General features: G+C 37.2%; 3 long non-coding RNA genes across 4 annotated transcripts; 2 read left to right on the plus strand and 1 right to left on the minus strand.

Moving 5' to 3' along the window:
• Positions 1-20,277: 20,277 nt before the first annotated feature.
• On the minus strand, positions 20,278-24,052 carry LOC116653023 (uncharacterized). Its single transcript, XR_004306392.2, has 3 exons — positions 23,383-24,052; positions 23,127-23,269; positions 20,278-21,458 (listed from the first exon to the last, which is right to left on the minus strand). It is a non-coding gene; the product is annotated as an uncharacterized LOC116653023 (long non-coding RNA).
• A 13-nt stretch (positions 24,053-24,065) lies between these two features.
• LOC107308997 (uncharacterized) lies at positions 24,066-73,189 on the plus strand. Its single transcript, XR_001553038.3, has 3 exons — positions 24,066-24,182; positions 70,916-71,031; positions 72,822-73,189. It is a non-coding gene; the product is annotated as an uncharacterized LOC107308997 (long non-coding RNA).
• A 13,291-nt stretch (positions 73,190-86,480) lies between these two features.
• Positions 86,481-121,205, plus strand: LOC146762138 (uncharacterized). Of its 2 annotated transcripts, none has more exons than XR_014943728.1 (3): positions 86,481-86,595; positions 117,847-118,026; positions 121,137-121,205. It is a non-coding gene; the product is annotated as an uncharacterized LOC146762138 (long non-coding RNA). The 2 variants fall into 2 exon arrangements; XR_014943727.1 differs by lacking the exon at positions 86,481-86,595 and adding an exon at positions 117,524-117,633.
• Positions 121,206-124,808: the final 3,603 nt, after the last annotated feature.

Genomic DNA, 124,808 nt, shown 5'->3' on the forward strand with positions numbered 1-124,808 from the left:
GATTTGCTATTTCTGTTGAAGGTATGTTGTGACACCATTTTTTTCCCCAAGAGCTGTTGATATGGTTTTAGCTTCTGAATGGATTTAAAACACTTTCCCATAAACAGTTCATTACTGTAATCTTATATGCACTTCTTGGGAAAGTTCCAGAAAACTGCACTCAAGCAGTCTTATTTTAGCAAAGTTCACTAGAGCGTTAACAGATCATTAAACAGCAATTGCAGTTAACTGGTCATTGAGGAAACTTCCTGAGAGCAGAGTATAGCAGCACCAACTGTGTACTTAGTGGGGTTCTTCCTGAAGGAAGCAGTATTTAGTGCATTTTGGATAAAAGTCTGTTTTAACTTCCTGTTATTTATCAGTGGATGTTATTTGGAACTAACATGGACTTTATACACCTTTTTTAAGGAAGCTTTTAACCAGAAGTTTATTTTTAATTGGTGGAGGATCAGAGAAGAGATAATTATAGTTTGAGTCTCTTCTCATTAATCGTTAGGAAGATGAAAAGACTTCTTTGGCATCTATTAAATAGTTGAGAAATCTTTAAAATATTCGATTTTACTGCTGAACGTATGTAAATAACCTTGATAGTTCCACTATTTTGCTTTTGAGCATTGTTTTGTTGAAGTTTTACATTGGTGCTTTACATTAATGTTTAGTTTAAAGAGAAAAGTGTTCTAAAGGAGTCTCATGTTGGGATGTAAAACCTTATGTAAGAGATGGTTCGTATGGCCAAAGTAATATGTGTTAATAAAAAATTATTTCTGCAATGTAATGATCTGAAACAATTTATCTTGTAGAATATATGCTGAAGTGACAAAATACCCTCCATCTAAACAAAGAAAAATGCAGATGTTGATGTTGCAACTGCTCACGGGAAGTCACGCTGCCCTAACACTGTGTTGTACTTATTGGGAGGTTTATTACCACCCAGTGCCAACTACCTGCTGAAAGACAGGTCATACCAATGTCAATGCTGTCTAGGCTTTGAGAGTACATGACAACAGAGCTAAAACACAAGGTTTAGTCCTGAAACTGTGAGGCCAATAAACATTCTACTATAGCATGTAATGTGGTGCATATTTACCACTGCTTGAATCTTGTTCATGTGTCATTAGACATCACATTTTCCTTGAGTTCAGAAATGAAAAAGACAAAACTAAATGATTAGCTCCTGGATTGCTATTAAGAAGCTCTGAAACACTCACTTGGAAGTCACCTTAATATCATTACAAACTGCTGCCCTTTGATTTTATGTGACTTAATATAAATTTTCAGTGGGGGTAAGATTACTAAGGATAAAACAATTAGATTTTGTTTTTGAATTAAAGTAATGGATACAAACTTAGATATAATATGGTATATCTGTGTTTTTTGCCTTAGTATGCTGGGCAGAAGGGTCAGATTAGGCAGAGACAGCACATATATAGAAGACACAAGAATTCACTGTATGAAGAAATAACAAGCTGATGTAACAAGATGGTATTTAAAAGCAAACAATATCATTGAAAACATTCCGCTCTGGGGTTTGTAACGTTTGTGTGATGAACGCTTGTTGGTATAGCGATCTTTCTGAACAGCCACATGCAGGTACAGGAAGGTGGTGGTTGGTTGGAGACTGAGTTTTTCTTTCTTAAATTAAGATGAACTGCTTCTGAGGTTTTGACCTATACAAATGAGCAGGGATGTCATAGAACAGCTATCTGTGCTTGCTTGAATGAGTGATGCTACAGGCTTGGCCGGGTTTACATCTTGGGCTGTATGTGATGGTGATCTCGGGGAAAAGAATGATTTTAAAAGGATGGTAGAAGATGAATGTGCTTGTGCTAAGGTGTTCAGTGTTATAATGCCCTAATAACATCTAAAGGCCTCAGGTAGTATCTATGCCTTGGTCTGCTTTTTGTATGGTTTTATCTGCAGTTCCCTATCAGAAGAACATAATTGTGTAGTATAGTTGAGCTAAACTATAGTGGCCTATAGTTTAAACAAGACTTTCCATGCCTTTGCCTGAAAATAGAATTGCGTTACCTACTGTGCTGCTCAGGTCCATGCGAATTATTTTATCTTTGATTTACAACGTTAAGCTTCTGTTGGTTCAGTGTGAAGCTGTAGTGAGGGGAGACTTTGACTCCTCCAAAGTCAAATGTATTTGAAATTCTTAGTAATCTTTGTGAAGCTACACTTCATGCATTTAAACACATCTCTTTACACCTGTAAGAAAAAGCAATATGATTTAGTAGCATGTAAATATTGCAGTTTTTCATGAATAATGCATTTGTTTGTTTCAATGTGTTATCTGATAATATTTGGTAAAACATGTTTACCTCTTTGGCATAAACACTGCAGATTTTATGTAATGTATTATGCATGGAACTAAGTTGGATTTTATTTGATTTGGATTTTGTTTTAGAGTGCACTTATCATGTGAATGCAGTGCTTACCTTACCCTGAATGTAGAGCTCGCTTCTATTCAAGCATAAAGCCCGTGAGATATAAATCCATAGGAAACTAGACTCTTTCAGTGTCAGTGCTTGTGGCAATGTGTGCTTTCCTTTTCTGTCCCTTTTTCTTCTTTCACTGTGTTTAAAAGATAAAATAATACTGACCTGGAAGTGGGAAAGTCATCTATGTGGACATTGCCATCTACAGAACTCTTGCTGCACCACTGATTGAAATTAAAGTAAAATTTAGTTAATGTTATTTTTCATCTGTACTACTGCAATAAATCAAAACATTCTTGCTAAGGAGGAAGAAAGATCACATTTATATTAGTATTTTACTACTTTACTAACTTGATTATATGTGTGTGTGTATATATATGCATGCATATATATACATATATTTACATATGTGTGTATATATGTCTACCTATATATATCAAGTGGGGATGGGAAGAGAAAGCATTACAGAAAGATACTGTTACACTCATTGGGCTTCTATCTGGGCCTGATCCTTAGTCTTGAGCCAGGCTGATTTATAGCAAGTGAGAAGTAGTCTGCTTGAGTAATTTTCTCTTAGGGAGTGATTTGTACAATAGACTTAGAAATCTGAGCTGAAAGATGGAATTCCTGTAAACTTTGAAATTAAAATACTAATGAAAACTAGTGTCCTCTACTTGTCAAGTACTCTATTTTTGGAGTATGCTGACTATTATCTCCTGTTGACAAAATATGTGTGATACAAAGCTACATTTACGATAAGTATGGGAAGAGATAAATCAAAACATGAGCATTATTTGTCACATTAACTATAGCAAATAACCTAATTAACTACTTCTAAAATGTATGAAACATCAAAAAGGAAACGTTTGTCTTAAATATAAAAAACAAATTATTTAAATCCAGGATGGTTTTTTTTTTTTTTTAAAGTTCTCTCAAATAAGTGTTCTTGTTTTGTTTTGGTTTCAAAAATATCTGTATTTAAGCATTCAATTACCTATAAGGATTCTGACTTTTATTTTTCTCTCCAACTGCATCAGGAGGAAGACACGTCTTCCATGTGAACAGCCATAGTCAAATGGGTACTATATCAAAGCAGACAAATAGTATTAAGTTTGGCAGGAGAAATAGTTTGATTTAGTTACATCTAAAGATAAATTTTTATTTCCCTAATTAAAATAGGGGACACACACACACACATACACAAAATTAAATAAAAAAATCAGGAGACTTCATGTTTTTTTGTTTGTTTGTTTTGTTTTTTAAGAAAGTTACATTTTTTTTCATGTTTTAGATCAGCTGAAGTTTCCAGTTTATAGCTACTCTTTTAGGATGGTGTAGTGTATTGGTTCCTTTTTATGAAGCAGTGCAATATATTATTTTCTGGTGACTATTCAATTGAGAGAGAAAGGAACTTATTACTGCTTCAGAAGGCTGAGTTCTCTTGAAGCAAAGTAGTAGAGGTCAGTGTTTCTGCTGCAGAAGCTTCAGCTCCTCAGTGAATACTGAGTAGTTGATTTTTTTTCACTAGCAAGTCTGTTTGCAACTCAGGTGTTATGATAGGACTTAAATTACTCAGATTTTCAAAAAGCCATTTGTGCTCTTAATCTGACTTCTACCAATTCCCATAGCAAACTGTTAAAATGAGACCTATGGCCCAGAATTAGTTTTCTAACACCTGCAGAGTAATGATTTATAGTAGACTGTTAACATACTGAGCTTCCCTGTAGTCTTCCTGTTTTGAAATATTCTCCGAGTTTTTGAAATTCCATGGTTAATTTTTCTTCTTTCTCCATTTAAATTATTCTGCAAAAGTTAATACAACGGAAACTATGTTGTGCATCTTGAGAATGCCAAGGGGAGACAAGGACTGCTTGGGGCCTGTTCTTCTTGCTGTTTTGGCCTACTTGGATCCCACTCCACAGTCACAAACTGTGCACAATATAATGAATACTTTCTAGACTTTGTACTTTTTTAGATGTTTTTTTGAAATACAGGATATCCATAGAGGTGTTTGTAAGCATTCAGTACTTCTGCAAGCCATGTATTTAATGTCTGCAATTGAGCCTTAAGATTGAAGAAAAATGGCGATGAGTCAAACACTTCAATGAGAAATGGTTTACTTGGCATTTGTAGTAGGCATGTGGGTAGAACTGAGTTACCTACTTCATTGTTTCACTCCTTTAACCTTTTACTTCCTTTTCATTCAGTACGTACTCTGTTTCCTGCAGTACATGACAAGTATCCTAGAAACAAATTGCATTGCACGATGTGAATTCATCTTGTTGCCTACAGGGAATCCTTGGGAAAAATAGCTCCGAAGCATATTTTGTAGCTGGTGGGGAAAATGAGAGCCTTGCCTTGACTCTGGAACTTGTAAATGGACAGATTTGATTAGATTTCCTTGACTGTACATCCTGCTGTCTTCATGAAGTTGAACTCCTGTGTTCTGTGGCAAAATGTGCAGCAGAAGAAATGTGTTAATATAGTGGAACCTGTGAGGAATGCGCTGCTGGGTATTGCCTACCTGGCGACATAATGGCAGTGCAAGCACTGTTTTCTTTCCTCTTTTTTTTTTTTTTTAATTTTTATTTTTTATTTTTTTTTCTTTTATTGGGGAGAGGAGAATGGGCTAAAATATGAAAACTTCTGTGAATTTTTACACAAGTGAAATTCATGTCCTTGATGCAAAGAACAATGTTCTCCAGTGTGGAGATTTCTAACAATTCTCAGCACAATGACTAGAAAATCTATGATTTGATATGAGGAAGTGTTTTGTATTAAGCAGATAAAAATAACAGAAGTGCTGAGGGACTCTGGAATAAATGCTTACCACTAGCAAAATTGAAAGTAACCAAAATGTGAATCTCATCTACTGTCAATCTTCTTCAAACAGAGGCAGCAATTCACTGAGATTTCTTAGATGAATGAGAAGCTTTTTTTAAAAGCAATTAATGTAAACCATTTTCAGTTAAGATCTCACCCTTATTAGGAATGGATCTTTTCTAACAGATGTAGCAATCTTAGATGTTTAGAATGGAAGCTATTGCTAAAGGCTTTCAATATTTGCTCCATCTGTGTAAGAAGGGAAAAGTCCACGTCAGATAACAGTGGAAGAAAAACTTGAGCTGACACTGATTTATAACTAAAATGAAATTTCAGTCCTGAAAAATATGTGAGCACATTTACCTCCAAATGTAGTTCCACTTATTCCTTTGATTAAACTTTAGTGGTTGTTTCCAGAACTGAGACCTAAATCTGCAAAATACAACTTGTTTCTAAGATTCAGCTCCATGTGAATTTGTAAGTATTGTGACAGTCAGGAGAGGTCCAAGAGTTCTGGGAGAGCATTGAATAGTGAAGCCTTACAGTATTGTATACTTTTTATTATACACAGAAGTTTTCAAGGTGGCTGAGAACAGTTTAAACTCAAATGTCTATTTATTGATTTCTTCTCAATATATGTTTTGGTGTGTAAAAGAATGGGGAAATTACAGTGTATTCGGTGAGTCACTCAATGGTGAGAAACTCCTGACTGGATACTTCCTGAGCACAGCAGCTTCCTTGTTGCTGTTGTTGTCCTGTGCTGGAAAGATTTGTAATAAATTCTTAGGGCTTGTATTGATGAAGTATGAAAGGGAATGCTTAAGCTGGTGTGTAACATAAAGAAACAATACAGTAAGGGTTAAAGAAATTGATTTGTCATCTATTGATAGCTGAGAGCATGGATCGACAGATTTAAAACTGGTAAATGCAGAGGATCGTACTGCTTATGTCAACACCAGGAGACTGGTGCTCCAACAAAAGCTGCATGAATTTGGAGATCTTATATATATATATATGCTTTTATTTATTTTTTTAACACTAAAATTACAATTATTTTGGTCAGGTTTACTAAGATCATTAGTTTCAGATGTTTGTGTAGAGATAAATAAGCTACAAAGATAAAGAAATGCAGCATCTCAATGCAAAAGAATTTTATTTATGCTCCTTTTATTGCCTATTTTTCCTCACTCAATTTTTCTTGGAAAAATGTCCAAGCTAAGCAGAAAGGATTTTGAAGGCCTGAAGAGACTTGGTGAATAATGCTGTAGTAAAGGCCTTGAATGGCCTGTTCTCCTAAAGACTTCCCACATGTGTGATTGGCCATTAACTTATCACCTTGAAAATTTAGGTAACCTAGAGAAAGTTGAATCTGAAAAAGCTAATGGGACAAAACTGTTTATGTACATATGTATACTTACATATGTTAGCAGGTATATAAAACTAGGAAGTGACTTCATTTTATTAAATTCTAAATTATATTAGTGATATGTCAAACTTCTGAGAGCACAAGGGGGAAAAAAGAAAAGTAACAAAAAACTGAAGAGATTAATTCTCTTCCTGATACCTCTTCCTCAGAGGATACAAAGTATCCTAAGTTACATTTCTACTTTCACTATTTCTGATGGCATTTGTCTGCCAAGATCTACCTATGAAATTGTTTCAAAATGTTTTCTATCCTGTTGCTAAATAGTGAAGTTTTTCTTTTTTTTTTTTTTTTTTTTCTCTTTTTTTTCTTTTTTTTATTTTTTCTTTTTTTTTCTTTTTCTTTTTCTTTCTTTTTTCTTTTTTTTTTTTTCTTTTTTTTTTCCTTTTTTTTTTTTTCTTCTCTATATGCATGATACCAGCGCTAATGTACATGTTAAGAATGTGGTCACGTGGCATGACTTGCTTTCTCTCCCTTTGTACGCTGATTTAGAAGATGGAATTCGAAGTGTCTACATTTGCCACTGTACCTTTCAAACAACCTGGGTTTTGGCAGTAAGTAAGTAGTAACTGTCCATCTGGGCACTCTCAAAGAAAGGGATACAAAAATATAACAGATAATTTTAATAAATATTATTGCTTAGCTCATGACTATAACAGAAGTAATCTTTCAAGTACTGCATGCTTCTCTCCACTGACTTTGAGTATGGTAGATGTTTGTGTCAAACCTCTTACTGAGGTTGTGCTAAACAATACATTGAAGAACAAATGTTCTTGATGTTGAGTAAGTTCTCAACAAAAATAGTCAGGGGAAGGATGAATAATTCTTAAGCAGCTTTTGTTGTGGCCTTAGCAGATTTACTTAAAGGTAAGTAGTAATTTCCAGAAAGGGAATAAGTTGATAAGAGATGCGTTCTACCTGAGGATCTTCTCAAATACATTCTTGCAAAGAGTTTGCTTTGATGAGGTGACCTTTTCTGAGGAAATACATCAAAGACAATTTCCATCAAGGAATTCCCTACTAAACTAGTACTCAGGGCAATGTAATGGGCATGTTTATATAGAACAAGTATAGACAGAACAAAGATCTTCATTAGATTTTTACTAGCTCTGTGTGATATTTCCAGATTTTACTATCTCAACTGACAGCAGTGATTTAGAGTGCGAGTAAACTATTAGCATAATTAGATTAAACATGTCATGCTGCAATTAGAATTGCATCTGTCAGATCATTCTTCATTAATATAACTTGTTCAGAACATATTGTCTGCTTTTTGACTCTCCTAGACTAATTAGATATGTGTGTAGATGCAGATGCTTGGATTTCTTAGTTATTTGCACTATTCACCATTAACATCTTACTGACCTAGGACCTGCTGTCACTTGGAAAGAAGCTTGACCTAAGCCTGGAAGAGGTGTTGGCCAGATATCCCCCACGCCAAAATGACAGACAGAGTAGGGAAGAGTTTGAAGTGGAGGAATCATATGTGGAAGGATTTAACAGCCTTACTGTGATAGGAAGAAGATATGTTCCAAAGTGTTCATAGGAGGCAGATCTTCCTGCTTACTGGTAGAACTGAGAAATGTATCTGAGATGATAGGGAGGCTGGTGAGGTTGAATTGGAAGAAAACATGGGATAGTACACAAGTCCTTTTCTGAACAATTTTTTTAATAACAATGTCATGCTTTTGTGGTAATGTTTTGATGTGATGATTCAAAGATCATCGCAAGCACTGACTTTCCAAATCTGCTCATGTAATAAACTTTTTGCTATGGTTAGAAAAAAAATAAGTAAATTCAATGTCTATTTAGGAGAAGAACCTCAAAAATCACGTTTTTGGAGACATCGATTGAAGTGTTTGTTAACCTTCCCTTTAAAAAAGGCAATTTTGGAATGAAAAAATGCCATTCAAAAATAAAAATAAAAGATGACATTAAATGAAATGTCAAAACAATGAATCAACATTTCTAAAATATCTCCTTTTCTCAACAGTCTTTCACTAAAGCATTTTCCAAATGTAAAATGAAGGCAATTTCCTGTTCCTTCCATCCAAACTGACATCATGTAAGGTCATAAAATAACTGTAACTATTTGCCAACAATTTTTGGCCAGTGCTGTTCCTGCCTTTTCTTGAGGAAAGTTTATGAAGTCACTTCTTTCCACGTTGAGATATAGTTCTGTTTCCAGGAAAAGCTTTCTAGTGTATGCAAGTAAGAACAGAAGCTCAATGTGCAGTCACAAGCAATGCTCTCAGTCTACAACACTGCTGTCTAGTTGAGATGAGCATGCTGGCAAGGATTTGTGTTCTAGCCAGAAGGGTTAATTTTTTTCCTTAAAAGAAGAAAAATAATGGGTTTTTTTTGTTTTTTTTTTTCTTAGCTATGGTGAAAATGCTAGCATCAATTTTCATCCTAATGATCAAGTATTCACCTGTGCACTGTTATCCTTCCTAATCTGCTTTCTGACTCTTAAAGTAAACAAACTTTATGAGAATTCATCATGGAATTAGAAGAAAATGAATGCAGTCTGGCAGCTTGCTTCAGTTAACACCTGAATACTTTTTGGATATTCCCAAATAAAGAGCTAAGTTAACTTGCAACTTGCAGCATAGGACTTTAAGTGCAGTATCCTTCAGTTTGATCAATTATTGTTATATTGAATCAGTCTCTTACTCATAAATAAATTAGTATGATCTCCTAATAAAGATGGTCTTCCATGTAATTTTTTAACTATCTGGTAACTACCAGGAAAATCAGAGAACCTGTGTAGGATTCTGCTAGTCCAAAGTTCAGAGGCTCAAGAATATCTGAAATTCAGTATGCCATGTGGAAAATTTGGTTTCCTTTGACTATTTCTGACAGCAGCTTTGATATAAAGGAAATTATAACAATTTTCATTGAATATGAAAATTGATGTATTTTTCCTGTGGTATCTTAAGTCCTTTTTTCTTGTATTCTACATTTAATATATTTCTCAGTTCTGTGAAATAGAGTGATAAGATTTCTGTAGTTCTGTAATATGGTGGGAGTGATTCATATAACCATTAAAACTAGTGTAAAAAGGCAGATTTAAAATTCATCAACCAGCTTTATTCAATGTATTAAATAAAATATTGCTGAAAGATTTTTTATATGAATATACTCTTAACAGATCGTAATTAAATTTAGTGTTAAGTCAGAAACTGCAGTTTGAGATATTGTTCATATTATTTTTCTGTTTGATCAGTCCTTGAGTTGCAGGGAGTGCTCTGGCTTTCCTAAACCTGGAGCTTCAGCTCTAATGAGAAGTGCTTGTGCTGCTTGTTTAGACCCCTTCTATGGGCAAGTTGTGTGAAGTTTTGCATTCCTGTGCTTCAAATAATTTAATGAGTTTCACTGCAAGATATTGAATTCAGCCTGAGTGGGAGGGGGGTAAAGTGTGAAGCTCATTTCCTGTAGTGTTCTGCCTCTCTCTGTTTTCCACATTGTCTTTGCTTTATTGGACTTGAATACTAGATGTGCCACACCTGAATATGATACTAAATCTATGCTATCCAGACAACAGGTGGTATTTTTCATTTTTCACCTTCTAAAATGTGATCAGTAAATTGAAATTGAGCTTTACAACAATGAGATTTGTTTGCAGCAGTTGCCTCAAACAATAGAGCTTATTTATTTATTTATTTTATTTTATTTTTGTGTAGTATATAGCACATTTAATCCTGTGTATAATTTATGGGTGTACCAGTTAGATCATCACAAGACTGACTAAGAAAGCAAAGGAATGAGTGGCAGAATGCAGAGTAACTCTCCTTAAGGAAATGTCCTGTCTTCCTATTCATGGTTTAAAAAGCTATTGACTAAAATGCCCTTTAAGCTTATTTTACGCTAACATACACTTGGAAAAATACATTTATATCTTTTATTTTTTAATCTTTAAAATGGAATGGTGTTAAGTGCCTCCTCTAATTGCTTAAAATATACAGTGTATTTTTCTTCATTGTGGCAAAGTATCAAAGTTAGAGCTTTAAAAATAAGGAGTTTCTGGATGTTCCTGGAGCTGTATCTGTAGAGTATCCTGTATGTTGTATTGGTCATTACAATAGAAAAAATGAAGTAATTTTGGAAGGTCTTTGCACAAGGTTACCGTGACCTATCATTAAAATTGAAAATGTGTCATTCTCTAAAATATGCTACTTTCCAAAGTGAAACTGAAAAATCTGGCTGTCTTCAGATTTCTAGAGAGTAACAAAATAATATGAGTTGGAAGGGACTGCTGGATATCATCCAATGGTTTTGGTTTCTTTCTAGAAAGAAATGTTTTTTTAGATAGTCTTTGTCTTAAAACTATGAAGATGCTTCGCTCTTTAAAATTTACTTCATCTTCTTTGACCATAGTTGTTAAACTCCTTTAATTTCTAAATTACTCACTTCCTCCCCCACCCCCACTGCCAAAACAAATGGACAACAACAACAACAACAACAAAAACCAACAAAAGAACACCATGAAACAACCAATCCAAATAAGAACCAGTGTAACTGTAATGACCCTGGACTACTCAACATATCATTTTGCTCAAGAATAAATGTCTTCTATTTGTTTTCGTGTGGGTTTTAAAGCTTATTTGTATTTTTGGTTTCAATTAGTCCTGCACAATTAATTCTCTATCCCTAAAATGAATGATTCCAGATATTTTTCTGAAATCAGTCTTACAGCATTATGTTCTACAGACAGAGGCTTTACATAGTCAATTTAATGAGTTCATGCTTGTTAGCAGCATCTTCCAAATTCTTTCCTTTTTCTGGCTTTATGAATACAAACAAACAAGAATTGTATTGAGAAGTAATTGAAATGCAGGATACATATATAAAAGGAGTATAGTTTTTCTGGATGGAGACTCAGCTCTTTGTCTAATAAACTTATTATATAGAATGAATGTGGCAAAACAGGTGCTGCATCTGGAGGAGGCAGAAAGAAGTCTCCCAAAAAGTTTTGTTCTTACTCTGATTCTGGGCTAAGGCTTTACAGAAGAGGCAAGTTGTTATCTCCCTTTTGGAAGTAGCTGACAATTGTTATCTATCCACTAGCAAATTGGCTTTTTGCTGATCTTATATGTCACTATGTTTCACTGAATATAGGTTTCAAATGCAAGAAGAAGAAAACCCTTAGAAATCAAGTACAGCCTTGTGACTCTACAAATCTTCACCTGCTACAGCATACCCTCCTTCTTGTAGAAATAGCCTTCATCATCAGATAGCTGAAAAGAGCAACTTTGGTTCATGGAACAGTATGTGGGAAGTGTCTCTGCTCTTTTCATTTTAAAGACGCTGAGGCTCACATTTCATATACTGCTGCCTTTAGAATCACAGTTGTTAACACTATGGGACTTTTCAGTGATAGGGAATTGTGTCAGGTTTCTGATAGTAAGTCTAGAGAATTCAAGGGTAAAAAATTTAGATGCAAGGAAATACCCATCAGAAAGACTGTGTCACTTCCAAATGTTTATGCTGTGGAAGGAAAAAAATAACAGAGAGAAAACCTTTGATCAGAACAATCATTCTGAGCTTAAAAACTGATGCATATATATTAATATTTAAGAAATGAAGAAAATTAGTATTGGAGAAATCCCCTTACAGTAGGTGCCAGTGAAATTGAAAAATGGCAAATTGGCATCATTAGGCAGAGCAGAGGCGGTGAAGTGGAGACTTGTGAATAGCACAATCTCAGTCTTACCATAAAGTCAAGAATGCTATGCCAGTTTGATTGGTGTTAGAATTCTAGTAAGTTCTTAGTGCTGCCACAGCAAAATCTTTCAATAGCGCTTTATGCAAATCTCCCACTCAGCAAGTCCCCCTGGATTAGAAAACAGATTTCTGATCCACTGTTGAACTATGCAAATGTAGTTAAATAATGGAACTGAATATCATGAAATACCAAGGGAGTCTTCTGTATCTCTTCTGAGCAACTCGTTCACCATTATTAACAATTCTCACAATTTTCAGTGCCTGTTTCTCATCTGTTAGCTAGATCACTGTGAAGCAACAAGATGTTTCATCCCCCTTTCTGAACCCGTCTTAGTAGTACAGTGCCTGGCTATCAGTATGCCAGGCTGAACTGGCTAATAATGCTTGGGAGCAGAGTTGGTAATGCTCTAGAGCTAATATAAACAGTTAAAAGTCAAGACTCTGAGAGAGCAATTTACTAATTAGTAGTAATGCTGAGATTCTGTTTAATTGCCTCAGCATTCAGAGGAGCAAAATGTACCTGATGTACCAAGGTACAGTGCAGTGAGTGCACTCATTACCACTGTGCTTTGATATATGGATCAAAGACTTCTTGCATCTAGAGATGCAAGCTGCCATTGAAGTATATACTAAACATCTGCTTGATCATGTGCAACCGATTGTTTTATGTTTCATGTGTTTGAGGAGTGCATTTAAGGTCCAAGCTTACTCAGTGTTTATTGGTATGATGATATGGATAACTGCTATACTACTGAAGTTAGCAATAAGAGGACTGTTTATCAGCCTCAAAGAAAAAACTTTATTATAGGAATAGAGAACATCCACAACATTATGCTCCATCCATCCACATGTTAAAGTAAAATATGCAGAGTACTACTACATATATTATTCCTTTGAAAAATTGAATTGAAATATATGCAAATATATAATATTCATCATATCTTTCCCTGTGTATTTATCCTATTTCTGTGGAAAGTAGCCTTAGACATCTTCCAAATTAAAGAAAAGTTAATGAACATACAGTGTGTGAAGACTTTGTATGATAGTGTATAATAGTTTCAGTAGTAGTAATTAGGATAAATTCAATTGCAGGTCTTTTAGAGAATAAAGATTATATTTTATTTGAATTTTGCTAGGAACTTACCAGCTCTATGGTTTAGGGAGAAAAAACAACAGTTATTTATTCTAACTCGCCAGGTTTTCTTTCTTACCATACAACGCCTATTTTGGCCTTGCATTTTGGTTCAGCCTGATGTTCTACTAGCATTCATAGAGTTTGGGCATGGAGTAGCTGAGAGCATGGGATGGTGTGTATGTGCTAGTCCTTAAGTTTCCTCTGTAGTGCTTCAGTTGTCAACACTAGGCCATTTCCATGACTCAAATAGATGAAGCCTTCTAGACTGAACATCTTTCCTGTCACTCAAGTAACGGAGTTCTATTTTCGTTCAGCAATGGCCTTGAGACTGCCATTTGTGAATACCTACTCATGGGTCAGAACACTGAGTGAGAGTATGGCTTATGCTCTATGTGCAGCACAGTGCAGACCTGTTCTGTGCCCAAGAGTGTTGTCAGTCCTGCCATTGAACAGTGGTTAATTCTTGATCTAATGTCCTGTACCATATAGCTGGATTGCAGGTGTCTGTCTTACAGATAGGAGATCACTTTGACTCTATGTTACAGGAATCTGGTTCCTCTGGTTGTAGTTGCAGCCAGACCACCTTCAGCATGAGCAGATCTACAATCGTAGGAAGATGATTTTGTATAACAGGGCAGGAGACTGAATGGGGAATGGTATCTCTAATCCTAGTCTGTCTAAATCTGGTGCAAAATGATCATCACATGGCAACTGCATTTTCCATTGATCTGGGAATTTGAAGTTATACTTTTTTCCTAGTGCGCGAAGTTAGAACAGCTAAAATGCCCATTTGAAGGTGGAACTACCCAGGCAATTATGCATCAATGCAATCTACTGTCATTCTAATGACTCCAAGTTCTGTTCTTTTCTACAAAGGCTACCAGTCCCTGGCCAATGTTATCCATAACATTCCCTCTATCATCTCCTATGTTCTTCTGTCTTGATTTTTATTTGATGTGTAGCCTTAAACTTCAATATAGCAATCTTATTAATATCAGCAAGCATTTATGATCCTGATTGTGCTCGCATACTGAAGAAAATTCTGGAGTGGGTTTTCTGGCATAAAACAACTAGAAATCTGGAGATTTTTCTTGTGTTTAAAATGCCCTCCTAGACTGCAATGCAAAAACAACACATTGAAATCCCCTCCAGAGCTCTATTCTGTGGGATTAGAGGCCAGTGACAAATAATCACATATTACTCCTCCAAAATGAAAGCCTTTTACTTTTTCATAAATAAATACTCTATAATGATCTGGAGATCAAAGACATTGATACATCAAAAATAAGGCCAAACCTAAAGTATTGGATGAAAGTAGTTCTGCCTTTAGAAGGCAAGAGTCATGCCTTTAATGCTGCTAGCTGTATCCAGAAGGGACTGCATGGTTTCTATGATGTCAAGATTGAGACTTCTGGAGGAGAAAAAATTTTCACATGTGGACAAAAGCTTTCTATTTAGTATATTTTTCCTATCCATAATACAGCTGTTTTATTGCCAGTAAATATGACTTCCTGAATTCATACAATGCAGATTAATATATCAAGAGACATATTCATGTCAATCATGCCTTTTTCAAAGCAGTATAAAATGGATTATTTACTAAAAGTACATGCACTGAGGCAATTAATTAGTGGTGAATATTCTGTATAAATAATCCTCAGAGTGCTGTGCACTGACCTTTAAAAAGCTGTCTTTAGTCTTGGCTCCAGCATCTCTGAAGACTGAACTAATTGATATAGAACTAAACTTGAATAAACATTGTAATAAGTAGACATCAATGTGATGTAGTGTTTTGGTCAAAATTGGACTCAAATTTGAGTGTGTTAAAAAGAGAGTTAAAATGAAGATGTTTAATACTGATACTCAAAATGAAAGGAATGAAGTAAAACAATGAAGACTGGTCATAGGTATCAGTTTCAGCTTAGCTAGGCTCAATTGCCTTTGCTTATTAGAATGATAATTTTCAATCCTAGGTAATTTGGGAATTTATTTCCAACTCTAGTGGACGGTTAACTGCTGACTGACACTTTTACTGGCTTTTTCAGACAGGATCAAGAACTGAGTGAACTCAAGAGACTGAAGTAAATCACTGCTAATGATCCCTTTGATCAGAATTAAGATAAATTTCAGTTTCCACATTCGAAAGTAAGAATAAATTTTTCCAAGTCATAGTGACTGATCTGACTCTAGCTATGGCTTGGATGTCTGACAAACTCTGCTTTCATTGGGAAACAAGAGCATTAGCTTGAAATATTTATCTGGAAATGTCATGGATTCAGTGACCCCTCAATAAATCTAGGACAGGGTCTGAGGATCCAGCTTGGTTTGTGTGCTGTGACTGTGCAGTAAGTTAAACAGACTCAGGAGTCTTTTCTCGCTCTAAGGCAAACTGCTTATGCAATTTACCTAAAGAGCGTTTAATTTTTCCCTTGATGTTAGCACTCAGGAGCTGCCTGTTGGTGAGCAGTTTTTTCCATGTACAAGATGTCACATCTTCCCTGGAATTATTTGGGGAAGTTCCAGTTAGAGTTAAAAACATGTTATGGATGATCCCTAGCTGTTCATCAGTACGAATACTTGGGTTCTCAGGACACTCAGTGTCACTGCTTCACTTGCTCATATGGGTACAGGTGGATTGTGTCTACAGGAACCATTATTTTACTGTTGCGTCCCACAGGTGGATTTTCAGGCATAGTAGCCTCACAATGGACTCAGACAGACCTGATGCTTGAGGCAGGTCCAGTCAGGTTAGAAGTTGTTTGCAGGGTAGATCTGCATTGCTTGACTTGGTCTTCCAATTTACTATCACTGGCTATAAAGCGAGAATGGATGACATACCAGAGCTTAAAAGGAGATTGCCAGTCCAGGCCCTGGACTGTGGTTACTGAGGATGCTCACAGCGTATTCAGCAGCTGAGAATCAGGAGAGCTTTCAGTTCAAAGGGAGATTGGGAAAGTTTCCATTTCATGGGGGTAACAAAATTAAACTTTTTTTTTTTTTTTTTTTTTTTTTGAGAAAAATGTAGTTTTAAGTGGACAAGAACACTTTTTTTTATTATTATTTTTATTTTATTTTTTTTTTCCTAACTAGAACTGTACTACGTCATCTTTGTATCATGTTTTAGTAAGAGTGGGCTTTAAGACATACCCACACAGAACAAGAGTAACTACTTCTGCTATATATTACAGAAGTTACAAATAACATAAATGACAACCAATGAAATGAGCAAGAATAGTTAATTCTAATGTGAAGGCTTTTTTCCAAATAATTATTGGTGCCAAAATCAGGCTCTTTTCTAGGAAAGATCCAATTCTAATTATTTCCTGCTTTGGAATATTGTACATACTTTTAACTGCTACCTGCATAAACATATTCATACACATTACATGCAACAATACAGAAATAAACAATCCGTCAGTGGTGATGACTGATCTAAAAATTAAAATCAGTATTTAGAAATACTTTGTCACATAACATGGCCAAAACTAACTGGGAACTGCTACATATTCCTCTTGTAGACAACAACTTAAAGACATTCCCAAAGAGATTAAATATTTACTATTAGTAAAAGTAGTTTTTGTAGTTATACAACCAGTGTTAGAAGAAGAAGTGTAAAACTGTGTATAATTCATGCTTGGAAGCTGAGTTTTGTCAGGAATAAAGAGTAATTGGTGAAGGACAGGTAGTTTCACACTTTTCTCCCATGAAATTATTCCATTTTCAGTTTGAGATTGATGTTCTGTTTCCAGCTGTACTAAGATGAATTATTCCACTGGACACTTTCATGTTTGTCTTTATAGTGAATAATGTGTACTAAGAAAGGAGGTATTAGAGCCAGTGCAGGTTCAGATAAGGGTAACAAGCACAGTCAAATCTGTTGACTCTCTCTTGCTGTGCAAGCTGGGCCTTCTTGGTATGGAAAAGAAATGACTTAGGGAAAAAGGCAGAAAAATTATTAATGGCATGGAGCAGGTAGAATTCAATCCGAGAGCTATGCCACCACCTGAAAGCAAGAAGATCCTTTCTGAAATCTGTCATTGTCTACTTCATGTAATCCCCAGAATTGCTGATGACAATAGCCTGGGACCTCTTGCAACAGCAGGTGTTACATTGGCATAAAAATATAGCCACGTGTTTCTGGACAAAATAGCTCAAAAAATACAATCTCTTGGGTTGGCACAGAAGAATCAGGTATCCTATGTATGGCCCATAAACACTGAAAAATAAGGAAACATGCAATGGACCACGCAAAGTAAAGAGAGGATAGCGTTAGAAGCAATTAACTTCCAAGCATCTGTAGATAATAAGCTTTTAGAAGTTTTTTTTGACTATTCTAATGCATATCTCTGAATTCTTGGAAACTATCTGATCAGACAGCTTGCCACTAATATTATAGGTTTTTAACTGTTACTAATTCAGCCATTTTAACTTCCAAATAGAAAGATGCAATTTAACTTACCAATTTTATCCTTAACATGTTTTGAGAGGTTGCTCATAGTAGCTTATTTGAGTTTTATGTGTGCCTCAGCATTACTGCAGGTTAATAATGTCCTGAAGGCTACAGGATTTCCTTTTGGTTCCAAAATTACATATGCATTATTGCAAATGAGTTCTGCCACAAAGGAATTCATAATGAAAACATCAGAGGGAATTAGAGTGCTTCTTATAATACTTGAGCTTGCTCCATTAATCTGAGGGCAGGATGAATTGAGTCATTATGTTCCCAGATGATATTAGGGACCAAATGGGCAGCTCTGTCCCAGCTTGATGTTTTTTCCACTGTAAGTATATTTTGCTGGGGGAGTGGGTCAGGACCAGGGGCAGAAAATCCATCGTGGGTAATTGAAGTCCCTGAATAATGTTTTAACTTAAGTTTTAATCTTTATGCACAGAGACAGCAGGTCACTGTTAACTAGCAAGAGAAGCAGAAAGATTAAGAATGTACACAGTGTGTTACTTTAAGGGGAGAGTGAAGAGACATAAGTACCTCTCACCACAGAATTGTTGTGCTTTAAAGAGCTGTCTTCTCGTACTGATGTGTATGACTTCATTGCAAATTCCTTGTATCTGAGAAGCATAAGGTAGCATAATATTTATAATAACAATGTATTTATAATAACAATGTCATGTTACTTGTAATTAGCAAGGATACAAACACAGCAGCATCTTTAATTAAGCCAGCTGATCCATTTGGGTAAGAACAGAAAAGATTTCAAGCTAAAATAAGAACATTGGACTTGAAACCAGTATTTATTAACAGAAATAAAGTACTTCTTCCACTGCACTGTACATGTGTTACAGGGAGATTTGAGTGAATTTTTATTTAATTAATTAATGAAGAAACACTTGGATATCTTGGTTGTATCCCAAGATGTTTTGCAAAAGAAAGCTCACAACCCATTCAAATAATATTTTTGGTTTTAAGCAAACTGTTCTCATAGTAGCTCTTGCATTTTCATGGTGACTAAGTATGTTTACACTGAGTACTGTGAGCAAATGCAATTCTGAACTTGTTGCCTTCCGGGTGGACATGAACTCACTATCTCTGCTACAAGATGGAAAATCTGTGTAACTTAAGCTGGATGATCCTATTTTTGGATCTACCACATTGGAAAACAGGATTTATTTGTCTGTAGCATGGTCTGAACTAGTATGAATACACGTTATTCAGACAGGAACTCGATGAGCTTGCACATGACTATAAGAATCTATAAACACTTACCAATTTACTTAACTGCATGTGAAAGTGAGGTTGATAATTCTAAGAGGTGCCGGGACCATGCACACTGCATGAAAAAACTAAATCCTCATGCTACATAAGAATATATGTTGTTCAGCAACTGGGCTCTACCTTCTGAGCTGGGGTTGTGTGGTCTTTCAAGATGGAACTTGGAGACCCTTGAAGTCCTTTCTAATCGAAGTCACTCCGTGACATTCAGAATAGACAAGTTAACCCCTCACTTATGGCAAAAATAAAAATATGATATTTAAAAGAAGAAAATAAATCAGCTACTCTTTTTAATAACATTCAGCCTGAAAGACTTTAAATTTCTTAACGTAATAATGAGATCAGACATTGTATCATTTTCATTCAGACTTAATGTTGAGATTCTATTCAAATCACAAATTCCAGGAATTTGGACTGGAAGGAAATCAGTGCATATTGTAAAACACACTGCCAGCAAAAACTATAAGAATTGATTTTAAGTATCAGTCATCCTTATGGAGGTGACACTTTTTTCAAGACAGCTATACAACAGAAAAATCTTTGAGAAAGCGGGATTTAAGTTCATAAGAAATTTTGTTTTCTGTACACTGAAATACACAGAAACCAGCTTATAATCTGTTTCATAAAAAAAACAACCAACCAAACAAAAAAAACCTCCTGTCTTTCTAAATCTTCTCCTTCTGCTTTCCTGCTTTTTTTCTTCTTACTTTTGTTGTCATCTGTGCATTTCTCTTTCTTTGCCTTTACCTTACCATTCTTTCTTTATCTTTTTTTTTGCACACATCTCTCCATTGCTTTACCTACTTTTTTATGTGCTCCCTCTTACTGACTGCTAAAATCTGTGCCTCATTCTCTCCAGCTACTATTTGTTTGCCTCTTGGAGCCAACAGCAGTGGTTCTGCACACACCATTTGCTGTGCTTGACTCCAGTCACGGCAATCAGACAGGAAGGCTTTGAAAGCACCATAGCAGTAACTGGTTTGATCCCAGGGGCTGTGCTTGGATTGTTTGCTATAAAATCAACATTGGAGAGCAATACAAGAAATTCATGTCTCCTAGTACCCAGATCTTGTTTTCCTCTTAGGATAAAGGAAAGGGGTGGCATTTCAAACTCAAAATGTTCTTTTAAGTCAAGTATCTAACCACTTTTATTGACTACATAGAGACACTGAGGCTTGGAGCACATGCTGTCTGAATCGTTAGCTGCCCGTAAGCTTCTGTCTCAGACCAGGAGGGATGAGGATAACACAGCACCAGGAGTGAGGTTCTGATTTATTATGGGGTTTTCATACGAAACAGTGATCTTCTCAAATGCTTCATTATGTAAAGGAGAAGGTTGTGGAAAGTAGCCTTCTATTTCAATAATTAACTGATTCTTATGTGTACCGATTTAAACCAGTGAACAGCATTCTTTTCAGGATTTAGGAGTAATTTTCCTTCCTTCCACAGAAGGGAACGTATTTAATTGCCTTATGAAATATCAGGAGGGTTTTCTGGAAGTATGATGCCATGAATTGCCAGGCGCTTTCAGCTGCCTTTGAACTCAAGCAGAACTGAGCTTTACTGGCAGTGCTCAGGAACACGCGGACAGGCTGGATGAGAACATGCACCATGCTTTTTCACAGCTTGTGCTCAGTTGCTGATAGCTCTTGGTTCCCTCTCCTATTCCTGTGCCTCCAACAACCTTGTGCCATTTCATTTCCTCTTTTCAACTGAAAATGCCTCATTAAGCATGCTTCTATTTTTTTCTAGAATCTCACACAATAATCAGTCCTACACAAAAGCCTCAGTTTGGGACTGCTTTTCACCTGTTATCTATTTGTGCCAGCCATGTGCAAACTTTGAAGATGGAGTTACAAATCTGTGGCCAGGCATCTGGATAGCTGTCAAGAAGGGAGCGGGTTGTGTCTGCCAACTTTGGCACTGCCAGCTGTACTGCTGAATGTCCACAAAACCCAACCAAAGCCAACATCCCCCAAGCATCTACTTTTTTTGGAGTCTTCTTGCACTTAGAAGAGGAAGAAATTAAGTCTTCTGTTTAAACTCTCAGAGGAAAATAAACATATTCCAGGCCACATTTGGAGTGGAAATCTTCTGCACAAAACGGTTTTGGAACTGTTGGTAAATCTCAAAGCATAGCTAAGATCTTGAAGTGGAGCTGAGAAGTAATGAGAAGGCATCCAGCTGCAATAAAACAGAAATTACTGAAATGTAATCTTACTGTAATTCTGTGTTACTGAGACAAAATTCTAGCTGATTTTCAGAGTTCCCCCTCTCCCAAACTGTAAACAGTATAATAGTTATCCTGGAACAACCCTTGGAAAAAAAAAATTAATCTTGGTTATTTTCCCTTTAGGCTAGGGCCATTGTTGCTAAGCTGTCCATTGGCTCCAGAATATGTAGCATTTCAGTCATCAGCAATCTGGCAGGTATTTTGTCCCTTATATTGATCCAAGAACTATATGCCGGGCTGTTTGTACCATCTGTCACACCAGAGTCAGCAGGGGGGACAAAAGGTGGCCAGCTGGTACTATCAGTCTGCAACACTGTTTTAAGGGAGAAATAGCAGAACCTGTGTCAAAAGGCACTGAAAACAAAGTGGCTTGGTGGTGAAAACAAATGCATTTCAGATGCAGTAGCTCATCTTTTCTATCACTGTCTTTATGGTTATTACAAATAGACTTCTAAGAATGAAAAAGGTCATGGGATGCCTAAAATGAATATAATCAGTCTTCATTATGCATACTTTTGCTTTTTCAAGGAAAGCAAAGTTGTCTAAAATGACTAGTGATAAAAAGCCTATCTGTAATGAAGCCCTCAGCTGCAGAGAACTGGAGTCAGAATGCAGTAGAGAGAATTTCGGGATTGATTTTTGCCATAAAACACTGTAACCAGCAAAGCATTCAAAGCTGGCTGGAAACCGACCTCTGTTACTCTGCCCTTCCTAGCAGGTTTGTCTTTGGTTAAAAGCTATTTTACAGTCTTATGAATCTGTTGGCATGAATGTAATGCGTAACCAAGTGGCAAGATGCTTGGAAAGATTTTTTGTGTATCCAATGGCAAGTCAACCAGTATTCAACTGTGGTCATCCAGGCCATCAGGCAGTGTGTTTCATTCAGTCACACCCACAAATCAACCACAAAACATATTAAGAAATACACAGAGCTGAATATTAAAGGTTTTGGTAAGGAGTGTGCTATAGTAAATGTGCTTCAGAAGTTACTGCTCCATTTTGAAATTTACAGCCAGTCTATACCTTCTGGATTAGAAGCTGTGCCAACATAACATATGCAGCTGAGGATTGTGCTTGTATTCCCGTACTTGTTTTGCAAAGTGTTGCAATTTGGTTTTGACAGACTTCAATGATAACTGCAGCACTGAAAATAGAATCATGGCTCATCAGAAGATAGTCACTTTGCATATTTCACTGAGGCCTGTGTAGTGCACAGTGAAGACTAGAAAGAAAAATGACTTGTTGAAAATGAGGGGAAGCAAAGCAGGCTGTCTCTGGAGTTTAAAGATGAGGGCTTGGCTGCTATATGTGAGAACACTTAAAGCCAGGGACTTCATCTCTATGGGCAATGTTGAAATTCTTTCCAAGTAAGTCATTCTATTAAAAATATGACCCTATTTTGAGAAAAATCAATGCCTTTTGAAGAAAGCTGTGATTTTGATTAAAATAGTATTTTATGATATAGTGAAATACACTGAAATAGTTTTGACTATAAAACTACTCTTTCTACTCACCAGAGGAGAAAACATTTCTGGTCAAATGCTGCTATTGTTGAGAGACCAATGGTCCCTCAACACAACTTTAGAGCTCTCTTTGAGTTTTAAGGGATAACAACCCACCTCCTTGTGTGATCCTGAACATAGTAAGTTTTCTATGTGGTGAATTTCATTTCATGTCATTCCAGGAACACAATGCAACTTTCTCCTAGGGCAATCTCAGGAAAGTAATGCTTCCAATTCTGCTTTGACTTGTGGCATTGTTGCTGTAAGAATTAAACACATAAACAGGGAAGCTGTGCAAAAGAATATGTAAAGGCTAGCCCAAGTTTTCTGGGTTAGATTATGGTTAGATTATTGTTACCAAGCAGAGACACACCTTTCACGAATGTACTTTGCCTAATAATTTTATTCCATACTATATCAATATTCAGATGAATCCATCATCCAAACTAATGCCTGCTTTCTTCAGTCTGATTCTTACAATAGATGAACATTTTTTATCCTTGTCAATAAGAAAATTACTTATGTCACCCTTGATATTGAAATGAAAGTCAATTATGTTGCCCTTGATAGCCAAATGAACAGTCTAATATAAAGATTACACCTCCTGCAGTCTTTTAGAATTACCAGAAGTGATCTACTATTCCATATGATGAGTTATTAAAAGAAGTGAAGTGGAGAGCTGAGAAATTTTTTGGTTAAGTTAAATAGAGGGTTTAATTAGTAACTTATTTAATCTAGGAAGAAAAGAAAAACTAAGAATTGCAAGGAAATGGAGAGAGGCTTAGCTCAAACTCTTCACAAATTATTATTCTCATCCAATGGAAATAAGCAAGAGCATAGGCTGAAGTTTTAGGGGAGAGTCTATCTCAGGATGCTAAAAGCAGGAATTAGTATATATATATATGTATATATATGTATACTATAAGTATTGGATTAAAGAGAGGTGGAGCCATTTTTTTATGTCCCAGAGGATCTGGTAAAAAGAATACTGCCTTCTGGTGCATTTTGTCAGTGCCAAAAGGGACGTGCTTAGTACAGCTGCAGTAAGAACAGGTTCTGCTCCAAGAAGTTACCAGTTGTGAAGTCACAACAGAACTTGACACGGTTAAGTTCTGCTCAACACCTCATGGTGCTGCATGGGCTCAGAACTCCATGAGTGGGATATCTTAAAAGGTACGAAAACTTATTTCTTCAAATTTGTGCATGTGGTCTCCTTGCAAAAAAGTTTGTGATTGGTAGTGTTGATGCGTTTTCTTCACTTGAAGAGATGCCCTAGTAAAAAAAAAAAAAAAAAAAGAAGCTTACAAGTTTCATGGCAGACAGAATTGTAATGTAGAAGGGACGTAGACATCTTTCAGAAAATGCTTAATAAGAAGTATGTATGCATCCGTATTTTTGTGTGTTCATTTGGCTTTTTGCGTAAGAGAGGTACTATTTATTTTGTTAGAAGGAAGAAAATGTCAAACCTTTGAGCTCTTGGCCTTTCGACAGGTGAGCTCACCAGTGTATAGAAGAGGTCAGCAAGCTGAACTTGGTAAGGACATTAATAATTTAGAATGCTTTGAGTCAGCATAATTCACTTCATCAGTTAGGTCATGTCACACTCCTGTGGCTTTTAAGTCCTGAAACATCATGGGCACTTGCTAGCACTTCTCTTACTGAAGGCTGGAGGACCATGAGAGTAATTTCAGTTCAAAGCAAGCTCAGGTACTCTAAAATGAAAACAGAACTCATTTTAAAATGCTTTTTGCTGAACAAAGAAGGAATGCAAGTAGATAAGTAGGATATGATATTAAAGTAGGATATGATATTAATAAATAAAAATACTTGAATTACCTCTATGAGCCAGTGGAGTAAATTGGTCACAGCTTTATTTATATGGTTTTGCTATGGAGATTTTCTGTGGTGGGATCTTTGCTATGACAAGGGTTTCCAAGGCTTTCTGATAACATGAAATACCAACTGCTAGCAAAGAATTTAGAAGGAGCAAATGACTCCACAAGAAATGCATTAGTTTATCTCTACAAAAGTGAAATTCTAATGATACCATTTGCAAGAACAGAGCAGCTAGTGCTACTTGACAGTGACTATTTATTATTATAGCTATTATTTTTCAAGGTAATTTTCATGTATTTCATGAACGAGCTAAATGAAGAACAAATGCAGCTTTTAAATACACGTTCATATCTTCAGCATCTGTCCTATGGAATTGTAGCTAGTAGGGCTCCTTATTGTGCATACGTGTTGATTTCCTAGTCTGTTTTCCACAAGCCACTCATTTAAGGTTCCTTGAGGAACTCCACTGGTGCTCTTGGGTAATCGCTTCTTTGAGGTTTGGAAGTTGTGTCTGCCTCTTTGCTATACTGGGCAAAGGTCTGGCTGCAGTGAAATATTGTAGAGGGTGAGAGGCCAGAGAACTCAGCTTTCTGTCTTCCTGCAGAGTCCTGCAGTAACCCCATGGATGGTCTTGGATGTATTGCAAGGTTGGCTGTCAGCTCTCCTTTCCAGAAGCAACCCTGATGACACTCTATCCCAAATTTGTGAAGTGCAATTGCCCAAAAGCCTATGTAGCAATTATTTTAGCAGCACAAGTAGAGTCTCATCTCTCAAGGCACCTCAGTTCAGACCTGCAACAATCTTGTTCCGGACTTCCTTGAGCATTCCTCCTTAGCAGTGCAAATTTTGGTGATAATTTGATGATTTAGAAAAGAAGATCAAATACGTTTTCCCCTGTGCTTTATGCCTAAGGATGTGTTTTCAGTAGTGATATGATAGTACCCACTGAGACACAATTTCTCCTTCAAAACTTACTATTTTACAACTGTAAATGTGCCTGTACACTGTAGGTGCTTACTGGAATGCCATCAATTAAATAGTAACAGAAAAATACTGAGAACGTGGCATGTTACTCAGACATTTTAAGTATTAAGTTTTCACATGTTGCCTCACCTCTCCTATTTAGAAATCATGACTTCTGTTCCAGGAAAGGTGATATTCATGGGCTGTTAGACTTGTTTGTTATTTAAAGTAAAAAGTGAATGTGGTTACACATTATTTCTTCACTCGTTCAGATGGCTTGGACAAAAAGAGGTTTTTCATTTCTCAGTAGTTTGTATTAAAGCATCTGTCAGTGTTGCACTAAGGTAAAAGAATAATATGAATATAAAGGTAAACCCTCAAATTGCATACACACATTGTTAGGACTGGCTTTCAAAATTCCCCAATATGCAATGTGCTGTGCATTGATGAGGCAGGCTCAGTAAGTTACCTTTCCCTTAATAACTGTGCCAGTGTTTTCCCTGATATTTTGGGAATAGAATTTGCCCTGGTCACATTTATATAAGAACGGAGGTCTCCTGTTTTTAGCTTTTATGGGTTCTATACTCAGTGATTATGACTGAATGCATAGCAGTTGCCCTTTGATATTCTCTTAGTAGGACTGAAAGGGGGAAGAAAAGCTTGTTTACGTGCTGTGCAATTTTTTCCTGAGTTCAGAATGTCACATTATTACAATGGAAAGCCGACGCCAAAGAGTACATTCCCTACAAAGCAGGAGTTAACATCAGATCCTAAAGTAAGGCAGATTGTTTCAGGCAAACTCAGTAAACATTTATATTGTGCCAGTTCTGAGGTCAGGAATCATTTTTAATATCTGACAGTGGCTAAATTAGACAGTTTTCCATTATTGTCTAGAAAAGTAAAAAGCATAATTGCTACCTGAGTCTGGCGAAATGGATTGCATTGTGATATTTAACACATACAGAATGAACAAGCTAAAAATGATAAAAAGTAGATTGAAACTTTCTTCTTTCCCTCCCTTGTTGTTGTCAAGGAGAACTCGGTAATTGATAATAAGAATTTATTGTAGAGGTTTGGATACCACGCTCTGTATAATGTTTCTCTGTAAAATCTGTATATTTCAGTCAGAGTTCACTACAGTAGTATTGACTGAAATTAACCTGATTCCCTATAGGTATTAAATTAAAGGGGTTGGACCTTATCAGTGGCTGGATATGAATTTTAGGACTTAGATATGCCAAAAGAAAACATAATTCTGGAATACTGTGACTACAGCAGCCTCCTCCAAGAGGGCACGTCATTGTCTTGTGGGCTCAGAAAACAGGTTTTGAGTGATGGCTAGGTAATTTGGCTTGTGCTTTGTTGGTAGGGAAATTCCTCCTCACCCAACGTGCCAGACTTGTCAGATGTAAACATGACAATAGATAAGAGACAGCTGTCCCATAGGCTAGCTCTAGCCTACAAAGAATTGGCTGGACACACCTCTGAAATCCAGTCACTGGGCATAAAAATAGGAGATTCAAGATTAGTATTGAAACTTTTCCTGCTCCACGGGTGATCAATTAATGGATGTCTTTGAGCCTGAAAGCAATTATTACACGCATATTCATGCTCATTCAGACTCTCTGAATGTGTGTGATCAGTAATTTTGTTTTTAACAACCTCTGAAAAGATGTGGTGAAAGGAAAACCCCAGAAAACCATCCTACTCAAATCATCATCCTTGATATCTTTCCTACTGAGGTCTTTGACAACATTTTCCCAGAGAAAGGGTAGATATAGTGACAGCGGATACCTGCAAGCACTGCTCCAAAAGTAATGTCACTTACTTTGTTATACTGGCCCACAATGTCAGAGGTGGATATTAGTGGTATGGCAGTAGAAATTGAGCCTTCCAACCAATATTCCGCTACATCTTGTTGCCATGCAACAGATGACAACAGAGATGCACTCTGACAAAATGGTGTATAACATGGAAGTGTGTATGAAGCAAAGATGTGTCATTTAATTATTCCATGTGGAAAAGATTGGTGTTTATTGACAGAAACATTTATGGAGACCAAACAGTGGATGCGAGCACAGTGAGATAGTGAGTGGTGCATTTCAGCAATGGCAACAGGAACATGAAGGACCAGCCATGTTCTGGTCACGCTGATTTTTATAAGTGCAGCATGCAGGTTCTTGTTAATTGTTGGCAAAAACGCATAACAACTGACAGTGGCTATGTTGAAAAATAGTGCTTTATAGATGAGAATTTGCACTATCAAATAGAGTTATTATGCTCTTTGTTGAGGCTTCCATGAAAATAAATAAGGAGGCATTACTTTAGGAGTGTCTTATGTATGTATTAAAACTGTAAGAATAATCTGAAGGGAATAAATTATTTTTCATATTGATCTGCCCTCTCACCTTTCTGTGTGTTTTTTCTATTTAGAAAGAAAGGTCTTTGGTCATTTCCTGACCAGCATAATATCGATAATAAGGTGCTGATAGACTCCACTAAGTACCATCTTTTGGTACTAAGTACCATTCTTTTTGGGGAAATTTCAATTGGTCGCTCTATATCTCTATATTATTTTAGAGTGTTTTTAGTCTTATTCTCAACACAGAATTTTAATAGACCCTTCATTTTCTATAGCAGCAGTTTTAGAATATATGTTATCATGAAATCTAATAAACATGTATTTCTTCACTTAACTTCCTTTAAGACAAATTGGTAAAGAGGTTTGCCACAGGCTGTCAGAAACCAGAGGGAAACCAAAGAGAAGGACTGAGGGAGAACAGGTCATCTCCCCAGTTCCTGTTTCTTGTCCTTTAGATGCACCAAATAACAGAACAGAGAGACCATACCTGTATTTTACACAGATATCTGTATAGCTAGAAATGGCTCAAATAGGCTTTCTAACTGTGCAGAAATATATGCCCTTTAGAGATTTAGAGAAGGACATTTTGTGGAACCTGAACTTGAGAAAATGTGGGGTGTATTCTATGCCTTTCCTGAAGTCCTAAAATAAATCAGGAAAATAAATAAGTAAATAAATAAAAATAAAAGAATGAATTAAAGGTTCTTTGAAAAAGAACAGGTATGACACACATGTAATGAAGCTTCATAATGAATTGCTTAAAGATCTCAGGTTTAAAGACCTTTCGTAGAAATGGAGAGAGCAGCTAACAGAAGACTACCAACCTCAGTTATCCAAATTACTCCCGTTTTGTCCAAGAATGTCTAAACTGCTAAGCTTCATGAAATTCTGTGATCTGTCTTCAGAAAGACAGGTTTACAAAATTTGACACTGATTACGTGTGTACATTTTGAGCACTCAGTTCTTGTTAACATTAGTAAGCATATTCAGTGGGATCAGCTTACTGGGAAATCAGATGAAGCTGCTACACTTCTTGGAATGTCTAGGAATTCTTTGTACTTTTGATATTGATAATTTTCTGAAAAGTATGATGCTTCTTGGGTATGAGTTTGTATTACATTCTAACAGAAAAAAGAAATAATTTCTAAGTGTTCTATCCAGTAACATGATACTGAAGAGCCCTGTGGTACTGATCAAAACATGCAGGAGAATAAAGGATAGACTTGGGAACAATTTTAAGTGACAGGCATCAGCTTTATGAATATAACAGATCAGATGGGCAGTAAATGTCTGAAACATGCTCACACTGAAAGCAATTACTAGACTTCAGTGCTTGGTCACAATAATATAGCTATAAAATCAGTAAGGTATGATGAAAATTGCCCATACTAGGATGCAGACTTTCCTCCCAATAATATCAACAAAGAGCATCCCACTGGCATTGGTTTAGAGGATAGCAATAGAAGATTCTCCTAAATACTCAATTTGAATACCTCATTAATATGCTTGAACTTTATTGTTAGCCCTGAAGAGGTAAGGCAGTTGGCCTGATCTTTAAATGTCTTTTCCAAGTGTTCTCTTCCTCTTTCTGTTTCTACCAGCACCCAAAAACCCAAACTCAAGGCCTTCCATTTAAAACCACTACCCCTCTGTGCTGTCCTGCAGTTTGACTGTCCACTCAACTGATAAAACTCATTCTAGGTGAATATGACAGGGCTCTTCTAAATTTTCCTTCCTATAGAACGAAGACTGTGGTCCTGTGAATGTTGAGTGACAAAATGTGGAAAAAACACCTTGCACAATCTGTCATTTTTGCAGACACTCACTTGAAAATGTGTGTTATCACCTAAAGCCAGGAGCTGGGCTCCCAACCAGTACCATAGCTCAGGGTTGCCTTAGAACTGTGTTTTTTCTGGTCAAAGTCATACGTCAGTTCAGGAGTTTTATATAGTGGTGACTTCAGGTAGAGAATACATTAACATTTTGTGAAGTTTGTTGAAAATATAATTTTTCAGTTATATTAAAAAAGCTCCCCAAAAGGAATATATATATATTTAAAACTAGATGTTTTTCTTTCAAGTTGTAGGAAGAAACTGGAACTAATTTTCTTTAAGGTTTCAGAAGTATTATCTTTTTCTTCCCAGTAGATTGGATTTCATCACTTTCAATTTGCTCCCATTTCTTTTTGGCATCAAGAAGATGATAGAAACATAATACTTAGGAAAATTATTATGCAACTGTGGACAACTTGATATACAAAATAACAAATCCTTCAAAATCAGAGAAGATCCAAAACCAATCTAAATTTTGATCTTTTTTGCTAAGTGTAGCTCTCTAGAGGAATGGAATTACATGTAAACTGTAATTCCAGTTCCACTTTTGTTTCACTGCTTGATTTGCAGCTGAAATTGTCTGGAAAAGTTTAGATATGGTTGGGGTAATCGTACAGAACTGCATAGTTTTATTTGGACTGCAGATTGAAGCTTTTAAACATTTTTCCGTGGTAGCTCCAAGTCTTGTGGTCAGTAACCGTGTAAAATATTGGAAGCCAGTGATGTCAAATGTTTCACTTAGAGTTCTGATGGCATTTCAGAACAATAGTACCTTTGTAATTTAGACACAAAGGACAGACAATGTTAATGAACATGGCTGAAACAAAAATTGGTATGCATTTACTGCATAGTAAAATATCCCAAACTGTGTTGCATAAGAAAAATTGATACAATCCCCTTATCCAATGAAAACAGTCTTTTGCTATAGGAGTTACAGAGGAACAATTCAGAGAACAGGTACTCATCCCACACTATTTTGTCTCCTTATACAATCAGCGGACTAATCCCAGCAGTTTTCACTCTCTCTATTCAAACTGCAGGAAGTATGAATATAAATAGTTGACAAAATTTCACAGGAATTAATGGAGAATAAGTAGAAAACTGTTCAAAATATCCTGGAATTACTTATGATTTTAGACGTATCTGTTTTCATGCTTACAAAGCACTGATTGCATAAACTGCTTACAGTCATTCCCCTGGTGGTCTATGCACTCTACTTCATTTTCTCATTTTGATACATGTAGGATATCAAGTGATATAGTGCATTTCTACATTTCAGTACTTAAATTCACAGTCTATTCGCTTTTTTTTTCAGAACAGCCCCTCTGAAAGTTGAAAATTCATTAAGAGTTCTTTTATGCAATTTATGTGGCTAGAATTCATGACAATACATCAGAATGGGAATGGTGTATATCTCAACAATCTCCTTGTTTTTTAAATTCAAGAGTTGCATTGTTATCATTGTATTTTGGAAAGTTCCTGAGAATGTAGTTTTGTTACCTGTGAGATGCATTGAAAGAAATATCTCAAAAAACCTCACGGTATTTTAAAGGAAATTTTAGTCCTAGTGGGGTCAATCAAGGGATGTAGCAGTCTCACTAGATTTGCTTCAGTTTCCATTTGACACAATGAAGAGCATCCCATTGGCTTTAAGAAGGAATTAGATTTGTATAATTTATGAAGCAATTGTATTTGGTGTGCGTTAGGAATAGGAATATCTTGAGACTATTCCTTTTTCAGAGAAATCAAGGCTCTGTACCTTGGCTTCAGATTGCATATTGAGAGAGAGAGAGAGAGAGAGAGAGAGTTTTTTCTTTATTTTATTCAGGTAGTCTATGTATATTGTAGTGAATGGAGAGAGAAAAATATGTTCCTCAACAGAAGGCTGATAAAATCAATACTCTTACTCTTTACTTCAGAATGCAGTAAGCTGAAGTATTTGAGAGCAGGAATTAAACTCGCATGGCGCTTGCAAATTACTGATATTTTAATCTTTTCTCTTTATATATCAGACCTTGAAGACAAATTCTGAAAAAAAATAGCTTGTGGTGCTGAAACAAGTAACTTCAGCTTCTACTTAGTAAAAGAACAAATCAAAAATGTATGTACAAGCTGGCTTTGCAAAATGTTTCTCTCCATGGTAAAAAGACACATACTGAAATATCTGCAGAAATAATAGCACCTTTTCTTTTCACCTCTGTTTCACAAAGCCTATGTGTGAACTTTTTTTCTGCCTTGCCTCTAACACAGTCTTCTAATTTAGCCAGCCTTTCATTTACAGATGTGCTCTGAGTATGAAGTTCAGCCTATTTCCAAGCTCCTTGAGGGCTCCTTGAGGACAATCAAATCCATCTTTAAATGAAAATGATGAGCATAAGTCCAAAGTCCTACATACTTCTTCTAATGTCATCAACTTCTGTTTTGCCTGCCTGCTCCCTGTCTGTGAAAGAGCCATACATCATTCAGCAATCTCAGAGTTTAAGCTCTGAATCTTATTGCTCTCTACTTTACAGTGTAAGTATACATGTATGTGTGTATGTATTTATCCCAGTGGTTCACTGAGGTTAGAGGGGTGTCACTGTATTGAGTTCACATGGCAATGTTTTTGTAGTGAAGGGGCTGCAGGAACCAGAGGATGCCCCATGTCTGATAAAACCCAGAGTTTCCAGCAGCTGGGAGAGAGGAGTGAGAAACAGAGAGAAGCAGCCCTACAGGCACCAATGTCCATGTAGAAGGCAGACACAAGATACTCCAGGTGCAGAGCAGAAGTTCCCTGTAGCCCAGGAGAGGCCCATGGAGGAGCAGACTGTCCCCATGCAGCCCATGGGCACCACAGGGAGCAGATCTCCATGTGCATCCATGGGGGAGCCCACAGAACAGCAGTGGATGAGGCCTCAAGGAGCTGCAGCCCATAAAGAGCCCATGCAGGAACAGACCCAGGCCACAGCTGCAGATTGTGGGGAGCTGCCTGCTGAGAGCAGGAGGGCTGGGGGAGCTGCCACCTGTGGGGCCAGTGCTGGAGCAGTGCCTGAATTGAGCCCGTGGTATGGAGCTGTGTTGGAGCAGTGCTTGGAGAGCTGCAGCCTGTGGGAAGCTCATGGAGATCAGCTCAGGAAGGATGGTGTTGTGTGGAAGGGACCCCTTGCAGAGCATAGGGAAAAAACAGGTGTTGTGGGCAGCCCCAAACCCTCATTCCTTGTTCCCATGTGCTACTGGGTAGAGGAAGTAGGTAGGTGGGGATGGATGGTTTTTGTTTGCTTTTAGTTTCTTGCTATGTAAGTCTGTTACTGGTTTGTAGTAAATCACATTAAGCTCCCTTTTGCTATTTTGTCCATGACAGTAATTGGTGAGGATCTCCCTGGCTTGCCTCAACCCAAGGGCTTTTTACATTGTGCTTTCTCCCCCCTTGACCTTTTGAGGAGGCAGAGTGAGAGCAATGTGGGCGAGCTGAGCTGCCTACTGCTGTGAAACTGCCGCAGTCTTCCTGTGGAACATCACTGCTTTCTGTGTTCACTAGCACAGAAAGGCCTTACTACCTGTATTGAAATGTTCCTGTTATTTAAAGGACATTTGTTGCCTTAATAAATACATCTGTCACAAGCACCTAAGCATTTGACCTGTTGTTATAGATGTGTAATGCAGCATGGAGAGAACATAGGAGACCACAGCTTTTTCCCTGAGTTATCTATGGACATAGGGTTCAGATAGAGCTGTATTGTTGTGTATCTTTTTACATCTCAGCTCGATCCAGCTCTACTAAACAATCCAGAAGTCACAACTCTTGCAGTGGATTGTGACTTATGAACTTATTCTTTTTACAGTAAGACTTTGAAAAGTCTTTAGTGTTATAGTCAACTACAAGCAAATGAGCTCACATGGAGAATACAGTGTCAGTGGGAGAGAAAATGGGGACAGCTCTAAAGGTCTGTGTGTGTTTTGGAAATCGTAATTTGACTATAATATTATACAGCCCTTAAAAAGCATTAAAAGTGAATAGTCTGAGGGCAGTCAGTTCCATACTCAGAACAGTTCAGTGTCTTCAAAATTATAGTGTTAGGCGTGTTTATCCAAACGAGTGATCTGATGGAATAACTGGATGAAAATTCCTTAAGTGCTTTATAATGGCTGTGGCTTGCAGAGTAAATCATACACATTTTAAAGTTATAAATAAATTGAGCTCATGTTGTTGAAGAAAATACTGCCACTGTAGTTTTGGGAGATGTGTGTCCCCATTATCATGCTTAAATCTAAGCATCAATAATAACCTAGAGTATATTTCTGTTTTCCCAATGTGATTCTGAGCATTTTGAAACTGCTGCAGCTGATAAATAATTTAAATCCTTATTTATTTATATTAATTATTTATTTTTATAAAAGATATAAAGAAATAATGAAGTTTTTTAGTATTTCATCCTCAACATATTGAAGATTGGTACTTAACAGCCCTGAAATTTTTTTCTGGATCCACAGCAGGAATAAGTGTCATTTTAGAACACACAGCTCCACAGATGAGGTACATCTGCTCACTGTAAGGTGTCAGGCTAATTAAGACAGTCTCAAAAGTCATGATATGCAACAGAAGGTGGGATGGAGCAGCTGTAGGAATGGGCTTGAAATCCTATTGGGTACCAAATCACACAAGGCTACAAAAAGTGTAGATATAGATTCATGTCTAAAATTTTCCGAGCCTGTCTTCAGAAAACAGAGGCCTTGCCTTTGTTTGTATCCAAATTTTTATCCAAATTTTGTTTGGATAAGTTTTGTTTTAGAAATAAAGATTTCCAGACTCCACTGCTGTGAACTATGACTGCTCAGGCATAACATGTAGGGTAGGCTAGGAATGGGAACCAGAAACAGACGTCACATTGACCGTTGTCTTTCTGGAGATCAGCTCTGTGCCACAGGTAAGGGCAGGAAATATATTCTTTTGTTTTACTGATGTGGCTCTGTTGAAAGAGGATATTATGAACCTTTAGCCAAAGAAGGATCAAATCTGTCTTATCTTATAGAAGTCCTCCATTAAACCATGGAACTACTCATTAAAACTGAGTCAGCATCCTCCTTCTACGCTTCTGTTTTCCCTGTAGTATTGTCAGCAGTGGCTATGAAGCCCAGTCTGGGAAAATCTACTGAATGAAGTTTAGAGATTTACTTTATAGGGATGATAACTTAAGGATCCTTCTTTGGCTTTGATATCACAGAATCATAGAATAGCAGAGACCATATGGGAGCTTTTATCCAAAACCCATTCTCAGGCAGGGTCTCTTAGAACAGAGGCTCTTCAGGCATTGTCTGTGACATGAGCAGAGGTTTATTAAAGGTAATAGCAGTTCTGTGTTCATGTACAAATAATGCTAAATTTTGAATTAAAAAAAACCGTCATTTATCTAAGGACTCATTCAAGGCTTTTGAGGATTACATTTTTAGCCTTAGATATGTACTCAGGCACTGTGCAGGTGTAGCTTCACTTCTGTTGGGTTGCTCCAGTATGTAATATTTCAGATCCGATATATTGTATATAGAAAAAGTTAATGTCTGTGGATCTCAGTGATATTGTGTTGGCTGATATTCTGAAAGCTATTCAACTCTGTAGGGAGTGGGTTCTGCTGGCCTCAGTTCATAAGACACCGTGACCTCCTTATGTTGGGAAGGATTTACTCTGTTGAACTCTGTATACAGGTATTCTGCTATGGAAGCCTACAGTGATGAGAACCAAAACAACTGAGGAAGATGCTCTTTTAGAATATTACTAAATTAAATGCCTGCCAGGATAAAGTGGAAATGTAACTTCTGGTGGATGTTACCCTGAAGCACAGTGCAGGACTTAGTGTATGCTTTTCTTTGACCCTGGGAAAAGTCCATCTACGTTCACTTATTTTTTCTCACTGTACAGATTCCTATAATATTGGCTCTTTGAATGCTAGCTCACTCAGCACTTCTTTAAAGATGTCTTGATTTGGTGTTTGTTCTGTCTTCTATCAGTACAAGTTTGAAACTTAGAAAAGACTAGGTAACACGAGTAGCAAATATAGTGATTACTAAAAGTGGAAAGCTGAAGTTCCCTGCACCTTGTAATCTGGCCATTTCCAAAGCAATTAGATAAGAAGCCCTGTAATGAAATGACAGACTTTTGAATCCAGTGTTATTTTTGTTAGCTGTGGTTTCACCCTGTGGCATTGGTGGCAGTTATTACACATGCTCATTTCCTGCGCACATACTAACTGGAATGCCATCAATAGGAGAAGCAGGTTAGTGAAATAATTGTTAATTTTCCACTATGAATGAGTGCTCTATCCTACTTGGTAGATTTTTTTTTTTTCCCCCTGAGAGTTCAATAAATATTTATGTCAGCTCTGCTGTCAAGTAACACTCTCAGTAACAGACAGTTGCTAAATTAAGATACTTTCCTTGGCAGTAATGGAAAGCTAATAACACAGTTGCCATATGCAAGACTTTTAGAAGATTTGCTGTATAATTATCATGAGATGCTGAACTGCAGCTTCGAGAATAATAAAACATAGGGACAGGCTGTGTTGCCACCAGTGAATTGAGATAGCACTGAGGCAACTTGAAGAAGAGCTTTGCTTTCTCAGTAATGCAGTTTCACGGGGGCAGCTGTAAATAAACTTCAAGTAAGAGGGGGAGAGGCTGGAGATAGTGCTGCAGACTGTGATCTGCTCACGGGAGTGTTTCTCTAGCAGTGCCCAGTAGAGCTGGGCTGTTGGGAGTCCTGCTTACCCATTAGAAGGCTCCAACAGAGACAGATTCGTGCTAGTAGGCAGAAAGTGCTATGCATTCAGACAAACCTGTTTTTTCCCTCCCTCAGTGTCTTTCAGACTTTGTTGCCCTCATTAAAATGGACAGATAGAGAAGTAGTGCTCCTTATTGTGGTTACAGTTCAGGAAAGAGATCTTGGAATTATCACTGATGGTTCTCAGCAATCATCGTCTCTATGTGTTGCAGTAACTAAAATAGCTAACAAAATATTGGATATCAGCGGAAAGGGTATTGAGAACAAGATAGGTATCCACATTTTGCTATGGTGTAAAATGTTAGTGAATCTCCTTCTGTGATGTGTGCAATTCTAGCCTCTGCATCTCCAGAAAGACACGGTAGAATTAAAAAGGCCATATACAAAGGTAAACAAAATGATTGAGGATATAGGGCTCATCCAGAGACTGAAAGGGCTGAGACTTCCTGCTGCTGGGAGCACTGAGAGATCCTGGCATATACCTGTCTATGTTTGCCTTGTGCAGAGAAGTGGCTGAGGTATCCTTCTAGGACAAGTTATCTCAAACTTTTCCTGAATTCTTGGAATGGAACACAGCAGTGGAAAAACACTGTAACAGGGTAACTACACATGACTGTAGAACGTAATAATGGCAGCAAGGTGCAATGATGTGAATGGTATATTGTTTGATGTGGGGTACAGCCCATACAAAAAAAGCTAGCCCTGTAAAACACATACTGAAATGCCCCCCCAAAAATAGACTTTAAGATTTTTACAAATGGGGTAATCAAAAGATAACTCAGAGGGTGTTCTATGCTCTATGCAGAGTAACCAGTCATAGAAGAGGACCTTGAAAATTCTGAACTAAATGCATAGATATTACCCATAAGAGCTTTGTTAATTTAACAGATAGGAATTAAGATGTCCTGAGAAAGTAAAAGTTACACAGCTAAAACGTTAGCGATATATGTATTCACGTATATATCCACATGTGCACTTATTAGCAGTCACACGGACATATGTATGTACATACATTTGCATACACATCACTAAGAAATATCATATGATTTGCTGTGTTTCCAGAGCTGGGGGAGTGATTTGCATACTCTGCTAAAGGTAGTTCCATTGGTTACTATGAAAAATCAATGCTTATGGGATAAATGTGAAAGACCACTTTCCCATTACTGCCACACACACATTTGGAGAAAGAGATAATTTTTAATATCCTGCCAAACATTGATTTTTAAATATTACATGCTGTGGATAAAAAGAAGTGCTTACTCATTGTGTCTGTTTTGCTATGGGTGTTTGGCTCTTGAGTCTTTCAAACTCTTACTGCTCAAAGTAAATAAAAAAAACCCTATCCAATTATTTACTCTGCCAGGGTAATCCTCAGAATGTCATTATATTTATGACAAGGAGTGAAATACTGTCTTAGTTGATTTGAAATGAAAAATGTTTCAGTTTGAGAGAACATACAACATACAAACTTGCTCAAGAGATTTTTTTTTGTACCTAAGTGCCTTGGGCTTAACAAGTAGGATAGATCCTATTAATCCCTTTGACCATTGGGGATATAGTGGCTTCTAAAGTGAACGTAATTGAACAAGTAGTGCATTAGTACTGTTGCACGCTACAGTGAAACTGTATAGTGTTTAATATAGTGCACTGAATCCTGCTGAAATCCACGTATTACAAGTCATATTTTTGTTGTGGTGCTGCAGAAACAGCACAGGTATAAGGTAGAAATAACTACAGGGCCTTAGGATCCAAAATCTGCTTTGGTCTTTGAAAGGGTTGTTCATGATAAGTAATGCTTCCACAACAATCTGTGTGTGGTTACTCTACTAGGTGTAACACATTCCTACCAGCTGTGAAAAACTGGCATCAGCTGGTGTGACTCCCTTGCAGCTGGACAAAGATAATGCAGACATCTGGCATGACTTCATCACAGCATCTTGCTGCCTTGAGCTACTTGAGGGCATCCCTAGGGTTGGCAGAGCCTGCTGGATTGCAGGGCAATGCAAATGAGGCCCCAGGAAAACCTGCCTCACTCCACACGTCTTCCCAGTACTGTCCAGCTGTAGGGTGTGATGTGTCAGCAGTTATCTTTCATAGTCTTCAGGTCTGCAGTTTCTGCTGTATTTCTACAGAAACTGGAGCCTCAGTATCTCCCAGCAGCAGATATGATCAGTGCTGTTTTGCCTACCTGCTGAGTTCAGTGGGAGTCTTGTTGTTCTACATGGGCTCAGTGATTCACCGTGTCCTGATGTGAGACAGCTGCATCTCATACAGGTTGGGCACAGGGCTTCAGCGTTTCCCCAGATGGAAAATAACATGGTGGCATGGTATATTCCAATCTCCTCTTTTCTGTGTCTTAGAAAAAGTGAAAACAGCTTAATCTCTTGCAAGGTTCTCTCAAAACATTACTGCAGGTACAGGTAACGGGAAGGATTATATTCCAGAAAGGATCCTCTTTTACTACAAAGTCTCAGAGGCTGTATATGAAATTACTTGTGCTGTTGTGAAATAGATAAAAACAAATTGTTTCATTTTCAGTATTTATTACAGATGCACTATAGATTTGAAAGTACGTTAAGAGATTCTTGCTGTATAGGCAATAGTTACATAGTTACATAGCAATTCCCCATTCACAGAATTTTCTACTCTCCTTGTTACATTTATTTGCTTTCAATTCTTTGCTAAGGTGTCTGTGAAGATGATGTCTCAGCCCAGACTGAGAATTCTTAATCTGAAGGGTGGGGAAATTTCATAATGTTCCAGGTTGCATTCTGTTTACTAACTCACTGATTTCTCAGGAGGACAGGTGGGAAAAGGAGGAAGAGCAATTAAGTGATGGAGTTCGTTATGCAGATCTGAATTTCTTCTTTCATTAAAAGAAAAGCATTTAGCAAAATGTCTCATTAATGAATACTTAAAAAGCAGCCTGACATTCTAAACATTTCTATTTCACAGCACTAAGGGAGTCCAAGGACTTTGGTTAAGCTTTTCATATCCAGAATGACATTCCTCCCACATGTCCTCCTACCAGTACCCTAAATTTACAGACAACTTCAAATACCTTTAAATATGAATGTCGAAGGACCTTTTTACAGACTACATCCTCTGCAAATTGCAGGCAAATTTGTCAGATTTTTGTCTTCTGCCAGCAATGGATAAAATACATATACCTGTCACTCAGAAAGTTCAAAAACTGCAATTCCAAGGCTTTTATTCACAATATGCACATTCAGGAATAACGAGCTGCATGTATACATCCAGTGACTACCCCAGAGAACTATTAGCCAGAAAACAAAAGCAAATTGATCTGGCTTTTATCTGACTTTCAGAATTTGTTCCATCAAACACATTCTAGCTAAGATTAAAGAAAAAGCACACTTGCAAAACCACATGTTCTTTTAGACATAGAGCAGCTTTCCTCCTGAATTTTTGTATTTTAATCAGCTTTGTACAGTATGTTCAATCTTCCATGAAGGCAATTCCAAGAGACAACAGCTTTATCATACCTTATTTCTGCTGACTTGAAAAAGCTATCACTTCCAAGTAGTGGCAGAGGAGAACTGAAAAACTAGAACTTCATCATCATCATCATCATAGTATCATAGTCTCATGCAGGTTGGGAGGGACCTTAGAGATCATTGAGTCCAACCCCCGGGATTTGAGCCTCCTGTGTAGCAGAGCGGCACTTCTACTACTTGCGCCACAGGGGATTCGAACCCAGGCCTCCGGTGTTGCAACACGGCATTCCTACCACTGCGCCACTGGGGCACACTAACTTATTTACTTAAGATGTCCCACCTTTGATGTGACCTTCTAATATTTTCAAAAGCAGCATTAGGAGCTATAACTGGGATAATATGTCTAGGCAAATTCACACTGGAGAAAATATCATTTATGAAACTACTTGTTTCTTCTAGCTAACGGCTATGCACTACTGCTGTTTAAATCCCTTGCTTGGGTTTCCAAAACACAGAGCTAAGTGGTTCTCAGTTACAAAGGTGTGAATCCATGATTTTAGAAGATTATTCCAAACGCATCATTATGTAATAAGTTTTCTTACCGAGTCTCTATATCCTGTGTGTTTTTATGCCTATGTCTGTAAAAGCTGAAATCCAGGCACACAGAAGAGGGCTGCTGGGTGCTCCTTTTTTCCAGGATGTAAGCAATTCTGCCCAGTCTGGCCCCATGTGTCTTCTTTCTTTCTCCTGACCTGGTGTGCCAGACATCATAGCTCAACAGAGCACTATCTTATGCTGGGGAGAAACTTTTACTATGATGGCCAAATGGCATCTGACAATATAGTAGTTTGCTTAAGAAGAAATAATTATCTGCCTAATTTTATTCTGCCATTGAACACTTGTGATGGTGTATCATCGTAAAAGGTGTGACACTACATGAAAGCGCATGCAACAGCAGAGTTCAGTTTGTTCCACAATTTGTAGCGCAAGTTCCAGTTAGTCTTTAGTATCTTTGCTTATACAGTTGATCACAGGCGGTTCCTGGAAGCCCTTACCATCTCCAAACAAGTATTAGAATGGAAAAGTATTAGCATTAGAATTAGTATTAGAAAATGTGAAAGAAACCTTCTGAATCTCTGATTTGGCCTCTGAAATGGCCAGTGTTCCAGAATCATGTCCAAATGCCTCCAGTGATAGAATCCACCATATCTGTGGGCAACCTGTGCCAGTGTTTGATCACCTGAACACTAAATAAATTTTTCCTGATATTCAGAGGGAATCTCCCGTGTTTCAATTTGTGTCCATTACGTCTTGTCCTGCGTCACTGAAAAGAGCCTGGCTCCATTCTTTTTGCATGCTCCCTTCAGGTATTTGTAGACACTGATGAGATCAGCTTCTTCCCCAAGCTGAACAGTGTTTGATTCTTTTAATTGCTCTTAAAGGTACTGTTAATTTTGAAAGCTCCCCTATTTGTATCATTTTCTGCTGGACTGCCTTGTCAGCTATCTTTGAGTGCAAATCTAAACTTACAAGTAACTTTTGCTAGGTGAAGTCTGTGTGTCAGACTGAACAGACCAGTTCTAGCAAAAACTGTGTTTTCAAGTAGAACATGCTACTCTTATAGGTCCACTGTTTTGTCAGTGCTGTTGGAACTTCTTATTCGAGACCTTCTTTTTCTGTCATAAGCCGCACATAACTCTTCCAGTATAGTGACTCATATTCCTCAAGGTCTATCAAAATCCTGGCAAACACTAGCTTGGAAACAGCTCATGTCTGCCCCTCAGTTCATTTTAAGGTTTTGCCATCTTGCTTTCCCTTGTAAACAGCATATTTCTTCTACTACACTGTCTATAGGATCTTTCATTAATGTCAACTCTGTAGAGACACATTCTTAAGAATGCTTAAGACACAAGGAGGATTTAAATCACCCATTCAGATTAATTCAAGTAAGCTCTAGTATACCCTGTTGAATTGAGTATGTTCTTGGTGTAACAGATTGGCCATTTCTTTCTGGTTAGTGGCTAGTCTGTAGAGCTATATAGATCTCTGGCCTTAGGGGATCCATATTTTTTATAACAGATTTCTAGATATATTCTTGACAGACACAAAGTATTAAAACAATTTTTATGTGATCGGGTTTACTCATATGTACTTTAAAAATATAAGTAATTTAGTAATATTATCTGTTCCAGATCATACTACAGACTGTTTCTCAGACTACTGTTGTAATGATGAAAAGAGAAATCCTGTCTCATTAACTCAGATACCTATGGGCACGGGCAATGATGTCAAATAGTTATTTCTATGTATTACAACAATACTTGTATTTATCAGCACCATTCTATAGGGAACAACAAAATTTTGACTTTATGATACAATTAATAGATGCCTAAAGAAGGTCACCAATTAAAGAAATCAATATTGTTTTGGGAGAACATTTAAGAGAGAATCCTGCATAATGGAGAGTCTGATTTCAGTTCTCAAGTAACTGGATTTTTTGCTGCAGAAACTGAGCATTATAGCTATGGTCAGGATCAAGCTTAGAAACTTTTCATGAGGCCAAGTGTACTGGTGTATTATCCCTATAATTTTGTAATGCTAGTATTATTGCCCATGCATATATGTATGTATATATACGTGTATATATATGTACATATAAAATCAATTCCTTTTAAAGTCAGTGGGAAATTTATGCCAGAAAGTGGGTGGCTGTTCAGGGGAACTATTAGAATTTACCTTGACAATAAATACTATTTGAAGAATCAAGGCTTGTGACTGCAAAGTTAGTATTCAAGTATCTGTTATGAAAAGCTTTAAAAAAAACCTATAAATGACTGTTAGGAGTGTTAGCATATTAGCCTATTATTTCCAATACAGCAGAAATAGCTTGTATTTTTGAGGTATAATAGGAGCAATTATAAAGGCAGTATACTATTTTGAAGGGAAAATTCCTAACTAAAAGTAAAACTTTAAAGTAGTTTAACTCTTATTTTGTCTTGTGTCATTTGTTAAATAATTTATCAATTATTTCTAATTGAATTTTTTAATCAGAATTGTCTTTAAATTCTTGGTGGAGTTTTTTTTTTTAAAAAATTTTTATTTTTATTTATTTATTTATTTATTTATTTGTTTGTTTATCTTCCCTGCATGTCTAAAGGAAATGAGTTTCAATTTCAGAGATCTTAAATAGTCTTTGTCAGGAGGCAGCTATCTACTGAAGGGATATTTAGGCATCAAATTCCAGTAAGATGGCCTTTAGCATTAAGAAAAATGATATGAGCCCTGGGATATTTTTTGGACACTGTTTTTTAAAATAAAGATGATAGCACTGATTGTGAAAGCAACTGTGGTCAGACAGCCATAAAGGAAAACTCCCAGATTTACTTTCAGTGTTCATGAAACTGTGGAATTGGTTCACAGATGTCCAGAAAAAAACCTGTATGAAAAAAAACTAACAACTAAACCAAACAGAACTTGAAATTAAATCTACGTTTAAAAAGAAATAACTGGGCAACTACAAATCACAAGACCTTCAGACCTTTGCCTCTGAGACATCAGTCACCCATTGGACCATCTACTCTCTACACTGCAGAGAAAGTTTAAAGCCTGAATAACATCTGCATTGGCTTACAAAGTACAGCTGGCAATCAGATCATCACAGAATTACCTTGTACCTTACATTGTTTTAAATCCAGCTCCTCTAAAGTCTGCCCTCAATAACACATTAATGTTCAGTTATTTTCTATTCTATTCTCCTTTTTTTTTTTTTTTTTTCCTCATACAAGCTGCAAATAAGCATTAATGAAAGATCATTTGGCTTCTTCTCTGGGTTTTTACCTCAAGTCTTGCTCTGTAGAGAAATCGCATTTACATATTTTCTTTCTCTTTTGTGTTTCCAAATCTGCTACAAACGTCAACTGAAGAACAATTTTTAAGTGAAATTTCCCACTGCTTCATGACTTTGGCATTGTGTTTGTGAAGAAAAAAAAAATCACAGCCATGCCATAATTGCCTAATTACACTACTTTATGACTTGCCATCTAACAGTATAAAAGATGGTAGGTGAGAAGGTAAGATAGAAATAAGAGGCATTACACGGCAGGTTCTACTTTTGTCTGTCTCTTCTCAGGAAGTTCTTCCAAGAACTGTAGTATCTCTGTAACAGTATTGCTTGAGAAGATAGATGTTGGTTTTATTTCGTTATATTCTCAATTAATGGCTAAGAGTTCATTTTTCTACCATGAGAATACAGAAGAATCTTGTGGATTTCTTTTTGTAATGATCCTAAGAAGAAACTGTAAAGTGTCTTGGCCTGGTTTCCTAGTTTAATCAACCATTATCTGCTGAAACACATTTCAGGGGGAGCTCGCAGGCAGACAGAAAACCAGTAGCTTAAGTGTGATGTTGTATCGGGCCTTATTGATTTCACAAGGTTCTGGGCAGTTATCATGTTCTTAAGAGACTGACTTTAGGCTGTCACTGTAAGTGTATGTGTCACTGCCTTTTAAGATCTGAGCTGGCTGAAGCGGTGCATGCCAGGGTCACTCAAGCAGCCTGCAAGAACCAGAGGCATGTGGCAGACAGTTGTATATAGCTTTTTACACTGTATGTCAAGCTTCTTTTTAAAAAGCTTAAGTACTGCATAGTACCTGGGGTGCAACTTGGAAAAGAGAAAATACCTAAAGTGAAGAATATCAGTGAGAGAAAGGAAAATAAAAATGAAATGGAAATATTGAAAACGCTGCTGAAACAATGTTGCAGTCACAGAAAAGGGTAAAATAAGGATTTGGTATCTAGATGTGGGTAAATGGACTCTTTGAGAAGGAGAGTTTAGAAAAGTTAACATTTCTTCAGCTGTTATTAGACCAGGAGCTACAAAAGTCTTAGTTTAAGCTAGGATGACTTTATGAGAATGAGGAATCCTGTGTTCTCAAGAAAAGCAAAACAATTGAAACACAAAGGTTGCAAATTAAACTGTGAATATGTTTCTGACTGAAATTAACTTAGCAAGTCAGATGTGAAATCTTGCTACATAGGCAGATTTTATTATCAGAGATTTGATTTTGATTGGAATTGAAGGTTTAAAATGATTGATCAGACCTTGCAGGAATCATTCAAGAGAAAATGAAAATACTGCAAACCACTTAAAAAATGTTAGAGACATCTACATTAGACCTTGTCTAAAGGAACATGTAGCCAGGAAGAGGAAAGATATGAGGAAGCGAAATATATCAGAGAAAAGTGATAGTGCAAATGCAAAAAAGAAAATCAGTTATAACAGAGGCTTGAAATAGGAAACACACAGGATTCCAGACATGTCCACCACTAGAAAACATTACTACACTGTAGTAGCATTTTGTATGAGCATGCGATCAGAAGTAGCAAAATTAAACTAGAAAAAACAGCAGGCATATTGATACTGATGTGTTTATCAGACTGGCAGTGGGAACATGAATGAAGAATTTTGTGTAGAAGTGTAGAAAGTGAAAAAGAAAAAAGTGATGTGAGAAAATGTACTTCTTTACTGGAGATAAGTGAAACTGTTGTGAATTATTAACTGGGAGTTAATGCTCCAATAAATATCTGAAAATATTGTAGAATATTGGAATAAAAAATATAAGTACATTGAAAAAGATCCACTGCCTCTTAGCATTTATGGAGAATACCTGCATTATGTTAAGGTAAACATAAATTAGCACCAAAACCTGCATTAAAAAGTGGAACTATTTATTTATTCTGAATAATGAGCCAATGATATGTCTTAACCATGGCAATTTCTTGGCTTGCTTGAGAGAGTACCTAAACATCAGACAGGCATGAACAAATGGAAAGGAAATGTTAAATAAACCAGAATGTCAGGGGATGCAGGGATTCAACTATATACGCTAGCAAAGAATATATTTTTCACTTTCCTCTGAGACTGCATATCCTATTTAAAACACAACAGTGTGTGTATTAAATTTGTATCTGATGAATACAGAATCCCAAGTGTTTATCTAATGATGTTCAATGGATTTTCATGTGACTCTAGGTTTGAACATGTATTATAAATTCCTAGACCTCCTGAGCTGAGAGTCTGGTAGAAAATACTAACATCGCTAATAAGGTTGCAGGTTAAGTAATCTGAAATAAGTCCAACACTCATAACATAGAAAGATCAGAGAAACTTTTCACTGTGTTCAAAAATGAAACAGAAAATAGAGTTTAGGAGAATAAAGTAAGAGAGATTAGGGTATCTCACACATGCAAGATGCATCTCAGACATATTAAGGGTACAGTGGCTCGTAGATGCAGTTCATATTCATAAGAGCATTGCATGAGTCTTGAAGGCTGCAGCTGTCAGAAAGATGCTCCTTGTCCTTATTATCTGAGCTCCTGTCTTTTGAGCAATTGGTTTTAGGACAAGAGGGAACAACTACAATTTATTCCTTTGGAAAGAGGAAAGTGCAGGTGGAAAAAGCCAAACCACCTGGAGGTAAATTGGAAATGAAGGGTTTGGTTGAACCACTAATGGTAAGAGTTGAAGCTGCAAGTGAACAGAAATTGAGTTGTTTTTGCGCAGCAATCCAAAGTCCTAAAACTCCTGAAAATCCTTCTTAATACTTGTAATGTGAATGAAGGTTTTATAAGGATTATATAGGAATGTAAACTGAAACACTACACAGTTTTCTGTTTAAGGGAGAAGGAAGTGTGCAAATATCACCTCTTTGAAACCTCAGCAGTGAGATGCTGCCTGAACCCATGGGTCATGAGATTTCCACAGGCAACTGCAGCCTGGGATTGCCAAGTAAACTGGATGGCTGTTATGTCAGAAAGACTCTTTCTAAATAGCATCTGTCTGAATGTGATCACTTTTCTGAGACACACCACACAGAACACCTAGGTTTCAAAATACTGTCTCTATTCTTCAGTGAGGCATAACTTTTGCTGGCTTCAAAGGAAATTTCTGTTAACACTGAAGTGACTCTGGGAATGTATATCTGTATTTATACCTACTACTTTCTATCCACACAAAAGTATGCTAATAAAAGTGTAAACACAATCTGAGGAAAAAATCCTCCCCATAGATCCATTTTGCTTTGTGGCATTACTTTAACAAGATATTTTGTGGAACCCTTTGAAACTCAAAAATCTCCATGGAAGGGTTGCTTGCAGAAGTTGCTGAAGGATTGTTGACCAGCACATGCTTAGCCACTAAGCAAATAATTTGGGGATTTACAGTTATCCTTTTCTGTACAGCAAAAAACATGTTTCAACGTTCTTTTTTGTTTCCACAGTCCAACTAGAAATACGTGTGTAGTGTTTGCATGCACATTTATATGGGCATAGATTTGTTGTGTTTCTCTGTGGACCAGTGCTAGCTCATGGCTGAAGATGAGAAGAGAGGGTCTCAAGTGGAAAACTACAGCACTGATTATAGAGAATTTCAATTAAATAGGAGAAAATATTTTTAGCATATTTTATTTAACTTCTAAGCCACAGCTGTTACAAAATACTTAAAATATGCTGTCAGTCTGATTGTTAATGGATGTGCGTGACTGTGGCACTTTGAGGGTTATTTGAGATTATGGATCTGTCTGCCCTGAAACTGCTGTGCCTGAAGCACTGGACTTACCACTTTTAATGATTAGTTTTCAGTTTATTGCCACTCAACAATTCCCCTGATACACTTAGCATCCTTTTTAGGCATATAGAATTAATCAAATATTAAGGCCTCAAGATACTTTTAAATGGCATCCATTACTGCAATCTTAAATCTTCAATTTTATAAAGACGATATAATCCACAGTAAATAGTGCTCATGATAAATGCTTAAAAATGATATATCTACTTAAAATAGTCTGTTTAATGTTATATTTCTTTAAATGTTTCTAGTTCAAGCTGTATTTTCACCTTTAAATACTGAGAAAAACTATGAATCCCTTAGTATCTCTATGATTGGGCTGATTTTTTACATGTGAAATTGGGAAACAAGAAGTTAGGAGCTTAGATGACAGCCCTGCAGACAATCTAGCACTGATGCTTAAAGAGCCATTCAGAGTGTGAAGCTGAAGAGCAAACTTTGGTGTGTGGAATACCTTGCCTTTAAGAAGTTGCAAAGTATTTCTTGTGACTACACATTATTGGGAAGAGATTTACTCATAAGGGCAGATTTTATTTACAAATTATACCAAGCTTCAAGTTTGCTTGTTCACACAGGACCCTAGAGAGGTCTCTTCTCTTTTGATGTGTCTTCTATTTTGACAGTGTTGGCACATCTGACTTGCTAATGGACCTCTTCATGCAACATTTCCCTGTTTTGGCCATTTATTTGGAGTCTAAAATGAAGCAAATTTGTTGACTTAATCTTATGCTTGAATGTTCTTCCTTCTTAAAGTCTACCTGGAAAGAGCTGAGTTACCATGAATATCATTCTTTCCCCCCACCCCCCACCCCCCACCCCTACACATAGGTAAGAACTAGAGAAACTGATTGTTTAGGACTGTTTAGGTGGAGATACCAGCTCAAGAAAAGGTTAATTTTTTTACTTAAGTCCAACCCTACTTTAGAATTTGACCTTAAATCCTTACATGAAATTGAATCGTTAAGTACAGAACAAGCAAGTACTTTTCTGTTCTTCTAAACAGATTCCTAAATTGGAATCAACAACTTTCAGTTTACAAAGAATTTAGAGAAACACTTTTCACAAATTTTAAAGAAAGACAATATAATTTTACTAGAAATGTCAGTAAGCATGGAAGATAGAATGCCAGACACAATTACTAAGAAATGTTAGAATTATTTACATGAAAGTTACATAAAAGTTGGGAGACTTTTCAGTTTGTATTTTATCCAACACAAATTAAAGTGAATGAGGTATGTAGTATATATGCTATACATACTATATACTGCAGTATAGTTTTTTTGTGAAGTAAATGCTGACAGATTCTTAACTGAAGTATCATAGCCTTAATGTGACTGTGGTGTTACTATGTGCTAGCATGTGGCTGGGTACATCTATAAGCAAGTCAGGAGAAAGAAACTCTCTCATTTTTCTCAGTTCTAATTACCTTGGTTCCAGTGGATTAGAAAATAGAAAATGTAGAACTCAAGCTGAAGATGGATCAGAGCTCAATCGCCTGCCACGTTAAGTCTGACAAATGGCAACTGTGTGTAATTAATACTGTCATCCTTCTGGACCAAAGGGTGACTGCAGTAACTATAGATTGTAATTGTCATCGTTGTCACATAAAATGTGCTATTATTAGGTTCAGGCTGAATTTTATTGCTAGGAATGCTCATAAATTGAATGGTCGGTCATTTAAATCACCAAGTAGAGATCTCTGCAGTTAGCTCTAGAACTGCTATCTAGTAGGCAATGTATTTGACTTTAGACCTCTGGAAACTATCTACATTCCTTAAAGAGATGTTAGACAGGTTGTTACCTTTAATAAGAGAGGATGCTCTGACAGATGTGTTGCATGCCATTCATATTTTAATAATCTCTACACTCTAATTTGTAATTCTTTTGTTGAAAAGCAAGAACTGCATATGCTGTGTTAGCAACTTAAATATCAGGAGTTATTATCTTGTTAGTGCACTAGAGAGAATGAATGAGGCTGGTTTTGAAATATGGATGAATATAGTGCAGTTGCTTAAGATGGAAAGATGAAAGGGGATGAAAAAAAGCAATGCATTCGAAAGAGAATCTTGAGATCAAGGAGTTCCTCAGCAGGATCTGAAGTCTGTCATTCTAGGGGTAAATCACAGGTCAGCAGTGATTTCAAGTATTTTCTATCAGATAACTGGATAAATAAAAATTTCAGTGAGGCTGATACAGAGCGGTTGTGAAAATAATTGTCAACTAACATATGAGGGTTTGAGGAAGTGAACAGTATCAGAAAGGAACTGTATTGTTCATCAAGTCTTCTTTCTTCCTATTAGAGATAACAAGTTCATGGAATATCTTTCATAAATTGATTGGCTTTTTCTTAATATTAGTTTAGCTATTTCTCCTCACCATACAGTTGCTCCTTCAGAATCTGACTTTTCTAGTGATCAGTAAATATCTCTTTACTGCTCACTGATTCGTGTGCTAGTCTCATCCTTTTCTTTAGGTTCCTTATGTCCTTCTAGTATGACCTCAACTGTGTTTATAAGATAAGACTGTATTTCTACTTGGCTTTTGTTTTCCGGGCTAAGGGAGACAAGATCTTTTTCTTTAGTGTGCATATTTGATCTTCTCAATCTCTTTGATGTTTCTTATGCTGTCAGCCAGCTGATGTAAACCAGCTCTGAACTGGGAACCACATAACCTCTTTCTAACAGTGCTATGTTCAAGATAATAAGTGCTGATATATATATATATATATATATATATATATATATATATATATATAGTATATATATGTAGAATATATATACATATATTCTTTCCCTCCCTTCTTTTAATAAAAATTCTCATTAAATTTCATACTACCAACTTATATTCTAAAGCATTGCTTTTTATATCATGGATACAGAGTAGTCCAAAAAATGATCCAAAAATTGTTCTGTAGAGAAAGATAATGTAAATAGTAAAGTGGCAAAAGGACAAGCAGTATTTTCTTTTTGCAGAAGAAATGTTTTTTGAGTTTGTGAGATGTAAAAATCAGTGTTTTTAAGTGAAAGAATGATTGCACTGTAACTTTGAACACATCCTGTTTCTGCTGAAAAAATGTTAATACCGTTTTGTTTGCTTGGGTGTCAGGATAAGTATTCACAAGCCCAAACTGTAAGTTAAAACATTACCATGGCCAGGTGTCAGATGAAGATTACAAGCAAAATGCCTTGATAATTGGGAAAAATGTTTTGCACGGCTTTGCTGATCTCATTTGTTTTAGTATGATGTAGGCTTTCCAAACAGTGCCAGTAGGACAGTGATGTTTTAACAAGGTTGCTGAGTGATGTGTCGCAGTTAAGGCATTAACTATATCTGCACTAAGGATTGTTCCTCCTCTGCCCTGTGTGTATTCTCATGCTCTCCACATAGTCAAAGTGCACTGACAGCATAATGCCCTCCACAGCCCATGAGCATGAGAAGATAAACTGAAAGTATTAAATTGCCTCCCCAGGGCTCCTTATTCTTTCACATAAACTCTAAAAGACTTTTGCATGTGCTTGTTTGTTTGATTTTTCCTAAAAAAAATCTGACTTGATTTGAGTGAAAGAAATAAAGAAAGCAGTTAAAAGCCATATTGTTGTTCATCACATAAACTGTAGGTGTTACACAATAAGCTGCTGAATAAGATCCATTTAAATCATGGGATTGAGCCCATGGCTGAGAACTGTGGTGGAATTCAGTTAGAGGAATATTCCAAACTGCAGTATTTAAAGGTTTGCTTCTACATAAACTGATATGGATTGTAAAACTTTCCACGATTTTGGCCAGATTTTGTGCTTTAAAGTTAGGAAAATAACCCCATACTGAAAAATCTTTTTTGCCTTCATCATCCTGACAGGACAGATATTCTCAGACTTCCACAAAATGTATTATTTTTATCTGAGTGAAATGATGTTTTGCAATTGGCTCCCATGACTTCACTGAATCAAACACAACTGTAGGGGAAAGTGACTACAACTTCACAGGCACAAATTGAGCCACATCTGCTGGTAGTAGACCTTAATTTGTTAATTTGCTTTAAATCTCAGGAATTATGCAGGAACTGAATGGCACTAATCTTTCATGTAACAGGAAGAGTATAATCAGAATGTACCCAGTACCAGAACTAAGCAATTAGTAAGAGTAAGATTATTTTGTTCCATATTTTCCTATGAAGCTATAGCCCGGAGTACTTTTTCTAGGCCAGATCTAGGCTTACCATGGCATCTACACAGATTGTGGTGAAAAATTGAAATGAGTCTCACAAAAGAAAGAAGTTTAATTTCATTCCCTTAACTTACTGCTTGCATTTCTTACATCGGTGCAAGGCTGATGGTGAATCAGATATGATTGTTACATCTATACTTGCTTCAGTGCAAGAAGGCTGCTGTGCTGGATCATAAGCAAATGCACAGGAGCTAGAATGGCTTTGGATTGCCACGTGTTGGAAGGCTGCTTGAAATACAGTGCAGACTTGGTCAGTCAAGAGACTATTCCTTTAGAACATTGCATGATCCTGGGGAGAATATACCAGTTATGCCATTATGTGGTCTGGCAATGGCCCTGTTGTCAGCACTTACAGGCAAACACAACATAGTGCTATAGGGCTACCACAAGCACAGGAATGGTTTCCTCCAGACTTCTGACTGTTCACTGTCACTGAGTGTTGAATTCAATATGCAATGAATTAGGTCTACTTAATCCCACTTAATTCTTGCTACTGTTTTCATGTTAATTTCCCATACTGAGAAAGAAAAAAAGAAAGAAATATATATACATGAAAGTAATGCCTCCTATTTATTTCCATGGAAACTACAGCAGATACAAAAACAAACAAACAAACAAACACTATTATGCTATTTAATAGTGAAAATTATCACCATCACCTACAAAACACTGTTTTTCAGCATATACACCACCATTAGCTATATATATTTAGACCTGCCATGAACAAGAGCCTGCATGCCATGCTTGCCAAAATCTGCACCAGCAGAGGTGACCCACTGTTTCTGTGACCTCAGCTGAAATGCACCACCCACCATTTCACTGTGCTCACATCCACTGTTTGGTCTTCAGAAACATTCAGCAAGGATCAATGCATGTAAATTGGTGCAATTTCTTCTGCATGGAGGAATTCAGTGTTACACCTTTGCTTCATATACACTTCCATGTCAGATGTAATTTTGTCAGAGTACCCCTCTGCTGCCATCTATCTCATGGCAACAAAATGTTATGTATTATTGGTGGGAAGGCTCAATATCTATTGCCATACCACCAACATCCACCTTTGACGATGCAAACCAACATAATAAAATGGGAGGCAGTACTTTTGGAGTAGCCTTTTTATGTTCACATAAACATACATAGCACCTTCAGTGATCCCAGATGATTATTGCATAATGAGTACTGCTAAGCACTGTTGTCTTCCTACCCACTTGTTGGAAACCGTTATGCCTCTATGTCAAGAGCAATCCATTATAGATACTTTTTCCAGTAATGTAGTATGGGCTACAGCACCTGTTCAGCCTTGAGCTTTACCTACTTTCTACTTCTGCTGTTATATTCACTGATGCTTCCACCTGTTAACAGTGTTAATTAAACTGTGATTTCGTTTGCTATTCTGGGAGCTCAATTCTACTTCCCTAGTTGCTGAGGCTTTCTGTTGGATTTTGGGAGAAGAAGTGAGCTATTTAGGTATTTGGAGACCACTGAATGAGTGCACGTCTGAAGAACTAAAAGTAGGTGCTGGTGCATTTTGAAAAGCCTGGGTGTTTCTGTCATCAACTCTATATGTGGGAGTTGGCACCACAGCTGTTAGTGTAAAAAGATATTCTGGATGGGTGGGAAGTTAAGATGTGGAAAGAAACACAATCCATCCTTTGAAGTGGAAAGGTGGGAGGGGGAAGGCTGTTAGCTGTGGATAACGAATAGGCTATATCCAGATAAATATATTCCAGTTTATTTTGCAGAAAGAGTGAAAAAGTGTTGTGTATCTATTTAAGGGTTGAATGGTACTTACTGAATATATTCACCCAAACTGTACAAAAGTGATTTTAAAATCATAATACATTGTTCCCTGAATAAAATAAAAGGTAAATGAGTATGTGGCATGAGCCATGCTGTGCTGTGGTACTAAAATGCAGCTAAATAAGGGAGAACTGAGAAATCCCTTTAAGGTATCCTCTTGAAAGCCATTCTTTCTCTATCATTAGCTGGTTGAATGTCATGGAATAATGCTGTATTTATACTGATTGGAATGGTGTACCTAGTAGTAATTTGCTCTCAATCCTTTGAATATTATAGTATTACCTACAATGTATGTTGAGAATGCTAAGTATAACTGATCTTGTTCCTGGATAAGTAGACTAACAGCAAGGACTCTGCCTGTTGCTGATAGAGAGCATAGTAATTATTCTGTTTAAGATGAAGCACCACCCATAGAAAGGAATTGAGAACCTCACTATACTTATGAGAGTGATAAGAGATTTTTTCCTTCATTAAGTGAGAGATCAGAACACAAATTACTCCAAAATAGAGAAATAACCAGTAATGGTTATTGGTCAGGTACAGCACATTCAAACTGGTCCCTGATAAAAATTAGTTTCTGCCTCATGCTCTCAGTTATTGTTTTCTTTCCAAATGCAAGGGAAGACTGAAAAAAATATGAAGCAGCAAAGTCAGCTGTTCTTTTTGTTTAGACATTGCTCACAGTTTATTTTTACATGCCTTTGGTCACATAGCCTTCCGACTCTAATCTGCTCTCCCCAGAACATATTCTGTATAAATGGAAACCATTTCAGTCTTCTGGAAAGTCCTCGCAACAGCTTCTCGTGAAGAGACTGCTGTGCTCCAGGGGGGACCAAGAGGATAGGAAGGCTTTGTGGAAGTGTGTAGAAAAGGGAAGTGGGGGGCAATGGGCTGGAGGGGCCAAAAGCTTGCAGCTGAGCTGACAACAGGATTGCAGCTATTCCTCAGTGAGAGATCCCTACATCAGAGCTTAATTGTTTTGTTTGCTAGGCTTGTCATGCTGACTGTCAGAACAATTCCTTTGTGTATGGCTTCATTGGACATGCGTATGCAGTGCCAGCTGAGCCTTCTGATATCCTGAGGGGGTCTTTCCTACTGCAAATAATTTTCCACTGAACAGAGGGTAACTTGAATATTGGTCCTTATTTGTCCATATGGTAGCTGTTGTTTTCTTCCACTGTGGAAGTCTGATGAGTAGATTAGACACATTTGCTCAATACATGCCTAAAAGTATTTCATTCCCTGTGGTTTTCCTATCTCTGGCTGTTGGAGATATATATTCATTGAGAATATATCTATCTATATACATATATATATCTTCCAACTCTTGTGGAAGAAAATGCTTTCAATACATAAGGCAGACTGTACACTGCTAAAAATACCAAGGTCTGGGTGACATTTTAGACTATTGCTGAGTATCTTCCTTTATTTCAGGGAGGCAGGAATACAGGGGTCCTGTCACAGGGTGCAACCAAGTCTCTATATCTGCTCCAGAAGATAGGCCTCAGAGATGGGCCCCAGGATAGAAATATTATTTTCCTTTTATCTTTTCTTTCCCCCCCTGCTTCTTCCTCCAGGGCCTTTCTGAAATGAGCTTAAATGGCAAGATGAGATCTACATTTCCTGGCATGACTGTAGGATACTGGATTTTAAATGATGAACATGTGTCACAGATTAATCTAAGTAGTTGCTGCCTCCATACACAGTCAGCAGATTTTAATGGGGGAAGATAGGGATCTGTGTGATTGCTAGGTTGTTTGTCTAAACCTGTGGATTGAAGTGTGAGAGAAATGCCTTAGGTTTGATGCTGAGTAGCCCGCTGATGCTGCTTTGCTAAAACAAGAGTAAGTGAAAATGGTAGATGTAAAAGCACAAGTGTTTTGAGAAACTCTATTTCTTCTTTTTGCCGATTCCAGGATTGTCTTCAGTCATTCAGCAGTTAACTGCAGCTTTACAGCTGTGTGAATCCCTCTCAATTCTCACAAACAAGCAAGTGGTTCTCTGTAACAGAGAGAGAACTCCCTACCACAGACATTGTTTCTTCCCCTTTCTGCCATTTTTCTCTGTTCTTTCTTCACTTCTTTCCTTCATTCTCAATACGATTGTTATTTTGTTTCCCCCTATGAATTTTGCATTTTAGGTCTGTCTGTTTGACTCCCACAGTGGGCCTCATACCACCCCAGAGCAATTCCACTTCTGTGATATTTTAGCCAGATGCTAAAGCTATCCATTGGTGGAAAACATTTCATTCACTGTATGAGGCAAAGAAATTGTAGGGTTGAGGGTATACGTGAGTATGCAATTAAAAGTAATTTCCTATGCTTTATTTGGAGCATTTCAATTAGGTACAGCAACCAGAATTTCAGCATCTCATAATTTTGAATTCCTTGATTTTACAGTCTTTGCAACCCTAATGTTTCTTCAAACTGAAGCTTTCCTTTTTATTTTTTTATATGTTGTAGTGATGTTATCTTATTCAAAATACACACAGGCAGAAATGCAAAAGTATGCAGGGTATAATTACTATCAAAGGAAACTCAGTGTAGAATCTTCAGCTTCTTTCAGGAGAAAAGATGCTTTGCAAAGAAAAACAAGATCATGTAAAGATTTAATACATCTCAAAGCCAACGCAATTTGGTTTGATACATGACCCTTTTATTTTGCTGCCTTAAAATGTCTCCCTCCTGCCAAAACCATTTGTTACCTCCTTCCTTGGGGAAATATGCAAAGACATGCAGTTATGCTCAGGCCTCCCCACTGGAAGGTTTTTATTTCTATCCTATCAGCCTCTATTCTCACCAATCATTTTTCTTTTGTTCTCAATATCCAATCTTTCCAGTAATTCACTTGAGCTACAATATCTGAGAAAGACTGAGTGCCACTGTAATTTAAAGGAAAAGATCTTTTCAGGCTGATTTGGTTTCAAGCAGTTTTTTTGTGTGTGTGAGAGAGAGAATGGTTTGCAGGCTCCAGACAATTAAATACACTAACCGAAGATCATTTATCACTAACTAATCCATACAGAAGACACTTTTATTTTTGGCACCAAAAAGCACTAGCTAACATTGAATATAGCTTCTTGCTGAGTGACAGCATAATGCTCAGCTATGCAAGTACATAGCTATTGTTTGCTGCAGCTGTGACAAGAAGGTGTCAGGCTGCAATGGAAGTAACAGAAACCTGGAGTGAAGCACTGATGACACCAAAACCCTCTTCGGCAGGGTCAAGGTTTCTGCCCAACAAGGACTCAGATGACTATGTAGAAATATAGGCACACTGTTGTGGCTTTAGAGGAAACGGAACACCTTCTCTATGAACGACTAGACAAAGCTTGACAAGTAGGACAGATTTTTTTTCTAGATAAGCAGCCTGGACTGCAGCAGGTCCAAACATCTCCAACTGCAATGAATCAACCTTGTCGGCAAACTTTGTCAATTTGGAAAATGACATGAATGTTACAATAGAAGAGCAGTAGAAAAGACGGAAGTGATGGATTCTGTTTTCTGGATTAAGTTTGGATTAGACATGATGAAGTTTTCTAGCAACAGGAGGAATCTCAATTTTTTTTCTAAATCTGCCTTCATCTGCTTAAGAAGGGAATACCCATTTCCAATGGTGGAATTCTCTTCTGTACCTCCCTAATATCACCTTTATTGAATATTGATCAAATATTTGCCTACTATAAGGTCATAGGTGGACTGCTTTGTTGTCAGTTATGAAGAAAAATGGATGAAGTCTGATGGTCTCATAAGGAGATACCCTTTAAATCTTATGCTACAGATCTCTGAAGGCAAGGGCAAGGATATTTTTTCTCTCACCTAAGGAAAATGGGGAGAATTAGTAGATATTTACAGGGACCGGTATTGGACCATAATTAACATTTTTAAGGACTATATGATGCAGAGGAATGATTTCACTTGTCACCACAATAGGCATGTCCTTGTGATGGGGCCCTGAGCTCCAGACAGGAGGGAGAAAGAGCACTGATCCTGAGTGTTATTTTAATGTCAAAAGTTTATTCAAGAATTAATTTGTGAGGGGAAAAACAAACAAACAAACAAACAAACAAAAAAAGGTAGAGAAGCCAAGGCAGGACTTTGGGAGCTCCTTTTTTTAATGTCATGCTGATCCCTGGACAGAGAGACATGAAAAATCTCCAAGTGGATCATTTGAGTTCTTTTCTATCCATCCCACAATATTTCTGAAACATGACATCTCCACATTTTTTTTCCCCCTTCTTTTATCATGTAAATTAGGATAGGGGCTCTTTAAAGCTATAGCTCTAGCACAGTCTTGTGTAAATAATAAGGGCTGCTCTGAAAGTAATGCCTCCTATTTTATTATATTGGCTAATATCATCACAGGGAGATGTTGGTGGTATGGCTGTAGAGGCTGAACCTTTCCCTGCTACTGCTTCGTTACCAAGTGACAGATGGCAGAAGAATGGCAGTCTGACAAAATGGCATCTAACAAGGAAGTGTGTGTGAAGCAAAATTGTGAACTGAATTCCTCCCTGTGGAAAAAATTGCACACGCTGATGTTCATTGATGCTCGCTGAACATTTATGGAGACCAAACAGTGGATGCGAGCACAGTGACAGCAACAGTAGACCACTTCCACTGACGCAGATTTTTATGAGTAGAGCATGCAGACTCTTGTTCGTCATTGGTAAGAATGCATAGCGAAAGGTAATTACTATGTTGAAAGACTGTGTATTGCAGCTGAGATTTTACACTATTGAATAGTGTTATTGTGCTCATTTTATCTGTTGTAATTTCCATGGAAAAAAAAAAGGAAATACTTTTGGAGTGACATATATAGACAATATACAAGTAAACATGGAAGTGAACTGGAATCAAATTATCCAATTTTACTGTCCAGGCAACTTTCCTCAGATCTATTTCAGTTTAAATTGCAGTCATGATAACAAAGATTGGAGTTATCCATCTACATCCATACAGGGTCCACCCTGTACATATGGCATGTGCTTTGCTGGATTTCCTGACAAGGGACGCATTCTGCTCCCATTCAAAGCCTGGAAAGGAACCATCATGTATATCATGCAACTCACTGTGGGTTGAGACTCCTACTGTAAAACAGGGTGCTCTTTTTCATGTCAGTGCTGATGTGACAGACTCCCATCTGTCATCTGTGCAAAATGTTTCAGGATCCCCAGGTAAGAAGGACTATATGCACAGAATAGATTACAAAACCAAGATTGTTCAGAGAATGACAATTTAGCTCTGTCAAATTGTAGATATGGAAATAAGATCTCCCTTGCTGACTTGTACGTAGAACTAGATAAGTTTTTGTGGGTTTTTTTTGCTTTCCAAAGGAAAAAGTTTGCATCCAAATGAGCAGTTCCTTTGAAATACTAAGGTTTTTTTTTTGTTTGTTTTTTGTTTTTTTAACAATTTTCAGTGAAAAGCCTTCAAGTATCTTGTTTTGATAATGTTTAAATCTCTTTTATATTTCTCTTTTATATAGTACATTCTAAGTGTGCATATATATCATTTCAGAATGCTCTGACAGTTTTGAAAGAAAATATTCTGATTCATTTTGGAAATGGCTCTTTGAGGGGACATAAAGAATTTGCTTCTCCCACAAATCTCTAAATTTAAACTTCTGCATTCAGATCTGGGACAAAAACAAACATTGAAATGTCAGAATATCAAATATGATAGAAATTCTTTTTTTTTTTTTCTTTTCTTTTTTTTTTTTTGCCTTGTAACATTCTGTTTAAATTACCCTGCACAGCATGTGCCTTTCTTTACTTCTTTCTTTAGTATTTTGTGTTCAGAAAAAAAAAGTTTGAAAAGTCTGAACAGAGATTTGCTTCTGGCCCTGGTCTGATGGACTTCAGAGCACCCATCACTCAGCTCACGGGTCTTCAGATACAAACTTAAGTTCAGGAATGGGAAAAAAATGGAAAAGCACAGTGGGGAAAAAAAAAAAAAAGATGTTTCTCATTTAATGTTTTTGTAATTTTGTAGCTGACTTCTCATTCATCTCTTCATTTTCTTTTACGCTTTTAAAAAAAGATGGATGAGATTCCACCCTGTCCCTACAACTGCTGTTTGGCACTTCACAACTGAGATTTTCCTACATGTTGCAAAACCCCATGACTGAGTTGACCAAGAAACTGAAGCCTTGTGTTTGGTCTAAACAATAACTTAATGGTCAGTTCAAGCTAACAGAACTTCAGCCAGCTCAAAATTAAGGTGATTTTAGGTATTGCTGCCTTAATGAACACTAACCTCCTACCCTTTGGAAATCAAATAAAAAATCCCCAGTTTGAGCTCCAGTGTTTGCTAAGCCTGTAACCAGCAGCACAAGTATCCTTTCCTATAGATACTTGTGAAGTTTTCAGGCTTTTGCAGTTCTGTTAAGCATTCTTGGTTACCAAGTCTTTCAACCATCTTTTACATTTTATTTGTATTTTTACTTTTTGCTGTCTCATTTCCTGTAAGGAGAGTACAAGATGCCAAGAAGGAGATAATAACATTTTAAGTATTTGTTGCCCCATTAAGATATAAACATCTCTGCTTCTCATTATATTTCTGTCCCTCCTTATTCTTTATGGGCAAATTACACATTGTAAACAACTCAGGATTTGTACCAAACTCTACTAGTGTTTCAGCTCTGAACTTCAGAAGTTTCCTTGAAGAGGATCAGTTATCTGAAGTTGGTCTGAAATCTTTCTGTTCACATTTGGGTGGAACTAGAGCAAAATAGCCACAAAGAAAATTCTACACTGATGCCTACTACCTCAGCTCGGTGCTCTTTTAAACTTGCCTTTAAAATATAGCTTCTTGGATCCAATTTTCTTCCATCACCAAAAGAGAAATCAAATCTCATTACGTTGCTAGTAGTGTCTGCTGCTAATTACTGCTAATTTGTATGAACATGGCTAATTTGCTATCAGAAAAGTGATAGGGTAGTTTCAGTGGTTGAATTAGGTTGACTTCAGGAAAAAAGAGCTAAGAATAGTTACGTAAAGTAAGAGTTTGCATGCTAACTATTCTGGTAGTAACTTAAATACCAAGATCAGTGAAGCAAAAGCTTTCAAGTATTCACTGAGAGGTTTTGCCTTTGTGGGCAACCAAACCTGCTTTCAGTCTCACATACTTGCCTTAATGTACCTTGAGCCCTGAAGTCAGCAGGATCCTGTGCTGCTGCAAGCCCCAGTGTGGAGCTCTGGGTCTCTGGGAAGAGTGGGATTGTTCCTCTAGTCTGAGTCTTTGTAATACTTCATTGGGACCTGTGCTTCGGAGAGGTGGGAGCACTGGGCCCTCAAATGTAAAGCCCTCTCTGATGCACTGACATAGTCAGATTTATCTAAACAAAATAAGAAAAACAAACATTTCCCTCTCTCCCCTGCCCCCAGTACACACACACAAGGACAAAAAATATAAACAAACAAATAAAAAAATCACAGTCTCTTCCCTTCAACCCATCCTTGTAAATTAGCCAGATTATGAACTTTGATTTCAGAGTTCTTTCTGCAGTTTAGCTAATTCTTTCTGTCTCTGCATGGGCATTGCCAGCCTGCTCTCCTCTTCAGCCTGTAACAAAAAGAACCTGAAAGTGCAGGAGTTATCTACTTTTAGATATTGCTCAGAAGGAAGGATATTTGAGGTCTCCTGCTGCTAGGCAGCAGATTGTTGTTTGTGCTCGGTATATCGGACTGTAAATTCACTGAAGGCAACTCGGAAAACAAGAAGTGTGTTCTCAAACACATGCTAGCAGTGTCTGTGTGAGGTGTTGAGTATTCTCCACTGTCAGCATGTTGTCAATAAGTTTTGGGAAAGCAGTATAAAAATAATCAAACATAAAGAAAGAAAAGGGAATGGTACTGCACCTTTGACTCAAAAAAGTGGAAAAGTAGTTGGTTGAATTGATTAGGAAATACAGAGAATATTGCAGTTATGGAGGTTTTATTATTGTTGTTATTATTTTGTATCCCAGAGAAGACAGCTTTGGTTAATAAGCATTGTGTATATCATCAGTGGAAAACTGTTGTTATCCCTAAAGCATTGCCTGCTGCATAGATGAGCTTAACGTGCTATAAGCACAGTGATGCCAGTACAGACTTAGGATGCTCAAAAAACAAAATTTAACTGTAGAGTTGTTTGTTGGGAGTATCTGTATAAACACTCAAAGCATCTCTATATATCTTACCTCTCTGTAAAGATGACCCACCATGGATAACATGTAGCTCCCACTTGGAGGTAGATGGAGCTCTGGCTGCTTGCAATGGGCTTTTGCATCTCACAACAGAGGAAGTGAGAGAAGAAAACTCTCCCTAGGAAATGGCTTTATTCACAGTGTTTTTGACGGGATACTAATAATATACTTAACTGATGAGATTACTGTTTTCTCTTTATTCCTGTTATTCAGATAAATAACTGATTCTTCTCAGTGTGACTCATTGTGTTACAAAGCAGAAAAAGCTCACTAGGTCTTTCTCCATCGTTATGCAACAGAAAAATGCAACAGCTCAGGCTGATATGGAGAACAGTCACACCTACACACACAAGAAGCCCCACTGAAAATCCAGCTCTTCCATGGAATGTACAACAGATACAAAGAGCACAATAACACTATTTGATAGAGCAAATTCTCAGCTACAAAAAAACAAAAAAACAACAACAACAACAACAACAACAAAAAAACCAACCCACACAAAACAAAACAAACCAGCCTGTTTTTTCAGTAATAATCACCACTGTTAGCAATGTGTTGTTAGCAAAGAACAATAAACTGCATGCTGCGCTCATGAAGATCTGTCCCAGCAAAGCTGACCCTCTTTATCACAGTTGCTATGACGGTGCTGTTGCTTGGAAAAACGCATCTTTCATCAGCCCAAACAGGTGGAAGTCAGAAGGCATCAAATCTGGACTATCTAGTGGTTGTGGTAGCAAAGTCCAGCCATGATTGGCAATGTGCTCCATGGTCTTCAAACTGGTAAAGGGACTTGATGTTATCGTGTTACAAGAGAAACGTTGTCTTCTCTGGCCTGACCTTGTGAGTTTGAGCCTTCGGCTTAGTCAGTGTTGTGATGTGGCAGCCAGAATTGATGGATTGTCTGTGTTCCAGGAAATCCAGAGGGATTGTTCCTTTTCTAACCCAAAAGAGAGTGAACATTATTTTACCTGCTAAGACCTATGCTATTTATTCAATGGAGAATTCACACAGCACCACCCTATGGATTGCAGTTTTGACTCTGGCTCACAGTGGTGACAGTATCTCATCACTGGGAATGGTGAAATCCTGGAAACTCTCCCCTTCAGCCTTGTATTGTCTCAATAGATCCTGACAAACTTTCAGAGTGGTGATGGCTGAGAAGATTGTACACTTTGTTTCCCTGATTTTGGGAGATCCTACCAGCAAATTGTGCTTAGCATTTGCTAGCATTTCAAATGCTGGCACAGACCAGCTGTCCTCTGATGAGCTTGTTCTCAAAGGTTCCATCTCCACTGATGCATACAGCTATCTAGACTGATTGGAACAAAAAAGCAGTGTTTATCCAAATGATATGCACTGAGGCTAGGGTGTCTACCAGAGTTCATGTTATGTATTAGGCCTGATTTCTCTGCACCTTCAAGAAGTCTCAGCTCCTCTTTTGAACAGGCAGAGGACATTACGCATATAGATCTTTCCTTGCACAGGGCCTTAAAACCTTTCTAAAGTGTGCTAAAGTTGCCAGCCACAAGAGCAGCTGGAAAACATGATTGTTTTAGCAGCAGGTGTGAGGAGTGGGGTTTTGGGAGCAGCCTGCCATTTCCTACACTTGGGAAATGCTCTCTTGGATGCTTTGTAAGAGAGCAGTTGCCAGGAACCCAACAATTCCTTTTTTCTTAGCCAGACCCCTCTGCTGATCACTATTCCCCAGTAAATTTGTCTTTTTTTCCTTTTTTTTTTTTTTTTTTTTTTTTTTTAACTGATACAGCTTGGTTTGGTGTCAGTCTACTCTGTTGTGTCAGAATGATGCAAAGAAGACTTGGCAAGGCAAAGAGTCTGTCTCCCATTCTGTGTGTGTGGGTGTATGTGCACATGTGTATGCATGTGCTAGTATTACTACAAGAAATGGCCAAAGGCATAGGGGTAACGTAGCCACAGATATTGAATTTATTATTTCCAAAGCTAAGTCCTAAGTCCTTTCTAAGTAGGACAAACATTTAGAACTGATAGCATGACTGAAAACCAATGTAATTTTCCAGCTTGAGCAAAAAGCTTTTATTATTTGCATGCCATGTGTGTCCAAAATTAAAACAATTCTTTTAACAGGATTTACCTTTCAGCTAGAAACCAAGGGGATGACTGAAGAAGGTTTTGACTAAAAAGCTTCTTAAATATTTTCAGGTTGGCAGTGTGTGATAACCATGGCCACCTGTGTAGTAATTGTAGCAATTAGGAATCTTACTGTGATTAGGACTCATTACTTGGGACATCTCTTCAGTGATGCAACAAGCAGGCAGGATGGCTGCAGTCAGAACGTAACAGTTTATTTCTGCTGCTCCTTGTTCTTTTCATCTGATCCATCACAAGTTTGTGGTACATGGGAAATCAGGTTAGTGAACAATAATAGTTGTAGGTGGACAGTGGGACTAGACAGTCTTAGAGGTCTTCCTCTAACCTTTATTATTCTATGATTCTAAATCTTCTATGGGCTGCAGTCCCTTCGGGAACAATTGTTTCATCACTGAGCACTTCCTCTTTCAATGTTTTCTGCCCTTTCTTTATGCTTTGGAAGTTGTGCCCCAGTTTGGCTGACATACCAGCTGTGTCCTGCAGAGGGGCTGTATGAGATAGAGTGTCTGCATGGGGAAGCCTCAGTTTCTCCTCGTGGGGGCCACACCTGTAGCCTCTCTGCTACCAGTGGACTTCCACCTACACCCAATGCAGGTACACAGTGTGAATGTCTTCACTAAAACTTGTAGCACTAAAACTTGTAGCACTGGTGATGGTGACCCGACTGGGAGGTATTGCTGGGGACTTTCTGGGACTGGTGGATGCTGGTAAGTAAATACAAAGGCTACAGATATATTTCCTAACTTTCCCAGTGCTGAAGGCACAGAAAGTGAAATGCTTGCTTTCCTCGTGCTTTACATTTATGAGCCAAATAGAGCTGAAACAGTCCAGAACTGGACACGTAAAATTTAGAACTGACTATTAGATAGAGGCTGCCATTCCTTAGTGATTATTGTATTTTCTATTTCATGCCTTTGTAGTTATGCTTGGAATCATTAAACATGAAGCCTGCACAGCTTAGCCTGAAATGACAGTGCTGGAAGTAGTGTTGCTAATTGCTATTACTATTGCTAATGGCTAAAGAAAGCCTAGTAGGATTGCAGGAAGAAAAAAAAGGAAATTGGGTATTTTAACCAGACTAATGCAGATTAAAACATAGCTAATAAGCCTCATGTGAAAAACTTATATTTGAATTACAAGAAAATGACATCTGTGGAAATTAGTATTCCATTTAAAGTCTTGTTTGTTCATCACTTTATACACTGGGACTATGTTCCAGAGTATTCAAGAAAATAGTAGGAAAAATGTTATAAAGGCTTTTTTTTGTTTTGTTTTTAAATAAGATTTTATATGTTAAATTAATACAGTTTGCATCATAGAAAAAAAAATATTTTTTTGCATAACCTAATATGTGATGGCTGAATTTGTAGATTTCCTCTAAATCCATATGAAAATGGGGAAGAAGAAATTTGAGTTCTGATCTTACACACTTCTCTATTTATTCTAAATTTTATTAACTTAGAGTTCTGCTTACTGGTATATAGCAAAATCTTCATTATTTTACACCTATGGTTTGTTACTTATGAAGGAACGTAGTGATAATTGGTAAGCCCAATATTATTTGCAGGATTTCTTGAGTGAATTCACAGGAAAGCGAACCACATGACATCTGGACATCTGGATGGTGGGAGGTTTACTGTAGGACTGTATTAGTAGCTGTTTATGAAACTTGCTTTTGGAAGTATTTTCTGTTGTCAAAAAGATCATTTTGTACATTACCAAACATCTGTTTAGAACAGCCGGGTAGATAATTTTCCTGTGAAGAAAAATAGAAGAGTCAACCCTCAGAATTCCTGAGGAATTAACTCCCTGGAAACTTGAGACATGAACAGAACAAGGCCTCATGGAAATTAATGTTCCCAACAGCATTCTGTTTCAAACCTCAAAATGCATTTCTCAGATCTTTCACAATAATGTAATAAGAATCGTTTTGAAAAGGACTTGAACTGCTAATTAGTGCTTTGTCCCAACTCGGTCTTCTGCTAGGCTTTCAGAGCATATGCAAATATTTCCACATAATTTTATTTTCTGGTATGCATGCATCTGAAGGAAAAAAAAAAAAAAAAAAAAGCATATCTTGTAATTATATGATATAATAATATATATAATAAAAATAATAAATAATGTAATTATATGAGGGTTGCTACAGAAATGTCTGCTATTTTGTTATGTTGGCCCACAACGCTGGAGACAGATATTGGTGGTATGGCAGTAGAGATTGAACCTTCCCACCAGTATTCCATTACATTTTGTTGCCATGTGACAGATGGCAACAGAGGGGCAGGGTGATGAAACGACATTGCAAGTGGAAGTGTGCATTAGGTAAAGATGCATCAATGACATCCTCTATGTGGAAAAAATGGCACTCTCTGACATTCATGTGGCCCAAGAGAATTTTTCAAACACTGAGGAAGAACTTTTGCAATTCTATTGGCTGTGGGATAGAATTGCAAACATGTAGAGAAAACATGACATGAGCTTACTAAAGTAAAAATTTTCCTATGGCAAATTTCCTTTCTGAAAGAGTTGAAAGTAATAGGAAAACATCAATTTAAAGAGAAATTGCAGTAGCTGAATTACAGTAGACAGTAGAAAGCAGTGATTGGCTCAGGAGGAAAAGGAGTTGTAGCCTTTATTCATATTGAATTTGAGTTCATACCTTGATGTTTAGAATGTGCTATATCCTTTGATGATCAGCATGAAATGCATTGCTCAACATACATGTATGTGGAGAGAAACACAGATACCATCTTTCTCTGCTGTTGTCCAGGAAATGCGGTCTTCACATAATTGGACTGAGATAAACTTTCCTCTGAGGGATTCTGTTAGTTCTGACTTGATCTGATACTGTAGTTGTGCGGGTTTTTTGACCAAAACTGTCATATCTTGTGAGGTGAGAGCATAGCAGAGGACCTACTTCTGCCTACAGAATGCACTCAGCTTATCTGTCTGATCAGTTGAGAGTTAACAGGATGAAGAGTCTCCCCTGGTCCTTCCCTCATGATCTGATAGTGTCTAGTTGTGAAGCTGGGCTGATCCCATTGAACTTACTGCATGAAACATTGAACTTACTGACTGAAACTGATCATCATAGTATTGTATCTAGAAAGCTATCATTTATGATATGTCAATTTCAATGAAACAAATAATAATTACCTGGGGTTGGGTAAGGCCAAGTAGAAGTCTTTTGGAATGCACTGCCCAGGGAGGTGATGGAGTCACCAACCATGGGAGTGTTCAAGAAACGCTTGGATGTGGTGCTGAGGAATATGATTTAGCCTGGAAGTATTGGTAATGGTTGGACTAGATGATCTTCTAGGTCTTTTCCAACCTTGATAATTCTGTGATTCTGTGGTTTTTTATCATCTTCAAACTACCAGTATCCTTTTGATTGAAAGTTGATGCGGTAGTGACGTTTTGTGTGTGTGTGTCTGTTTAGTTAATGAAATAAGCAATGGAATATTTTTAGGACACACCAGACTAATAGGAGTGCATGTCCTACATCTCTGTGGGAGAACCAGCTCAAAGTTTTACTTTCCAGGAAAGTTCCTATATCAATTGAGAACTTATTGAGAACAATCATGGTGTGGGATGCTCCTGGTAGAAATGCCTTTATATTAATGGTAAAGATACATCTGTTTCTAACACTGAGATTTAAGTACTCTGTTTTGGGATGGGGCCTGCAAATAATTCCTCCATTACTATGATGGACTGTGAGTTTAAAATATACTCTGTTGTGTCTGGAAGATTTTTAGCTTTGCAAAAGCTACAGTAGAGTAAAAAAGAAGTCCTAAGTGAATTCTATTGTTGGTATGTTGATATAAAGAAGCTGCCCTAATATGCAGAATAGGTACAATGAACTAGTCTGTTATTTAGAAAAGAAAATGGGGACATGACATTTCATTATTTTAGAATGGATATGTTGTTACCTAGAATTACTTTGATTAATGAGGAAATACAAGATTAATCTGCAATAACAATTACATTGTAAGTACTAGAGTGAACTTCACGAAAGAGATTTATGAAGCTGATAAGAATCTGTCACATTGGTTAATGTATTAAGGTCTAGGGAATGAAGTTAAGGCATTCTTTTGCTGGGTTCTGTATTTGATTTTTCCATTTGTACACTGCTTCTGTTTTGTAGTCAGAACTCTCTTCATCTTTCCCTTACCTGAGCTTGATTCAATCTCTTCCCATGTCATATCCATCCATGCATCTCTCCTTGTGGACCCCATTATGCCCAACATCACTTTCTTGATCTTATTTAATCTATCCTAATATGTTTCTTCTGAGAGATCCCTTTCCTCCCTGTTGCCGATTCTCTTCCTTTGCTTTGAAGAGTCACAAACTCTATAACAGCAGACCCTTTCAGTGGTTAAATCTGATTCTTACTTCAGAAGCACCTAGAGTTGGAAGGACTGCATTCCTCCAAGGGCAAGGCTTCTGTGATGGCTTATGAAGCAAAGCTGAAGCTTTGGAGAATTATGAAACTTCACTGAGGCAGAACTGATCATACTTTAGATGCCTCAGTTATTAGTGACGTATATGCTGTACATCCATGAGAAAGTCACTTTGGCCATGCGGGAGACCTGAAAATGTGTCACTTGATAGGTTGAAGTTAGTGCGGACTGGCTTCTTAGGGGAAATGGACAGCATGGGCACTGTAACCTTCATGTGTAGCAATAGCTGAAGTAGGTGTAAGCCTCAAATGTTTGGAGGTGCCCTGCTGATTGAGTAGTAATCTGCATAAGATAACATGCTGCTTGCCTTTGGATTTGGAGACCTATACATCTGATTATTAATTATTTATTTTTTAACAGACATGCAAGGAAGAGTGTCATATGCACGGTAAGCTGTTCCTGTGTTTCTCAATAGGAACAGCTGACAGGAATATTATTTATTTATTTTCCGGAGGATTTTGCCATTTTCCTACTGAGGTACCATACAATTGTCTTGGGTATTTTCTTCAAAATCAGAGATTTGAGTAAAGTGATCTGTCTTCTCTAAAATACTACTACTACTAATAATAATAATCTAAAATCATTTCCATGGTTTGTAAGAGAAATAGGATTACTATATTTAAAATAAAATAAGGAAACATTTAAGATATTACGTTTTTCATTCAGACTTGGAGTGATCTTATTTTCACAGTTTTTACACACAGTGCAGTATAATATTCAATCTAGCAGCTGGCTATTTTGGACAAATTTTCCACTGTGATTTTTTTTTTCTTCTGAAGTAGAGGATATAATTACTTACCCTTTCCATCCTGTAACTGAGTAAAGAAGTAGTTGTCAGATTCAGAGTTTACTGATGTGTATCATAAAGACAAATACTTGCTTGCTTGCTGGCATTTTCACTGCTTTTTCCTTAAACAGTGAAATGTGTTTTCTAAGTGTATGAGGCACGGGACCTACTGTGAAATAAGTATCAATACTGAGACGTGAATATTTTCATGCTCAAAACAGATTTATGATGTCATCTTACAGTACTGTACAAGAATGGTTCAATCTAAAAACTAGCATGGTCATGGCACCCTAGAATGTATTCTTAAGTATGTATATCACTGTAAACTTAATCACCAGTTATTTGCACACATCTAGTATCAATAACCAGAGAGCTGTTGCACAGAATTTGCTGATATGTGCTACAAACCAAAACAACAACCCCACAAAACCAATCAACCAAGCAGCAGTGCCTGAGGTTTCTGAGTTGCAACTCTTAGGATACCAAGAAAAGCTGGAACTTATCTGTGAGCCACAGATTCCTGGGTAGGAGAAGAAATGTGGGGAGGTAGGAAAAAGCCCACTTTTTCTTTATATTAATGGCTAAGGCAGGAAAAAAGATACTGACTTGCTGAAATTAAACAACTGGTGAGAAGTTAAAAGAATTAGGAGAAAAAGTAAAGTAGGAAGAAAGAAGGAAAGTACGTGTGAAAAAACAAACACAAACAAGCCCACCCAAACCACAACAAAACAACACTATAAAACTAAGACAGTGTAGAAAGAGGAGTCTAAGGAGAAATTAGGCCAGTATACAGAAGGCTGTGTGAAAGGATGAGAACAGAAGGGAGGAAGATCTGAAGACAGAAGGAAGAGCAGAAGGGAAAGGAATAAAGATTTCTACCACTGTCAGAAGGAGGCAAATCTGTGTGACTGACATTTTCTTTCCAGGACAAGGAAAGAAGATGATGGACTGAAAAATGACGTTAAGACAAAGGCACAAAACAAATTTTTAAGCAAGCTGCTAGGGAATTTGCTACTGAAAGACTGCAGAGCTGTTTTTACTGGAGCTCATAAAAGTGATGCTCTCTCCATGCGTTTTTGTCTAAATGTCTCACAGCAGAAGGGCTATTTCCAGCCAAACATTTGCTGACTATTTTGAAGAGCTACTACAGCATTTCAGTATGTCATCTTCCCTATAGGTCAGAGCCTTTCTGGGTGGTGAGTCTGGCTCACACAATGTTTGTCTGCTGCTAAGTTAGTTGAGCTATCACTGAACCACTTTCCATGATTCCTGATACACAGTCTGGACTCCTTGTGTTTAAATGAATAAGTGCTTTCTTCCTTTGTTATTTTGTTTGTGCAAAGTTTTTGGCCTTAACCCCATCTGTGCCATGATGAGAAGCAGCAGGTTTGTACACAACAGGTCTGTGTCAGAAGCCTCAGAAAGCATAATATCTGTTGACCGCAAATCTAATGGAGAAAACACTGACTGCATTTATATCAGTGTTGTATTTCAGAGTCCAATTCTGAATCATTTCTCCCACTGATTGCCTGCTGTGTGTTGGCTTGGTTCACAGAGAGGTTTTGTTTTTCATGAACTGGAATGGGAAAAGCTACCAGAGTTTCACTGCAGGTGAGAGCCAAAATGTCCTCCAGTCTGTCCTGGATGTATATAGATACCTATGTCCCTTGAATATCTATGAACTGCAAAATGAGAAAGTGCAGTACAGGTCACCAAACTGAACATAGTTTGAAGAAAAGTTTCTGAATATCATATATATGTAGGAACTCATGCCAGATACTTGCTTATGGAGGCATTACTGTATCCTTCTTTCTTTTTTCATTGATTACTAAAATGGATCATGTGCAGTACTGGGAACTGAGTTTCAAGAGGCTGGTAGAACATGGATATTTCCAAATCCAATTACATAGAGACTGCATTTCTCAGAACACTTCCAGACTTTGACTGTAGTTACCTAAGGAGTAAAAACGCTTGTGTGTGTGTAGCAGGTGATGAACACCATGACAGCTAAAAGCAGCCGCATGTGACTGCAGCACCATAAGGTTTTCATTTGGAATTTAACCTTCCAATGAAACATTTTCCTTGCCCTCCACTAAATCTGTATCTATATGCAGTGAGGTAGAAAACTGTCCAGGATAGGTGGCCCTATTAATGGCCCTACTGTTTATTTTTTATTCTATTCCAGAGCTATCCCTGCTTGTGCACATTTTCCAACACTGCCCTTACTGTTTACTATGTTCTACCTCTGCTCCTAGCAGGACTGCAGTTATCAGGGAGTAAGAAGGTGATTACTGCTTCATTTTCTAGACTGCTCAAGGGAGAGTTTGCTGATGATGTTATGACTATCTCCATCCCACATTCCCATTATGGATACATCTGCCCTTGCCTTGTCAGGATCTCCCTCATGACTTCTCTTTCACTCTACTGCTTTTTTGTTGGTTTTTTTTGCCCAACACAAAGGCACAGAGCTTTAACCAAACAATCCCTTAATCCCTGTGTTGATAGCCACTTTCTGGGGTTGTTGATATCAAATCAGGCTGCTGGAGCATTTGACACAGAAATTGGAAACAGAACAGGTGCTGGTGTCTTGATATATTACTCATGGATGTTAGAAAATTATTGAGCCAGATTCCTGGCTCTCTTCTGCTAGTACTGCTTAGTACTGGATGGAGTTTTTAAGAGGTTATTACTTTCCGTGGTTTCCTCCCAGTGTTGTTTTCACTGGTATATAAAGAGGTCGCTGCTTCCTGTGTTTCTAGTACATAGATACCTGTCAAGTCGAAGAAAATCTATGATTGCTCAAATCAAGGGCTTGCTTGCTGATAGCTCATAATACTTTCCAAAAAAATTCCTCCAGTTTAATTTTGTTAATCATCTGTGTGGAGTTTTAAATACCAGCATTCTATGCAATCCATCTGTACAACTTATACAGACTTATACTAATGTTACTTATTAAAAAAAAAAAATAAAAAAAAAATAAAGTCTATAATTGGTATAAACCAGCCTGCTGGTAAGAAATCAATTTAAAAATATTGACTGTACTTGCGGAAATAAGGCTTGTCCTTATAGTGTTTGGCAGCGCCCTATTTAAGAGTACCTGCATCCATCTCAGCTGATTCAAACTTTATTTTATTCAAAAGTACTCTTTGTAAAAACTTCTCTTTTTCCACTCAAGAGACCTTTCTTCTGCAGTGATTAATACTTAATATCTTGCAATGTTTGTGAGTCAATCTAAACTAGATAAAGCTAACTGTACCTTCACGTTTTCCCTTTGGTGAACTACTTATTCATAACTTAGCCTTGGTTATGAAGTTATATAGTGTCTGTAGTAGTTAAAATAATATTAAAGCTAAGTTTCTGCCTTATGTCATAAATTAATTGTATAAACAAATTGATTCTAGGCCTCACTAGCTGTGCAGTGCAGTACAAGGAATGGGCTCATATCCAATGCCCTATGAAATAGATAGAAATTGATTCCAGTGCACCTACAATTGATCTCAAGTTGCAGAACAGCAAAAAGAACTTGGAGATTCTTGATGACTTACTTCTCTTCAGTAAATGAATATTACCTTACATTTGTGGAAATGGAAGTCAAGGAAGGGAACAGGCCGAAGACAACCCGCTTTTCTGTAGGAGAAAGAAAACAGATGATGGAGAAAACACAGAAATGTCTTAGCAAAAAATAAAGTTTCTCTTCTTACAACCAGATTGTTTGAGTAGCTAACACATTTCAGTGAATTAATTTACTTTATTTAATGAGGGGTATTTTTATATGTGATTTCAGAGTCCTGAAGGATACTTCATATAGTGCTGTGAGAATCAGCACTATATCAGCAAAGGTAGTTAAAAACATTTGCTAAGTGTGTTCTGTTGTATCCTGAAATGTCCGCTGTTTAATAAAATATGTATATTATCACAAAAGGATGCTAATGACTTAACAACCTAAAGCTTGCCAGTTTGTGAAAACTTTGTATTTAATCATGATAAATGTTCCTTTAGCTGTGTAATCAATGCTTATAGGACATTTTAGTCTTATGCAGTTCTTTGCTCCACACTCAAATACTACATTTTTTTTCAGTGGACAAATACGTCTCTTCTTTACAACCAAAAGAAACAACGTTCCATTTTGCATTAGCATCAGATAATTTGTTTTATCGTTCATTTCCTTTAAGAATAAGTTTCTGAGAAGATATTTATTTTCATATCTAAACTGCTTAATAATAGTAATAAAGTGAAATCATTTAATTTTCAAAAAATGCAAGCAGAATATTTTTCCACTTTTATTTTTTCAGTTCTCTAATTTACTTCATTCATTTGGGCGTCACCAATTCACCAGCTTTTGATTCACCAATTCACCAATTCACCAACTACTGCCCAAAATTGTAGTTAATTTTGTTCCTTCACTAAGCTGCATTTTTAGTAAATTTATTATCTGTAAAAGCAGTTCATCCACTTTTAGCAATTTTTGTCTCTTCTCAGACTATTACTTCACAAATAAAAATAATGCTTTCTTTGTCTTCAGGTGTATAAGAACATCTAGAGATATTTTATGCAGTAGTGAAGATTTGTTGATCAAGTTGTTTATATTCTGTATTTCAATTGAAGAAGTACTGATGCAATTCTCAATGAAAATTAACAGTTTACTCTTCATAGTACAACTTTTCTTTGCCACATCTTTTATGTTCCAGTGTGCGATTTTTCTGTTTTTGTGATCAAGTTCATAAAAACAGTTTCAGCACTCTGTATTATTCATAGCTCTTCTTTTTATTGCATATGTTCACAGGTGGCATTTGTAGAATAGATCTTCTACTTTTTTGAGAATTAATCAGTTACAAACAGTTTTCCTCAAAGCACACTAGCTAGTAATGCTGAGAAAGTTTCAGTTCCCCAGGCTAGGTAATTTTTTACTTGTGTGAAATCAATTATTTGGTAGAATGACTCATGGAGTTCTGTGGAAGATTATCCTATGAACATCTAATATTCTATTTAAAAAAAAAGAAAAAAAAAAAAAAAAAAAAAAAGCAGTCTTCTTATTAAAATTCTGATTTTCTACCTCTAACACCTTTCTGTATAAAATAATGTCTTTGTCCACTGAAAGAATGTAGGAAGTGGAGATAGCTTTTGCATAAGACCAAAATACTTCTTCACAAACAAAGCTAAAAAGAGGGTGTGAGGGTGTGATGATGGGCTGTGTAGGTACATAGTCACGTTCATGACTCTCACACTTTTACTTATAAGATGGTCTGGGGTATGCATAAAACCTTTGTAAAAGGTTTTTTCCTAATATGGAATTTCTAGAGAATCCAGCAGAGGGCCACAGAGATGATGAGGTGTCGCATGACAGATCTAGTGGTAATGAGCACAAACTGGAACATGGAAAGTTGAATGTGAGGAAAAATTTCTTATTGTGAGGGTGACAGAGCACTGGAACACACTCCCAGACAGGCTTGGGAGTCTTCCTCTCTGGAGATATTCAAGACCTGTCTGGATGCTTTCTTATGTAACCCACTACAGGGAGCCTGCTGTAGCAGGGGGTTGCTTTTGATAACCTTCAGATTCCCTTCCTATCTCTGTGATTCTGTGTTTGGGTGACCTAAATTCTGGTCAAGTTACATCTGTAGGAGTTCTGTCGTGAGTTTGAAAGGGTTTGTGATTTCACTCTCCATGTTTATGTCTAAGAAGCATTTCTTAATAAATGTAGAAAGAGAAATTGAGAGTTAGGAAGGCAGAGATGTGAGAATAGAAATACTTTCAAGATGGATAGGAAGAGGAGGGCGTTCTTCAAATGCAATTTGATTTGGATATAAACTCTTTACCTTTCTTTTGTGTCCCTCCCTAGCCTTCTACCTCTGGACTCATCCTCTTTCCTTTGCACTTTCTTGCACTTCAGTTAATGCTGCAGTGGAAAGTGCCAGAAGTACTCAGGAAGTGCTGTATTTCTGCTGCTGTTTCAAACACATCATAAGGAAGTGGTCCAGAAAATGTTCTCTTTTAATTACTACAGGCACTCCAATTCTTGAGCAGAAATTGAAAGGGACCAATGTCCAATAGACCTAGCAAACCATTGCAGTACATTTTAGAAATAGTGTGTCCCTTGCAAGACACAAATTAAACTGTACTCTAATGAATGTCTTAAACTTTCTACTTGGGATTAATATATTATTTTCCCTTCAGAAAAAAGCGAGCATTGAGTGACCTTGAAATAGATTTTCTGTCGTGATCTCAGCAGAACTTCAGAAAGCTTCTGGAACTGACAGTTGTTATTATCACAGATGCTGAATGTTAAACTTTAACCATTTGCTAATGTGCTGTTTGCCATTTGTTTACTATTTACACATAAATCCATGCAAAAACGTAAGTGGAAGTATACTAATGCAAAAAACCAAACAATGTAAAGAAATACTTAGAATTAAATGTACATTACATTGCATTTAAAATCATAGTATCATAGTATCATGGTCTCGTGTGGGTTGGAAGGGACCTTAGAGATCATCAAGTCCAACCCCCCAGGATTCGAGCCTCTGTGTAGCAGAGCAGCACTTCTACCACTTGTGCTACAGGGGGGATTCGAACCCAGGGCCTCCGGTGTTGCAACGCGGCATTCCTACCACTGCGCCACCGGGGCACACATTATAATATTCAAACACAAATTCAAATTCTTGATCATTGTTCTCAAGACATAAAAAAATGCCAAGAAAGGCAGAGCTTCTTGTCACTTGTTTTCACCCACAAGTGTTAGTAACATTCCGTTTATAGAAGGTAATTGATTCAATATATTTTAATTGAAGACACAGCCATTTTTTCTGTCCTGCAATTTTCTTCACTTGCTATTTGTGAATTAAGGGATTTGACAACCTACTATAATGGTTGCACTGATCATCTGTACTTACAGTGTCTCATTTTTTCACTTTTATACTTTCAAAGATGATAAGAATGATAGAAAAGGAGATAGTAAATTGCCACAAATTCTGTGCAGCTTTAAAATGAGCCATAGCTTCAACAACTCGATGATACCATAGCAGGAAGAGACTTTTCAGTTCATAAAAAGAAACTTGCATCAGAAATGAACATCTAGACAAGAAAGCAAGCCTTGGAAATAATCCTATTTATGTGGCCCATCCAGTTGCATCTACCCTCTTCTGTAACTAATGATACAAAACTGGAATTCCAATTATTTTTCTCCACTGTGTAATGCAAGAGCAAAGCAAAGTAACTTGCACTGTAGATGATTTACAAGTGCAGAGATATTTGAGTGATTTTCAGTTCTTTTTTGAAAGTGATTAAAATTTCAAAATAAAAGGTAGCTGTATTCACAAACTCCATGGACGTTATGCTCTTATTCTAAATTCCAGTGATTTTGTACTGATTAGAAAAGATCTAATCTAGTCAAGCACAAAAATTCTGGCATTGCATAGTATATCTTGAGTATGGTGATGTCTAAGAATTGGGCACATAAAGTGCAGGATCATCTTGGTTCATCTTGGTTAATATTGTGTACAAATCAAAAGAACTCAATTTGCTGTCTTCTGACCAAAAGCCGCACATATCTCTGAATTTTCTCTTCAGCTTTTTATTGATGTGTTCTTTCTTGATCTCACTGGGGCTGCACACACTGGAGACACAGGGAGAAATGAAAATGGAGAGATGTCTGATTATGAGCACTGCATTGGAATTAGATACTTTGCAATGGCTTTTCAGTAAAAGATCACAGTAGTCTTCCTTTGCTTGAGTTTATATCATTCACACTGACACAGCAGTTCCACCTGATAAGAAACCACATCGAGATGGGTGATCCAGTTAGCCATTTTTGTTCCATCATATTGTGGAAATTGTATAAGATTATTTTTCTTCAATTCACTCACATGTTCTTTTGAAGATTATTCTGGAAGTACTGAAATTGCTCTATCCTGCCATTTTATTCAATTTCAAACTTTAGGTTTAAAAAGTTTCACAGTACAAGATGTAATTACATCTGAAGATGCTTTCCATCCTAAAGAATGTCCATTTCCTGAACAATATATTCTATTCAAAACCAATCTCTTGCAATCATCATAAATAGCCCTTACCCTCTGTTCATCTGTTATCACTTAATATTGAATTAATAAAGTTTGAAACTTTTCAAGGAATGAAATTACGAATATTCTCCTGAAATCTTTGAGAATCTAGAGTTTCTTTGAAATAGAATCAGTTGTTCAGGTTTCTTCTCTCTCTTTTTTTTTTCTTTTTCTTTTTTTTTTTTTTTTTCCTTTTTCTTTTTTTATTAACTGTAAATGAAACATCTAAGACAATTATTTTAAATATGATGAGAATAGATAATGGAGGCAGGGTCTGTGAATTTTTTTTACAGATTGATTGGTATTTTACATTGTCTAAGCCTCAAGTATGGAGTGTGAGTGGAGATGTCATCTTACATACAAACGTAACTTAAAGCAGCTAGTGGATTTACCTTTTAAGACCTTTATGATGCCTGTGAATCTTGATAATGATGACCTGAGAGACATTATTAGTAGATTCCAGATCATGAATTTTACAAAGCTACCTATCAAGTACATGCCTTGCTGTATAGCTTGAGGATTTGAGAGATGAGGAGTGAACTGAATGATGTGACTGAAGACAGCTAATTAAAAGATCATCAAACTTTCTAAAACATGTAAAAAAATCATTACACACCAGGATGTTGAAGGAAGTTTTAATTTCTCATGAATGTTCTTTACACAATATAGGAGGCAACAATCACACAGCCTAGAAAGGAAGGAGAAAAATGTATTTTTAAATAGATTGTAACAGTGCTTGAAATCTTTGATGAATTTAATACAGCTGGGAATCTGCTTCACTGCAGATTCTGTAGATTCCTTTATACAGCATATTTGTTGTTTGATAGTCATGTTAATGAAAAGTTTTCTTGACTCATGCATAATTGATAGTGAGCTATCAGAATTATTTTTTTTTTTTTTTGGAGACAAGCAACAAAGAAGAATCATCTTTGTCTCCTTGCCACTGATTTTGTGTCATGTACATTTCTCATTTAGAAGGACAGATATTTACTTCCAAAATTTGAAAGTCCAAGGCTTTTGTTTCCCCGGATAATTCATAAGAAATTAGAACAAAGACCAGAGAAATAAGACAGAGAAAGCTCAAACTGATTAGCATTGAATACTAAGCATTAAAATATTGTGTGTAACAGTGCCCAGTGTTTGTGTTTTATCAAGTGATGTATTTGTCAGTCTGAATCAGCAGTGGCTGAAAAATTGGTACCACATATGACTCTAATGTCATGTTCAGCTATGTTTGTACTCTACAGACTGGGAAAAGAAAAAAAAAGGAAAATCTAATGTCCTTCGCCAATCATCAAGACTGGGGTGCTCTAGGATGTATGTGTTCACTGCAGCATCCACCAGAGTGATCCCAGTGATGCTTCCAAATGTTGCTATACTTTGCTATTCTTTCCCACCGTGTCAGTTTTATGGATAGAAGGCTGTCAGTACACTTCAATGACCATTGAAGGCAAAGAAAGAATGGGGGGGAAAGGGAGAAAAAATAGTCCTTAAGATTTGATACACTTCTTATTTTTCTTGGTTAATTTATTTCCTATGTGAATGAGATTTTTAATGAAAATTAGCAGGATATATACATATATATATATAGACTTTGCTAGGCTTGTTTTCTCTAACTGAATAATTTGGGATGCCTGTTTTGAATTTCATGTGCAAGTCATAGAAAAAAAGTTTTTATCAAGCTGATAGTTTTAAATATGGTTTGAGTTATAGTGCTTTAATGTGTTCTGAATAAATATTAAATATTTTAATTGAGATATTCAATTAAGAAAAAAGAAAAAAAGATTTATCTAGTTTGGATAAGGTGCTTTGACCTCTGTTAAGCCACGGAGCTCATGTGAATTGAGGGATTCCATACTGTGAAACAGAAACACGTGGGTCTTAAACATGGAGTATCACAGTGCTGACCTGAAAAGAAAGAGGATATTGGCTTTCATTTTTGTTTTACACCTAAGTGGTCTCAGACTCAGCTATTATCTTTATGTTTCTGTGTCTCCACAAGCACAGTGGGAAATTAAATGCATATTTGTACATGTGTATTAATATATGCACTGAAAACTCTGCCTGTGGTTCATGCCTGTGGCATGCTTATTTAGTTCAGAGTGAAAACAAACACTGCATGGATGCAGGGCAAGATAATCCTTTGCATCCATATAAAACACTATACTGCTGATACAAAGAACTCAAGGCACTTTTCTTCCCTCCTCCCCTCTTTTTTCTTTTTCTTTTTCTGTAATCAGAGGCAGAAATGAATGATTTCCTCTGTGGCACTTAATTACTCTATGGCACTTAATTACTCTATTCAATTTCAGAGTCACTGACTGGTTTCCTCTTGTCAACTGGGAACAGTCAACTGGTATTTCAGATAAGTTTTTCCACTTTTTGACTCCAGCCTGCTCTGTCTTGATAGTCTCACATTTCTTATTTATAGGTATAGTAAGTAGTAAATAAAGAGAACATGTTGTGATTTTGCACCATAAACAAGAAAAGAGATGAGAAAAATGTAGAGTGGGTAAGTCTGTCCATGAGTTTGAGAAGAAAACTTACTTTGGATTTCATTTGTAAAGGAAAAAAGTATCCAGACAAAAACAAGTTTTATGGAAGTGTTGTGTATGTAAATAGATAGCAGAATTTACGCAAAGAAAGTTCAGAGATGCATAATTAATAGTTCCTTCTGACTTTTCAGCCCTCTACCCTCATACAGAAAAGACTTGGTTACTTTTTATTTATAGACTTTAAAGAAGAATATAAATCTCTAAAACACAGAGCTGTGAGAGAAGGGGGTTGAAAAACAGTCCCAAAATTGTATTCATGAACACAAAAAAAAGGTAAAAATGAATTTGTAATTTACTGCAGCTCAGAGGAAGCAATAACTAATACACTGGAAATTTACCCATTTTATGCATCTATTTTGCTTGCTTTAGTACTGTGCTGTTCATAAAAAGAGCATTTATTTCAGACTGTCATGTCACTTGGCATTTATGTGATCTCTGAGCTATGTGTGGAAATGCACCTTATTTTTTTTTCCAGTTCCAATTTTTATTGAAAAGTTATTTATTTTACAAATTGGTATCACGATGATTTGTTTTCCTGTCTAACTAGTTTTACTGTTCTATTTTTATTATGCTTATTCTTATCACTTGGGAATCGGAATCATAAATCATTTAATTTTGTTTTTCACATCCTTGTTCCTACCATTATACTTGCATTTCATCCTTTGTACACTGTTATCTTAATACAACTTAGCTATTAACTGGGAAATTAAAAAACATGCTTTTCTGTTGTTATTCATTTTCTTACTCTTGTGCCACACATACGAGGTGCTTTGGATTGTCCACTACTTTATGCACGCAGCAGTGCCTCTGGATGATTTAATCTACTTTTTGCAGTTTTGTTAACTCTTGCCTATATACTGTAGACCTCCACCTGGGAGTCAGAGATGCTTTATGCACTGCTCACAGGTACAACCAATGGGGACATCATCTGTCTTGCACAACTTCCAGTGTCAAGTGTGGGATGAGGGACATCAGATGCATAAAAGAAGTTGAGAGTGGAAGTGCAAGACTGTCACTTTTTGATTAAGCTCGGCAATAAACAGACGCATGGCAAAGCAGGCTTTGCAGGTGCCTATGGAAAGCCTGAGAGGTAGAATTTCCAGTCCATGTAGTTTGGCTGCATTGTCCTACTGCTCAGTAGATATGTGACTCTTCTCACACTAAGAGTGACTGAATCAACTTTAATTTTCCAGTGCGCTGCATCTTATCTTTTCCCTTGGAAAATGTTAAGGAGGAGCTAGTTGAAAAGATTTCATGGAAACGTGCTTTTCAGTGCATTCTTATGTAACAAATATTCTCTAGGACTTTGCCAGCTTGTGACTAAATTCCAAGGGAAACAAAGCAAACATCTATAAGCAAACAGTATAGCTTGGGCCAGTTCCTTTACCTCATTTATCTGCTACCTTGCAAGTAGTGGGATGCTTGCATTGGTCCATGCTCCTGGTATCATCTTTCCTCACCAGTTAGATCAACTAAAAACTGGAGAAATGTACAGATAATGGTGCCTTGGTGGTGCATTTTTACATGGAAGTTCAAGTCTTTCCACCAAACAAGAATAAATCTACAACTTAAAATCTCAAAATTCTCCATTAAGTGGAAGTACCAATCTCTTTACAGTGCCGTGCAATTGCTAAACAAACATTTTTTCCTGGGCACTGTGAGCAGATAGGATATATTTTCAACTAATTGGTAACATGTTTGAGTAAGATGTGTTTGTCGTTGTGTAGCAGGACATATGCTCATGTGTAAATCTGACGTGTTGAAAGTGTCTGTTGGAACTAGTTCCATTATTCTGTCCTTGATTAGCACAGGACAGCTGCTGAAGTTCATTGACTACTCAACTTATGGACAGTAAGATAAAACGTTAAGTTTATCCAAAGTTTGTGTAAAAATTTGTTTAAATTCTTATATCAAGTTTTGGTGAATATGGCATCAAACCTTTGAGGCTGAGAAGCGCTAAGAGTGAAATTATTGCTTCACCTGCAGTAACATTCCTTCAGTGAGCACTTCTGCTTTTCATCTTCTTCTAGTATTGAAACTGTGAGAAAAATGACAACTGAAGATTCTTAGGGATGATGTAAATGCACCTGCAAAGGAATTTATTCTCTACTTTGTTCTGGAGTTCTGGCACAATCTAGGCTAAAGTCTTTGGTGTCTGTTTTGGCAGTTGCAGAGATGTGCTATGGTGCTATATACCTCCTCTGAAATATCATATTTCTTGTATTTCAAACACCATATATTAATTCAATCATTAAACAAACCTTTAGGTCTAATTGTTTATCTGCTCTCTTGTTGTAGCTGTCAGCACTAATATATTTGTTTCTTTAAGAAGACTGGCATAAAATGGCAGCTGTTCATTTCTTATCTCAGGCTTGTACAGTTACAGGGCTTTGTTACTTGGTTTAAAATGGATCGCAGAGTAAGTGTCTGCTCAACAGCTATTGACAGAAAAATCTCATCTGTTGCCTTGGCAGTTTCAGTATATTTAGAAACAGAGAACCCAGATGTGGGTACGTGTTGTGCTTGTTTATGGCTAACACATTACGCAGGGCCACTCAATCCTGTAAAATATTCAAGGTTTCTCCCTTGCTTGAGATAATTTAGTTGCAGTATCTTTACTGAGCTCCATGCTTTGTCCTGACACTTTATAGAATTTATAGGGAAAGGTTAATGGTGGAACGCAATCTAATTTTGTGAAAATGAGTTGGAATTACTATCTGTGGAGCATCATCTTTGAGACAGAGTGGTGGCTGCCTCTGTAAGGAAAGCCTGCATGTGCCACAGGTAGTTTTACAACTGCACTCCTGTTCCCATGGAAAAGCTTTTTTTGCATTCATTTGCAGTTCTGTGTCAGATGTCTACAAACCAAACAACAATTGCATTATGGTCTTTTACTGTATGGGCAGCCTAGTCACTGGCCCATAAAACAATAAGCAAGAGATATAGCAAATCCTCTGAGAGATCATCTTATTTAAGAAGCATTCAAAATTGTTGTGTTTCTATTTACATGCCGCAGACCTCCTGAAGGAGATCCCAAGCATCAGGTATGATCCCCAGATAATCAGTGATGTTTGGTGGATAAGAAATGCCATTTCATTGCACCTGCTTTCAGATATACCACTGCAAACAATGCTTCCAATTAATATTTTTCCCTTGCCTCAGAATCTGGATTAAAAAATTAAAAAAAAAAGTTTCCTGACAAAAATTAAAAGCACAGTATTTTCTATCTCTAATATTTCTTTATTAAGCTTGGTACTCTGCATTCAGCAGCAGCTAATGCCTCATGCTTCAGAGAAAATTCAAACCCCACAGTTTGTGCAGAGCCATAAAATAGGGGAAGTATTCCTTGCAAAGCCTGCAGCCATCAGCTTATTCCCTGAAGCATGAGATTTGATTATATGTTTGTTTCTTGGGGAGTAGAGCTGTGAGTATTTAAGCTTTTCAGGCTGGAGATCATGCATTAGATTAACCTGGAGGAATCCAAGGCCTGTGTAGAACAGATTGTGGAATTCCCTTGGCAGAAATGAGCAAAGTAGCCATTACTAACATGCTGTCATATTGCTAACTGGAGCCGAATGACAGATTCATAGGAAATTGTGCTTCTATTTCTGCTCTTGAGCTACCAGTGAGAAGCTTGAGATTTCTTCTTGATGTAAGTAGCAACCTTATTTCCCACATCATTTCTAAGTTTGTGTTATATTTGCAAACAGTGTAATCCTGTATTTACAGTAGCTGGGACTGAACAGCTGGGCCACACAGCACTATCCACATTTCTACCTGTAAGCATCATGCACGGGCTGAAAAGCAACTGCTTTGGCTCTGCTCTTTCTTCTCTATCTACCTCTGACTCATCTTTCTTCTTTCTCTACTAGGTGGTAAAAAGAAGTACTGTCATTTTTTAATTAGGTTTTGTTTGAAATTACTTGTGTCTGTTTGTTTGCACTGGATCTATGTAATTATTTTGACAAGGAAACCAAAACAGGTGGTACCAGTGGATCCAGTCACACATAGTTTATGGCTGGTCCAAGATTTGTAAAGAAAATTCATCTAGAGAAGACAGATAGTAAAAAGAAAAAGGTAGTGATTTGAAGAGTTATTCAGTGGCTTGGGAGTGACCTCACAAAGGTGCAAGTAACTGCAAGGAGATTCCAGTTTGCACTATAGATGCATTCATGTATTTTCAGGCTCAGATACAGGAAGAACAGAGGATTTTTGAAGTTGCTACATCTGCCACCTTTCTCTCTAGGTCTGTAACACTAATGGGCTGCTGAACAGGGAATTTTTTTCAGTCACCCTGCAGCATCAATTGGGCCTCATTTATGAACTATCTGTAGACCCTGCTGAATCACAATCTGCTACCTCGTCACTTATTAAATCTCCAGTGGTTCCAGAGAGAAGGTGTTGAAAAAGAATCTTAATGCATACTGGCAAGATTATCTTTGTCAGTTCACTGTTTAGTGCTTCAGAGGCCCAAAAGCCAAAGTCCACCTTAAAACCTTACAAATAGCAAAAGCTTCTTTTTTCCCTGCTCCTGTTGTGGAAAGAAAGCATGCTTTACCTTCACGTAGTTCCTTATCCTGAGAAAGATGGAAAGTATTGTAATATTTTCTTCAAAACTGGTTAAAACTCTTTTAGTTGGAACTAGATGGGAGGTTAAAACTAGATGTTCTTTGAGGTTTCTTCCAACCCAAGCCATTCTATGATTCTAGGTTCCGGTGGGAGCTGGAATGTTTCCTTGTATCTCTCAGGATCAGACCTCATGACAACACTTACATTGCTACCTCTATTTTTCACAACAACTTCGTGACTGAAGAGTAAACAACTGGCAGCACTGGCACTAGCCCTGTTGTCTTGCGGATGTGATTTAGACTCCATTTTGATCTGGCAGAACATTCAGATTGTAAATTCCATCCTTTCTTCAGCTTGGAAAGAGGTCCTATGCTTCACCCACCAACAGAAGCCCTATCTTTTTGTCTTAAATGAATACGAAAGAGGGTGGGCTGTATGGGGTTCAGGTACTAGAATACAGGGCTGAAAGACATCTAATTCTAGGAATGTGTTTTGGCAGTCCTGCTAACTGCAGTGATAAGTGGATCTGGCTAGTTGTCTTGGCTTGCTGATTCATTTGCTCTTCACATTTCTCTCGTGGAGATTGGATTGTTAGTGGAATCTGTCAGCGTCATCTGGCCCACTCTGCTCAGCTTATTCAGCTACTGTGTCCTGACTAGAGAGGTCATATCCTCCTAGAATATCCACGTTGGATTTTACTCCTTGTAGTATGAACTCATAGTAGCACGAAACAACTGAGAAAAAAACCTAACTTTTTCATTGAAATCAGAAATATGAAATTGAATGAAATATTTCTGATAACAGAGGTATTGGACATTAAGAGAGAAAATAATAAGTGAAAATGTGTTATTTCTAATTCATAAATCATTATATTTCTCGTCTTTCATTCTGGCATCACTTGAGAGATCATCAGCTGGCTGTTTGTGTTCTCCTAAACACTGAAGGAGCTTATATAGGAAGTAATTTAGACCAGAGTTCACATACAAAATGTTGCAATTATATTGAGCTAATAAAAAACCTACTCATCATGTAGTAATTTTTTTCTCTCTGCAACAGTGAAATTTAAAATATAAGATATTCATAAAAACTTGAATTGTGGCAAAATTCCAATCTGTTTACTGATGATTATTCCTGCTTTTTAAAAGCATGTCTTCTCTTAAAGGATTCTGTATTCTGATGCTAAGTATGAATCTATATAAATTGTCAAATACAGAATGGTCCCTTCAGGTCCTTTTTCAGTCATTTGAGTTCCGGGTGAAAACTGTTTTCTGTATTGTTTGCTTTCTTAGTTTCAGAAATCACACCCCCAGATTTTTGCTCTTTTAAGGAGAAAAGCTAAAGACTGATTGCAGTATAATCATTTTGATGTTAACATAAAACATAATTCAATCTGAACAAAGCCTGCCACCCACTACAGTCCTGGTGTCCAGATGTCATAGAAGGCCAAATACAAAGGACAGAGTAGCTTTAGTGGGAGATGATGTTGTTTTTGTTGCTACTCTGAAGTTGTTAAAAATTACTTAATCTAAAGTGTTTTAGGGGGCTCCTAGTACTTGCATTAGCAGCACTGTTATAAAATGTTTTCAGACCATCAGTACAGTTGAGTTAAATCTCCAAGTGCTGAAGTTTTGTGTTTTCTTGGAGGCAGGGTGGGAGATCAATGCTGCTTTTCTACCAGCTTGTTGCAGGAATATTGCTGGATAATTTGTGGTGTAAAATTGTAAAAAATGAGTGATATTGCTCTGTGCAGACAGACTTCCCTGACTTTATTTATATTTTTAACCACTTTCCCTTTTTAGAGATGAAGTAAAATAAAAAATTGTTTCCTAGTGAAGTTTTAAAACTTTACCTCCTCCTCTTCTGCTTGTTCTTTGCTAGAGCTGTTCTCTTTTTATTCATGCTGTGATCTGCCCCAAATCCAAACCAACAAATCAAGTCGGCAATTTAACAGAAGTGACACTGACGGAATTTCTACAAGCAGCGTCCTTGGAATTCAGGTATGTCTTTCGTGTGACATTTTTTAGTCTCGAATTCCCTGAAATTATAGGGAACAGATGTATTGTTCAATCTGAAAGCAAAAAGAATCACTACAATGCCTGATTCCTCTTTTGATAGAGGGCTTTACAGTTTCAGTCTTGAAATGCTGTTTATTATGACAACATTGGCATTGTCATGGCTTATTCTTCCCATGGTTTCATTGTTATAAAGCATCTACTACAAAATGCCTAACAAAAAATATAAAACATTAAAATAGAGAAGAACAGACCATCCTCACAGACTCCCTAAACGGCTGAGAGATAATTCCTGATATGTAATGCGTATTGTTATTTTCATGATGTTTTAGAATATCATGCAGATACAAAGTAATGCTGAGCTTTTCAGTCAGTTTATTTCTTAGTAGCACAATACATTGAGGGTTTTCATGCATTAGTTTCATATGCGATTAAAATAACATATGGGATAAGGGATTTCTCCTCAGAGGAAACTTGCATGAAAGTGGAGATTGATCTGAGAGGACTGAAATCAGTCATTCTGTGTGCATTTACACTAGTAGTTTAGAGGTTAGCATAGGTGCTTTTCCTGATGTAAATTCCTTAGAATTTGTACCTGATGAACTGCAGACAACAATTTTGTGCACCTCTGGTATAAAGAAACAGGATTCTTTCTTTGAGATGATCTGAATAATAAAAAAATTTATGGCATAAAAATATTAAGCGAAGATGTGGGTTTTTTTTTTTTTTAATACTATAGTTTTTTGCTAGCTCAATTTAGCCCTATCAGTACTCAAATCAGAGTTATTATGCCAATATAGATGGAGGAGCAGGACAGGTGGTAGGAAGATCTGAAGCCAGCATTGCCATCAAACACTTCATCTTGCAAAACCACAGCCATACAGTACTTGTTTCTCTCTCCACAGTTTGCTGTGTATCCTGGCATAACTGCTAAATATTAGGTGTGGAGGAGGCTTGTTACTATCAAAGCTGATTTCTGTAGAGCCCTTTCTCTCTGAGGTGCCTGTTTTTCTTTGTGCCTTACTGTACTTTAGCACAAACACAAATCATCAAAAGCTCACTTCAATTTGTCAAATGCTAATTTTAGAGCTGTGAAGAAGTAGAACCCAGCAAGCATTTTCAAAAGATGTTCTATTAGTTCAGTGTTGCCTGTGACCTCAGCAGCTAGTCACTATCTGGGCCTTGCCAGCTTGTTCTTCTTGGGAAGAGAAAGTGATAATATAAGCCGGGCATTTGTCCAGTTGTCAATTACTCACGCAGAGCATACACAAGAAGCCTGGCTTCCCCTAGGCTGTAGGTGCCTTCCCTATTCACAGTTTTCAAGCCTATTTCCAGCTATCTTCCTCCACAAAGAATCCTAATTGCTCTTTCCATTTAGGCTGAATGAAAGGTACTGAACATGTTTCAGAGCTCTAAACAGGTCTGTGATTGCCTGCAGATGAGAGCCAAGTTTGAAGGCAGCCATTATCACCCTTCCATATAGAGCCCCACCAGGGTATGGCCAGGAAGATATTCTGCCCTGAGAAGAGCACCTGCCTCACTCTGAGGATTTGTATGTACTCTCAGCTGCTGCCATTTACAGAACTGACATTGCTTCTTCTGGTAAGGGGAAAGCAATGAGACATAATCATATTTATTATGATTAAGTCCTGATATAACCTAGATTTTATTTGGAAAGGCAAAAAGATCTATTAAATACACCCTATATAAATATTTATTTTCAAGGCTTTTTAATTTTTACATGGGGAAAGAGTGTGTAGCAAAAAACAAACCACCATACACTGAAACCAGCTTGCATTTAAATCTGTATTGATGTCTCTGACTGCAGTCATATTATATCAAGACTGGCCATTTACTTTCTTGGCTTTTGTTAAAGAACAGTTAAAGTTAGTTTTCATAATTTCCATATTTGAATTAACGAGCCTTCAGAGAAGTTAAATCATAGAATAGTTTGAGTTGGAAGGGACCTCTGAAGGTTATCTAGTCCAACCCTCCTACAATGAATGGGGACATCTACAGCTAGATCAGGTTTCTCAGACCCTTCCCTCTCCCCTGCCTGACCTTGACTGTTTCCAGGCAAGGAGCATCTCCCACCTCTCTGACCAATCCATTCCAGTGCTTCACCACCCTCACTGTAAAATACTTTTTTTTCACATCCAACCCAAAGCTCCCCTTTTTCCATCTGAAACATTTTCCCTTGTCCTATCTAACAAATTTTTCTAAAATGTCAGAAAATAAATAATAATATAATAGAAGGTAGATAATGTTGTTTTATTTTTCCAAGCAGTGCATCTTTAAAATAAACATTATTCTTAAGAGTGACTGTAGCAGAAATGCTAAATCATGGCTTGAACCCATAATTGAACACCTGGTGGGAAGGCAGGGCCAACCCATGGGAAGTCAGGTGAAAGGAATGCACCTGAATGACCGGAAGGGGTGCACCCAGGATCCACCCCTTCCCAGACCACATTTAAGGGCTGGCAGCAGAAAGTAAGGGTGTTTTGCTGGAGATTCTTTTGTACTTGAGGCTTTCTGAGGATAAGCAGCTTCTCTTCTTTGTTGTTATGTCCATAGCATTTGTATTTGAGCAGATCCTCATTTGTTGCAGCCTGGGACCTTACTGCTCTGCTGCCAATGATTCGCTTTCTATCACATTACAGTGTCCTTCTTCAATTGTTACTTGTCAACAGTGACTTTTTTATGATTAGCCATTTATGAACCAGATGCTTGTTCATCTTGAGTAATATATTACAGGCTCAAATTTAGAAATGTAATTCCTTTCAGGAAAGTATATAGTGCATATTCACTTTCTACTGATTTGGGAGATTTTGCTGTGTACTTATGGCTAAGCATATGATTAAGAAATTTGTGAATGGGCATGTATTCTGAATCACACTTACATGGTTTACTGCTTTAGAGTTTGTGTAAAAAAATAAACTGTGTCATACAAGCATCAAATTATTAGCTGAATTGATCCTCATGCTGCTTTATAAATTTTTTTTTTTATTATTATTATTTTGAGCTATTACGGTGACAAGGGTTACTGGAAGAGCTTACAAAAGCAGTGTATCATCACATTCCAAGGAAATAAGTAAAAAGCTATCTTGGTCTTCTTCTGCACCTGCATTAAATACTACTTTTTAAATATCAGCTAACTGCCAAAATTGCCCACTGTGGGATCACTGTTTGCAGCATGTGGTTTGTGTGGACTGCTGTCTCTCCTTTCAGAAAGTCTAGTTTCCGTCTCCAGACAGAAATTCTTAACCCTTCTGAATTCTATCTTTGGAATGCTTTTACCACTCAGCTACACTGACTCGCATACCTCTCCTCAATCTATCGATACGAATTCCTTTTGTCTCCCTGAGTTTCTAGTCAAGTAACAAGACAGATGGTGCCTTTAGTACCATATAAAATGGAGTTAATTCTGATCTAGGAGTATTTTGCTGTTATATTTCAGTTCCCCCAGATGTCTAAAGAGAATATTTAGACGTTGACTAAGCAGGAAGGTTATGTTTTTTCCTCAAGAAATATATATTACAGAAATATTTTTCTTAACGCACATTGAAATATTAGGATATTTCCTAAAACAGACCATCCACAAAATGAGGAGATGGATTAACTCCTATGTGAGTTATGTGCAGCAATAGAACAGAACTTAATTTTGCTCAAGTAAATATTACAGCCACCACCTTCCTTTACAGCAGTGATCTGTCTGTTAGGCCAAACTCCAGAAACCTCACCAGAATGTCAGCTATCAAGATGACAATTTCTGGGACTCCAGTTATTTATTACTCACTGTAACTGGCTTGGCAATATCCTGCTCTTTCTACTTCCTAAATACAGGATCAAATTTAAAGCTGTGTGAAGTCAGACAAGGAGAAGTAGTATGACGTTAAATAGCACAGATGTGAATCAAACCCTAGAAAAGCGGAGTAAAGAACAGTTTTAGGGTACTACCATACTACTATTAGCTGGCATTTTTTTCTCTTTACTATAGAGATGTAAAACCAAAGTAGTAAGTGTAGGCATACACATGAGATAAAGGACAACCAATTGTAAGGCCTGGATCTGAAGCAGGTTTAGAAGATATGAGAGACAGATATCAGTCTAGCTACTTACATGCTAAAACTAGTCCTTTACTTTTTTTTATGTCTTGATTTATTCAGGAGTTTAGAAATTGAAGGTTTTGTATTGATAACCAGTGCATTAAATATGTTAGCAAATTAATTCAATTTCAAAAACATAGTTTCTACTAGAAATCATCCATAAACATTCCAAATCAGCTCTAATCCTGTGCTCTGTCCATTTCAATTCCTTATTACGCTTATCTGTTTTAAATCTTTTCATCAAATGTTGAAATAAATCCTGTCGGTGTGAAAGATCTTGCCCATTTAAAAAAAGAAAGTTGAGTAACATACTAAGAACTACTTGACCCTTACAGACTGAGTTGCCAGAACCATATTTCTGGGCCTAAGGAGAATGAATATGTTGTTACTTTATGTCATCCTTGACAAGTGGTGGAGTTGCTGTGCCTGGAGGCATTCAAGAAATGTGTGGATGTGGCACTGAAGGACGTGGTTTAATAAGCATAGTGGGGATGGCTTGTTAGTCTAACTAGAGGATCTTGAAGGCCTTTTTCAGACTTAATGGTTCAATCAAATGGTGAAATATGCATCAAACACTACAAGTGCAAGAATTTTGTCAGTTTGTACTGATGATTCCTAGTTGGGGTGTAAAACGCAAAAATATGGTCACAGCAAAAAACAAACAAACAAAAACAAAAAACAGTTGAATCTTTTGATGTCAGTATTTGCTACTTGGGAGTTCCCATACTGAAACATATTTACACAGGGACTGAATTTAAGGAGATGTTTCAAATGGAAGTTTCAGCAGAAGATTCTTAGGTGCAAACAGATAAAATGAATGATAAGCTGCAAGGTCAGGTATCTTTTCATGAAGATTTTTAAGAAAACTGAAATAAGAGTTTTTCAAAGTTGTCATTACTATGTAATTTGTTAGCAGATGGAATAGAATTGGCTAATGTGGGATACTTCTTGTTTATAAAATATAATAGACTTCTATCTCTGTATGAACTCAGTTTTGGCACTGGTAATTTTTGGAAGCTATAACAAAATTATAGCAGAAAAAGAAGAGAATAGGAAACAGAAATTAATTTTTTTGAGACTTTTTTTTCCTAAAGAGAAGCTTATTCTTTCAACTTCATGTTATTTGAGGCAGAGATTTAATTAAATGAGAGGAATTCAAGAGGTCTGGATTTAAAATAACTTTTTTTCCCATGTCTTCAAGCAGTAAAGACTTTTAAGTAAATTAAGCTTTAAGGGACTTGAGAGAGAAGATGCTCTGCTGGATTGAAAATTGAAACAGTGGAAGTGGTTAACTTTGCAGTGTTGGAAGATCACAAATGTTCTCAGAATCCAGTGCTTGGGCCTTTGCTGTTTACTATACTCACAAATCATTTGGAAATAGTTTTAATACTGAGGTGAGGAAAGGGAAACCTTGAAAGTTTCCTTAAGCAGCTCCTAGCATGCTACATGATATATCTACATTTTTCTCTTTATCTTTCTAATCAGTGCACATGAAGGTGTATACTATTGACCCAGAAGAGATGAAAGACTGGAAAATGGGACCAGAAGCAGGTCAAGGAAAAACAAAACTTTGAAAAGAGATAAATTAATAGAATGGCTTGGGTTGGAAGGGACCCTAATGATCATCAAATTCCAACCCTTTTGCCACAGGTGGGGCTGCCAGTTGCTAGGTCAAGTACCAGGTCAGATTGACCAGGGCCTCATACAACCTGGCCTTAAACATCTCCAGGGATGGGTCATCCACAGCCTCTCTGGGCAGCCTGTTCCAGCACCTCATCACTCTCTCAGAAAAAAACAGACAAAATAACCACAACTTGCCACTGACATGTAAACTTTATCTTCCTTCCTTTAGATTAAAACCATTCCCCTTTGTCCTGTCACTATCTACCCATGTGAAAAGTTGATTTCCTTCATGTTTATAAACTGCCTTTAAATATTAGAAAGTCACAATGTAGTCTCCTTCTCTTTTCCAGGCTGAACAATCTGAGTTCCCTCAGCCTGTCCTTACAGGAGAGGTGCTCCAGCCTCTGGATCATCTTTTGGCCCTTCTTTGGACCCACTCCTAATGCTCTGCATTCTAAGGATTTACTAATACAGAGTATGGGGAGGTAATAAGATGATGGCACTATATTAAATTATCAGGCAGTAGGTTTACAAGAGACAAGGAGAAAGGGTGTTTTTTCCATATGAAATATAATCAAGCAGGTGAACTCAACATTGTACATAATTAAAATTTACATGAGAAAGTAATGAAACACTGACAAAGAGCAATCCATTGAGGTGCACTAAAAGTAAGTTTCTAAACTTCATTTGCATTCAGGCTGGACAGTGGGATGGCATGTCAGAAAATTTCTACTTTTCAGTAAACCTGTATCTCTATCAATGAATGATATATATGACGTGTATGATCATTTTATTTTTTTTAGCCATAGAATAATTTTTTTCAGGGAGTAGTGAATAATTCTGTCTGGACATAAGATTAGACATATTTTTGGAAATCACTTTCATGGCATTATGAGTAATTGTGATATTCCAATCTCTAACAGTTATGGGAAGTTCCATCTCTCTTCAGGTCAAGGTCTTCCTTAATTGTTGACGTTTAGTATGTGGACTCTTCATCAATGTCACTTTTTTTCTTCAGGTCACTGAAACTCAGTTTGATCTCTCACAGAAAGAATTAATCGTTTTAGATTATACTGAATGGTAGTAGGGTGTGAAATCCAGTAACCATACCTCATGGCATTTCTTTCATTCTTTCACTTTCTATTATTTTAATGAATCCCTAATATCTGTGTTACATTAAAAAAACAAACAACAACAACAACAAATAATAATCTTCCTCTATTACAAGTGACCTTGTAACGCTGTTTTCTCTGTCACAAGGATTCCTCAAATGGGCATTTTATTTGGAGAGAAGTATGGTTATTTTTTTGTTTCTCAGTTTTTATAATCTGATAGAAAATTAGAAAAGTCTCAAAGGATGATGAGGACTGCAGTATTATTAGATGTAATTGTCCTTCATGTGCTTCTATGTTATTCTAGATCCCAGTTATTTAGATATGTAGGTTTATTTGTATATAGTAGACTTGGCACATACATGGCTCAGATTCCCACATAGTTTTATGAAAATGAAACCTAAATTTTGTGCTATAATTTCTGATACACAGACCTTTGGTCCATTAATAAATTCATTTGCTACTCTCTTTGAGTGAAAAATAATTAAATTAAAATTACGTATAGCAAATAGGTAAATGTAGAACAAAACAATTCAAAGACAAATTGAAACATACTCAGAACAATGTGTTGAACAGTCTGTGGTAATTAACATGTTCTTCCTCATATACGTTAACAAATCCCATACAGAACAGAGATATCCCTAACATGCAGCTGTTCAGCTATTTCCTGTGGATAGGTTTTGCAGCTCTATGTTAATACACATGCTATCGCGATCTGTCTAAAAACATTTTTGATTCTGCTCACATTCAGGGTGATTATTTTAAGTGTCAATTCTGAACATAAGAAATATCTAAGTTATAAACAAAAGCATCTTATTACAGAGGTGATGTGCTGGAAAATCTACCTGGGGAGATAAGGAGAAGATGGTGTAATTACTGTTATGGATGATGGGAGGTGGCTCTATCTGTCACCTTAATAGGACTGGAAAAACAAATTACACAGTTATGCTGTCTTGGTAAACATAAAAATTAACAGTCCCACAGGGGAAAAAATCTGCAACCTTGTAGTAATCCCGTATGTGAAGCTGTGAGATTTGGGTTCCTTCAGGAACATCTGGAAAACAATAAGCATATAACAAATTAGAGCCTAAAATTTGAGCACTGCAACATGCAGAAGGGAGTGGGTTTGTCTTGGACATGCTGGCTACTAAGACTGAGTATCTTGCTGGTTTTGCAAATGCACCTCACATCTTTGCAGGAAAGCTCTTAAATTACCATTAGGCATAGCCAACTACATGGGGAAAATATATATATATATATATATATATATATATATATTTCTCACTAATAAAAGTTTCTGCTAAGGCAACAGACTTTAAACAGTGGTAGCACAGCTGCCTCTTCATGATCAACTGCCTCAAGGCTGGGAAGCCCCTGAGAGAAGGGTGGGATCAGATACACCATTACCCAGCACTAAGTCAAGCTGATCCCAAGTGTTCTAAATTATATCATCATACCATTACAACTGTGTTTTGAATTTCTAGCATGAAAAACTAGATTTGTAAACTTTGCAGTACCTCAGATGAGCTTGAGCATGGGCTGGAAAGAAGCTGTCCCTTCATAGGAGAAAAGAAAGAAATCTCTGTGGGAAATGGCCTGACATCTGTGAATATGTATTTTGCTAAGATGTTTCACTGCAGTACAAACTAGGGTGAGAATCTGAGGGATTGTTTGGTGTCTCTGCCTCAGCCTTTCTCCTAACAATTTAAGTACCCCTTTGCTAATTCATGTTCTTTCATGCATCTTGTATTAACTGTCATATAAACTTAGTGGCTTACTTTGGTGCTCTGGATTTCATAATATAGTAGTGACAGCAAAAGCTCAGATTGGAAATATGTCATTGTACAGATCTAGGGTTTGATCAGAGTGACCCAACCAGGAAAATACAGGAAAGTAAATTTGAAGAAGTTGTAAGTAGGATCTCATCTAATAGGAAAAGTTACCGTGTATCTACTAAGAGTCAACCTGGAAGTTGAAAAATATCAGAATGGCCCACTCCGTAAATCAAAGTCTCCTAAATCAATCTGAAACCTTTAGAAAAGTGTTGCAAGGAGTGCAGTCATGGTGAGCCACTCCACTGTTACCCTTTTGTTATAATCTGGTAAACATAGGAGTGTCCTTCTGCGCATGAACATGGCTTATTTCTCGGCAAATACGTTGACTCCAGTTAAAGCACCTTGTGTATAATTATGTGTTCAAGGTTTCCTGTAACTCAGCTGTAAGCTTTTTCTATCCTTTTGTAAGTAAAAGTCACAGTTGAAGGTGAATTTTGTGTTTAACAAATGCTGTGTTGCTAAGTGGTGAGAACTGACCTTTGGAGAATGTAGTGAAAAGATTTTTAAAAAATAATAATCAGCTGTAATCTGTCAGATTCCTGAGAAAAGGTTAAGTAATAGCAGCACAGCAACACTGAAAATTAGCCTATGAATTCTGCATTGTAACTTGCTAATTTTAGTGAGTTAAAACATTTATGAAATAAATGAATTAGTCAATTTTGAAGAAGAAAAACAGTTGACATGAAAGTAACTTAGCTGGCTGATGGAAAGAAATGTTGGAGATCTGCCTGTACACTACAGAAGAACACTTCTGGTATACTCACTGTAAAGCAAATGTGGGTCTCAGAATAATAAAACATGACTTAAAATCAGCTGTTAATCTGCTCCCTGGAACTTCACATGGAAGTATGGAATATTTAATCTATCTGATTAATTGTCAATGAAATGAACGCATCTAAGAGAAAATTGAACTTGAGGCTGTGAACAGATCACAGTGTGGGGGGGGGAAACAGAAAAAGAATTGTAAATACACGTAACAGTATGAGACAGAGGAAACTGCAGGCAATGGTCATCAAAGAGGAATGGTTTCAAACTAAAAGAGAGGAGATTTAGATCAAATATAAGGAAAAGGCTTTTCATAATAAGGGCAGTGAAGCGCTTGGACAGGTTGCTTGTAAATGCATGTGGTGGATGCCCTGTCCCTGCAGACACTCAAGGTTGGGCTGTATGGGACTATAAGCATCTGATATAGCTGTAGGTGTCCCTGTTCCTTTCAGGAGGGTTGGACCAGATGACCTTAAAATGTCACTTCCTAATCAAATGACTCTATACATCTATATGACACTAGATGAACCAAGTCGAGGTGTTCGAATGAATATTTCTGAATTAAGATCCCAATAGTATTTGTAGTGTGCTTTTCAAGAATCATCACTGCTCGAGTCAGAGCCATTATGATTAGATGGAATTAGCAAAAATTAAAGTTTGTGCATAGAAAACACAGCAATGTACCATTTTATATTTTATCAATCAAAAAAAAGACACATCCTCTAGGTAAAAGTAGTGTTTTGTAAAAACCTGTGCTTAAAAGATATAAAGAAGACATAGGGAGCAGCAATAAATAAGGTTTTGTTTAGTATAGCCCACAGCTGTGAAGCCACTCCACTTGCTATGCACTGTTTACACAGATTTACAGTGCCTTTTGTACTGTGTGACACATTTACTCAGTGGCCCCAACTAAAGGTGAACAACTTGGTCACAATCTTAATATTAAATATGGTGCAAACACTAACTTGTTATTCACGGGTCATGAGAGAAACTCGGGGCCATGTTTTTATAGACTTCCAAATAGTCTTTAAATTTACACCTGTGAGGTTGCAGGTACCCAACTCCATTTGGCCAAATACTTAATCAAAGAGCAGAGATCCTGAATCAAAAGAAAATTCCACACTACTTAAAACATCTTGCTTTCCAGTAAAGATCAATGGCAGAAATAAATTATTTTGTTCAAAATACTGTGGAGTCTGAGGAATTTCTCTCAACCTTCCTGCCATCTATCTTTAATATCATAAGGCTAATCACTCAATGGGGGATTTTATCTCAGTCTTCTATAATTACTAATACAGGCTAATGTAAGTCATCTTCCAAGCTTATGCAATGGTCTGTCAATCAAAATACAAGCTGAAAGTAAGAAACAACTATGAAACACATACCTGACTAAAAAGTGATTTATCAGACTCTACAATGATATTTCTTCATGATTCTTACCACAGGCACAGCTGAAGAAGCATTTCTGGACTAGCCATGCTATGTGGGAGATACACACACCAGTAAGTAGGCAATCCACAGATAAGATAATGTGATGGAAATCTGCTTCTGTCCACATAGTATGCAAACTCCAGAGTCTGTGCTGCAAGTCTTCTGCTCTTTCTCTGCCTTTCTTCCAGTTTTCCTAGATCCTTCCTTGTGCTCTGTGTGTTTGATCCTGCAAGCAGCAGCCTGCACCAGATGGCTGCTGATTATTGAAAGAGATGTTCTCAACTGTCTGCCCCTCAGCAGTAATTCTTGCACAGATCTTCAGTTCTCCTGCCAGCTTTGACAAAATGTGCAAAGTTCAGTACATTTGTAATCACCACTTAAAATTATTTCAGACTAAAATTGTTTAGGAGGTTCTGAAGTTATTAAGAACACTTGGTGGAACCCATTGTTTCTTGCTTCAGAGATCTTGATTTCTGAGGCCAGTCATTCTGACAGAGCTCTTTTTACAACTTGACTCTGCAATGAGCAGAATCAGGCAGGAATTAATACAAGAGGGTAAGATGATTTTAATTTCAGATAGTGAAGAGTATTCAGCATAGCATGAAGAATACAGCAGCTCTGATAAAACCAGAAAGTCTTCATTATCACGGCTCCCTAAGAATGTGTAAGTAACTTCAAGTTTCTAAGGAGACGTGTAATCTTTTGTTAGATCAATACATACAACTGACAAAAAAAAAAAACAAAACAACCAAAAACCAAAGAAATACAGAACAACAGAAAAACAAAACCAACCACCAAAACAGCAAACAAGTTGTCCTGGGCATAATTTTATAGGCATGAAATACATGCAACAGTCTTCATAATGGAATACAGGTTGAAAATTATTACTTGGAGTTTTATTTGACAATTAGAATTCTGCTGCCTTAGTAAAGAAAGGAAAAAGGAGCTGCTGCTATACCCTATGTAAAATGTTGTAACAAGACCAGAGTTCAATAGAGCATAAGATGACAGTCTTGTCTGTTCCAATGCTTGTCATTTTTTTCAACTATATTAATTACTCTAACAGAAGCTCTATATACAAAGCCAATGTAGGAGTTGAAGTACAATGAAGGGTATAACCAAAACAAGCTCATCGTTTAACATGGACATTTCTCTGCTGTGTCACACTGCTTGAAGTTGTTAGTGATACATCTCACTTCTCATCTCCCAGATCATTTAGTTAGACACTGTTTGCAGCTGTAGTTTGAGAGGCTTTTGAATTTAAGAAGAAAACATAATAGCTTCTGGTGAAATATAAAATTAAAAAGCCATTGCAGCTTTATGGAGGAACAAATGCAACCACAGTCTGCGGTTATGCTCTGGAAAGTCCTGCCGCAGCCCTTGAAGATAATTACCTGAGACAACAGAGGTTAACTACGTCAGCCAAGGCAGTAGTTTCAGAATCCTGCTTCAAGGATAAAATAAACTGCAGAACAGAAGTGGGAATGCAAAACTGTTGTTCATTTTAATCATGACACAGTGTTCAGTCCAGGCAGGAGTGGACTCCTTACCAAGTCTTATCTGGAAGTAATTGTAGTTTCCTGCACATTCAGACAATATATTCCTCCAGGGGGATCTGACCCTGCTTCTACCCTCCTGTATGCTTTCTTTTTGTATTTCACTTCAGTTGAGAACTCCTTGTTCATCCATGCAGGCCTTCTGCCTGTGCTGCTTGATTTTTATTTATTTTTTGCATACTGAAATAGACTACTGTTGAGCCTGGAGGAGATCTTTGGAAATCAACTATGCTCCTGAACCTCTCCTTTCTCCTGGGCTGCATTCTGTGGTGCTTTTCTTAGCACGTTCATTAACTGGTTGAAGTCTGCTCTCCTGAAATCCAAAACTGTGATCCATCTTTTTGTCCTATTCCCTGCTCTCAGGATCCTGAACTTCACCATTGCTTGGTCTCTTTAGCCAAAGTGAATCCCAGCCATCACATCACTGATCAGTTTTTTTCTTAATTGTGAGCAGGAGGTTTAGCAGAGCAGCTCTCGCTTTAGCTTTTGAATCTCCTGTGCCAGGAATTTACCTTCAGCGTGCTCCTGCATGATATTGGTGTGACTAAGGCTCCCCATGAGATTTTGGTCTGTAAGCAGGAGGTTTACAGTTGTCTCATCTACTTTTAACTAACCAGTCTGTAGCAGACGCTGATAGTAATGGGATCACTCTAATTACCTGCCCCTCATTCAGTACACTGAGGGCATGAGCTGCTGAAGGTGAGGGATTCCAGAGAAGGCCCAGTTGATTTCCTTTGTGCCCTCTCAGATGCTGTGCAACCTGCTGATCTAGGGCAGCTCCTGCATTTGACCACACAGACTCTGCCACCGGCACACATGTTCTGCAGGAAAGGTCCCAGCAAGAGACCTGAGGTATCCCTGCAGCCTCAGATCTCCAGAGCCAGTCTCTGTCAGGAGCCTGCTCTGCATTAAGTCACTGCTGTGACCTTGTACCTGCTCCTGTGGGTGCTAGGGAACCAGTGCTCTGCGCGTGTACACCAACCTCAGTTTCTGACCCATTTCTGTGTGGAATTCCAGATGTACAGTTCCATCTCCTGGCTTGTAGAAGCCATGTCTACAGACTATATCCTGGACCTTGGCTGGGTAGGGGAGAGGAAAACACTGGCTTTGAGCCCGCTGCATTGTGAAGAGCAGAGTCTGCAGTCCAAAACAAGGAAATTGTCAAAATCAAGCTGAAAGAGAAAGAAAAGTGGGAGAGAAGCATGGCTGCCTGTCTTGTAATAGAACAGTAATTAGGACCTATCTTATAAAGATTCAGATTGTAATTCTTCCACTTTCTGTGGGACAGAAAATCAGCAATAAACAAGTCAAAAATATGCTCATTAAAAATAAGATCTACTTTGGTAAGGGATTTAATTTTAAAATAAGCCTAATATACCATATGTACTTTTTCCTATCTCTCTCTGTGAATTTAAAGGTCTGTAGTTGAAACCAGAGAATCTGGAAATTGCAGATGCATTATCTGATCCAGAACTAAGATACTACTGAGGAGAACCAATTAGTTCAGCCTAGTGAACTGACCTAACTCCACTCCAGTGTAGCTGCAGAGAGTTATGTGAAAGCTAGTGAGAGCAATTTTGAATCTTAGTGCTACCTTGGTACCCAGTACAAGATGTAATCTCTTTGCACAAGAAGGGAGAACATTTCTGAGAGCAGCCAAAATAGATGCCAGTTTTGCATAATAAAATCAAACAAAAAAATCCTCCAAGGAACATGGGAATGAGAAAAGTCTTAAAAACAGGTTCATTAAACCATTTTCTGGCCAAGTACAAATGCTGAACAGAAAAGAAGAAATTACAGTCTGTATTTTAAATGTTACATGTTCTTACTGTCATTACAACCATCTAAAGGAACTAATGTTGGTAGAATTAGTGCCTGCCTCTCTCTGGGGAAAGCAGGCTCAGACAGGGCTCATTATACTGTAAGTGGAATGGCCATTTGTTAGCTATTGATTGTGATTCCAGTTATCTGGAGACTGCTGTGCTGTCAGATGCAACCTGGATTTTGTGCCCTCTTTAGCTGGTCTTGACAGTCACTGGATGTGGAATCCCCACCACAAAAGCCATGTGGGATGTGGGAGGCTGTCTTATCCTGTTGCACAGTATAAAATATATGCACATCTCAGAGAACGAACGTGACAGCTCTATTTCTTTTCCTGAAGGAAATGCCTCAGCAGAAATAGACACCATCCTTAGCAGGCTTGTTATAAACAAACATATGCATGGATGATATACATATATACATAAATGTAAAATACATAATTATAAACATATATATTTAAACACATACATACGTGAATATGTGCATACATAAATTTGTGTGTGTGAGCATGTGCATGCATAGGTAGCTATGGTGGCATGTTGTTAAGAAAATTGAAACTGATAATTAATTTTCTCAATTGAATATGAAAGGGTCATTTAAAGAAGTTATCAGAATCATAGTACAACCCAGACTGGAGGGAATATCAAAACATTAGCTATTCTGGCCTGTAAATTGATCCTGTATTTCCTCATGGTGCTGGCAAAGCTGTTTCTTCTTATGGATGGTATTTTTTCAGTGTTACAGTTTGTTACAGGCTTGAAGAACATACTCAGAAGTGCCTGATAAATCACATATCACAGAATCACAGAATTATCAAGGTTGGAAAAGACCTAGAAGATCATCTAGTCCAACCATTACCAATACTTCCTGGCTAAATCATATTCCTCAGTGCCACATCCAAGCGTTTCTTGAACACTCCCATGGTCGGTGACTCCACCACCTCCCTGGGCAGTGCATTCCAATGCCTGACTACTCTTTCTGAAAAGTAATACTTCCTAATGTCCAGCCTGAATCTCCCCTGACGCAGCTTAAAACCATTCCCTCTAATTCTATCACTGATTACATGAGAGAAGAGGCCAACCCCCAGCTCACTACAACCCCCCTTCAGGTAGCTATAGAGAGCTATAAGGTCTCCCCTGAGCCTCCTCTTCTCCAGGCTGAACAATCCTAGCTCCCTCAGCCGCTCCTCGTAAGGCCTGTGCTCCAGACCCCTCACCAGCTTTGTAGCCCTCCTCTGAACAGGTTCCAGGGCCGCAATGTCTTTCTTGCAGTGAGGGGCCCAAAACTGAACACAGTACTCAAGGTGCGGCCGCACCAATGCCGAGTACAGGGGGACAATACATGGCTTCTTCTGCAGCATTCCGTGTTTTGGAGTAAGTGGAGAGAAATCTGGAGACCCATGTCTTGAATCTGACTTACAACAAAATGTTAAAAGAAACAAACCTAAGTTCTTTCTTTATAATTAAGATCTATTAATTAAAAAAAAAAAAAAAAAAAAAAAGAAGAAGGACTAAAGCAGATTAAAATATTTGTCAGCTGAAAACAGTTGTCGAGGCAGTGGTATAGAACAGCTCTGTCTGGTTTGGAGGTCTGTGTCTGTTATGTTGTCACACTTCAGTAGAATCTTTTAAAACAAACTTCATGTTGAAAGTCTGTGCAAACTCTGATAAACTGTCAGCTTTATGTCCATGTGGGGTAGGGTGCGTGGAAGGGAACTGCAACATCAAGAACTATCCCAACCTATCGTTTTCCTCTAAATGTTGGGTTTTTATCATCTGTCTCTGTTCTGTTGATGCACAGAGCCAGAATATCTTTAATCAGTGACTAATATAATCCTGCTGGATAACATAACGAGTGGATGTGGACAATGTAAGCATTGCTGTGGATAAAGCAGCCATTTGGGAATGATTGATATCCTCATGCTTTAAGGACTGCTAATATACAGGATAGCCAACTTTGAGTACTTGCTTGATCTACTGTAGACTGCATGGGAATTCAGTGTCTTTCATTAGCATCCTTGTTTCTGGTCAATCATTTGTTCTGCGAGGAAAGAATCTTTAATAATTTTTCCAGAGGAAAAAAAAAAAGTTTTTTTCTGAAGAAAAACACATTTTGTGGACTATGAGTGCATGTGTGGAGAATTTAGTTTTCTTTAGGAACTTCTCAATTCATTTGAATAAGCTGAGGCAGAATTGTCACTGTTCTTACTACAGTCAGTTAAGTCTCATAGGGGTTTTTCTTTTTCCATATTCTGCTTCTCTGGTCACTAATTTTTACTTTCAAAATAAAGAGAATTCATTCTTTGCCCATGCCCTTGCTTTCACTTCCTTCCATCTTAAATTGTATCTGTTTCATTTGAGTGCTCATGGTGGTATCTTTCCTATTTTCAGGTAAATACTTGCAAGTCCTGTGATATTTATGTCAGGATATTTTAGGGGAGCCAGAATATTTTCGCAGCAGAAATTTACAGGGATGTTCTGTTATGTAATTAAAAAAGCAATTTGGAAAGCACTGGATCACCATGAGACTGGTTACTGCATTTTTACTGGCACTAGGCTTCAGTGAACTGTTGCTAAAATTAGTTCATAGCTGAAAATCCAAATACGCTTTCATTAAGATGTGACAGAATTTTTGCCATTCAAAGCAGTGATAATTCTGGTTGTTTGTGAGGAGTGTAGCTGTTCAATAGACAGGCAAGCAAGCAGGTGAGGATAAGAATGACATGGAAACAGATGAATGTGCATATATTTGTTTAACATCAATTGCTTGCAGATGCCCACACCATCACTGTGTGGTCTCTGTCCTTTCAGCTTCCTGAGTCCAGCCTGACACCCTTCACAGCCATGTTAGCCCATAGTTCCCCATATTGCCACAAAACATTTTAGAAGGAAAGGTAAATGAATGCTCAGGCTCAGATAAATGTGAGTCCTTTGTCCCATTCACAAGCTGTCCCTGGGTTAAGAAACCACCTTATGATGGAGAAGTAGGGCAGGTGTCTAAGAAGGGGAGCATCTGAAAGCACACTAACATATTTGCAAGAGAATATCTATACTCTTCCAACTGAAGTTACTTTAAGACTTGATTGTAGGTTTTCGTATGTGTGTTAAGTTGCATAAGCTTTCCCTATTCTTATTTGCATTATCGTATCAGTGTATCAAATGCAATAAAATCACCTACTCTGTACTAGAACAGTTCTTGCTTGGGCAAAGTAGTGCCCCATTTAAAAGCTGACGTTTAGCATGCAGTGTTTTTTGTTATTTAGTGATAGAATAATTCTTTATCATTGTACTATCACTCCCTTACCCGTATCTATGCTTTCCCCTCCTAAACATAATGCATCTATACATATGTATTCTTTTCCTTCCTACTTCTCTGAGAAAGTGCTAAGATCACAGAATCACGGAATCACAGAATTGTAGGGGTTGGAAGGGACCTCTAGAGATCATCGAGTCCAATTCCCAAATGATTTTTTTTTTTCAAAAAAAGCTGAAATTTTTCAAAGACTGCTGACAGACAGTACCTGAGAATCTCTGCCACTGCACTGAAAACTAAGGGGAGCTCTGCTGTTAGATATTTCTCAGGTCACAGCCTCTTTTCTGACTTTTAGGTAACAAATTCTGAAGAGGAAAAGATACAGAGCAAGTTGTCTCCAGGCCATACCGCCGTTTATGGTGAAGTCTTAAAAAAGATGTACTTTGCTTCAGACCTTGGACCAAATATTCAGTGCTACGTGAAAAGAAAGGCATTCCCAGAGAGAGCTGTTCCCTTTCCATACCTGGGATTTTTTCCTAGGAAGGGAATGATTTCTGACAGGTAACATCCCAGCCCAGTGAGTAACGTTTGTGTCAAAGGGCAGTTGATTGGTTAAGATCTTGTAGGATTTGACTGTGGTGTAACGCATACAAATTGTAATGTGAGGGTCCTGAAAACTGTTTTTGTATGGTTTTAAGTCTTCAAAAATATTTAATTAACCACAAAAAAACCAACCAACAAACAAACAACCATAGGCTATTGCTCTGAGTGAACCATTTGGTTTTTGCTGGCATTAGGACCTGGCAAATATCTGTAGAACGTAGTCACAGACCCTTGCCTAAATATTTACTTTTCTGTGGTCCTTCTCTGTGTGAAAATATTGATAGAGAAACAGAATCAAACCCTTTGGATAGTTCTGTGTTACACTGAAACTGGATGAGTAATTTATAAAACCTTGATTCCTGCTCTGAGGAGATCCATGTTAGAGTTAAATGCTTTAACTGGTAAACCAACATGTTTGTAGCTGCTCTGGTGCCTGACTATAAAGGAGGTTTTTCAGTTCTACAGCTGATCATGTGACAAATCCACAGAGATAAGGGAAGAATATAGGAGTTTTTAAAGCAATTCCTGCTTATATAAAATTGCATCTCTTGACACGCTTACATGTGAGCACCCACAGAGAACCCCCTCAAACTCTAGCAGTAAAGCACACTAAAACTAATTCAATTATTGCACTGATTTCCTGCTTGAATATATCAAGCAAATGCTTACTAACCATACTAATGAGTAACTGCAGACTTTTCAGTACATCTCTGAGGAATGAAATACAAGAATTCTTTGATTTGTTTGCCTACAACAGCTATAGATGGTGACTTCGATAATAGGTAAATAAATAGAAAAATAAATAAAAAGTAGCAGCAGCAGGACCCTAAATGGTTCTGCACAAATAAACTCACCTGACATTTCATAGCCCGTGCAGTCTCTTTTAGCTCAGTGACCTTTGCTGGAAAAGTGAAATACGGTTGGTGGGCCCTGAACCAGTGCCCACTGGGGGCAACTGCGAGCTTACACTTCAAGTGCATCTTGACTGGGATCATATCTAGAGATATAAATGAAAATGCAGAACTTAGTGTTGGTGTGATTTTATGAAGTGCATGATGGAGATCAGCCTGAATCCATTGTTGTCTGACTGGAAAGGGATCTAGTACTGCATATATCAGAGGGAAAGAAAGGTCTTTGAGAAAGCGCATATAGAGGAGGAACCAGCATGTTGTCTCAGTTATGCAGTGGCAGTGCACTTTTCTGTGCATTTGTTATGAGGAATACATTATTTCAAAACAATACAGCAAGTACATAATCTGTAGGAATAGTTTTCAGTTTGTATTACAGATTTCTATAGTACCTCCTCATACTTAGTCTGAATGCAAACCTCCTAGTAGCACTGTGTGTCTTGTCTAAGCACTCTGGAAAGACAAAGTTTGTCTAAGTTGCATTTGCAGCTGCTTTATGCAACTCAGAAGTAGTTATGAAGTATCTGAACTGCAGCTGATGGAACTACCTCTGTTCACATGCCACTGCTCTTGCCTTTCACGATTTCTCTTTATTGTCCTATTTAACTGCTCACATTACTGCTCTCCACTCTCCTCTCTAAAAGTAGCTGTCATTATCAGCCTTTCTTAGTTGTTTTTTTTTTTGTTGTTGTTGTTGTTGTTTTTGACTTATTTATTTATTTTTAAATATCCAGCTCTCTGTATTTAAATCATTTTGGAGAAAAGAGAGAGCAATCATATGGGGAGTTATGCTAGCAGACCTGAAGTTTGGAAAATGCTGATGACATGTTAGGAATAGGAGCAAATAGCTGTAAGGTGGAGAGAGGAAAACAGCTCTTGAGCTCTTGGACCAATGCTATTTCACTTCTGAAAAAAAATACAGTATCCATCAAACAGAAATGGTTGCTTCTTTCTTTCCTACAAAACCATTCCGTGGAAGGGGAATCAGCCCTGCAGGTGGGAAGGAATGCCCATTTTTGGCTACTGAAATCTCATCTTACTGATACTCTCATTAAGAAAACAAGGTATGGGCCACTGTGTCATGGCTACAGCTATCAGTTATCATCAGAGTTATTTTTCCTGCTGCTGAATAAAGAAGGAAGAGTGTGATGGTTGACCTAGGCTTACCATTCCTTATATACTAGCGGTAACATGCTTTTGTGAGCTATGGTGTAGAAACTTCTTGTAATCCAGTTTAGTCAAGTGTTCCAACAATACCTGCTGTATGATTTCAGAAAAAGAGAAAGGATGAGGAAATCCTCCTTTCAGCTTTTCTTTCAGCATTTTCAACTCCTGGCCTTGCTGTGGTCAGAGGAACCTGCTAACATCTGCCTCTTAACTAGCCTACAAAGATTTCCCTGCCCATAGTATGTAGTAATGTATGGCAAATCATGTGCTGCTACACATGCAACATTATATACGTAAAATCATAGTTTCCTTAGGAAGTCAGGCTTGAAATTTCCTCCATACCAAATTTTATTGCCTCACACTGGAATTGTCTCACTGGTTGTTTTTAAAGTGGGGCTGCAAATTCTGTATAGAAGTGTCTGTCAGCTGATGTCTTGTTGCCACACAATCCGAGCATGTGAGCACTTCACATTTCCATACAAAACCCCCTGCAAGAGAGAGAGAGAGAGAGAGAGAGAAAGAAAGAGGGAAGTTCTGTAATGCCATTTTTGAGGTGGGGAACAAGGAAGAGATATGCTGTGTCTTCTGATAAGGGACATTGTTCCATGGCACAGCCCCTTTAACCTCAGTCATCACCCCAGCAGCCTTGCTGGAGCTTGTGGTATCTCTCAGACAGCCAGTGCTATGGGTTTTCTTCTTGCAAAGCCCAGCTGTGAGGAGTTTATCTCCTGTAGTTCATACCTTGATATAGGCCTAGAATAGGGCCAGCATGAATGCCTAAGTCTGAGATTTCTGCAGCAATGTCACATCCACCAGTTTGCATGTTGTTTGAGTGACTTGCTGGAGGTGTCAGAGAAAACCTGAAACAGATGTACTACAGCGTCCCAGATGTGGAGCTGACAGCTACAACATCATGTTTGCAAGAAAGCTGTTCCCTTCTGGTGCAGCAGCTGGAGACAAGTCTCAAAACTGAGAGTAGATACTTAGTAACTGCATCCCAGCCTAGGATTCAGTTAGGTATAACTGGAAAGTTTTGAGAATCTTGGGCTTTATCCATTCAATATTACTACGTAGTCATTGAGTACATATGAATAGTTTTATAAGCATTTGGATAGCATTCAAAATTGAAATATTTGAATCCTGTCACTTTAAATAATGTTGCAGAAGAGCACTTAATGAGGTCTAAAAAGCCTGTTGTGCAATTAAAAATTATAAATAACTAAAGGCACATCCTTTGTCATGACAAACACTTGAAGGAAGGTATGAACCTTGACCAGCATCTCCAAGTGTCTGCCATAGTACTGTGTTTAACATATTTGACAACAGAATTCTTATTCACCCTATTGTCAGTGAGTTGCTTATACAAATGTATTTGCATCTTTTGTGAAGGCTGAAAAACTCACCCCATCATTTCCTACTTGAATCTATTTATCTTTGCCATGCACTCAGAGCTCCAGGGCATGTTTTTGATAAATAATTAAGGGTTAATCCTGGAAATATCTTGTATGTAGAGCTGCCATTGAAATCAATGGGAGTTCTAAGCACACAGAACTTGCCCTAGTGAGCCCTTAATCTTCCAGTAAACTGGAGAGCGTTTGTTTTGAAGCCTAATGTTTTGTGCAGTAATGAGAGTGTGTGTACTGAGATTTTATTTTTCATCATTCTTTGCAAAGAGGAAGGACACTGTGGTGTTTAAATTCAATACCAATGCAGTGTTAGGAAACAGTAGTGGATTTCTGGAGATATAATCCTCCTTAGCCTATAGAAAAATCACTGTTGACTATCAATCACTATCAATTTTTCATCAACTAGTAGATGAATGGTATGTCTTCTCAGCCATTAAATGTTTATAATCATCATTGCATTATCCTATGATTCTATAAGCCTATATACATAAGTAATCAGAGTAGCTTTGATTTTCTCTTTGCTTAAAAGTATCAGAGATATAAACTGCAAACAGTTCAGGGCTTGTTTTTAAATACAAATGACTAGGGTAACTTATGAAAAACAAACGTGATGGATGGCATAATAACATATAAGATAAAGCTTATTGAGAAATGCTGCTGTTCTGAAAATTATGTCTGAAAAAAATGTTTTGCGTTGCCACTGTCTGAATAATTCTTTTGAAATTGATAGCTATTTTATCATGACTGTTATAAGATTTTTAAAACAAAATTGTAGCTGTGCATAAAGGTCAGGAACCATAAACAGATGAGCCCTTCCTTTTATTTATATTCTCTGCACTTGAAGCAAACATTTTAGTTCCTCTTGCAATAAGGGTTTGAGGTGTTTGGATTTTTTTATTTTTTTTTTTAGTTTGGTTTTTCTGTGCTACCTATTTACGAAGCAACAGCTTCAATGTGTCTCTGTGGGCTGAAAAGCAGATTAGTAAAAAGCTGGATGTATACTATCCTAAACCGAACTTCTGCCCTGATTTGCCTCTTAAAAATATATGCTATGGATGGTTCTCCACATTTATTTATTCCATCAGCCCCTTTGTGTGCTGAGCACAGCAGCCCTCCCCAGCAGACAAGCATGGTGGTCCCACCGGATGGCCCGGTGAGTCAGTGTCTGCTTTTAAGCTGTGTGAAGTGATGTGACAGAGGCTGGTATTGTTGTTGTTGTTTTTTGAAACCCACAGTATGGCCATCTTTCAACTTCATTATGTCCTGTGTTGCATCTACCTGCCCCAGGTAGCAAAACAACCTGATTCCAGAGCTGTGTCCTGGCCCCACATTTCATACCTTACCATACCTAGGACAACAGCAAAGTCACTGCAGTTCCCTCTCTTCTCCACTCTTTAGCGTGAAATAGCACAGCTATGTAAGTATTTCTGCTCTGGGGCATAAGCTGGTTGGTTTAATAGTCTTTCTAAACTCAGTCACTTTTTTTTATCTCCCTTTCTCCCTCTCTTTTCAATTAGTGCTGGGAAAAGCTTGGCAGGGCATGAAATGTTGTAGAATTAAATGCTATGATAAAAACATGAAATCTGTATAAATTCTCCCATTATAAATCATTGCAACCATATGGCTATAAAAATGTTTCTGGTTTGTAAACGTTGATAACTGTATTTCTAATATGTGAATAGAATTTTGGTTGAAAAAATTAAATTAAATGCCCCTATGCATAAAATTTCTTTTCAAAGAACACAGCATTTGAGGTTAACTTTCATGTAATAGTCTTTTGAAAATCTTCTTGTATTTGAAAGGAGAACCACACAGCAGCAAATATCCAATACTGAATCCATTTTTCCTCTCTAAACTATAAGGATGCTGTTCATTAAGCAATTTGCATGACTATATGGCTTAATTTTCTCACTATCTTCCATATCTGTGCAAGGTTGTAATCTGATTTTTGCTAACTTATGGACACTGAATTTCTGGTCATTCAGTTAAGGATTATGCTCCTAGTCCTTACCAGAGAGCTTGCCATAGCTCATCACAATTGAGAGGTCAGGTATGAACATGGTTTTTCTGTTACTTCAGTCATTTGGTTCCATTGTGCTGCACAGAACAAATACATGATGAATGCTTTAAAGTGGGACAACCCCTGGGAGGTGAGGAAGGATTTTCTGGGGTAATTTCTTTGCAAGACTCAAAGAGAGAGAGGAACAGAAGACATAGGACCAGGTCTTTGTTATGCAAACAACCTTTCTCACCTGAAGAAGTCATCTGTTGCTGGCCATATCCACAAGATGCAAAATTAGGATGACTTGGTGCACTGATGTAACACAGTTCCTGGCAGTGCCAGAACTAGGGAACAGGAATATGTTCCAGAGTCAGGGAATATGGGTTATGTTCTATGTTGTCCTCTTAATTCTCTGCTTTCCATCCCTGTAGTTTTTGCAACAAAGAGATGTAAGACTTTCCACTGAAAGGGTACTGAAAAGATTTGGAAATGCAGGTGCTCAGGAGGCTCTTTTTCTTGGCCAACTTTCTCTTCCCTCCCTGGATGTATGTGATCAAGGCATTACTAGAAAACAGGCCAAGGAAAACATAACTGGGCAAAGCTTGCATCTGGAGAAGGTGTGAGGAAATGATAAGGTCCATGAAAATCATGCAAATGTTGAAACTTTAGATAAAAGCTAACAGAACATTTTATGAATAGGGAATGGCAATAGTACCAGTGTTGTCTAAGCTAAAATAGGATAAGAAACTTCATTTTGTGTTTTATTAATGCTGCTTTTGAATCATCAAGAAGCTTAAGGTTTGGATTTTATCCTGAAACGGGCTGTTAATAGCATGGGAGAATATTAGTTGCAGCCTTGCCCTGATGCTGGCAGAATAACTCCTGTGCTGCACACTAGTGGAGAGGAGCAATCCGTGTGCAGTAAGCATTAGAGCTTCCGGCTTTAGCTTGATAAAGAGCTCTAATCTATCTGCTGAATGAAAAAGCTTCCGAGTTTTAAAGCCCTGAACAATTCTTGTGTTTTGGACTTGTGGAAAACTTCCTTTCAAAATGAAATGTGGCTCTCAGTTTTGATAGATTTTGCTGAAATAAAAACCCAAAAAATGAAAGCAGAGTTTACACTGCTCCTACCCAGAACTGTATTCTCTTTATTAAACAATGCAAGTGCCAGAGGGCTATGGTCTTGATGAGATGACAACACTATTATTATTTTGTTTATTAGAAACTATTAAAAAACAACAACAGCAACGATTGTGATTCTATATTAGCAAAAATAAACAAATGTATGGGATTACCAAATAGACTATTTAGTGTGATGTTGATGGGGTTCTCTTTTTGATCACAGAGCACCATTTCAAGGATATCTGAGAACAGATTGAGAACACCATCAATTGTTTTACTGGTAGCAACCTCATCCGATGCATCTGAGTTCTTTTGGCGCAGGATACTCTGTAAGAAAACTGGTACATGGTGTACATGCAGATAAACTGACAGCTTCATGCTTGGCATCAGATTTATTGTTCCTGTTTTATACGGGAAATTCTACTTGCACACTGTCATATATATGTTATATATTAATTTTGGTTGCATTCAGAAGTGTTGCTTGTAAGGTGTGATGGAACTGTAGGCTTGTGACTGCTGTGTGTGTGGGGCACATGGGGACAGCCTGCTCCTGTCAAAAATGTGCAAATAAATGGGGCCTGTCCAGATATCTTAAAAAAATAGGAGAAAAGAAGAGAGCTGGGTGTGGATGAATTAGTCTTGTTGAGGTTCTTCCTAGATCTAAGCAGAGCTGGAATGATTATGCAGTCAGCAGTGGTTTAGTTCAAATAATGTTGTCAATCAATTATACTGTGCAGCTGAACTTTACTTTGATGAACAACTATAGCTTTCTTGTTTGGTGAGTTTGTACACCTTGAAGTACTTGTTTCCTTTCCAATTAAGTCCTTCCGGGGAGTGGGAGTGGAGCATTTAGAGAAATAAAAGCAAAGGCAATGGTTGTGTGTGCTCATGATATTGCCTCTTTATACCACATTTATTTGTTATTCTGGACAAGAACCAAATGGCAGATTCCTAAATATCTTTGTCCTTTGACCTCTCTGGTTGCTTGTCTAACTCTCTAATTAAACAAAAAATTTTCAAGCTACAGGTATTTTTAGATGTTTTATTTTAGTGGGCTAGTGACATTGCAGGCTTGCTTGTACACATACAGCTGTATTGTTGACATAGCCTGATACAGCTTTTGTTGCTTGTATTCTTACAAAATTCTTAGGCAACTAGCTTTAGATATGCTTCTCTATCTGCTCTCTCAAGTCCTTTTCTACTCTGCTATCTAAATTCTCTTTGGTGTATATGTTAACAGGTATGACTGTACAAAAAAAGGGCATGTCTCCAGTGCAGTGTTGCTTCCCCAGAGGTTGAACCTTCTTTGCAATTTTTATTTGTTTTTTAAGAATGAATTTCTCAACCTTGAAAAACACTGTGAGTTCTTAAATTTGGGCTCCGTTTTTGCACTGGAATATGTATAGAACAAGCAGAAAACTTGAATTTCTGTGCATGGTTTCTAACATGCTTCAGACTTGACTCTGTGCTGAATCTCCAGAGACAGAAGGAACTCTGTGTTCCTTGATATATTGTCTTTCCTGCATCAAATGTCCAAAGAAGTGCAGCTTTGTCCCAGCTGTAGTGGATAGTCAACGTAAAGGAAAGGGCATGCAGTTTACTGTGGCTGTCACTTTAAACTATATGTGGTTGGAACCAGCTTTAAACAGAAATCAGAAGTTTCATTCAAAAGTAGATATCTGATATTTGTCTTGTTTTCTTTTATATGGAGAGGAAAACAAATAAAAATGAACGCAACTTTGCAAAACTCTTACAATTGGATCAAAATGGTCTAAGAATTATAATGATATGTTGTGCTTGCAATACTGGCATTAAAAGTCAGCAGACTTCCCACTACCTGAAAACTCCACACTACCTACAAATTAGCTGAATCAATTCTTTAAATATGCTATGACACTACTTGGCAACAGTTAAGAAGAAAGGTAATTTAGCCAAAATGGTGAGTTTAAATATTAAAAAGAGGGAAGTAATTTTGTTTGAATGGGTTAGCTTTTTTTTTTTTTTTTTTCTTTTTTTTCCTGTTTCTTTCTAAAGGACGTGTTTTAATCCACATCTTGAAAAAAATTCAAGAATATCTATGCAGATATTGATCTTTCTTTTGCCTTAATCTGAGTCTGTGAATATGCCTCCGTGCACTGCTCTAGATTAGTAAGCTCCAGCAGTACATGGTATGTTTCTGAAATATGAATAATAGCTTCTCTGTTGCCGAATTCAATTTCTTGATTAACAGAGGCCAGCTGGATCAAGACTCCAGTAAGAGAAGCAGATGAATAGCCTTCAGTTTGCTTGACCTTGTCTTCTAAAGGAACCTTAAGCTGTGGATATCTATGAGATTTCTTTCTAGCAGGCCAATACATCTTCCATTTTGTTTTAATTGACCTTTTGAAACATTAGTGCAATAGAACAAAGAGTAAGATTAATACAGATATCTTTACCTGGTCTATGAGAAATAATCTATTTACAGGAAAAAAACTAAGCTGAATAAAAAAAGAGATTATATCTAACCTGGGGGAAAGAAATAAATATCAGCTTGGAACTACAGACAGTCATATCATATTTATATCTATTGCCTTCAATAATAAAGTATCAGTAGTATCTTATAAATTAATAACTTTTTCAGAACATCATTTATCATCCTTCTTCAGTGTTTATTTCTGTCTTAAATAGGAATACACTGCAGTTTATATGATATTGCATAGCAAAAGGAACAAATTTCTGAAGCTTAAAAGACCCGATATTTCATGATTGAAATGCTATGCTAGGCTGACATTTCAAGTTCAATGACATTCTTTGTGGTTCTTCCTCTTTTTTCTTTTTCTTTTTCTTTTTTCTTTTTTTTTTTTCCCTTCTTTTTTAAATTTAAATTCTTTTGTGTGGAAAATTTTTGTAAGTAACACTCGTTACCAGTTTTCTTAAAATATCTTCTATAAGCTAGCTATGAGGGAATGAAATAACATGTGAATGAATTTATGGTCTGTATTTAATGGCCTCAGCTCAAATTGTGAAGCCATTGTCTTTCCATCTGGTTTTAACATTAATCTATTCTCTTTTTCTCTGACACCTTCAATGCCGTCTTTGAGACAGCTCTATCCCAAGAGCTCCTGGAAGTGCCAATTCCTGGGTAAGAGCAAGCTCGAGCAATGAGTTAGCAGAGATGAAAGACCCAGGAGTTATTTACTGTTAGTCTTGCCTCATTTCTCACTCTACTTTATTGATAAGAAGCTTTATCAAAGGATTGGGATTAAAATTCACACTCTCTAGACATAAATAAATGTTGTTAAATCTTTTTTTTTTTTTTCTTTTTATTCTTTTTTTAAACCAACGAACACTGTAAGGTGCAGAAACAGTGCTCTGATTTGACCTGTTCCTTATCTTCAGTTTGCCTTAGCACTGATGCAGTTGTAATTGCTTCTGTACTGGCCTCTGCTTTGACAGAGGAGTAACAGAAGAATGGCTCAGTTCCTGCTGTTTCTTGCTGTTATTGGCAATACTTTGCACATTTTTTCTGAATCTGTATGACTAAAGTGCCAGATCTATTCAGACTGTGATTGATCTCATTCAAATGTCAGTAAAAAAGAGAAGGATGTTCTTCATATCATCTTCTTTCAAACCTTCTATCTCTAGGACAAGTTTAGGACCCAACTTTAGAAGTTTAATGCTGTTAGTTGCTACAAACCTTGAAACACCAGGAGCCCAAAGCATTTGTATTTCTCTGACTTGATAGCACAAATTTTGCTCTTTCTCCCTCATCTGTGTAAATATTGGCCTCCTCCTCTGACAGAACACTGCATTGCAGCTTTACTGAAGTAATCCAGCATCTATAAAAAATAATTCTTCATAACATCCTCTCAGCTTTTTGATACTTCTGAGACAATCGCAGAAGTTTCTTTCCTCCCTGTCCCTAAATGACATGCCTTCCATAACAATGTCAAGTGCTGACTCCTGGTCTTCCTTACTGTACACTTTACGGTCACCTAGTATGTACTGTCCTGATGGTGCCCTTCCCATGCTTGCTGCTCTGTGGGTGCATGTAGATGGGGTTACAAGTGAGTTATACAGCAGAGATAATTATCTCACTCAATCATTAAAATTTTTAAAAACCCAACTGTGTTGTGCAGTGCTACTGAAGATATAATTCTGTTGTAGTTGACTGTTTATAAATGCATAGATCTGTGCAGGCAGTCGTATTTCAGGAAGACTGTCTATCCTCATCACTGACTAGCTGTGTTATGTGTATCTTATTTTACACTGCTGGTGACAGGCAAGCTTGTCCTAGAAGCTGGTTAAGTAAAAGAGAAGCCACCTAGCATAGAAGGAGGAGGGGAAACCTCCTTAGTATGTGAGATGACACTAAGAACTGAAGGGAACTTAGCAAAATATTGCAGTGATAATGGGGAAGGCAAGAGTTAGAAAAAATGTGGAATGGGAGCAGTGTTGAGGAGAAGAGAGTAAGGCAGGACAAGAACACAGAATGTAGCATAAAGAGGTTCATTTTATTGCTTTTCCTGTTTTTCTGTTGATGTTGCAATTTGTTCTTGAACCTAGTATCAAGTATCAACCACAGTAACAATTATCAGTTTTGGGAAACACTGAATAGGTAAGAATAAAAGATACTGTGAACTAGCTCCATCAGACAGGGTTGAAGGACAGATCTCTCCAGAAGAAATACAGTTCTGTTGAAATCTAATGTTTCATGGGACTGCTGTGATGGGAGAATGGGAATGTCTAATGTTTCGCTTTGACAATGTAGAAGCATTTATATCAATTTGATGTGACTTTCTTACTGAAGGCGAGGTGTTAAATACAGAGTTTAAGTAAAGTGAATCAGAATATTGAAGTCTAATATGTTTAAATGATATTAAAAGTTCTGATTTTGAAAAGTTCTTTAATTGAATTCCTGAGATGTTTATTTATTTTCAGTTTTTTACTTAACAATATGAAATTTCAAAATACTTTGTGGAATGATATAACTCATTTCAAATCAGGAACAGAAATAACTTTTAATACCTATTTAGTTGGTTGATTTAAAATTTAATAAAATCTCATTTTCCTAAACACTGGAAGAATTGATTGAGCCTGAAAGAGCTGGCTACAATTCTCTGGATGAGTCTTTTATGCAGTAAGAAGTCATTCAATTAATTCCTGTTTTAACAGAAACTCAGTGCTTAGAATATGATTTAACACGTCAAAACCACAAAGTTTTGCTATATTGCCCCAAAGGTTAATTACTTTCAATGTAAATTTGTGCCTTGTTACCAATGTGAACGTGTCTAGTTTCCCTCGATCTCCAGCCACTGTGTTTTGTTATGCTTTCATTTATTAGGTTGAAAAAAATTCTGCTCTTCATATTAGTATTATGAACTGGGGTCGTATCATTGTTTAATGTTCCCTGTTTAAAATTAATAGACTGAGGACTTTGGCACTTTCCTTATAAAAAATGTCAGCATTCTTTTAGTAGCTGTTCTTGGAATTTTTCTGTTTCATCAATACCTTATTTGAATTACAGATACCAAAAGTCAACAGTGCACTTGCTACCTTTGTAACGCATGCAGAATTTGTAGTCAGTATTCCTATGTCTAAATCAGTAGGGAGGAGATCAGCTTGCTAGACTAATGTTGCATTTCATATCATTTAGAGCCCAGATTCAGCTTTTTCCTCCATATCAGCTTCAGCTCCCATCTAGTTGTCTGACTTTTGTTAATTAATCAAATTCTTCTGAAATGTTTATTTTCACTATTTTTACTGAGCAATATGAAATTTCACACTTCCTTGTGGAAAGTAAGTAATCAGAAGCAAACTACAAATTAGTTTGGTTTTCACCTATAACCTTTATGCTCTTCTATACTTTGAGACCAGTTCATCAATTTTTAATCCATTTAAGATTTGGTCTGTTGACTTTGTGTTCTCCAGATTACTTTATCAAAGCAAATGTATGTCACCAAATCACATGCGCTGGAGAAGCCATAGCTATGATTAGTGTTCATTCTTCCAGGCAAATTCATAATTTATATTTTTATAACATTATGTAAATTCATATAAACCTCTCAAGATGCACCAGCCTTCCTAAAAGTGAGCTTTTATACAGAGAGTCATAGTGGACAAAACTGAGTGCCATGTAAGCCAGAAGAGACTTGGCTTTATTGAGTGGGCAACGCTTATTCCTCATTCCACTCTGTAATAACCTTAAATTTTGGTTTAGGTCTTTGTTATGGGAACAGCAGTTTGGAGGTTAAATACCAGAAAAATTGTGAACTGTGAATGCTTGGAATAAAGGACTGCCTCACACCTTCTAAAAAAGTGCAGTGCAGGAAATGGTTTGTATTTAAACATTTTGACTTGTTCATGAAATACTTTTGCTAATGTATGCAGCTATGTAAGTGCTTGAAGCTGATTGTGCACATTATACTGCTATTTCTGTATTAATATAAAACATATATCTTTAATAAGTCTGTTCACTTTATTATTTAATCAGAGTGTGTTTTCTGCAGAGTATCCAGAATGCTAAATTGCATTTATTTGATGTATAGTTACAATTCTGCAAGAATATCAGGAAAAGATCACAAGGAAAACCATTAAAGAGGAAATGAGCAGTTCTGAAAAAAGCCAAAAACACCACACAGTGTGCATCAGAGGGAGAGAAAATGACTCTGAAATCTTACTCAAATGCTGGATACATGAAGGCAAGCTTTGGAGGCACTTGTCCCAAGGTAGGCAGCAGTCTCGGGGACCTTTCCATTTTATCAGCTTGCAAAGCAACAGGGGACTGCAAGGCAAAGCTATGGGATTTATATATGGTAGCAGAAAAAAAAACTGTCAGTACTAAATTACTGATCTTTACCTGCCATATTCCTGACAAATGTCTGTCTCTTAATAAGTATCTATGCATGGAGTCCATCACCCTGCCATTAGCTGCCTCAAGGAGTGTCTCTTGTCTGCTAATGTGTTCCCTGCACACTGAAAGGTGAATGTAGAGGCACATATGAAGCCTAATTTCCACCCATTTTAGATAGTTTTGGAGATGTCAGTCACCTTTTGCTGTCAAGGGAGTCTGGGCTGAGATTAGTTGCTTGACATTTTGGACTTAACCAGTGTGATTATCTCTATTGTGAAATTGGCTGTGCTGTCAAATGGGGACTTAAAAAGAGTTAGAACTAAACAGGAAATTATTGTTGGTCATCTATGACAATTATAGGTATGTTTTTTTGACATGTCTAATACTATAGCCATGATGTGTTAAGCAGTATGGAAGAAATGGCATAGCTGCATAAGGAAGTATATTTTGTGGAAGATGAATAATAGTCCCTGATTTGATTATTAATATGATTTCCTCAAAGTTTCTGGTTGAACAAGAGTGTACACTGCAGAACATCAAACACACTCCTTCTCTTTGCGTGGTTGTTGAGATGAAATATAAGCAAAGAAAAGGATAAAGAGTCTGATACAACATAACAAAGCACTATGCATTAAGTGATTATGGTAACTTTCTCTGCCTGACTGCCTAGGGAAAATAACTCAGCATGGGCCAGATCCTCATCTGACACAATGATGTAGATTCACAAAACAAAAAGGAATTTTTAACTATAAATATTTTGCCAATTCAGAGTAACTGATGTGAAAAATCATATAACAGAGGTTCTCCTGCACTAAATTATTCTTCTTTTTGCAGGTACCAACTCTGGTGAACTCCTGCTATATTTAATTGTGCTACCATAGTCTGCTCTCCTCAACAGCCATGTTTTTTAATAACTCAAGACAGTTCTGAAGAACTTAAAGCTTGGATGGAGGGAGCTGGGAATATTTTCATTTTTTATTTTTTATTTTTTTTGATTCCTTAAAGCCAGCTCCTCAGCAAACACAGCAGCCAGGTTTCATCAGCAATGCTTTTTGTTTCCTTTCTAGCCCAATTATTCCCTTCTCCCTTAGCAAACCTCTCAATTTTAAAGTCATACAAAACAGACTAAAGCAGGTTGGAGACAGCAGGCAATGTGCATCTCACCTCACCCCTTAGTAAGGGTTAGGGTAAGGTCATCTGCTGTCATGAAAAATCAAGGTGATCCACCAGGACTAGGCAAGGTTTGGATCTTAGAACCAATAGAAAGGAGGTAAGATAGAAGGGGAAAAGTATTTCTAATTAAAATTGGTTTACAAGCCTTATTTTTGTGTAATGCTGACACTTAAATGAGACCCTTAACCTGGAGATGTGTGGTTGAGTATGGTCTCAAAATCACTAGCTTAAAACAGCACATCTACTAATGTACTATGTGTTCTGATCTACCTCTGCAGAAGTATACAAGCTTTGATTGGCTAAGTGTTTCAGAAACCAACTTTTTTCATCACAAACCCCATTTGGATAAGGGGACAAAGAGCGAATGAATTATTTGTGTTTCAGTAAATAAATAGCTTTATAGAACTACCTCTACAGACAAAATGTCTAATATTTGGTAATGTGTAGTTGGCAGAGATAGCAGAAAGTAACCTTCTGTTTTAACTGCTATGTGTGGTGCCTGATGATTCCTGCTGTAATAAAGATGAGGAATGTTTGATATATTTCCAGTGGGGATTTATGATGCGCTCTATTGTTTTGAATCAAAAAGAAGATAAAGAAGCATGTCTAATTAAAAAAAAGAATTCAGTTCTTTTAACAGTAATGAAGCAAATTTATTTTGGAAGGAACAGCAAAAGAGATTTTCCTCTCAGTTCTTTGAAGTCTGAGATTTTGTTTATTTTTATTTTTAACACTTCTTCACATTATTGAGTCAATGGGGAGTGTGTTCTGTTCTTTCACTTTTGCTGTGTTCACATGATGCTTTTGCTAATGCCATCGTGTCAGATCCACTCCTTAAATAGCCACTGTACACTAAACCACTTTGCCACCTTGCATCTTTCTTTTGCTGCATTCTTTGTGTGCAGCAAAGCAGTCAGCAATTTTTTCGTTGTGGCTGGCACAGCAGAAGATTTGGTAGGAGCTGGTCTGACAGAGAAATGATTGATGACCATAATTGTCCCTGTCTGGATAGGAAGTGTATCACCTACCAATTTGTTCTGTTCCTGCCGGCTAGAAAAGCAAAGGTCCTGACTCCACTAACAAAATAGCTGAAGGTCTCTGGCATAGCAGCAAACCTCTGCACCAACTATTAGAATTGGTTGACTATTTGCTATGTGAATAAAGAAATCTAGGCTTTCTCACCCTCTAGCTATAAATTAGATAAGCTGTGGTTTAATTCTGCTCTGCTGAGCAGGCAGGAGACATAAACAAACCAAAGTAGTTAATTCTGCAACACCGGGACAATATGTGCCTCACAGCTCCAAATGGTTGTCAAAGTCTGGGGAAAACAAAGCTTTAAAAAAGAATGCTCTTGAAACTGTTTTCTGGTTTTCTCAGTCACACATTCTCAACTCATAGAGTGTGCATTGAGACAAATGATTGTAAGGCAACTGTGTATTTGATCCTTGAAACAAGACAAATTTCTCTGTGTGGTCCCTGTAAAGCTCACAGGGGAGGGCAGTGAGGTACTGAAGGAAGACAAGGATAGCCAACCTCACAGGGGAACTAGATCACTTGCTGTGATCCTATTCAAAACATTTTGAAGTCAATGGAAAGCTTCTCAGCAGATAACGTGTCTCTTTTCTGCAAGGACCAAAATGGATATTTTCTTTCCTTCCAAAGGAGGCTTGAGACATCTCACCCTGTTGTCAAAGATCAGTTCTGCATTCAAAGGGCAATACTCTCAGGATTTGATCAAGAATTTTCTTGAAGTTGCTGCTGCCCCGAAAGCTCCTGTAGTCAACTGATAACATGTCTGTGGTGTTTTTTCAGCATCACAATACTGTTATGCCTGTTGGCTGGGAAAAGAGCTTGAAACTAGAAACATGTGAAGGCATGATGGCAAGATACCCCAGTAATCTTATTTATTTATTTATTTATTTATTGGTCTTTTTAAGAACACCTCATGATACTTTCATAACAAACTTGTAGATTTGTTTGTTTTCTAGCTTTAAATGGTTCCTTTTCACAGTTCAAGCAAGGTGCATAGCATGTGCCAGGTGAACAGGGATCATAGACTCATAGAATCATAGAATCACAAGGTTGGAAAGGACCTATAAGATCATCTAGTCCAACGATCCTCCCTTTACCACACCTACAGAAAAACCCTGAAACCATATCTCCTGGGTCCCCAGCCAGACACTTCTTGAACAGTGATGTGGTAGCATGTGCCAGGTGAACAAGGATGTGGGCACTTTGCCTGGGAAAGAGACACTTTTGCAGGAAGAACAGCTGCACAGGATGGTTAAAAACCAGTGTTCCTTTTGAAATATAAACACGATTGCATTTAGTTTGGCATATCTTTTAAAGGTCAAATCTGTTCATAACCACTGAGAAAAAATAAAACGCACAACCCCCCCAAAATATAGCTTATATAAAACAGAACTTGCAGTGACTGCTTCAGCAGATTAAGAGTAGCAGCAGTTCCAGAAGTGTACTGTGTTCATACACTGTGTTCAGTGAAAATTCATTAGCCTAAACTTTTGGTTTCCCTTTCCTTTTTTTTCAATTAGAGGATGACCTATTTCAAATTAAAATCTTCTGTGGATGCTGCAAAATAGACTGCCAGTCCCCTTCTCTGTGACAATTTGAACTGTTCCCAACCACTGTGCAGGTTTTTCTGTCAAAGAAACAAGAGTTTGCAGTCCTTTTGAGTTAAGGTTCTTGAAACACATATATTGTCTGAGCAAGAAATCTCTTCCAGGATCATCTAAAGAGAAAGGCATTTTGTAATTCTTAATTCAGTAGATCATTTAAAATTAGGCCCATATCAATTGTAAAAAATTCTTCCTGTACTGGATTGATTTGGGTTATTCAGGCTGTAAATTTTCTGGTTTTGTGCAGTTTAGACTTCTTTCTTACTCTTTTGGTGAAGATTTTATGAAGGCAGAAGAAATAATTCACTACTTAGTGATATTTCCCACAGTCTCTGCTGATTCTTATCCGAGACTAGGAATAGCTATTAATTCTTAATTTAATTAATTAATTCTTCAACTTTATTTTCTAATTGATAGAGGAACCATAACCTTAAGATTCTAGTCAGATATGTCAATTCAGCAGAAAATTCTAAATTCCTGCAGGACAAAAGGCAAAGTTGCATGGAAATAATTTTTTTCACTCTTTGTATTTGCTTTCCAGTTTTTGTTATCCTGTCTATCTATTGGCCATAGTCTCGAGGCCACCTTGTTTTCTTTTCTTTGTTAGGATACAGCTTTGTCTTTTGTTTCAGAATATGTTATTGTTTTCTTTTTCTGAAAACAATTTATTTGGGAAATATCATTATGAAGTCTGATTCTGTTGAATGTCTTCAGGTTTTTGGTGCTGGAATTGTTTGAAGAATGAAGCCAAAAATCCATGTAAATGTAGATATCAAATATGTAGTATTTTTCCTCTAAAATTTGGTCTTGTGAGGAATTCACTGTCTGACTAAAGAGCTGACCTCAAACTGCAAAGGATCTTGAATAAATGGAAACTTAATAAAGCCCATAGCCTGCACCGACATGGCTGTTAGCACCCAGTGCTCATGATTATGAAGCTCCCTCTGCTTAGGGATGTTCAGAGTGTCTGCCTTGTATGACAGTGTTGGTTGAGCCACTCAGAGGTCTTTGGAAGAAACGCAACATGAAAGGATATGCACATTATCACCAAATAAATTACAACCTTTAGCATAAAAGAAATAATGAAGGACTTGAGATTTGTTCACACCCATGGATGGGTGCCTTGCTATCATATCTGCATGCAGGCTTTTCTCCACTCATGGACATGTGCAATGTAATCACTTGTTATTTTCAAAACCAGCTAATCAAGCAGCTTGAGGAAGTTGGTCAGTTAAATACTCAGCACATCATTGTCTGACAACATAGAAAGATGTACTGTTTTCTTTCTGCAGGGACTGGTAGCCAAAGCAGACTCTCTTGACCGATATCTCTGGTATTAGTACTTTGGTGGGCTCCTCACATAGGGAGGGAAGCTGTTGGCCTACTTGTTTAATTTGGATTGCCTGAAATGTAGATTTCTGTTCTGGGTTACTTAGACCTGTTCAACAGTCACCAGTGAGAAGCAGACATTTCATGCTACATTAAGTGTTTGAAAGGTGGGAGGAATGGCTCTCAGATATGCAGCTGCTTTTTCCCAGTAATTTCATGGGGAACAGATATGATGAATGATTGTCCAGCTTAGACTAGGTAATTAGACATTAGCCAGCTATAATGTTGTGCATTTAATCCTGAATAGATAAGTTAGAATCTGTCAGAGCAGCTTTCTAGCAGAGGAGAAAGTCATAAGAAGGAGCACTTAAATATTCAAAGCTGAATTTGCTTTATTTACACGTGTGTTCCACTTACATTATGTCAAGAGAAATATAATGAAACTGCCTTTGTTGTCATTGATTTTATTTTGTTTTGCTTTAGATTTTTTTTTTTTTTTGGTAGGGAGTAACTTCACGTCTGATCATAGACAAAGACCAGACATGACTGCAATTTTTTTTTGCTGATTCACAAACTCACATCTCTAGCAAACTCACTTCAGCATCACTTCATAAGACCTCATTTATTTATATATTTACTTTGATGCTAATAAGATAACTAAGTATATTACACCTAAGGTGTTATTCAGGGACACCCAATATAGTATAATACACGTTCATAGTTGTTTCCATTAAGTAAAATATAATAGATTTTCTTGAAGTTGTTCTGTGTGTAATTTGCAGATGACACAAATCTTGCCTGCATGGTGTACCAATTGTTACCAGAATGATGTTAAAGAACAACACTTTATAGTATTCACTTTATGTTCAGTACTGCTGTGCATAGTATGTCACTATGCGTGTGACTCAGCATGGCACATAATTGTGAGGAAAATGGAGAAAAAAAACTCATGCATATTTCTGCTACTTCTTTTTTTTATTAAAAAAAAGAAAAAAAGAAAAAAGCTTTTATTGCTTTGAAAAGAACAGAACTGTAAATTGCTTATATGCTTTATCTTCATGAGAAAGAACAACCATTGTCCAAGGAATTGGCAAGTAGGGAAGCAAGCCTGCCCTAAGCTTCGTTACTGCATAGAGGCAGCACTGAGGTTGCCAGCTAAACTATTTGACAAGTCTGCCAGTAAGTCAGATCCTGCTGCTAGAGAAATATCTTTCAAAGCCCAGCATCTGGGTCCTTTATTGCAATCCAAGAAGAATGGGAACTGGGTTTTTGTTTAACTGTAGCTGGCATAGGCTTAGACAGAGCTGTCAGAGTTACCATTGCCTTTATCTTTTTTCTGTTAGCTTGTTTTCTCTCTCTTGTTTTATTTGGCTGTTTTGGTTTATTCTCCACCCCATCCTTCCAATATTGCTTTCTATTTTATTCTGAATACCTCTGGTTGAAAGAGATAGATTCTGCTCTAGAGTGAGTTAGATGCTGATCTTCCCAGTTTCTTTGTGTGTTTGCAAGGAAGCTGCAA

Source organism: Coturnix japonica, chromosome 2 (genome assembly GCF_054131305.1).
Source record: "Coturnix japonica strain WE chromosome 2, WE-NBRP24, whole genome shotgun sequence".
Lineage (NCBI taxonomy): Eukaryota > Metazoa > Chordata > Aves > Galliformes > Phasianidae > Coturnix > Coturnix japonica.